The following is a 144,179-nucleotide window of genomic DNA, read 5'->3' on the forward strand; positions in this document are numbered from 1 at the left end:
TGCTAACACAGTTTGGTTATAAGAAACTGGTGCATGGCAAGGTTCCTCAGCTAAGCTTCATTGGGGAAGAATAAGCCACATAGGAAACAAAGAAAAAAACAGTGGACATGGGAGGACAGGAAAAAGCATATTAAAAAAATAATAGTGAGGATTAGTGACTAGTCCCTCAGTCACTGAAACTGCAATTGGCTTGTATTTTTAATAATTCGATCATTGAATAATATAGGAAATGAAGGACAAGATTAAAATATAGGACAAATATACACAAATTTACAACACACAGGAAAAAATAGGAGTTATGTTCTTATTCGATGCCTTACGTGTCAGAAGGCTTTAGAGTTAGGGATCATGGCTTTTTTATCGACTATTATTTACTTAGAAGCTTACACTATAAATTATGCTTTTTATTATTACTATTATTAGGAAGATCAGAGGTGCGACTTTCACATATTTTGATTATGTATGTATTCCCCTTTTGAATTAATGTTAGATACTTCTTCAGTAAATTTTACAAATTACTATTTCCGTAAAATTTACAGAAATAATCCACCTAAGTTTATTTCTAAACTATCTCTTTTTATTTTTACTTCCATTCTCTATGAATAAAATTTATTTGGAATCTGTCTCTTAGAATATATCTGCTTAAAAAAAAAAAAAAAAAAAAAAAAAAAAAAAAAAAAAAAAACAGATCTCGTCATGCACTCCCAACTGCAGGAATTAAATGCTGAAGGGTACGTCCAGAAATGTGAAAATACGTAAAATTTACAAGAAATGGTGAATCTTTAGATTTTGCCGTAATTTCTAGGAAACTAACCTAAGCTAACTCAATAACAAAGGAACACAACGTAAACTGAGTAACTAATAAACCAAACACAACTCAGGAACAGAATATTTAACTTTAAATCCTAGTCTCTTTCAGCAGCGAGCCCATACGAGACGTAGACCTAGAGCTTAACGTGGGGTCCGAACCAAATTAGCTCCCGCCAGGAATCGAACCCAGGTCCCCCACGACAAAGGTGAGTACGCTAACCGCTTAGCTACAAGGACGCTCAAATTCCAAGTAACAGAAGAAATAACAAGATTTTTACGTTTCAAAGACGTAATATTTTTTACCTACACTTAGGTACAGTTCCCCCGCACAAAAAAAAAAAAAAGAAAAAGAAAAAAAGAAAAACTTAAGGGTGCTACCAATGAAAGCTGAAGAGCTTAAGTTATAGTTTATACCGATTAACTGCAGAATCTCCGGACCAATTTTACAAATTTTTCCAGATGAATTGGAAAATTTATTTTGGTTTGTGAGGAAGAGTGAGTGAAAGTCAGGTAAGGGGAATAGTTGAAGTTATGAAGTTAAGTGTTGTTGTTAGTTGTTTTTGATGTTGTGAGCGACACCATATGTGGAGGCGGAAGTTACCATTTGGCGAGAGGTACTTGTTAAGATTTATGGGAAAGGCAGTGTGGAAATGGTGCGTAAATGTCAAGATTGTCACATATCATGTGTAAGTTTTACGGAATTGTACAAACATAAGAAGTATCAGTTGCTGAAATTGTGTGAAAGACATGGTTTACTAAACGGGCGCACAGTTTGTCGTAAGTGTAGGAACCAACTGAAACTACATAAACGTGGAACATCAAACGAAATCTAATCTAATTCAGTACATTTTGGTACTCTTTTGTATGGCATTTAATATCTATCTTAAAGCTGTGGAACACTTTAAGTCAAGCATCTTATGACATAAAAATGTGCTTTTCCATTATCCGTATACCCAACGCCACCGATGCGCCTGCTCCCTGCGGACTCCCCTGTTGCTTTTTAGTGGCCACTTAGCACAAGTTGGTTCGTATTTTATGCACTAGTTGTTATGCCATACGTCCACATTGTATTTCGAACAATAATCGCTACCAAGTGACCTAGGCTCACGTCCTAGTATTTTGAGGGAGAATCTAAATATAATCTTTTTTTCTTTTCAATTTCCGTGTGGTCCGGCGATACAGCAGTAATGCTGTTTAATCAACGGGGGTTAATTTCCAAAGTTGGGCGTCCGTTTCCAGCGAAATTTTTAAAATTTACAGGAAATACATGGATAATTTGATCGTTTGTGTGCTTGATAATATATAGGAATCTCGAAAAATCTGTTTATTTGTTATATATAAACGGTTATAAACATGGGACTATATGGCGAGCGGAGGGAACTACTTGACGCAAGGTAACCGAACAGTTGCATTGTGGGAAAGAAACGAGCAGTTATGTTACAAAAATGGCGAATGTACAAGGGCAATGAACTAGCAGTTTTAACATTTGTGAAGGAATACATTGATAACGAGCAAAATCTTTTAAAAGTTTGTGAAGAGCACGGATTAATGAACCTAATAACAAATTGCAGAAAGTGTGGAAAGGAGATAACAGTGAAAAAACTTGACGAAAGCGGACGCCCAACTTCGGAATATATGCCATCAACGGGGTTCACACGAAGAGATGATTCCGCCAAACAGAAAATTTATAGGTAAAATACGATGTGAAATACTTTTCGTGAAGGAATGAGAGTACGAATACAAGTGATTACTGTCGGTGCACAGCACATTGACATGAATTTTAAGTAATAGTGAAAGTATTGCATATATAAGCGTCCTCTTCCATATCCTTGTTTATATGTATACTCTTTCACTGACGCGCCTGCTCCCTAAGGACGCCATCCTTCGCTAAAGAACGGACCCCCTGACGCGCTCCTGCTCTGACTCAGGTAGCAGTTGTGCTTTTTAGTGACCACCTAGCAGAAATTGGTTCGTTTTATTCACTGTAGTTTTCATGCCATACGTCCACACTGTCTTCATACTGAACCATTCTTAATGGAGCTTCTCATTTAGTGTACGCACTGCTAAAAAAGTTTTTAAAAAAATCTAACCTGACTTGAAAATGTAAGAAATGTGTGAAAATTTGGTAGAACCGTCTGTTCGAGTAATGCCAAACAATATTTGGTTGCCGCTGCAAGAATATTTTTCATCTTTGATTATTTAGCAATTTCTGTTTTAAAAAAATATATACCGCCAAAGCTTTGCCGTACGTTCACTTCAGACATTGTTATACAACCTTTTACAAATGTATCAAACGTCTTTAACAGTATAACAAAACGATATTTTGGTTTTAATTCTAACTCCTCTTTAAATATCCAGCCCCGAATAATGAGTTTTTACCCACTGCTACCACTAATATTCAAATCTGACATCCCACTCACTGAAAGTGAGCGTTGTAGCCAAGAAGCCTAGATAGCTGCAATGAATATGTATCAACAAGGTATAAGAAGCAAAGTACAACAAACAAGTAATGAAAGAGAATACTGGAAACGACTAAGAATGAAGGTTATGCAAATATTGTAGAATATCGCCCGGGAAATTTCAGCGGTATACACCAGGACATACGCTACATGCGTTCATCTTAAATGTACATTTCCAAATGCATATTGTATGTGCTTTCAGAGACATATACTGATATCTTGAATACATGCACAATGAATTGTGTGTTTGAACTTGATTTTTAATTCTTACCGAACGTCCCCTTTAGCAGACAAGCCGTAGCAGAAGACTGACGTTTAGTAGCACCACAGACTATTTAATTAATTATCTTCTGTGCATTTCATAGACTACAGGGGCCATCATTCCGTAAGTGAAACCTATAATTTGCTTATCCTACCGCAGCGCAATTTTTCTCAATAATCAATTATAATGCCTATTGTTGCAAAATGTGCGTTTTTGGTGACAATAGGGAAAGCGGTTATAATTGATTTTTGCGATATTTTGCTTGGCTCGTACGGGAAGATTCTTATTCTGTATGGATTTGAGTCAATGCAAAATATTCATTAGTCTGCGATAGTTAGTATAACACATATGATTGTTTAAACACGAACCGCCTTATACAGAGTCGTTTTGAGGTACGACTAGTGACATACTAATGATTTGACTACTGCAGCAAACATATGTTAGTCGAACTCTTTAGTATGGTACTAATCACAGGCCAGACCGATTCTGAAGAGTCGTTTTGACACTTGATTAGTGCCATACAAAAGAGTTCGAGTAACAGAAGATTCCTGCAGTAGTAAGATGTTTAGTATGACTAATTATAATTCAAAACGACTCTGCATAAGGCGGGAACAAACTATTTGCTGACAAGGGACATCACCCAATTGTCCGGCTCCGATTTCAATGAAATTTTTCTAGCTGATAGAGGACATATATGTATTATTTGTGATGACAGAAATTTTTGCCATGGTGCAAGTTTTCTATTTTTCTATAATTTTTAAGAGTTGTGAAGTGGTTATTCGAGATTACTGCAGAAGTCCCTTACTGACCTTTGTAAACGGAGCGTTAATGAAAGAACAACCATGTAGATACATATAAGGCCTAGGGGGAAGTTGTATGGTAGGTATGACCTTGATGGCAGCCATCTTGAAGTCCGCCATTTTGAATTAAGTTCAAGTTTTTAAATAGGAATAGGGTAATATGATACACAATTTCGGGCTAGAATTTAATCAGGAAGACAATGGTGAAGCTAGTTTTGAGATACACCCATTTGGGGAAAAGCTACAGGCATTTAATTGATGGTTTACTACGTGCGAAAGTCCCTTACCTCCGCTTCTAACCCACGTATTATTGATAATAAGTGGATAGAAGTTTCTTTAATACATATTATGCCTAGAGGGTAGTGATACGGTAAGGGTACCCTTGGCAGCAGCCATCTTGAAATCCGCCATTTTCAATTAAAGTGAAGTTTGAAAAATGAAAACCATAGTACGTGACACCTCATTTTAATAGCAAATTTTCCCAAAAAGCCAATGGTATGCTTATTTTTGTTCTATAGTTAACCAGTATGAATTTAAGACTGCTTCTAATGTGCACCAAATGTCCATTATTCGATCTTTCAAATTGGTAACACTCCTAATTTTCACCGCATGTTTTAAGATTCCAACTGGCGCTTTGCAATTGTAGCCATGGCTCGTGTTTTCTAAATTTATTACATTTTTTTAAGAGTTGAAATTTGTCAGTTCATGAATAGTGTTAGGATAAACATCCAGCAATCTTTCTGAATTTTGAAGACTTGCCATGTAATTATTTATTTCCTATACCTGCCCTTCAAAAACTCGTTTACTGACATGAATCATCGCACAACGAAACAACTCCAACTTTGCATTCAGGTAATATCGAAGACGTAGCTTGTATAGTAGATGAGACGAAAAACCAAATGAAAACTCACTTCAAAAAGGAAAACGAAATATGATTGTTGTGTAAATCAAGGGTCTTTTGTTTTGTTTTATATTTATTTCTTTATTGTATTTATTTATTTTCTATGGCACTTTTTTTAGATAGTCAGACAAAAAAGTCATTCGTTTTCTAGGGATTGTCTTCAATGCAGGGATCGGGGATTCAATTAAGTTACACCTCTTTATAAACAAGTTACCTGTTTTCATATTATGTTCGTGGTACAATGTTTTGGGAGCAGTCATATTATGCCTCTTTGATATTTTCTATCATTGCTGCTGTTCCTTTAAAGTTGTATTTATTAACAATATTTTATTGTTTGTCATTTGCGCAACATGTAGGCTACATTTCCTGATAATTTTGTGTTCGTATAACAGCAATTTGTTATAACTTCATTTGTATTTTTTACGTCACATAGGTTCTTCATGTATTCTCGTTTAAAATTAATAATTGCATGGCAAGTGTTCAAAATTCAGAAAGATTGCTGGATGCTTATCCGAACACTATTCATGAACTGACAAATTTCAACTTTTAAAAATATGTAATAAATTTAGAAAACATGAGCCATGGCAACAATTGCAAAGCGCCAGTTGGAATCTTAGAACATGCGGTGAAAATTAGGAATGTTGCCAATTTGAAAGATCGAATAATGGACGTTTGGTGCACATTAGAAGCAGTCTTAAATTCATACTGGTTAACTATAGAACAAAAATAAGCATACCATTGGCTTTTAGGAAAAATTTGCTATTAAAATGAGGTGTCACATACTATGGTTTTCATTTTTCAAACTTCACTTTAATTGAAAATGGCGGGTTTCAAGATGGCTGCTGCCAAGGATACCCTTACCGTGTTACTACCCTCTAGGCATAATATGTATTAAAGAAACTTCTATCCACTTATTATCAATAATACGTGGGTTAGAAGCGGAGGTAAGGGATTTTCGCACGTAGTAAACCATCAATTAAATGCCTGTAACTTTTCCCCAAATGGGTGTATCTCAAAACTAGCTTCACCATTGTCTTCCTGATTAAATTTTAGCCCGAAATTATGTATCATATTACCCTATTCCTATTTAAAAACTTGAACTTAATTCAAAATGGCGGATTTCAAGATGGCTGCCATCAAGGTCATACCTACCATACAACTTCCCCCTAGGCCTTATATGTATCTACATGGTTGTTCTTTCATTAATGCTCCGTTTACAAAGGTTAGTAAGGGACTTCTGCAGTAATCTCGAATAACCACTTCACAACTCTTAAAAATTTAAGAAAAAAAGAAAACTTGCACCATGGCAACAATTTCTGTCATCACAAATAATACATATATGTCCTCTATCAGCTAGAAAAATTTCATTGAAATCGGAGCCGGACAATTGGGTGATGTCCCTTGTGAGCAAAACAATATATTCACATAAAAAAAAAAACTACATACGTGTTACAGTATGATTGTGTTTAAGTACATACAAAGCAAAGCTTCTATATGTAAAACATGATTGCTTGTTTCAGCTTTTGGGTTGCGTTACGATACGCAAAATTATCTAAGACTGGTTCGTGGCAATGTTCAGTATTAATCTTAGCAAAGTTTGCGAAGCAGATCGCATAATACGCAAAGAGTAATTATAACCGCTATGTTGATTGACGTAAACTCGTACAGGATTAGCTATTGGTCACTAATTTAATAATTCATAATATGCTGTGTAGTTTGTGGTGTGTAAACACAAACTTAATATATTACGTGTTTATTAAGAATATCGGGCCAGTTTTTTCGAAAATTTACAGGTAATACGTATAAATTCATAAAAGAAGAATATTTATGGAACTTAAGTAAGTGGGTAAACAACCTCCAACTCACATTAATCGTGTATTTTGTTCTTAAAAGTTAACGGTTACTAGTCTCAAGCTATTAGATGTGCTACATAACGCTTAAAATGAGTGAATATAAGAGGACTATAAAAGATATTGGGAGCACGGTTTCTCACTAGTAAAGCGATTACCTCTGGTGCATGGGATCCCTGCTTCGATCTCCGGCCAAGTAAGTTTGTGGTGGAGAACATCATGTCCGTGTGTTTCCCCGGGGTACTTCCGTTTCCTTTCACTTTATCATTGCACCAATTCTTCCATCATCATTTATTTGTTTGGAGTGAGAAGAAAGGAAGGTTGGAAGGGGCGAAAGTATCTGTGCATGTAAAATCCCAAATCAATGATTTGCCTCTCTTCCAAGGTATTAAGGTCACCCCATCTGGTCTTTTACCATCAGCTCTACTACATCCATTTGGCTCCCTTATTGCCGGTATACCTGCTGAAATGAGTGCTCTCATTATAATGTCATTGACATTCGAGTGTCGGGGATATCTACCTGTACTTTTTATGCAAGACAGTCCATGCAGTCCTTTTTTATCTACTGGATTCTTACATGACTGACATTTATGAGGTTCACATATATTTGCTCCCAACCGTAACGCAACAGCTATTCGAAAACTCTCATTACTGAGATGAAGGCCTAGAGGGGACGAAGGTAAAGCTTTAAGCCAAGCTCCTCCTTCTATGGATGATGCAGCAATTATTCTAGCCTTGTCTTCTAGGCTGTCTGAAGACCGTAGCAAAAAGGAGAAGTGTGATTTAAAGATAGGTTCTTCCCATGTGGATTGCTTTGCTCTGGTACTAAATTCAGGTAATTCAGATCCAACTAGTAGTGACCAAGTGCAAGAGCAATCTTTTATTTCAGAATCCATGTGGAAGCTTATATCCTGTTGGAGAAGTGACTCTATTAGACATCGGGAACCATAGAATGATGCCAAGAAGGCGGGAATAGCCAAATCTATGGCTCGTCGGATGCCTAATCCACCAAAACCAACTGGCAGAGAAGCCTGAATCCATGTGTTGTCCTCAAGGAAGCAATTTAGGATAGATTCTAAACCAGATTTATATATAAGAATGTCTATCTTTTCTCAGCATAGATACTTCATAGGACGCTCTGGACAGCGGATATTTATATAGTTATAAAAAGTTTTTGGAAACTGATCTAACACAGCACCGATTCCAGTGGAGCTTAAATAAAAGAAGGAAATATTGGGTATTGGGTTAGCAACACCAAAAATTTGTCATAGTGAAAGGGAATGAACTTCAATGAAAATCGAGGAAGTAAATTCTTTCTCTAGTGACATAGTGGCTACCAAGTGTGCTTTACGTGTACATGGTCTCGCATTCAATTTAATATCATTATTTTTACCTTTCAGTAATCATTCGTCTCCTTGCTATAAAGAAATTAAAGAAATACTAATCTCCGGATGTAGGTGAAATTCCACCTCAGTTAATTTCAGCTGGAGGACAAAAATTATGGAAAAGATATACAAACTCATTCTCCTTATCTGGAATAAGGAAGAATTGCCACAAAAGTGGAAACAATCAATCATTTTTGCAATACACAAGAAAGGCGAAAGAACTGATTGTGATAATTATCGAGGCATTTCTCTTCTCTCAATACCCTATAAAATCCTCTCAAACATCGTGTTAACAAGATTGACCCCATATGCGTATGAAATGATTCGAGATTATCAATGCGGCTTTAAGCAAAATCGATCAACTATCGACCAGATATTTACTATTCGACAAATACTCGTAAAGAAATTAGAATACAATACTCCAGTTGACGCCCCTATATAATCTTACTAGAGTTGTAAATACTAGTATTCTTTACAAGATACAACTCGTAACCAAGATTGTAGTTAGCAACACTGTAAGAACATCATGCTCGCGGTAGCGCGAAGGGAATTCTGGGAACCCAATGGAAACATGGCTGTACGTAAGAGCTTAGTGGTGATGGCTCGTCAATTTATTTCCGTAAATCTCAGGTTATAGCTCTCATCTGAATCTGTCCAATGAGTTTAAGACTCTCTACGCTATATAGAGCATTTCTTGACATTTAGTTATGGTGTCCATTGTGAATCGAAGTGGTATCAAGTGGTAAAGGGGGCATATCTTGTTCTTTTTACTCCACCATGTGACTTCGCATTGTGTGATATTGGTTGCATCACTGTATTGTGATTCTATAGAAACTCATCTACGTATTAAGTGTACTATTCGTGCTGTGAACTTTTCGTCATGTCATTTGTAGTGCATAAATTTCAGTTTCAGCAGAATTTAAGTTTCATCATGTGTGAGTAAGCTCTACTCAGCGGCCCCCAATCCATCGACGCTAACCACCAAGGAACACAATGGCTAAGCTATTCATCTTGCCTTCACCTTCAGCCAATACTAATTTTAGTCTCAGTGATAAAACTACAGTGGTCATTTTGTTATCTCAACAGGGACGAGTTGTTCATAGCTAGCGCACTTTTAGTGAACATTCAATGTGGCATATTATACAATCGGTCAGCTTGCATGTAATTTCTTCGTATAACAATTCGAGTATGAACTTGTATCTTAACCGCCTGGTCTCATGCAACTGCAAGAACAACATGAACTCTCCACCGCATTTACGTGAAGTAAAGACTAAGATGAAGTAAGGTAGTACATATTTGAGAAACGGTATTGCGCCCTGAATGTATATACTTCTATAACTTTGGACTTGTTTGGTATCCATATGCATACACTCTTAGTTATCTTTCCAACAATTTTGTTAAAGCAAACAGGATCGATTTTTGTGCTGACAATCTAATTATTAGATTTTCCTGCATGTGTCGAGTGTGGATATTACACCACAAAACCCAGTATGCAGTAACCATTTCATCTGCATCATATAGCACTGTCCAGGATGTGGAGGCGTCACCGGGTTTTCTCTGCCCAGAGGGATTTCTTCACCGTGAGGGTATTTTCATCCGAGCATATGCCAGATATTTACAGTCAAGAGGATCAATAGCTTAGTAGTGATTCTTTCACCAGTTCAAGTTTATTACAGCAGGATACGTGAGTGAAGCCTCAGTCTGTGTGTTTTGTGCATTATTATATTTTCCAAAAGTTTCATTCGATCGAGCAGTAAGTGTATTTGTGAAATAAGAAGTGAAGCATGTTTATTTTAGTGTCTGCAAGTAAGGGTAAGTACCCTAAAGATCGCACAAGCCGCCCTCGTAGCTGGCTAACTGCTCTGCTTCGTACAGAGTTTACAGTATAATCACCGATATTTCCAGTGATTTATTTTCTTGTTTGTGTATGATTTGCACCCGTTTCTGGATATGCGCGTACGCTATCGAAATATTGTCATTGCAGATAATTGTAGTTACCTGACATGCGATCTCATCACTTTGCCAGTATTTTACGAGTGAAATAATGCACAGAGTTATCAATTTGTCTTTCGATTTATCATTCTTTAGCTACGAGTGCTTCTCATTCATTTAAAATTTTGCTTGTTCACCTAGCATAGGTTGGTCCATTTGTTTTGTCCTCTTGTGTCCTGTTAGCTACTTTATAGCTAACCTTGTCCGCCGCTGAAGTCTTTTGCTCTCATTCAAGTTCTTTCTACTTAATCTCTGCCATAGGTGTCCCAGCCACGTTCTTGGTTAGTAACGTCTTAAAGGACAAAATGTTGATTACATGGGTTTATCGTGCATTAAGTCGCAATGTTAACTACAGTCACTTCAGGCATTTGTCCATTTTCTGTCTGTGTTATTAAATTTTATCTCGAATGCGAGTTCTAGTGATAAGCATGATGTTTCTTTCGATGGTAAAGGTTAATTTGTCCTTTTTGTATCAAAACAGAGTCAAGCATAATATCTAATAATAATATCATTCTATTTAATCACATGTCCACCCGACTAGTCGTGGTTTCCAACTACACAGTACTCAAGCTAGCTTATTTAAATGTGTATTAAAACCATGGTAAGTTGATCACTATAATTGAGTGTTTTGTTATTTTATTGGTGGGTCATTGGCACAATTGATTATCCAATCAATACATTTAACATTCTCAACATATAGTATAAAGGTGTTTTTGGTGCATAGATACACAAGATTGATAGTCATGTGAACTTTATTTGATCTTATTTTGAGTGCAAGTAAACAACATTATCTCATTTCCATGCACGCCATAGTTATTGAATATTTTATATGTGAAAATATATAGTTAAATAAATGTTACAACTCATATAATCCCACCATTCTTTATCTCTAAAGAAGCCAAACCTCCTGAGTGTATTTTTAATAATTAGGGTCTTAGTTTGTTATCAGGTAAGAAGATCACGACACAGGAAGAGGGCTGCTTTCTGTACACTCGTAGAGTGTATAGGCAGCAGCCTCGCTTAAGTTGGATTCGTTCATCGTTGCATTTTATTTAGTTTATTCTCAAGTTGTCTTTGTTGCAAGTTTATCCTGTTCTCACTTTCATGTTGCATTTTACTTTATTCCTGTGTTCTTAGCAGTTCACAGGTGGCGACCCCTTTCAGATAATTATTAACTCGGTGCTCCGGCACTGGGCGTTAAACTTAGCTGTGGCTTTCCAGGGATTAGGGCCCTCTGGGGCGCTACACAGTTCACCAAATATAAGGAACAGTCAAATGAAAAGGCCCATTCCTATGTACAGACTTTAGGAATGCGCACGAGTCGAGACACACTTTGTAAAATTCGAGTCGAGTCGAGACAGCTCATAAAAATCTCTACTCGACTAGAATGTCCCGAAAATTTTTCTATAACTTTTAATATTATTTTGAAGAAAGTATTCACTCAGGAATTGATTTGAAACCAATTCCAGCATTTATTACTTTAAAAAGGTACAGAACGCATAAATTTAATTTGTTGTATGAACATATATTTACTGTTATTTTGTTTCTTTTCTTTTTCTTATTTAGTTTATCACCTTCGATGCACCTCTCCTCTAAGCAGTACTTACCTGGAATGTCACTGTATATATTGTATATAAAGGTTCGGGGTTCGATTATAAGTTAGTGTATTTTATAGTTGTTATATTATTTTCGAAGGCAATGTTAATATTGTTTAAAAGACAAATCTTTATTCTTTAAGTTATTAATAATGTGCCAGCCAAGAACAACAGGATGTAGGGTCACTGAAGGGTTACACATATGGGATGATATTATGTGTACTTTCAAAATACTCCCTTTTGTAATGGTTTCTTTTTTAAAGGAAGTATGATAATGTACGCGCGTGTACATCACGCAGTGAGAGCATGGATTACTAAGTCCAATTTCAAAGTCTGTATGATAGGTCTCCACGTGCGTCCACGTGTCGACCTAAGCTCACGTGATGATTTGATCTTTGTGCTTACGATAGTTTTATATACTAGTTGCTATACAAGGTTTGGCACATTCCGGGGAAGAACTGACGTATTATTATTCGCTCTGCGGTCTGTATCTTGGTTTATAATAGGTATCTTAGTAACACGTATCTTGGTACTTAATATATAGCTTTACATCTTCGTATTCGTATGTTCTTGTATTTCATCGTATCTGGTGATTCTATTTTCTACCTAAAGTGGAACTTTAATAGTTTTACTGAAAGAACAGTCAGTAACATTTTGTAATCGTTTGTTGTGGAACTTGTAAACTTTTATTTTTCTTATTAACTTCAATAAACTATTCACGCCTACTAAAGAGAGATCCAATTTTATTTGAAGAAAAAGAAGAACCTGCGCGAGACGAAAACGTCAACCATACAACAGGAAAAGAAAGTGGTGGCAGCGGTGGGATCTCAACCGACGTACTCGAAGTTCGATTCCAGTGCACGTTCCACAGCTACTAAGTTGAACATTCATCATTGTAGTCAGAGTTCGTTTCTTCGACACGAGGCTGATACTTTTTTTAAAAAAATATCGTTTCGTCCAGATACAGACCACATTTCGTCGACAATACTTTTATTACTGAGTGTGCAAGAAACTTGCCTGTTCAAGGTGTAGCGGATACCTCGGCGTACACAACGTTCCAGTGTTCCAGTTTATTGCATCCAGTTCCAGAGGTCCAGTGAGCAGTACCATTCTCAAGTGTGGCTGGTCCCAGTTGAGTAACATTCCAAGCCGAGATCTTGTGGAAATCGAGAGGCCTCACCTTTAAACTAACATAAGGAAAGAACCAGGATCGAAGCCAGCAGCACCCTCATCACAGGAAATTATAGGTTGGTTACAATTTTCATTGCTTGTTTGAACTTCCAAAATTTTCAAGTGTTACTCTTGGAGATAGAAAAGACTTGTCCTTTGGTCACCGCGGTTCTTGTTTACTTGTGAAGTGAATAACGTAAAATCAAGACAAGAACAGTCTAGAATAGAAGGCTCTATTATTCACCGTTCCTCTATGGAAGGATTAAAATATTTCATTCGTTTAATCTTGGGAGTACTTAGCAAAACAGAAGATATAAGAAAGGTATTGTCGTTACCATTTTTTTTGTAAATTTAAATTGTATATTTTAACGTATGTACTAATTGCCATGGCTACCAGCGGTAGTGCTGATTCTTCTGATACGGAAGTAGAGTATTGTAGTGTTTCAGGAGCACTGAAGTTAATTTCGGTACCATTTTCGGGAAAAAGAGAAGCATTAGAAGAATTTCTGTCTAATGTAGATGCTGCTTTTGAATTGGTTGACCCAGCTAAGCATACTACCCTTTTGAAATTTGTTAAAGCCAAAATAACTGGGGATGCTAGATCTAAATTATTAGTTAGAAAAACTACTACTTCGTGGAAAGCTGTTAAACAAATACTAATAGAAAATTATTCCATTAGACGAATTATTGATTTTTATGCTCTCCAGCTTTTTAGTGCTAGACAAACCAAATCTGATTCAATTTCATCATGGGCAAGTAGACACTCTTCAAAGTCAATTACACGAAGCCGTTGCTCGTGTTATAGATGCATCTAAATTGCCAGGAGCTATAGCACTTGTTGAAATTTTAGCTAAAGCTAGTTTTATTCTGGGGCTGACAAATGTTCTAAAAGCGATGATGATACATCCTTAGGATATATTATCGAACTCGCTCTAGAAGAAGAAACACAGATCCCTTCCCATACTTCTCTCCCCTTTCCAAATGTAAATACTAAGAAAGCTCAAAAGAAAGAGTTAGTATGTTACCTATGCCATAAGCCTGGTCACACCAAAGCTCAATGCAAATTACAGAAAAGAAAGGAAAAATGAAATTCTTCTAATCAGTATATGAAAACGGTACATGTTTGTGAAGTTTGTCCTGAGAACGCCGCGAAAGGCACAGGAGGTTTTAATTCTAGTTTTCTGAGAACGCCGCGAGAGGCACAGGAGGGGTTAATTGTAGTTTTTCCGAGAGCGCCGCGCGAGGCACGGAAGGTTGTAGCAATTGTTTGCGTGTTACTAGTAGGGTAAATACTAGTGGAAATGACATATTTTGTAATAAAGAACAAAGTTCTCTGAATTTTAATGATGTAAAAGCCTGCAGTAGTCAGATGTGCTCAAATTGTAGTGGTCAGGGAAACCGCAAATGGATGTAAATGAGCGACCTGTTTGCATCTCAGATAACACAAAGGGTTGCATAGTAACAAATCAAGAAGAAGGTACTATTACGACATTCATTAAAGAATTGCACGCTGATGCAACTTTTCTCTTAGATACAAGTAGTGACTTAAGTCTTTGGCAAATCCATGCACTTCCATGCAGATTTAGAAATAATATCGATACAACACAAACTGTGACATTGAAAGGACTAAACAATGTTAAAACTAGGTCACTAGATACTATTTATCTTACGTTAGTGATAAAAGGAGTAGAATTCTCACATAAATTTCATATTATTTCGGAAAGATGCTTATCAGAAGGCAGACACATTCTTGGTCGTGATTTTTTGAAACAAAAAAATTGTTTGTTAGAATTCCATCCTCCCCCTCCTTCTCCCTTGTCAACACTTGCCAGTAACTTGACCTTAAGGGCAGCGATAAGCTTATACTACAGTTGACATATAGTATTCCAGCTCGATGGCAGAAGTTAGTTTTTGTTCCCACAAACAGCAGAGGAATTGCAATTGTAGAAAAACGAGAGATTAAACCGGGTGTTTTCTTTCTTCTTGTTTGATAGTAGCGAAAGAAAATAAATGTATAGCTAGTGTGTTAAATGTGAATTCTTCAGTAGAGAATATTACTTTAGATCCGATATACTTAGAGAAATTAGAAGAAAACCATGTTTTGAATATTCAGTGTGAGAATGACAGAGTTCCACAGAAGCCAAATTCAGAAAGTTTAACTGAACGTTTAAAATTATTATTAAGGCAAGCTATTAAGGCTAGGTCATTTACCACCCAAAGAAAAAGAAAGTATACTTGAACTTTGTGACGAATTCAATGATGTTTTCTTTCTACCAGGAGACAAACTAACTGCTACAAATGTTCATGAACATGAAATTATTATTGATCCTAAACATGTAGGCAAAATTGTTAACAAAAATAATTACCGAGTGCCAGAATGTCATAAGGAAGAATTAAATAGACAAATAGAAGAGTTGTTAAAACAAGACATTATAAAAGTTTCAACTGCTCCTTGGAACAGTTCTATTTTCCTTATTCCAAAGAAACTCGATGCATCAGGAAAACAGAAATATAGACTAATCGTTGATTATCGTTCTGTCAATGATTTGTGTGTGTATTCGTCCTTTCTGTTGCCTAACATAGACGACATTTTGAGAAATTTAGCGAATGCGCATTTCTTTTCCAGTTGAGATCTCCATAGCAGGTACCATCAATGCTATATTAGGGAAAAGGATAGACCTATAACTGCGTTCAGTACACCTGAAAATCATTCAATTCAAGCGACTTGCTTTCGGTCTGGCGACAGCACCGGCCACCTTTCAAAGATTGATGAAGACAGTGTTAGCAGGGCTGACAGGTACGAGTTGCTTCATTTATCTTGATGATTTAGTGGTCTTTTCTAGTTCTTTAGAAGAGCATAATAGTAGACTACGTGAGATTTTGGGAAGATTTCGCAAAAGCAACTTGCAGTTAAGTGTAGATAAGACTGAATTCTTGAAACCAGAACTAACATACTTAGGGCACGTCATTATACCTAACGGAGTAAAACCAGATCCAAGATTAGTGGAGAAAGTTCAGAACTTTCCTGTTCCTCAGAATAAGAAACAAATCAAGGGATTTCTAGGACTTACTGGGTATTATAGGAAATTTCTAAAAGGCTACAGTAAAATTGCTTTACCCTTAACATCCTTATTAAAAGAAAACGTCCAGTTCTCTCGGGGAGTCAAACAACCAGTTGCATTTGATTCTCTTAAAGATAAATTGACAACTCCTCCAATTTTGCAGTATCCTGGTTTTTAAAAGCCTTTTATAATCACATCGAATGCTTTGGCATTTGCCTGCGGAGCTACTCTCTTTCTGGATGAAATAAACAAAGGTCTTCCAAATGCGTATGCTAGTAGAGTTTTCAATAAAGCAGAGAGATCGTATTCAGCAACAGAACGGGAATTAGCGACTCTAGTGTGGGCTAGCAAAGTTTTTAGACTATACATTTATGGAACAAAAGTAACTTTTGTCACAGATTGCAAGCCACTAAAGTGGGTTTTGAGAGTGCAAAATCCAACATCTAGACTTTTGAAATGGAGAATACTTTTAGAGGAATATCAATACGAAATTGTGTATAAGAAAGGAAGCTTAAATACAAATTCTGACGCTTTGTCACGAATGTTTTCTCTAGACGTTATTGAAGAAGATAGGGTATCAAATTGTGATTCACTACAGAAAGAAAAAGCTGAAGCTTTAGACTTAGAAACGAAAAACAAAATTTTAGAAGAGTTTCATACTCAAATTCTAGGTGGACATATAGGAATGAATAGGTGTTATGAAAAGATTAGGAAGTACCTTTCCTTAAATAATATTTACATTAAAGAATGGCCAAAACTGAAGGAAGATGAAGATTACATAAAAGGGTGTGAAATCTGTCACAAGAATAGGAACACACAGCAAAAGGTAAAAATGAAGATGGTAATAACTGACACTCCCAGTACAGTTTTTGAAAAGGTCTCTTTAGATTTAGTTGGGCCCCTTCCAGAAACCTTAAAACACAGAAAAAATATTTATTGACTGTACAAGATAACCTTTCAAAATTTGTTATTGCAATTCCCATCCCTTCTCAAGATGCTGATACAATCAGCAAAGCGTTTGTCGAGAATGTAGTGCTAAAATTTGGCATTCCACACAGTATATTGTCCGATTGCGGAAGTAATTTCTTAAGTGATGTCCTCACGCGTATTTGTAAATTGCTACATATAGAAAAACTGCATACTACCGCATACCATCCTGCATCTAATGGCGGTATAGAAAAATTCCATCAGTCTTTGAAATTTTTCTTGCAATGTTATGTGGCAGAAAATCAGAATAATTGGGATGAATTAGCATCATATGCTACTTTCTGCTATAATACTACTCCTCATAGTTCCACTCAATACACTCCCTCCGAACTGTTATTCGGGAAACCTGTAAATGTACCAGGTGTATTACAAAGAAAACCTTCTGAAGTTGTATACAATTACGATGACTACGTAAAACATTTGAAACACAAATTGCAAGAGATTCACGGATTAGCTAGAGGAAATCTCATCGACAAAACGGAGAAAAGTAAAGAATATTATGATAGAAACGAAAATTAATGCATTTTTCAGAAAGGAGATAAAGTGTTATTATATGATGAGTCAGTCCGCCGCGGCAGATCAAAGAAACTTGACAGTCTGTGGCGCGGACCATACGATATAATTCGAACAAAAGGTGTAAACTGTACCCTAAAGGTTGGCAAACAAGAAATGACTGTGCATGCCAATAGATTAAAGATGTTATTTTAAGTAAATCGAATTCTTCCTGTTATCTTGGAAAAAAAATGAAGGAAAGTAAAAGAACGTTTTTATATTTACAGGTTGTTCAAAATGATAGGAGTTAAAGCTATTCTACTGGTTTCTCTTATATGTAGTAGTCTGGAGTTTGGAGCACGCATAAAGAAATTTAAAAATACGGCAGGTATTTATTATGACTCCTTAGGAGAGGTTCATTTATATAATACTCACTGGTAATTGGTCTCTTACGTTAACTTAACTAAGCTAGATATAAGTTTTCATGACTTGGAAACTTACGTAGATAGGACACAAAACCTGTGTAGACACTCAGTGGTGAAATCAAATAAAACAAGTTGTGCTACAGTGTTCGTAAATCAAGTTTTGACTAAGGTATTTGATATCAAGGAGGTTAAGGAAATAATTAAAGAAATAACAAAAATTTCTTTTCAAGAAAGTCGAAGAAAACGAGGGTTAATAGATGGTATTGGTCACCTTGCTAAATTTCTATTTGACACCTTGGACGATGAAGATATCAATTATTACACTCAAAAAATCAATACATTAGAAAAAGAACAATTAGATTTCTTGAAATTGAGTAAAGAGCAGATGACTATTGTTAAATCTACCCTACAAGGTATTAATAACACTCTTCACACAGTAGGACTAACGAAAATATTTTGAGTCAAGGTTTAGAGCATATAACTAAAGAGATATCAAAAAGAGAGACATTTAAATGAAGCATTTTTGGGTTTAAATTTAAATTATACAATAAATGAGCATATCGCAAAAGTTGAAAGATATTTAAGAGATCTAAAGGATCAGTATGAAATTGTTTTGCAAGCAATTTTAAATACACAGAAAGCTATATTACAGCCTCACATAATCACTCCTTATCAAATAATCCAACATTGGAAGGCTAGTCAAAGTGACCTCCATAGTGGGTTATCTTTACCAATTGGGACAAGTACTAGGAATAGTTACTTGTTGTTGAAAATAATAAACTTAGACGTGTTTATCAATAATGGAATATTAGCCTATGTAATTCGTCTCCCTTTGACAGATTCCCTTCGTTATCTAGTATATAAGTTAACTCCTTTCCCTATTAAAATAAAGAATACAAAAAAATAAATTTGTTTTTATTCAACCTGAGAAACCTTACCTTTTGGTCGATTCAATTAAACAATATTACGCAAAAATGATTGAAATTGAGTTCAATAAATGTAAGATTCTTAAACAAGATTGGTTTTTGTGTAAACAAACGTTTCCTATCTTGTCTAGCCATATAAATCAAGAGTGTGAAATGAAATTATTGCAATATGTTCATTATGTTCCCATGGATTGTAATAAACATGTAATACAAATCGAACATTGTATATTCGTAACCTTAAATAACAATGAGTGGATTTTTGCTGCTCCACAGGAAGAGAAAATGACAATATTATGTAATCGATTTGAACCTTATGATTTAATTCTGACAAATTCAGGTATTATTCATGTAGATAATAATTGTAAAGCTTATGGTTTGAAGGCGATCCTCCAAACACAAATGTAGTATGAAACCAATGTTACAGGTAAAGACTTTACTCCGAAATTAAATCTTACTGATAATTGTTGTGAAATATTAAATTCTCATATATACCTGGAAGATATGCAAATTAACCTACTAGTCCAGGAAATCTAGAGAAATTTTACCCTCAACCTGGGGAAAATTGCAACACAAGCTTTTTAAACAGTTTTCGATTCAGGAATTACTACTGAATAACATATTCAAAATCGGACCACGGGAACACCCCCAAAAACGGCTTCAAAATGGCTGACCATCGTTTTTCGAAAAAATCGTAGACCTTTACGTTGGCGGCTCTAGTAACCTTCTTAATTGACACAGAGACATAAATAATACCTCGTTAAAACGCTCATAGACCACAAAATCCAACGAAGTGACTTTTGTACCCATCATGCCCAACCCGTAGAAGAAGAAGAAGAAAATCGATTTTGTTATTTTAATTGATATTTCTTGGGCCCTGGCAACACTGTGCGTCCTCATACGCCGGCAGAAAAATTCCTGCGCGTAGACCAGACATTGGTAACAATAATATAAAAAATTAAGGACGTAGGTTCAACAGTAAGGGAGATAAAAATTCGAAACCGCGGACCAAGGAGGGTCACTGTGTATTTTTTACTATGGTCTAACTTCTGTTTCTTAGATCTACCATCCTCCCTAATTGTCACAGAGACATGAAGCATACCGCGTTGGAAACCTTATGGAACCGCCTTGCGAACGACGTATCGTTTGTGCCCCCTGTGCCCAACCTGTAGAAAAAGAAGAAGAAGAATCCTTTAAAAAATTGGGAAAATCTACACTTTTACCTTTCTTGGGCTCTGGCAACCCTGATAATCATTGGGTATAGGGAGCACAAACGATACGTCGTTGGAAATGGGGTTAGATAAGCTTTTCTACATATCATAATCTTGCATGAACCTAGGCACTGAAGAACCATGGCTGATTCCCATACACGTCTGTATATCATCTGCAGAAGCCTAGATCCTGACGATAACCTCATCACACTTCAAGAAAAGGGAGGTGAAGGAGTGAACAATGCCAGTAAGGCTCGCGGTAGTAACATTCTCGTCGCTACAAGTATGGTGGTTCATGTCTCTTGTCGCAAACGTTATATTCATAAAAAAGATATCGCGATTGCCCTAAAAAGAAAAACGTCATCGCCGATTCAAAAACGAGTTACTCGCTTGTCGGATTGGTCCTTCAACAGCAACAGTGACTGTCTGTTTTGCGGAACGCCTGTCTTATTTGATGACCGTCACGTGTTGAAATCAGAAAATGTGCGAGTGAAAACACAAGTATTGCCACACAGCTTTTTAAAGTGTTGCAATAAACGAAACGATACCGGGTCACAAACTGTGCAATGTCGAATTGAATACTTCTCATCTGATCTTCATGCAGGAGATTGTGTCTATCACAGATCCTGTAGTATCAACTTTCGAACAGGTAAAGCAATTCCTCATCAATACTGCACCGATAATCAGTCAGCGTCAAAAAAAATTCCGGGCTGGCCGACCTACAAATGATGAGAGAATCCGAGCATTTCAGCGCATCTGTAGTTATTTGGAAGAGCACGATGATGAGCAACTAACTACGGGAGAACTTGTTACAAAAATGGGCACATTTCTTGTAGGGACTGATCACATTGCATATGACAGACGGCACATGATGCGTCAACTAATGGAGTACTTCGATGAAAAAATTATAATTTCTAGTGACAGTGGAGAAAACGACTTCATTACACTTCGAGAAACTGCCAATCACATTCTACGGGCATATCGTGATTTACCACGAGAGTATGATGAAGAAAAGGAAAAAAAGAATAATAGAAACCGTAGCTCGACTGATCAAAAGCGACATAAAATCCAAACTACAAACTGGAAGTGATACATATCCTCACCCAGCGACTTGACCATTCAGGAATTCCTTCAGCACCTAGCCTTAAACTATTCTATGCCACACTTTTTGCCGGAAAGGACAATGAAACCAAAATAGCATAGATTGGCCAGTGTTTGATGCAAGCAGCAAAACCAAGAGATATGATAGCAGCTGCACCACCACTATCGATCGAAACACCTGATTGACACGCTGCATCACCTGGGATTTTGCTCTTTATACGCGCAAGTTCAGCTGTTTGAACGCTGTGCTGCAAGTACATTTGGTAATCGTGTGATCGAAATGCCAGCAGACCAGACTCTCCTCTTTGCAGAGTCTCCAAACGTAGACCATAATCTCCAAAAGCTGAGTGGCTTAGGAACATTCCATGGTGTTGGAAAAGTTGGCGGCCATTACTCCATCCATTACTACCAGTCTAACCATTCCTGGGAAGCCTGTCTCTGATGCTAATGTGAAGTCCCTTGCCAGTGTTACCATTCACGCATACACTGAAGCCAGGGCTATTCTTGAAAAGGTCAACTGTGAAATGGTAACAGCACCATCCCCGAACGAAAACTCCTTGGATATTTTGTGGAAACTTTCCTGACACTTTCCGTCACGCACACCAAACTGGTCAGGAATGACGCAGACCATTCATGCAGATGCATTTCTTCATCATTCAGGGAAATCCACTGTTCTTTGCTTAACGATTATTCACCTCCATCCATCTGAAATGTCATGCATCTATTCCACTTTAGTGTACCTGAATAATCTTTCGAGAAAATATAAATTCACACCAGTCATCACCTTAGACAACCACTGTTTCGGAAAGCTTCACGTATCCTGAATGGCAGAGCACATAACACAAGTATTAAGGACACGGTTCTCCTGTTGGGCTCATTTCATACTCTGATGACCCTTCTAGGAGCAATTGGTTCCCTGATGGATGGTTCAGGCTTACGTGAAATCTTGCATGAGGTTTATGGAAAAAATTCGGTTGTACATATGTTAAGTGGCAAGTCCGTAGCAAGAGCCTTCCGTGCGCACATGATGGCTGACCTCGCATTAAGTGCATTGCTTGTGGAGAATGTTTTTCTGGAGACCGACAACGGAACACACAAAATGGGTTCTGAGTTATTAGAAGAAGCAACCGTTATTGGACTGGGTTGTCCTCTGATCTAGTCCTAGAGCAGGTTGTGATGAGATCGCGAAAGTCCACTGGAGGTCTAACCCTTGGGAGTGGAATGTCGGAGATGCAAAGATTTTTGTGGGTGCTCTCAATGCCAGAATGCTCCGAGTACAATCTGGCGATGCAAACTCTTACTCATACAGCATATGTCACTAGCGAACAACATAAAGAAGCCGAAACGTCAAGAATGTCAGTGATATCAGTGATACACGTCGCATACTTGCAGGACTGCAGCCCATTTCACCACTTGACGGAGACAAATCGTTGAGAAACATTGCCACTGGCGTCACAGCGGATTCCTCGGTCAACATCCAGAATTTATTTTCAGTTGGAGAAGAGCATGCGAAGAAACTATCTAGCAAAGACCTGTTCACTGTGAAGTGGAAACGTGCAGATAAAGTCAAAACTCTAGCATCCCCGAGTAGTGTTAAAATCAGCAGCGATATCTCCGTCGATTCGAATCTTTTGTTTCAGAGACTGTTAGTTGTCGCTAATGCAGGCAGCACATCTTTAGACGAGACCTTAACGCATGAATTATGCGCCTACCCACCAGCTTTATTTGAGTCACCCAGCATGATGCGTAAGGCAGACAAAGCCCCACTGGCCCATGTGATACTAGAGTTCAGCAAGCAGCAGACCGCACAGTTTGAGGAAACGGAGCCAGACAATATTCTGTATGTCTTAGACGGAGGATCTCAGTTCAGAGTTGCCAGATCTACTGATTTTGCAGGAGATCTCCTGCTTTTTCTACGTTCTACTGATCTACTGCGAAAGAAAATGAAAAGTTAACAATCTCCTGCTTTTTCGTTACTTCGAGAAGTTGAAAAATTATATTATTAATAATATTAAATTTTCAATGTTTCCTCTCATAAAAAGACGGAATTTCTGTTATAACACACAAAGCTCTATAGAGCATATAGTTATAGAGCTTTGCTGTATATAATATGAATCCAAAGAATACAACTGTACGTCATCTTCTATATGTATTATGGTTAGCGTTTTTATGACTTTCTGTAAGATTTGCAAATAAGTGTTGTTTAGATTGGGACTTGGGTTGGAAGAGTGGCTTAGATCGTTTCTCCACGATCGTCAGCAAGAAATCGTCTTACGCCATGGTCACGTGTGACTGCACCATGTAGCTACGTTATCGCTACGTGCATGAAAAGACATTTTCCCACTCCACTTTGCTCTTTCACTACGTTTTACTTCACACATGTGTGTATCAAATAATATTGATATAAATCGGGACTTTTCCCTTTCATTTGCTCAACGTACTTCATCGGAAATGAATTCTGGACTGCTTGTTTTGACTACTGCCCCCTTAATAATAGCAAATGTTATTACTCCCCCTCCCGGATTCACATTCAAACGCCACCACTGTATGTGTCTACTGCTTTCTCCTGTTTTTTATCTTCGAATCTCCTGCTTTTCCAACTGACTCGTCTGGCAACACTGTCTCAGTTACATAGACTACCATGGTGTAAAGGCAGTTCGTACGACAATATCGCTGCATCATTTGTTGAGTATGCGGTTCGTAAATATGGCACATCAACCATCGTGTTTGATGGGTATGGAATTTGCTCACTATTGTTCATTGCAACTGCGCTACCGGGTGTGCAAGAACGTATTGTACTTGCAGAAAGCATGCCCTTCCATATACTATTGCTTGTGATGTGTGCCAAGAAACTTAATGTTTTAACTGTTTAAATGAATAGGGTGAGGACAGTGTTAGCGTAGGTGATGACGATGTAGATGTGTAATTTGCCTCCCAAAGTCTTTGGTCTTCCCATTCTTTTGCTTTAGAATGTTTTTGCTTTATATATAGGTGTTATGTTTCTATAAAACGCATTGTCTTGTACACTGTATTATGGTATGACCTTCTATTCACTATTGCTTGTGGTGTATGCCAAGAAACTGAATGTTTAAACGAATATGGTGAGGACAGTGTTAGCGTAGGCAATGACGATGTAGATGTGTAATTTGCCTCCCAAAATATTTCGTTATTAGCATTCTTTTGCTTAAGAATATTTATGTTTTATGTATAGTACTTATATTAAAGCGACCTTTGATTTAAAGAAAGAAACAAGATTTTTTCATGCGTAGAACGATTATCAGGGTTGCCAGAGTCCAAGAAAGGTAAAAGTGTAGATTTTCCCAATTTTTTAAAAGGATTCTTCTTCTTCTTTTCCTACAGTTGGGCACAGGGGGCACAAACGATACGTCGTTGGCAAGGTGGTTCCATAAGGTTTCCAACGCCGTATGCTTCATGTCTCTGTGACAATTAGGGAGGATGCTAGATCTAAGAAACAGAAGTTAGACCACAGGAAAAAATATACAGTGACCCTCCTTTGTCCGCGGTTTCGAATTTTTATCTCCCTTACTGTTGAACCTACGTCCTTCATTTTTTTAATATTATTGTTACCAATGTCTGGTCTACGCGTAGGAATTTTTCTGCCTGCGTATGAAGATGTACAGTATTCCCAGGGTCCAAGAAATATCAATTAAAAAAACAAAAAATCGACTTTCTTATACTTCTTCTTCTACGGATTGGGCATGATGGGTACAAAAGTCACTTCGTTGGAATTTGTGGTCTATGACCGTTTCAACGAGGTATCATTTATGTCTCTGTGTCAATTAAGAGGGCTACTAGAGCCGCCAACGTAAAGGTCTACGATTTTTTCGAAAAACCATTGTCCGCCATTTTGAAAACCGTTTTAGGGGGTGTTCCCGTGGTCGGATTTTGGATATTTCCATCAGGGGAGGTACCTAAACAAAATACAGGTGTAAAACTAAAGGTTGCAATTTTGCCCAGGTCAAACCGTATTTTGACTCGACTATACCTATTCAGCATGTAATTAATTCAGTTAGTCACTTAAAGGTAGCAAACCATAAAATTCAGGAAATAGAAAAGAAAATAGATGATGAACAATGGAAACTACTTCATTCTGAAAAGATAACTCATCTCTTGTGGTTTTCATATTTTGGTACAGTTCTGATCTAATATTAATATTTTGTTGTTGTAACCGATGTAAATGTTTTCGCTTTTTCAAAAGGTATTTTGATGATGATAGCTGTTGTAAACAAATAAGTATTAAACATTTTATTATTACCAAAATAAATCAAAAACAAGATACCACTGAGCCTGTAGTCATGTCAAGGATTGCTGAGCAGCTTACTGAGATTACAAATGAGTTACAGGTAGCTGTCCCATCTAAGAAAAGTCCTAATCTACGTAAGGAAAGGTAAAAATCTTTTTTATGTTTCATATCAGACTGTGAATTTTCAGTATCCAAATTCGCAATTTGATATGAAAATTCAAAAAAGGAGGGAGCACATATGTATGAACACATATTTACTGTTATTTTTTCTTTTCTTTTTCTTATTTAGTTTATCACCTTCGATGCACCTCCCCTCTTAGCAGTACTTACCTGGAATGTCACTGTATATATTGTATATAAAGGTTCGGGGTTCGATTATAAGTTAGTGTATTTTATAGTTGTTATATTATTTTTGAAGGCAATGTTAATATTGTTTAAAAGACGAATCTTTATTCTTTAAGCTATTAATAATGTGCCAGCCAAGAACAACAGGATGTAGGGTCACTGAAGGGTCACACATATGGGATGATATTATATGTACTTTCAAAATACTCCCTTTTGTAATGGTTTCTTTTTTAAAGGAGGTATGATAATGTACGCGCGTGTACATCACGCAGTGAGAGCATGGATTACTAAGTCCAATTTCAAAGTCTGTATGATAGGTCTCCACGTGCGTCCACGTGTCGACCTAAGCTCATGTGATGATTTGATCTTTGTGCTTACGATAGTTTTATATACTAGTTGCTATACAAGGTTTGGCACATTCCGGGGAAGAACTGACGTATTATTATTCGCTCTGCGGTCTGTATCTTGGTTTATAATAGGTATCTTAGTAACACGTATCTTGGTACTTAATATATAGCTTTACATCTTCGTATTCGTATGTTCTTGTATTTCATCGTATCTGGTGATTCTATTTTCTACCTAAAGTGGAACTTTAATAGTTTTACTGAAAGAACAGTCAGTAACATTTTGTAATCGTTTGTTGTGGAACTTGTAAACTTTTATTTTTCTTATTAACTTCAATAAACTATTCACACCTACCAAAGAGAGATCCAATTTTATTTGAAGAAAAAGAACCTGCGCGAGACGAAAACGTCAATCATACAACAAATTGTTAATTTTTCGAGATTAAGATTTATTTTTCAGCTCAATTCAGTTAATTAAAACTAATAATTAATGTCGTGATATTTGATTGTACTTCAAATATAATAATAATAATAATTTTTTATCTAGTTTCTATAAAACCATTGCAATAAAGTGAACATCATAAATTCTCTGAATGAGCAATTGGCAGTCTATAGTAATTTAGCATAGTTATATCTATTGTGTTTTTATTTTCATGAAAGCAATAGACTACAATAACTTCTGGATTATTCGCTTCCCCAATAACGTGTTACGGATAATATATAGTGAAACATTTATTGAACATCACATATTATGATACGAGACTATTTTACATAGTATATTGGAATAAATAGACTGCTTGGATGTCAAGAACTAGTACAGGTACCTTTCACTTCTATTGATAGGTATTTTTAAAAGGAGCTTTTTAAACGCTAAATAAAACAATTTTGGTTCCCAACATAAAAGAAATATGGATTGTTCATGATATATTTAACTTAAACTTTCACTCTTGGAAAATTTAAATTTTGAGTAAGACCACTTGGCTTTAAAGCAGTTCACTGTGAGATAAATACACTTCTCACTTTACTCTTCTGGTTGCAACGCTATTTTCTTTTCTTTTTTTTTTCATGACAATTCCATATAGTTTTGTTTTGTGCTGGGAGTATATTTTATATTCACCTAATAAAATTACGTATTCATTTTGTAATCACTTTTAAATTTACAGAAACTATTGATATAAGTTCACAATCAAATCGAGCTAATTGTTTAATGCATTTCGAAGGCTTCATAATCGTAACATTTATATGCTACGAAACAATGAGCGTAAAGTGGACTCGACCTAGCCCCGGATTGGCTGTGACTCAGGGGCACAGCTTTCACCCTTGGTGTGTGAGAACTCTGATTTGGTGCCCAGTGGACTTTGTGGCACAGAAATACCCTGTATGTGGACTTTTTCGTGGTTCTCTAGTTTCCTCCCACTTACTTCTTTCCAACATTTCATTCATTCTCAACGTCACTGTTTCCTTTAGCTTACAGGGCAAAATCGTGTGACGTGAAGTAATACTGAAAGATTTCATTTCGAGTTAGCCGCCCAAAATTATCTTGCCCTCCCCTGTTTTAAGTTATGGTTGGAGGTCTGAGTTGGAGGTGTGAAATACAGGATGCAAACACTTCGCTCATGAAATAAGAAACAGTAATTCATATACTGCTCTAACTTCAGATCTTATAAGCACATAATGTTGAATGTGAGGATTCACTTAAGTCGGAGACGTGAATTATTGGTTATAAACTCCTCAATAAGAATGAGCAAACACGTATTCCAGCTTTCCCATTTTTAAAGGAGGAAAGAAGTTATTTCGTATAACACTGAAATTTTATTCATTAAACTTTATTCTTCGTCACGTAACTCGGACACTTCTGCTAGTATATGTACACCCAGCCACAAAAGTATCTGCCCCCTAAGTACTCAAATTCCATTACTTAAGGTCCAGGTCTTTTGCAGTTGTGAAAACGTCTAGAGAGATGCAACCCAAGTTACACGTAACTTTTCTCAGCACTGACAGCAGTTGGTAGCCCTGAGTCAAGTCTGTATGGAAGTAAAATTGCGACTAGATGACGCACGAAACATCTCTCCATACTGAGATCAATCTCTCTAGTTCAGAGCGTGTTATCCAATGAACATCATATGTTAATCTCAATATTGCTGTGTATGTAATGCATATTTCATTATATACTGTATATTCAAAGAAATAAAAACATTGATCACATATGAATCAGAAAATGCTTGAAAGTAGCTGAAAATATCAAATTTAGAACAACTGCTAGAAATAACTTTGTAAATGAATGCCTCCATTGAGAGACCTTCTCCAATTCCCCTCATTCCAACATCTTATTCTTTCTGGAGGAGAGAAGATCTTGCTTGTCACACTGAGTATGCATTGAAATTGAAATTGAAACAGAAAACTTGAAAAAGTTTCAGTGTGGTCGGAATTCGAACCCGGGTCCACCAAAAAGAAGTTCAATGCGCTAACCGTTCACCTACCGCGCCATTTAAACTTCCACCACAAACTAATACTTGGTTAAGGTCGTTTCATGGGAAACTATAAACAAGATACTCAAATATAACAAAAGCAAACAAATATAAACAAAATATAAATAAAAATATAAACAAATTGTGTGTCTTATGGACTTAGTCGAGATTTCCTTGTTTAACTCAAAAACAAGTTATATAGACGTTCCTCAATGAGGAAAATATCACGAAACTTTCTTCAAGTTGAGACTAGGCCATCGGGAGAGCCATAACTTGTGGAGGGCAGGGGCAACTGCCCCACTAGAGAAGCTCCCCGCCGTTGGAGGGGGCACGTTTTCAGACAAAATTTTCTTACTCCATATACGATAGTAACATTTAATTAGAAATGAACATTAAATAGGGTCGCTACATTACATAAACAAAACAGCACACAAAAAGTAAGTAGAACAAAAATAAGTCGTGGACCCATTTCAGCAAAAAATGTCACTATCAGGAGGCTCTAGAAATAATATTTATTCGTATGGGAGGGCCCACAAAGATTAAGTTGAAGAGAGGGGCCCAATAATTAGAAAAACAACTTTTTCTAGGGGGCCCAAATAAACTTATTAATGCTTGCCCCCCAGAAAAGAATCTAAGTTACGGCGCTGGTCATGGTTTGCAGGGATGGTCCCGATTTACATTACATTTCATTTTTGCCATAACTTCTAATTTCCAAGGAAGAGAAGACGACAGAAATTATTTTCACATTCTTTGAATTGTATCAACACGTGTAGAAATAGACAGTTCTATGTTTATGTTCCATAACTACTAGTTTATTTTCTTATATTCATATCAGCAGTTTTTGGCAAATTGAACCGTTGGCACTAGCCGAGTGATCCCGGGCGTTTGGCTTCTGATCATGAAGGGCAATCCACTAGGGGTTCGAATTTCTCTCAAGAGCAAGATCGGAATTTTAATTGTTCTCAGTATTTCTGTTTTCGTGTTCCTGTAGTGTTTGGACTACGTCGAAAGGACGTAAGGTGCCAGCGGCGAACAATACTCCGGTTGGGGCGATTTATTTTTAAAAAAAATTGTTAAAGCAGGAAACTCCCATTGCAGCTACTTCGGTTCATATCTCGTCGTGGTAAATAGTATTTTTTCTGAATGAAAATATAATTTTTATGTAATTGGTATTGTAGTTATGTTATTCCTTTATTATTATTATTATTATTATTATTATTATTATTATTATTATTATTACCACAATGTAAAGGAAAACTAACGTAGTCGAAGGTATTCATAGGAACAGAAAAGATATATAGTATGTCAGATGTTTCTTAGGTTTACACATGAACGCAATCATATTATTACGTTTATGGATTTACAGATAGAATTATCATTTTATGACAACAAAAAATGGAATATAAAGATTTGTCAGATGATAACAGTAATGCATTTTGTTTCGCCCTTCCTCTAAGTAAAAAACTGAGGTGCCATCTTAAATAGGATCATTCTCGTGACTAGCGATCCCTATTGTAAGTTCGATCACTATTTGCAATTTGTGCACAGCTAGGAATAATTCCTTGGAACTCATTTTTGGCCCATACTACAGCAGTAAGGACGTGTTTAGCCCTTATGTGTTCATCAATTCTTGTCCAAACACGTTACTTGCCAGACAGTTACGAAGGTTGATACGGATGATATACGGAAGGTTGATACGTTTTGTGTTGTTGGCATTTCACCTGTAAAGGAGGTTGTCTCAATCATTAGACCCAAAGAAATAAAATATTTTTCATGTTAGTTTACATCAGAAGTATCAGTTTTGTAGATTATAAAAATTTCCTGAATTGCCACAATCGGAATCGAACTCGCGTCCCCAACATCATGAAACTAACGCTTAAGCCACTACTCTAAAACGGGTGACATCCAGAAGTCCTAAAGTGCAGAAGTCCTAAAATGCAGAAGTCCTAAAAATATGGGCACTAGACCTAAATTTTAGGACTTCTGCACTTTAGGACTTCTGCACTTTAGGACTTCTGCATTTTAGGACTTCTGCACTTTAGGACTTCTGCATTTTAGGACTTCTGCACTTTAGGACTTCTGCATTTTAGGACTTCTGCACTTTAGGACTTCTGCCTTTTAGGACTTCTGCCGTTTAGGACTTCTGCCATTTAGGACTTCTGCCTTTATCATTCACTTGCTTTAGTTCTGAAATTCGCCACCACCACACGAAATTGGGACGATGCAGCAACTAGTTGGCAATAATGTTACGAACGTATCTAATTCCAACAGTAACAGCTATATTTGTACTACTAAGATCGTTATTATCACTATCTGTTCTGCACTTATACACGAATTACATAATACAACCTATTTCATTCTAAGAATTAATTACATAATTTGTTAAGAAATTCGTTTCTTTCGAATGGAGATACGAGAATCCCAAGACAAATTCCTAAAACAAGAATAAATAAATAAATAAATAATAAAAAAAATGTTTAAAAAGAATATTTTACCAGACTTCTGAAACCAAGCAAACATTCAGAATTGCCATATATACTGTGCGGAGCGTATTTTATTAAGAGTAGGACAAAAATCCACCAAAGTTTACTTAATTAGGACAAAAGCACACTAGACATTTCACGAGTGAACATTAAATACCAACTGTATACATAAAGAACGCAGTAAATTTAAAATTGAGCAAAGAACATTTATTATGCAATACAGTGGGTGACATTAATAAGTCTTAAATGGCACAAGTCCTAAAAATATAGGCATTAGACCTAAATTTTAGGTCCTGTGCCATTTTTGCAGAAATTACTACATAGTCATTTAGGGGTGTAGCCTGCAAATTTTTCTAGGGGAGCATGGTTTTTATATATTAAAAGCAAATCAAAAGTTTATTTCCAGATTACGAAAGACAATAAATTTATACATATTACACAGTACACAAATACATAATATTATTATATTTCCAGTTAGTTCCTTTTTGAAACCTGGACCTTGACAGAGCGTAAATTTAAAATCACAGCTTGTGGGAAATGTACGAATCAGGTAGTTATAAGAAATCGGAAACTGTTCATGGAAATCCATTTGTTTGACTTTATTTATCTTCTGTACTCTTATATAAAAGAGTAAAGATGAGTGATTTTTTGGGCATACTACTACAAGTAGAGTCGTTAAATTTTAATTATAAAATATAATTTTCTTATGAAAGCAAGACATATGAAAGAATTTTTGGAAATAAGTATCGTAAAACGGGTGGGGCAAGATTTTTTTAAAGGGTAGTGTATCTCGCAAGTTTCTGAAGCTAGTAAAATGAAACTTGGCATATAATCTTTCCTGTTAAAAAAAACTGAAAATTGAACACATAAAAAGGAAAGAGCAAAGGGAGCACTTTTTTAATGTTCGAATTCCCCATTACTTACTCAGAAAATATGTAAATAAATTAAGGAAGGATTTGTTTAAGCTAGATGCGTGAAACTCGGTATTTGAACTTTTAACTAAAAGTAATAAAATACTATATGTTTCAGTATCTTGAAAATTACACTTCTAAGGGGAAGGAGGGTCAATTTCTATAATATTAAAATATCCCACTGCTTATAAGATTTGGGCAGAAAACTCATTTCGTTTAGGCCTCGGTTATTCCAGTTAAGCAAATGAGAGTACAAAGTGGCTAATTAATTAGGTTCTTTTAATTATTTTAACATGTTGACGTAGTTTAATTCTTTTAAAACTGTATTCTTTCACATTATATTATAAACATCCTTCATTTGCTGTAATTATTAAACACGTTTAAGAACAAAAGAGTAACTCATAATAGAAACAATTTCTGCAGGAACAACTGGTAGGATTCAGCCTCTTGTTGTGTTCTTTAGGCCGTTAAAAATTTTCTTGAGACATTTTTCTGACACTGTCCTTCTCTACAACTATAACATGAATTTACATCTCCGTAATAATATAATTAAGATCTCATCACTGATTCATAATTAGTTTTCTTTTCCTAGATTTGCTAATCTTATTGGGTATGCATGATATAAAAGCGGTTATTGGAAGAAAAACCATCTGTGTTTGAAAATTTTCTTTCAAAGATTGTGCAGCATTTTGCGATTTGTGCTCAGTTATTGCCGTAATAAGGTGTGTGTGGTGTACACAATGTTTATGCATCACACACTTTTTTACTATATATCATTACCGTAAAACGTTTTCCCAATCAATTAATAATTATAACATTTGAGGATATAAGAAGTTCTGACATAGAGTGAAGCGAGGGGACTCACTATAAATAAGTAACCCTTGCCAATTACAGAAACATTTAATTTTTATTTTATTTATTAATTTATATATTCTACTTCGTGAATTTATTTCTCCCTAACGAATAATTTTCATTTTGAAGAGTGGACGTTTCAGTGTAAACATTAGAACTTTTACACCGAACCAGTCTCACACCTAAACGTCCTTACACCGAGCAATCCGTACACCGAAACGCCCTGCACCAAAACGTCCTACACCGAAACAGCCGTATCCCAGGAGTAGTTAATTACGAATATGACAATTATTTGCTACAGAAAGACTTCTGTACAAGAAATATATGTGTAAAAATAATTTACTTCAAAACAACACAAGGAAAGCAAAATTTATGACGTACATAACTAAAACACAATATTATGTTACTAATAAGAAGTCAATGGTGTGGAAATAGAGAAAAACAGACATTATAAAAGATCTGGGAATCACATTTGATAGAAAGTTAAAATTTTGTCAACATAGAAATATATCATGGAAAGAGTAAGAAAGGACAATAGGCTTCATTTATTTATTTATTTATTATTTCAGAACGATAGAATATGTATTTATACAAATAACTTGTAAGAACTAAGGCTCTGTAATATGAAACAGTATATCTAAAACTTTGACTAACAGATTGACAGTATTCTTCTTACGGACGCGATGGTAGCGCCACAAGAGATTTTTAGGACTTCTGCACTTTAGGACTTCTGCACTTTAGGACTTCTGCCTCGGTATGATTTTTAGGACTTCTGCCTTTTAGGACTTCTGCATTTTAGGACTTCTGCACTTTAGGACTTCTGCATTTTAGGACTTCTGCACTTTAGGACTTCTGCACTTTAGGACTTCTGCCATTTAGGACTTGTGCCGCGAAATAATTTTTAGGACTTGTGCATTTTAGGTCTAATGCAATTTAGGACTTCTGCATTTTAGGACTTCTGCCATTTAGGACTTCTGCCGCGTCCCCCTCTAAAACATCACTGTTCTGGGAGAAGGAAAAAATGAAGCTGCAGTGAATTCAGTAATTACGCACTTTTACGATTCCAGTGTAATAACGCTGAAAGTTTCTGATTTCAGTCATGATAAAATAGTAAAGCATTATGCAGAAAGAATAGTCCAGAGAAGTCAACTTTAAATTGACAACTCATATGTACGGAGGCGCTGCTGTATGCTCTCGCCTCGGGCCCTGATTTTTCACGGCGCGGCATTGGACAGATACTTATATTGATTGGAATCTGGTGTTTCAGGGCACTTGATTATATTTTAAGTTGATTAATTTAACGAACCTTCCTCAGTACCTTGTTTTCTATTTTGGCGCGTTTTACTCACTTTTACAGTTCTCCACTAACCCTTTAAGAACAGGGACAAAACACAGAAACATGGAGGACTAAAAGTCACAAACACTATTCGCGCGTTCTTCCCTTGCCTGAAGTAAAACAATAAAATATGGTGAACATGCACACTTTGGCCTTCCATTTTCTATGTGATGTCAAATCCAGAGTTGGAGAGGGTCAAATTGATCGAGTGTTGCGAGTGTTGTGGCCTAATACAATGTTTTATTCCTAAAGCTGCATTATCAGACACAGTCACAGATTCCTGTTCTTCCCTTTTCCTTAATCTTGGCTTTCCAAATCTCTGCAATGTCAATTTATTCTGACCGTAATTTATTTGGCAATTCTGACTCTGTAGAAAATCATTCCCGATCAAAACTTGATACGGAAAATCCTTCACTTCGCGAAATTCCAAATAAAATGTCTGTCCGGCCATTTTAAATCTAATCACAGCGATCTTATTTACTACTAACACATTCTGTGTTATTCCACGAATACGTGTTTGTCTAGGGATTACCTTCGCACTAGGTGGGACTAGCTTTTCATTTACAATAGATATCTGCGATCCTGTATCAATCAACGCCTTATGACTTCTCCCGTCTACTTCTATCGGAACATAGAGCATATTATTATCTGTTAACGTAGAGGCTACTATTTCTCTAACTTTTGATTTACCGCCTGTAAATGCGCCTCTGTCATTTACAGTTTGACTTGGTTTAAATTATTTGAACTTGTAGCCTGATAGTAAGTTGTACCATTTATCTGGTTCGGTACCACTGGAACATACTGTACTGGACCATTTACTTGACTATGATTTTGGCACCATGATGGACCATTAACACCGTTAGCACAACAACTATTCCCTCGTTGTTGCCAAAAATTCGTCTTCCTTCCACCTCGGTTACTACGCCAATTATTTCTAAATCCTCTTCTGTTATTGTATCCGCTAGAACCTCTATTCCTATTATAACTATTATTATTATCCCGATTCCAATTCCTATTTCCATTGTTTTTGTAAAAATTTCGTCCTCCATTACGAAAATTTCTATTTCCTCTAAAATTACTATTATTATTCTTCTGTTGCTTCGAATCACTATCGCTTTTATCTTCTCTACTATTCCGGTCTTGAAACTTAGTCGTTAATGTTAACTGTAATTTCTCTATTTTCTTCTCTAGCTCACCCAACTGAGTGATACTTGGTGGTTCCTGCTTAATTTTTACGTCTTCCCTATTTTTAATCTCTTTCTTTAACAGCAACTTATCAATTTCCACATCGCTATCCTCCTCTTCTACTTGTTCTCTCATTTTCTTGAGAAGGTCTTTGACAGTAACCTTTCCGTTTTCCCGTTTGACGCGTTTCTCTACTTTGCACTTATTCTTCTCTACTTTCTGAAGATCCTCTACAAATTTGTCAATTGTCGAATACGAGTTAGTTCCTACTCGTTCCATGAAATATGGCTGAAGGCCACCTAAAATTATCCCTATTTTCTTTTTGTCATCCATGCTAGCGTCTAATCTTTCGCACAAAACTAGCATATCGTACACATAATTTATTATAGGTTCATCCTCGAGATGCAACCTTTCTCTTATACGTTCCTCTATATCTAATGTTACATTTGTACGTGTAAATTCCTCTATTATACTTTTCTGTAATTGCTTATAACTAATTTCGCTAACGTTCCTTCTCTTTAAAAATACCTTCATCCATTGTCTACCATTCCCTTTAAATACACTAGGTAACAGCTCTTTTCTTTTGTCCTCACTCACGCCTGCCATTTGACACGCATCGTCAAACTCATCAAAGAAGCCAATTATATCATTATCTGTCTTTAAGTCAAACTTCGGAAGTTTGTTTACATCGGAATAAAATGTTACGCCTGTCGCCATTTTATCTTCTTTTGAACTACTCGACTGCTTATTACCTATTACGCTACTTTCAAATGGAAAGATTGATGTAAAATCTTCCGTATAAGATTTTGCTATAGGACTGGACGGAAAGTTCTCGACGGGTCCTAATTTCAAATTAGGTTTTACACTTTCTTGTTTTTTCTTACTCGAGGTCGCAATATTAAACAAGCTTCCGACCTGTACTCCTTTTGCCGCTTTTTGTGCTCTCGTACGAATACTTTCGTTACTCATTTACTTATTAATTATTTAAAATTATTTATTCTTATAACACGTATATTCGAGCTATTTTAATTAACTGGTCGGGAGAGTCGGATAAATTATTTTCTTATTGCAAAACCTTAAATTCACACTATATCAATTAACACATTATAGCTTAATACCTTAACCTAATTCGAGAAAATACGATCACAATACTTAAAATTACACTTCATCGAAGAGAGGGTGGGAAGGGTGGGTTTTAGTTACGTAATATAATATCATCTAAAATATGGGTGGGAAGGGAGGTCTTAATTATTTAAATGTACTGAGACTGGGAGGTATGGGAGGGATTTAACTATTTAAATCTACTGAAATCGTTACAAAGGCGTAATCCACCAGCATGTCTCCACCATGACAACCCAGCCACTCAGTGCCTAATTGGGGATGCAAAGTTGAGTGCAACTGGATGCCTTCCACTCACCATCTAGAATGAGTGGGATAAACTTTGATATTCATTTGCGAGAGGTTTCTCATTGGGGATAAATTAAATAAAGATACGTCCACTTCATTAATTTAATATCACTGTATTTCTTTGACTTATGAGTTTACTGTAAGATTTCAGAACGCTAGTAATGACGGATATTAAGAATAATTTGCCAGACGGGTATAGAAACGGTCAAATATTGAGCCTTTGAGCCCTGAGTCGGTGCAACACATACCTGGAAAACTGGTGTAATTCCCACGTTGCTCTGGCGTTGAACTCGGCTCCTTTATGCTGAAACTCCTTACTGTTGAAAGACGAGAACGAGCATTGAGGTATGGCTCCTCTCAATTGCTATTCTCGGCGTGATGTTCTACGTTATTAGAATGATTTGGTATTTCCTTCTCCTGTCATCTGGCTGTCTCGTGGCTAAAGCTTGGTTCACCAAGAACTCGAACCAAAGACTGATCACTAAGACTTGATCATAGACTCGAACAACTGCACCCTGAGGACTCCTCGATGGACTTCCAGGACTTCATCCAAAACCTCCCTCGTCCTGTGGTTTTGTTGAGCTTTGTCCAACCTCCGTCGTCTGCTTGTCGTCTGCTTGCAGCACGTGCGACACCGTTTTCACATGAAGAGACAAATTCCTTCCATGTGTCAAGACTCAAAATTGCAATCCTCGACACGCTCTGATTTCCCGATTCTAAGCAATTCTCCGCATATCCGTAATTTCGTGAAATTCGTGAAATCTTACAGCTTCACTTTATACAATGTATAGAATCTGGCTAATGTGAGGATAGACACATTGTCAACATTTCCTTCCTACATTGCCAGACTCTCAACGAAGACATTCTTATTCACATTTATTTACAACAAACTGCTGACACAAACATTAGCAACATTGTGCAGCTTGCATTATACTCTCATACACAACATTTAATTCCCTTAACCTTAATAAATGATTTTTATGACATAAACATTAAAACAGAATCAAAATATACAAATCAATTTACTCGAAAATCGAGTGCTGCTACATTATATATGATATAACTGTTTGGGATAAGATAAAATGCGTACGCCATGTAATTTTATAACAAAATGACGCGTGTCTATTTACTTTATTTCATATTTCTCCTATGCTCACTTTCTAATGATCGAAGAAAGTTGCCATGTAAATTCATACAATCAAGACTTTTCACTTCATGATGTTGAGGCAAAGGTTATTCTTCACCCCCGGAGCTCACTTTAGAAACAATTCGTCAGGAAAAAATAATTTATAATGAAGACCACATGCACATGACTGGCGATAGTTGGTGTTGGTCCCTTCGCGATTCTCCCCGACGAATCGGAGGAGCGCGGACCAAAACGAAGTCCTCGCTGCGACTCGGTGGTAACTTCAACACCCCGACGCGAGATATCTGTTTCGACTTGATGAAACCCTGCCGGCAGTGGGACACTAGCGGCAATTCTTCGATTCTTTTCCATATTAACGATCGACGTTTACCCGCAAGTGGGCCACTAGGTGTTGGTGACGTTTATGGCATGCGATAGGTCCATGTTTCATATAGCCTCGCTGCTGAAAGGGACTTTAAACTCAAAATAAACTCAACTCAACAAAAAATACAGTGCTTCGCATCATATATCCATATATGCTTACCATGAGCTTTATAAGGATTGCTGAAGCTTGTTTATTATATGGGGCGCTTAGAGCACAGGACAATCAACCCATAAAGTTGTGAGAAAAATAAACATAAAATTTGTAATGTAAGCTTCTGTATGTTGGTCTACGTACCTTGATTTGGGAGTTTCAAATTTCATCCGTTTTCCACTGAAAAGTATCGATAATTCAAGAAGGAAATAATTAGACCATGATAATTTAATTGGAATTCTCCGTAATTTTGCCCATGACAAGATCCATCATTATTGTAACAGAACGGTGCTTGAGGGATTGACCGTAGAAATTCAAACTTCGATTAGTTAGAATTTGACAGCTGACGATGTGTTTTGGTTTGTCAATGGTTCATGGTGGGCGGTGGGTAGGAGTGGGTCTTGATGGGTCAGAGTGGGCCAATGTGTGTGGTGGATCATGGGACAGAGTGGATCGCGGTGGGTGGTGGGTCAAGTTTTCATTGATCACCCCATCTCTGATTAAATCCGTGAAACCAAACCAAACAAAGAGCAATATTACTACACAAAACGCTCAACATCTTAGCTATTCATGACAAACTATTGCATGATCCGAATAACTCTAGTATATCCACATACCATCATTTGTCATATTCTACCGAAATACGTCATGACTTTTCTGACAACCTGATACTTTAAATGTTATTAATACGCAAAGTTCATTGATATCATCACTTATTCACTTATTCTCTTATGATCACCACAACCTTTAGGGTACTTCCCGTAGATATAGAAAGGTGAAATGAAATGAAATTATAAGTGAAGCACCAAACAGGTTCACTACATTACATAAACAGAACAGCACACTAAAGGTAAATAAAACAATAATGAGTCGTTGGCCCATTTCAGTAAAAAAAAGTCTACTATTAGAGGCATTAGAAATAATATATATTCGTATATTATTGTCAGATTTGTCAATATTGTCCCCTTAACTAATTTGTCGTGTATGGAACAGGCCCAGAGGTGTTCTTGGACCCCGCAGACCTTGGTGTGCGGGAGATTCCAATAATTTCAGACATCCTCTGGTCTTATTGGCCGATAGAGATAGGGCATCAAGAGTCATGACCTACATATAGCGGAAATTAAGGCCAACTGCTGTCGGCTCTCGTGGCCGAGTGTTCTAGGGCAATGTTCTAGTAATGCAAATAGTTTTTGGCGTGGGTCCAAACCTTGCCCAAGGATTTTTTAAATTTTCATAATACTTTTTTCATTAAAATAAACTTGCAGTTTTACTATACGAATCCATAGTAATACTACTACTATTACTACTACTACTACTACTACTACTACTACTACTAATAATAATAATAATAATAATAATAATAATAATACTAATAATAATAATAATAATAATAATAATAATAATAATAATAATAATAATAATAATAATAATAATAGCAGTAGTAGTAGTAGGAGGAGGAGGAGGAGGAAGAGGAACGGGTTAGAATCCCTGCAGGGGTTGGTTAGGTTCTGTTCTCTTGTTCAAATTTTTCTGTACATTTTACATGATCAACTTCAAACAGCTGGCACGCGAATACTGAAACTCTTGGGATCGGCGCAAATGAGGTAGCCTCAACTTGAAGAACGTTTCGTGATATTTTCCTCATTGACGAAGGTCTATATTACTTGTTTTTGAGTTAAAGAAGGAAATCTCGAGTAAGTCATTGTGACACTCATAAGGAACGTCTTCTCATACGAGCATTAGCAGTGTGTATAGTCTTACATGCAACGACATTAACTAGCAAAATGTTTAGATAAAAGATTAGGTAACGCGGTAGTTAAGTGGTTAGCGTATTGAACTTCAGTTCGAATCCCGTCCAGGTTGAAACTTTTTCAAATGTTTCAATTTCAATACATATTCAGTGTGGCAACAAAGATCTTCTCTCCTCCAGAAAGAAAAAGATGTTGGAATGAGAATTGGAGAAGGTCTCTCAATGAAGGCAATCATTTATTCCCAGCAGTTGTTCTAGATTTGATATTTTCAGCTACTTTCAAGCATTTTCTGATTCATGCGTGGTCAGTCACCTACTTTACAATTTTACCTAGATAAACACTTTGATCACGGCTACCAACTGCTGTCAGTGCCGAGAAAAGTTACGTGTAAGCTGGGTTGCATCTGCCTAGGCGTTCTCACAACTGCATATTGCATGGACCCCAAGTAAAGAAATTAGAGCGCTTAGGGGGGGGAGATACTTTTGTGGTTAAGTGTACCTAGGTATACACTATTGTGCAACTCTTGGAACAAAAGTAAATTCTGCGTGCTATGTCACTTGCGAAAATAAGATTCATATGTCCGAAGTGGCATAGATTTATGGAACTTGAACCATACATAGAAAATATGATACAGGAAGCAATACAAAGAAACATATGATTAGAATAAATTACACTTTTATTCAAAGTCAACGCTGAAACCACTGCGATTCACGATGTCTCCTCAGACATTACAGAATGTACTAAGTGGTCCTTACAAGGTTCTGTGATTACCACTGACAGTGATGCATGCTCTGCACTGTGGTTTCATGCTACTTACAAGGTTGGTAATGAGTAGACATCGGATTTTTATGCAAATGCATATTTTATTTGCTTATATGCATCTCTGTTAGACTTGGTAGGGGTTTCTAACAACAATAATGCAACTCGAATTAGAAGTTTTATAGTGCATATAAATGCATATTTCAAAGGTTACTGCATATATTAGTGCTTAAGAGCATATTCAGCATATTCTATGTTTTTATTTAAGATATATGCTTATAGCATGCAAAAATGTTTATGTAACAGAATGCCTTTTTGCATGGGAGCATGAGAAATGCCCAGTTTATGGAGAAACAAATATTGTTAACAACAGGGGCGGATCCAGGACCGACTTCTGGGGGGAGGCGGTGGGTTGTCATACTGCTACTTTTAAGGGCTTCAAACTTTGGGACGAGTTTTATTTATATATATGAAATAAGAAAGTTTCCTCTTCTGGGGGGGGCACGATCGCCCCCCTGGATCCGCCCCTGGTTAACAACCAAGACAAATAAGAGATATAAACATGTTCTGAAATCCTACAGGTTTTTTTTCTCACATCCCCAGTCCTTCCTCGCTTTCTAGAAGGACTAGGCAGAATATTTAAATTTAAAAAAAATGCACAGTAATTCTCTTGTAGAAGGCGAAGGAAAGTTTAGAGGAAGGAATAATTGGTACACTCCCTTCTCCCTGTTCTCTCTCTGCCTAGTGTATTTTCTTTATTTTATTGCCTTCGAAACACCATGCCAGACAAACCATCCCACTCTTGGACAAAGTGGGCAAGATGCGGTACTCAGGTCAATGAAACTGCTTTGGAAATTTTCGTACAATTTAGGATACTGAGAGGCAGAGTTTCTTCAACTATGCCGCCTTGTATCCTCGTCGCCAAAAGTGCCTTTACATCGCCGTGACGGGTATGTGACCACGCAGTACTCTAAGGAAGGGATGGTTGCATAAGAAATTGTGATTAATTTTGAAGAGTTTTTATTTTGACTAGGGAAATAACGTAGGTATAGGGACTAAAGACATAAATTAGAAGCATCACCGCTTTGCCGTCTCTGGAAATATTCGTATTCTCAGTTTTTCAATTTACTGTCTTATATGTTAAGTTAATAACTGCTAACAACTGCTACTAGAGCTTTTCACTCTTCAGGACTTTACTACGACATGTTCGCAGTGCACTTTTCTAACTCGTAAATGTGTGCGTGAATTATTTCATTCCTCTCACTGTAATTATTTGAGAATGGAAACTGATTACGCTGAACGTTAATATGTTTCGCTGTCGTAAAGCAAGGACCGTAATAAAAATAGATAAGGTTCTTATTATTATAAAAAACACAGAAGTATTTATTCCGTATATAGAACAATATAATACAGTAACTAAGAAACATCATAATCACTTACGCCCGCAGGACTTTTTTTCCAACGGGGGGGAGGGCAAAATGCCAATATCGTGTTTTTCATTTTATTGCCTTATATATGTTAATTTAAAATCCATAACATTAATATTGATAGCGTATATCGTATTTCGCCGCTGTAGCCCATTAGTCAGAACATTCATCTCTAGACATGATGTTGAGAGAATAGAAAGAAAGATATATGAACAGTGGTGTAATTAATTTTACTGCGTTTTGGATCGATCGATCATTGATTTACTCATACTCCACCAGGCCACTTCTCCCAGGTATTTCAGCTGTTGCCTTATATATAGGGTTCCATGTCAGAAGGGCAAACAAAAGGGCAAACACAGAAAGGCCCGAGTCAAAACGGCCCGCGACAAAAGTAACCCGCTACAAAAGAGCCAGACCAAAAAGGTCCCGCGTCAAAAGTGCCCGGGTGAAGAGCTCTCCGCAACAAAATGGCCTGAGACAAAAGGACCAGAATCAAAACGTCCCTCATAAAAAGGTCCCTGGCCAAAAGGATCACACAAAAAACAACCCGATTCAAAAAGCTCTGCGTCAAAAGGGCCCATGTCAAAAATGGGCCCCGCTACAAAAGGGTCCGAGTGAGCCATGCATCAAAAGAGACCAAGTTAAAAGGTCTCCGCAACAAAAGGGCCCGAGTCAAAAGGGGTCGAATCAAAACGACCTATATCTAAAGGACTGAGTCAAAAGGGTCCCTAGACAAAAGAGTCCTAGTAAAAAGGGAATTGCTTTAAACAAGCCCGGGTAAAGAGGGCCACGCTACAAAAGGGCCCGGGTGCAAAGGTCTCCGCAACAAAAAACCTGAGTCAAATGGGCCCAAATCGAAACGCCCCTTATAAAAAGGGCTCTGGCCAAAAGGGTCCTACAACAAAAGGACCCGAGTCAAAATGTCCTGTGTCAAACGGGCCCGGGTCAAAAATGGGCGTCGCTACAAAAGGGCTCAGTCAAACGGGCCCGAATCAAAACGCCCCTTGTAAAAAGGTCTCTGGCCAAATGGTTCCCACAACAAAAGGACCCGAGTCAAAAGGTTCTGTGTCAAACATGCCCGGGTCAAAAATGGGCATCGCTACAAAAGGGCTCAGTCAACGGCCCGGCATCAAAAGGCCAGGTTCAAAAGGTCTCCGCAAAAAAGGGTCCGAATCATATCACCTTTCATCAAAAGGACCTGGGTCAAAAAGGTCCGATACAAATGGGCCTTGTGTCAAACGGGCTCTGGTCAAAATTGCCCCGCTACAAAAGACCCGAGTCAAAACTGCCCCACGTCAAAAGGGTTCGAGTCAAAAGGTCTCCCCAACAAAAGGGCACAAGTCAAAACTGGCCCCGCCAAAAAAAGGCCACGAGTCAAAAGGCTCGGGTCCAAGGTCTCAGCAACAGAAGGACAGGAGTCAAAAGGGCTCGAATCAAAACGACCCTCATCAAAACAGCGGGGTCAAAAGGGTCTTACACCAAAAGAGCCCGAGTCAAAAGGGACCTGCCCCAAACGAGTTCGGGTCAAAAGGGGTTCCGCTACAAAAGAACCCGAGTCAAAACGGTCCCGCGTCAAAAGGTCCTGGGTCAAAAGATCTCGGCAACAAAAGGGCCTCAGTCAAATGGGCCCGAATCAGAACGCCCTTCATAAAAAGGGGTCGAGTTAAAATGGTTCTACGACAAAAGGACCTGAGTCAAAAGGGCCTGCGTCAAACAGGCCCGTGTAAAAAAGGGGCCCCGCTACAAAAAGCAAAAGTCAAACGGACCTGCGTCAAATGGGCCGATTAACTGTCCTTGCAACAAAAGGGCCTTAGTCAAAAGGCCCGAATCAAAACGCCCCTCATCAAAAGAGCCCGGGTTAGAAGAGTCCCACGACAAAAGATCTCAAATCCCAAGGGCTCAGCGTAAAACGGGCCCAGATGAAATGGGGCTCCACTACAAAAAGCCCAAGTCAAACGGCCCGGTGTCAGAAGGGCCTGGGCCAAAGTCTACGCAACAAAAGGGCCCGAGTCAAAAGGGGGAGAATCAAACCGCCCCTCATCAAAAGGGCCTGGTTCAAAATAGTCCCACGACAAAAGGTTCCGAGTCAAAAGGGCCCTGCGTCAAACGGACCCGGGTCAAAAGTGGTCTCGCTACAAAATGTCTGAGTCAAAACAACCCCCCGTCGAAAGGACCCAGGTAAAAGGTCTCCGCGAAAAAAGGGCTCCAGTCATAAGGGTTCTGCGTCAAAAGAGCCTGGGTCAAATGGGTTCTGCGACAAAATGGCCCGAGTCAAAAGGGAACTACGTCAAACGGGCCCTGGTCAAAGGGGCACCGCTACAAAAGGGCACGGGTTAAAACGGCCAGGCGTCAGCCGGGCCTGAGTCAAAAGTTCCTCGCGTCAAAGTGACACAAGTCAGGAAGGTCCCGCGTCAAAAGGGCCCGGTAAATACTGTTTCACGGGTAAAAAGCTTTAGATCAAAGCAAGATTGGAGATCAAGCATGCACAAGGGGTTTGTGTCCTCTTAGTAAATTGAAGTGTTTGTGCAAAAGAAGGAAATATATATCTGTGGTTATTAGTAACAAAAAGGAAATTTGAATGGTGATATTAGTTTTGTTTGGTTATTGATTGGTTTGCAACAATCGCTTTCGCTTAAGTCGTTCTCCATGAAAGTTTGCTTGCACTCCCGTCATAGGCGGACTGGGTGTATTAGGGCCTAGGCCGCGGTTACCATGGAGGGCTCTCAGACTATAATATCAATTTCTAAGATATCGTACAATCAGTGGCGCAACCAGCTATGAGCTCGGGGACTCATGCCTCCCCGAAACAAACCTGGTCTATCTTATACAGCCGCGCTGCAGACAAATTTCGGTGAAATTTCAAAATAGATCAATGCATAATTGAATATTGAATTAAATCAAAGCACTGTCGAAAGAGAAATATACAGAGAAAACGGGTTATCTAAAAAGTCCTCTTGACTTAGGATAACTTTGTTATTATCAGAGTTACAACAAAATGTAAGAGTAGATATCGTCTTCAAATAAAGTTCTTAATAGACAATAATTTCATTCATTTATGTTCTGGGTCCAGGTAAATGGTAACGTTGCATTTTCATGTAACATTATGCGCATATAGAGCGTACAGCCCAAACGGCTCGTTCGATTTGAAAAACTCTTGCACTTTAGATTGAAAATACTATATTTGGAGACGGTTTCCCCTCTTACATTTTGTTGTAACTCTGATAATAAGAGAGTTACCGTATGTCATGGGACTTTTGAGACACTCTGTATAGTAGCTGAAACACTAAACAAATAGTAGCCAATAGCTTTTTACTATGGAAAGAACAGAACAGCTTACTGAAAATTGTAACAAACAACTAATAATAACTTTTGACTCTGGAATGAACACGACGTTTTACTGAAAATGCAAAACACTGCTGAACAACTAAAAAACTAATAATTTTAAAACGTTAAGACTCTTTTCAGTTCAGATAATGAATGGCAGAGTTCCTGAATAACTTCGTTCACAGACACTAAATTTAACATATCTCTTTCCATTTTCATTAGTAAAAATGTGTCCAAAATGTCTTCACACAAATTAGCTCTGAGATTTGTTTACTCTCTAACTTTAACTTTGAGAAGCACCTTTCACATGTCACTTGTATGCATGGTAGAGACAACGCATGTTTGTATGCAATGTATAAATTATTAAAACAACTAGACTGACAGAAATTGGTACAAAATTTTCTCTGCACATGACAAAAGTTTTTTACGCAATTTGTTTGCAGCATCATTATCACTCTTGCCGTGAATCCCGTCCAAAATGTTCAATCTCCTATAGCATGCTCAGATGCATAATCATCATCATCTTCTATGGATTCAGGGGCATCATTCTCTTCAGGATCATCAAAAACCAGAACGATTTGTGACAGAATATACAACAAAGAACTGCTGGAGATCTTTGTATATTTCCTCCTATTTTATATTTTGTTTTTTCGCAAGAACTCTGAAAGCTCCTGCAGACACACCATTCTTCCCGATTTCCGAAAAGTGCTTGGGATCCAGCGTTTGGAGTTCATTTGGCTGCTGAAATCTATCACTGACACATGTAACAGCTGTATTCAGAATTTTCGTTGAAGTTTTTTTATTCGGAATAAATCATTTTCACTTATATTTAAGTTCTTTCCCAGTTCAACTGCTGCAAGCTATCCTGACATTTTCTTCTTCTTTAAGATTCTTCTGGGCGGAAAGTCTTTTTCCATTGCTATCTCTACACCAGATTGCACAAGCTGTTGTTTTTTCACATAAAATATTTTTGTATTTTCGTAAAGCTTAAATAGACATCTTTTGCCTCTATTTTCTTCTGAAGCTACTGCAGCAAGTTGTCTACAAGTCTCCAGGTTGTACGATAGTCCAATCCGTGAGACTGCAGGTATTTTGAGACATGCTTCGTTTCTGTAAACAAGTCCTGAAACACAGAGCACATCATTACAGTGTTCGTCTTGGCTTCATGTTTCGTAGCGAAACTCGTTAGTGTCGACTAACGCATTCAGTGCCTTGTTTTTGCTCCACAATCGTGTTGCACCAACTTGTTGAACTTTTCGTAGTTGGTCATGTTCCTCGTGGCTTGCATCAATCATTTTCTTCCAAACATTCTTTCTTTTGTAGTATTCAGACACAACACGGTACTGGTTTCAACCACACCAAATAAGTTTGCAGCTTCAGGGATCTACTCAGTCAAATTTGTCATAGCCAAATTAAGAGCATGAGCCATGCATTGGGTGTAAATGATTTCAGGATTATCCTTCTCCAGTAATGCTTTAACTCCTTTATAGCATCCACTCAAGTTAACAGCTCCATCAAAAGAGCAACTTGCAATATCAGAGATCAAAACATTGTTGGCACAAAGTACTCTTTTGTTTTCATTTTAAGTTACTTGTCTTATAGTGTCACTCTTTACAACAACTGCTAACAGCCGCCCAAATACTTGACCGCTTATAACGCAGAGAATTACTATAGTAAGCTGATTCAGCACTGAAACATCTTAAATAGAATCAACCATTATGCTGAAAATGCCCGCTTTCTTGCCGTCTTCCCCTGTTTTCTCCTGCAATTTTGTAAACGTTTTTGATAGAAAATAATTTTTTAAAAATACGCCGTTTTTCCATTTTTGAGTTATCAAATATAGACCTACAAGATGTATTAACATCCATAAAGGACCAATCAGCCTATGGTTAAATATGGACCCAGCTACAAACCAGATCCAGTCTTCAACGATGAAAGGGCCACATCTGCCCAACATAATGAAAAAAGTTCCAGGTCCCAACAGCTCAACATGAAGAAAGTGCCTAGGAGCCCAACTGCTCAATGAAATGAAAGGTCCCCAACTGCCCAATAAAATGAATAAAGGACTCAGGGCCACAACTGCTTAATGTAATGTAAGAAGGTCCCAACTGTCAAATATATTGAAAGAAGGGTCCAAGGCCCCAGGTACAAACTAAATCACAGTTTCTGATAAGAAAAGACCATAGTGAAAGATGGACGTAGCCACAAATCCAGTAACAAAAGGACCTTATTGAAAAAGATAACTTACTGATTGATGAAACGATAGAAGAGGAGTGTGTGTTGGCAGCATAGCAACAGTGATCTACCGAATTATTTAGTTTTTTTCTGTTTTAGCTTTTCTCTCTTTCTCTTTCTTTCTTTATTGTTTTATTTTTTTTGAGAGGGCCTAGGCCGCGATTGCGGCCTAACGGCTCTGGCCAGTCTGCCCCTGACTCCTGTCTTTCTGAGTTTGTATTCTCGTGACATAGCCCAATCAAACTTTATATATTGCTGATTTTCCCCTTACTTGTAAAATTTCATTTCTAGCCCTGGATCAAAGTATAGTATGAAAAATATTCTGTGGGAAAGATTAGTTTAATTTTACTGTGAGAATACATATGTGGATCTGCATACAGGGTTAGTGAAAAGTATTGGGACAGAACAATAATAACGACATGCGCGGACGGAGGAAAAATAAATGTTACAAATGGTATTATTGCAAAACCTGCATTGATTTGGAGTGTGGTCACCATGGAAGGCATCTTGAATTCCGCCATATTGCATATCACACAATATTGTTTTAAATGTAAAAGGTTATGATTTTACACTTCAACTTAGGCTTGAATATTCCCACAAATGATAATGTGAACTCATTTATTACACATCATTTGTTTGAGACAGAGTGTGCTATGTTTGACATATGCATCTAATAGAAAAAATGTATCATGATAGAGCAGTAAAAAGAGATGCATAGACAGAGGAAAAGCAAATGTTACAATTTGGCATTGGTGTAGAAACTGCGTTAAATGATTTAGTATACATCATAGTAGCCATCTTGAATTCCGCATATTGTATACCACACAATATTTTTTTTAAAAAAGGAGGTATGTGTTGAGTTTTGATTTTGAGTTTAACGCAGTGGCAAGGCCTGAGGAGAGACAGAGTAGACAGCCTCTACCCTTTAGAATGTTATATGTATTAAGCCATTAAGCCTAAATTACTAACTTAAAATTTTGCAATTTAGATTCTGAACTTAAAATTTCCTATAATTTATTCTGAGTTTTTTTAGTGCTTGCGTATGAAAGACAGAAAGCAATGGATCTCGCGAAACCTTGAACATTATTCCTATAGAAGCGTAGGAGAAACAAACAACCACGTGCGAAGTCCAAAGACTCGTGCTATGTAGTACAGTGAAACCTCTCTAAAGCGGACAGCCATGGGGAATCAAAAATTATCCGCTATAGAGAGGTGTCCGCCTTAGAGAGGTTTCAATATTTTATGACGTAAATTAGTAAACAAGGTAATACACAATTAGAAAACAAATATTTTTGAATGAATCATGTATTTACGAATATTACAAAAATGCCTGAATTATCCTCCGCCACCCAATACTCTATGTTCGAGGCACAACATGGAAATAAGATGATATAGTTCTTTGCTCTTTACACTTGCTACTACTTACTACATTTTCGGTATGTTGTTTTAATTTGTGAGTTAATTGCAGTCCAGTAGTGTCTCTTTTCAGACAATATGTGTACCCGCGAGCCAAAAATACCAAACTTGTCTTCTGCTTGCTTACAGATTCTAGCGGAACAGTACCATAACGTGTCATCCCAAATTGTGGGTAACTGTCAAACACTTTTCTGTCTAAAACAGTTTGGGTGGGAGTGGATGTAAGCAAAGGACATGAGAGTATTGTTAAACAGAGACTTCGTCTGGGTTGCTGAGCAGCCAGTTGAGAGGCAAAATGTCACAATGCTTCCTTGATGACACATGTATGAATTACTAAAAATGTATTTTTACTGCACTTTCCAACTTGTTTCTAGAGAAAGTGTCCGTAATACGGAGGTAAATAATACCTATAAAAGACAGGAAAGACTGTCCGTGTCCGTACTAGAGAGTGTCCGCTTTAGAGAGGTTTATCAATATGTTTTTTCCCATTACAGTGTTTGCGGATTAAAAAATATGTCCGTTACGGGAAGTATTCGTTGGTAGAGGTTTCACTGTAGTACTTGCGAAAAGACAATTGCTGTTCTGACTACGTTTACAGGGGTACCTATCTTCATTTTAAGCTGGATTTGTAAGTGACAGAAAGAGACCGCTATTTCTTCTTATTTGTTTTTATTTTAAACCATCTTTCGAGCTCCCTCTATAAAATGTTAAATTGTTGTATCCTTGAAGAACATTAGTATATATATGTATATTGTCCCTACATGTCTAGAACATCAGAATAAAAAAAAAGAAGACTCCCTAACGAAAAATTGAGATGTATTGGCAATTCTATCACTTTTATATTTTTCGCGAGATTGACCAGTATTTTTACATGTCCCGGTAAATGTCCCCCCCCCCCCGGTTCAAATTTTGAAAACGAGATACCTTTTTGTCTTGGTCTGGGGCCTGGATCAAGGTACCCGTGACCAAATTTTGGTAACTCGGTCCATTCATCTGGTCCGCTGGCGCACACAAACACAAAGATATTTAGATAGACACACAAAGAAACTCTACTTTATTTATATTAGATTCTTCGCTCAATAATTGTGCAGATGAAAGATTTGAAAAATACAAAAATCTATACGGCAAACTGAATGACTTGATATCCACCTTTCCTAATACTTTTTGCTCAGATCAGCTTAAGAATGAACTTATCAACATATGTCCCGATAGAACAAACACATTTCTCTTCCTGAATACTTGAAATATATTCTCAGTAATGAATTTCAAAGCGTATATCAGGAAACAACAAAGCTGCTAAATATGGTATTGAGCATTCCATCAACTCCAGTATTTTGTAAACATTCAATGAATGCCCTGAAAAGAGTGTAACTTACTTAACAAACAGCATGACAAACTTTCTGAATTACGGACACTTACAATAAAGAACTTGGTATAGAAGCTTTGTAGGAACCTGAATTCAAAAAAAAAAAAAAAAAAGAGTTATTAATGTTTTCGCCAGAATGAAGAATAGGGTATAAAGCTCATTCACAAAACTGTAAGATATTAGTTAAGGTATTTGGTATTAGGTATTAAATTAGGTGTTGTAAGGTGTTTGGTTTTTTACTTCTATCGGTTTTTTTTGTTCACTTTACAGTTCATTTCTAAGGTATTTAGAAATTACTATCCCTAAGGAGGGTATGCGGAAGTAATGACCCCATTTCTTGCAAATGAGGTACCATTCAGAAATCTATGCTTCGAAAAAAAAAAACTATTCACCAAATTTCACTAATTATAAAATTTTATACTTAAAGAAAGAGAGTAAACATATGCCTTACAAATACTATATATATATATATATATATATATGTACAGCGAAACCTTTCTATGCTGGCCAACATTGGTTCCATTGAAAAGTGGCCAACTTACAAAAAATAAATGTGATTCATGTATTTTTAGAATAGGATTTCTAGTATTACTTGGTTGTTAATAAGCAATGGCACGGCAGCTACTTTAAAATAATGTATATAGATTAATCATTTAACTACTTTTTGTTAATGAGCTACAAGTGTTTTCCTCGGAGCAAAAGATGTTTTGAGAAATGTTAGGGGAATTTATATTTCAAAACCTCCACCACCTTTTGACAAGAAGTCATGTGCCAATAGTTGAGAATTGAGATGATTAGCTTTAGCCTTGAGAAATTCCCAAAATTACTAAAGCACCCCACTGATGAACGGAGCTGATAGGCTATAGCTAATAATTTTACCAAAACAGATAGGGTAAACAAATACGTGCAATCATTTCCGGAATTCCTGTACGTGCTTTTTCTTATTCATATCTTCCTTCCCCAACCCTTTATCAGGGTAGTGTTCTAGCCCTTGACTTCCAAGAACAAATCGTGGGAATCTATGCTTCTTTGTCTCCACTTACAAATACAGAACATCTGCTTCGCGTATGGGAATACGAAAGAGTTAAGAAAAACGACAAAATGGTACTTTGCGTGGCCAAGATATGCAGGTAAATTTATCATTATCATCATAGGGTAAACATTGTTTCAATGTGGCCAACTTCCAAGATAGACAGGTGGCCAAGTTGACAAATTTCACTATATATATTTCACAAATTTCATATATATATTTCACTATATATATTTCACTATATATATTTCACAAATTTCACTAATTTTTTAGTTGGCCTCGGGCCCACTTGAAGAGTGGCCCTGGGGGCACCGTGATATCATCATTCGATTTGCCCCATGGTATTTCTTATTTGAGTTTTTGTTCAGTTTATTTATGTTCAACCGTTCTTGAGATATTTCCGTGGAAAGTTTAAAATGGGCCACAATGTATATATATATATATATATATATATATATTACAACTTTAAAATTTTAAATGGAGACATGGGGCAAGTGACACTTCCTTCGATAGATTTTTAAAAACTAAAAAACGATGTGGCAAACGGTTTTTCATATAGGTCACCGTATTCAAAATGACCGCCAAAATATGTTATCTATATCAGATAAACGTCCAGTATCACTAATATGAAAACGGTTGAAAATAATAGTGGATGAACAGAATAGAACTCCTATAGGAAATCACAGAGGGTATTATTCATTGCACGCCTCGAGAATGATCCTATGGAGAAAAAGATTATTAAAGTATAAGTGATAATGCTAAAGAGGAACTCTAATTCTTAGAAAATTATCTTTCCGATCTCCTTCCGTAAGGGGTGAAGCAGAAATGAATGGTAAAATTTCAAATGAGAACCCCCACATTTACTTGCAATAGGTATGGTTTGTCTGAAACAGTTGGTTGAGTTGATTTTGGGTTTAATGTCTCGTTCAGCAGCGAGGCTATATGAGACGTGGACCTACTGATTAACGTGCAATCCGAACTACACGTGCTCCCGCCGGAATCGAACCCGGGCTCCCACGCCAAAGGCGCGTACGCTAACCGTTTAGCCACGGAGGAGCTCCTGAAACACTTGGGGTGTACAAGTGACTGGTACTGTAATGAACCAATATTCTGCAGACGACTTTTGAGAAAACCAACGTTTCTACACATGGTTCTAAAATTACATTGTTCGACAAATTGGTTTCGCTTTTCAGTTGATTCATTTTGCACAAATTGTTTCCTGCAATCAAAATGGAAGGTACCGTTTAACAAGAATTTTACCTACTATTTTCCATTACAGACATATATCTCATAAAAAACATGTAACAGATAATTTTCTTGTGTAGATACAATTTGCAAAAACTAAGGTGCTCGTTTGGAATTTTACCGTTCCTTCCCGTCCCCTTCACCCACTTATCGTTGGACCGTTTTCTAGGAATTAGATTTCCTCCTTTGCATTATGGCACCTTTACTCTAATCATCTCCTCCGTTGCAACATTTTCGAGCCGTGGAATGATAAATACCCTCTGTGATTTCCTATAGGAGTTTTATTCTGTTCATCCGTCATTATCTTCATCCGTCATTATACAGGCAAAATGTCTTGGCGGCCATTTTGAAAACGGTGGCCCATATGAACAATCTTTTGTCACAACGCTGTTTAGTGTATGAAGACCTATCGAACGAGTTATCACGTGACCCATATTTTCATATAAAATTTTTAAGTTGGGCCTGGGCTAAGATGAAAGGCGGCCCTGGAGGCACCGCGAAAACATTATTCGATTTGCCCCACGACTTTCCTATTTGAGTTTTTGTTTGGTTGATTTATGTTCAACCGTTTCCATATTAGTGCTACTGGACGTTTATGTGATACAGGTAACATATTTTGGCGGCCATTTTGAACACGGTGACCGATATGAAAAATCTTTTGCCACATTGCTTCTTACTTTTCAAATCTATCGAATGAAATCTCACTCGCCCCATGTTTCCATTTAATATTTCTAATTTAGCCCCAGGACCGCTTGAAAGGCGGCTCTGGGGGCATCGCGACATCGCCGTTCGATTTGCCCCATGGTATTTCCTATTTGAGATTTTGTTCAGTTTATTTATGCTCAAACGATTTAGAAATATTTCCGTGGAAAGATTAAAATGGGCCACCCTGTATATATAATGTGTGTGTCTACTCCGCCACTGACTTAACGTCCCGTTCAGCAGCGAGGCTATATGAAAAAAGGCATGTGTGTCACAACATATTTTGTAATATAAAAGCTACAAAGCTGGCAGAATAGTTTGAACCGAGACATTTGTTCGGAAACAGTTTGGTAAATGGAAAACTCGGACAATACGTGTCCCATCATTTTCAACGACAAACATTTTTGGGGTAAAAACTTTGTCCCAGGGTCCCCCGCAGGGTCCCAGACGGGGTCCAACTCAAAATTTTCAAATAGCAAGGGGGGTTAAGTGGCACATCATTTGAAAGCTGTTGTAAAATGAAAGAAAATGCAGCAAGTCTCGACTCTCTACAACAACCCTGTGCAAAATGGCGATGTGTCAAAGTGTAAACGAAAACTTAATTGAAAAGTCCATGGTCACCCCTATAAATCCGAAACAGTAAGACAAATGTGAAAACAGGAAAGGATGTGTGGCATTATTTTCAAAGTACAACGATTAAAGTGAAAACGTCTTGTCCCAGGGTCCCCACATGGTCCCAGATGGGGTCCAACTAAGAAGTTTCAAATGGCAAGAGAGGTAGGACATCGTTTGAAAGCTGTTGTTAAATGAAAGAAGACGGAGCGCATCTCGACTTTCTCCGACAACCCTGTTCAAAATTGCGGTGGGTCAAAATGTAAACAAAAGCTTAATTGAAAATCTATTGCCACCTTGAATCCTAGAGGACCGCTTCAAACCTATATCGGAAGGATAAGCGTATCAAACTGCTGAAGGTACGAAAACAAATTTGGCATTAACGTTGATTAGTAAGTGACTAAAATATGCAAAATGTTCAAAAACGCAACATCCTGAGTTCAAAATGCCGCACTGTGTATCGAACGCATATCCAGCTCACACCACTTGCCAGCTCACACCAGCTCCAGCGAGTCGAGACTTGCTGCATTTTCTTTCATTTTACAACAGCTTTCAAATGATGTGCCACTTAACCCCCTTGCTATTTGAAAATTTTGAGTTGGACCCCGTCTGGGACCCTGCGGGGGACCCTGGGACAAAGTTTTTACCCTAAAAATGTTTGTCGTTGAAAATGATGGGACACGTATTGTCCGAGTTTTCCATTTACCAAACTGTTTCCGAACAAATGTCTCGGTTCAAACTATTCTGCCAGCTTTGTAGCTTTTATATTACAAAATATGTTGTAACTCACGATATTCCGCCCGGTGGCACGTATAACTTTGGGATTCGCCTAATTATAACATACCAAATGCCAACACAATTGTCTCGTTCGGATCTCAGCTGAGCCACTGCGTGACGCTTCCTTGTGAGTATAGTAACGTAATGCAAAAATGCAGACATTCATTATAATTGTTATGTTTATTATCACTACCTAAATCACAAATTTTTGCGTTAACAAACTATTCTCGGGCCCTTTTGTTGCGGAGATCTTTTGACAGGGGCCCTTTTTATGAGGGGCGTTTTAATTCGGGCCTTTTGACTGGGGCCCTTTTGTTGTGGAGACCTTTTGACCCGTGCCCTCTTGAGTGAGACCGTTTGACTTAGGCCCTTTTTTAGCGGGCCCATTTTTGACAAAGGCCCGTTTGACGCAGGTCCTTTTGACTGGAGTCATTTTGTCGAGGGACCCGTTTGACCGGGCTCTATTTATGAGGTGCGTTTTGATTGGGCCCTTTTCGATTTGGGCCCTTTTAACCCGGGGCCATTTGACTCGGACCCTTTTAAAGCGAGCCCGTTTTTCACCTGGGCCCGTTTGACGCACGGCCTTTTGACTTGGGTAATTTTGTCGAGGGACCCTTTAACCCGGGCTATTTTTATGAGGGGTATTGTGATTCGGCCACTTTTGACCAGGGCTTGTTTGATGAGGGGCGTGTGATTCGGGACTTCGCCCTTTTGGACTCGCGCTCTTTTGTTGCGGAGACCATTTGACCCAGGAAAGGGGCCGCGATGGCTCAGTGGTAGAGCGTTTACCTCTGCTGCTTGGGATCCCGGGTTCGATCCCAGCCCACGCCAATTGAATTTTGTGGTGGACAAACACCGTTTCGTGGGTTTTCACCCGGGCTCATTTGACGCAGGGCCTTTTGACTTGGGTCATTTTGTCGTGGAACCCTTTTGACCAGGGCTCTTTTTATGAGGGGCCATTTGACTCGGGCCCGTTTGACTCGGGAATTTTTGTAGCGGGACCCTTTTCATCCTGGACCCTTTTGACTTGGGTCATTTTGTCGTGGGACCCGTTTGACCGGACTCTATTTATGAAGGGCATTTTGATTCGGCTCCTTTTGACCACGGCCCGTTTAGTGAGGGGCGTTTTGATTCGGGACTTCACTCGCGCCCTTTTGTTGCGGAGACGATTTGACCGTGACCCACTTGACGCGAGGCCGTTTGACTTAGGCCCTTTTATAGCGGGCACATTTTTGACAAAGGCCCGTTTGACGAAGGTCATTTTGACTGGGGTTATTTTGTCGGGGACCCGTTTGACCTGGCTCTATTTGTAAGGTGCGTTTTGATTCGGCTCCTTTCGATTCGCGCCCTTTAAATCCGGGGCGGATTGACTCAGGCCGTTTTGCAGCGGGCCCCTTTTCTCCTGGGCCCATTTGACGCATGGAATTTTGACTTGGGTCATTTTATCGAGGGCCCTTCAACCCAGGCTGTTTTTATGAGGGGCATTTAAATTCGGCCCCTTTTGACTAGGGCCCGTTTGATGAGGGGCGTTTTGAATCGGAACTTCACTCGCGTCCTTTTGTTGCGGAGACCATTTGACCCGGGCACTTTAACGCGGTGCCGTTTGACTCAGGGGCCGCGGTGGCTCAGTGGTAGAGCGTTCACCTCTGCTTCTTGGGATTCCGGGTTCGATCTCAGCCCACGCCAATTGAACTTTCTGGTGGACAAACACCATTTCGTGGGTTTTCATCCGGGCTCGTTTAACGCAAGGCCTTTTGACTTGGGTCATTTTGTCGTGGGACCCGCTTGACCGGGCTCTATTTATGATGGGCGTTTTGATTCGGCTCCTTTCGATTCGGAACCTTTTTATCCGGGGCCGTTTGACTCGGGCCCTTTTGCAGGGGGCCCCTTTTTCTCCTGGACCCGTTTGACGCAGGGCCTTTTGACTTGGGTCATTTTATCGAGGGACCCTTTAACCCGGGCTCTTTTTATGAGGGGCATTTTGATTCGGTTCCTTTTGACCAGGGACCGTTTGATGAGGGGCATTTTGATTCGGGACTTCACTCGCGCCCTTTTGTTGCGGAGACCATTTGACCCGGGCTCTTTGATGCGGTGCCGTTTGACTCAGCTGCTGCGGTGGTTCAGTGGTAGAGCGTTCACCTCTGCTGCTGGGAATCCCGGGTTCGATGCCAGCCCACGCCAATTGAACTTTGTTGTGGACAAACACCGTTGCGTGGGTTTTCATCCGGGCTCGTTTAACGCAGGGCCTTTTGACTTTGGTCATTTTGTCGTGGAACCCTTTTGACCCGGGCTCTTTTTATGAGGGGCCATTTGACTCGGGCCCGTTTGACTTAGGAACTTTTGTAGCGGGCCCCTTTTCATCCTGGGCCCGTTTGACTTGGGTCATTTTGTCGTGGGACCCGTTTGACCGGGCTCTATTTATGAGGGGCGTTTTGATTCGGGTCCTTTCGATTCGGGCCCTTTTAATCCGGGACCGTTTGACTTGGGCCCTTTTGCAGCGAGCCCTTTTTTCTCCTGGGCCCGTTTGACGCATGGCCTTTTGACTTGGGTCATTTTATCGAGGGGCCCCTTAACCCAAGCTCTTTTTATAAGGGGCATTTTGATTCGGTTCCTTTTGACCAGGACCCGTTTGATGAGGGGCATTTAGATTCGGGACTTCACTCGCGCCCTTTTGTTGCGGAGACCATTTGACCCGGGCTCTTTGACGCGGGGCCGCGGTGGCTTAGTGGTAGAGCGTTCACCTCTGCTGCTTGGGATTCCGGGTTCGATCCCAGCCCACGCCAATTGAACTTTGTGGTGGACAAACACTGTTGCGTGCGTTTTCACCCGGGCTCGTTTGACGCAGGGCCTTTTGACTTGGGTCATTTTGTCGTGGAACCCTTTTGACCCGGGCTCTCTTTATGAGGGGCCTTTTGACTAGAATCCGTTTGACTAGTTACCTTTTGTAGCGGGACCCATTTTCTCCTGGGCCCGTTTGACGCAGAGCTTTTTGACTTGGATCATTTTGTTGTGGGACCCTTTTGACCCGGGCTATATTTATGAGGGGCGTTTTGATTCGGCTCCTTTTGACCCGGGCCCTTTTGATGTGTTGCGTTTCGATTCGGGGCTTTTGACTCGCATCCTTTTGTTGCGAAAACCTTTTGACTCGGACACTTTTGACGCGTGGCCGTTTGACTCAGGGGAGGCTGTGGCTCAGTGGTACAGCGTTCACCTCTGCTGCTTGGGGTCCCGGGTTCGACCCCAGCCCACGCCAATTGAACTTTGTTTTAGACAAACACCGTGTGCGTGGGTTTTCTCGGCGTTCTTCCGTTTCCTCCCAGTTTCTTCATTTCACCATTTCACTCATTACTCATCATCACCGTTTCCCTTAGCCTAACCGGCAAAAACGTGGGACGTAAAACTCAAAGATTTTTCTATATGGGTCTCCCCCCCCCCGTTGGAAAAAATTCTGCGGGCGTTAGTGATTATGATGTTGCTTAGTTACTGTATTATATTGTTTTATACACGGAATAAATACTTCTGTGTTTTATATAATAATGAGAACCTTATTTACATTTATTACGGTCCTCGCTTTACGACAGCGAAACATATTCACGTTCAGCGTAATCAGTTTCCATTCCCAAATAATTACAGTGAGGCGAATGATATAATTCATGCACAGATTTAGGACTTAGGAAACATACCGTAGTAAATTCCTGAAGAGTGAAAAGCGCTAGTAGCAGTAATTAGCTCAGTCAGTCCCTATACTTCCTTAGTGAATTACATAAATCTTACAGATGTTGTATCTTTTTCTTTCTCTTCTCTCTACATCATGTCTGGAGATTAGTGTTTGGACAAATAAGCTAAAGTGGCAATTTTAAAAAGTAAGATCATTTACGCCATAAGTGGTGATTTTTAACTTAACATATAAGGCAATAAATTGAAAAACAGAGATGACAGTGCACTGATACTTGAAATCTGTGCCTTTACTCTCTATACCTACGTTATCTCCCTAGTCAAAATAAAAACTCTTCAAAATTAATCACAAATTCTTATGCAACCATCCCTTCCTTAGAGTACTGCGCAGTCACATACCCGTCACGGCGATGTAAAGGCACTTTTGGCGACGAGGATACTATGGCTCGTGCCATAAATAAATCATCGTCTGATCATTTGGGAAACACCGCTAGTTGCCCTTGCCTGACATCTGTTTCATGTTCATATTAGCCAGTGGCGGCGATAAAGGGCCCGCAGAATTTGCATGCATTTCGAAAGCGTTTCTACACAGTCTATAATTAATTCTAACAGTTTCACAAAATTAAATAATGAAGTAACCATTAAATTAAATAATGAGGTATGACTGTGAACATGAATGTGAGGTTGCTCTTTGCGCTTTTCCAAAGATTTTATTTTCCAGTGTAACATTTGCATAGTTTTTTTTTTTTTTTGGCTATAATGCCATATTTTCGTTATCGTGTATCTTAAGACTACAATTACCGTGTATTACAATAAATTATCGTGTTTACTAGAAATATCTACCAAGAAAACATTTCGAGATATTACAACTTGTTAATTGAAGAAGACAGTTGCTTACTGACAAGGGATTTGCTCCATGGAGATCCGAACAAGACAATTGTGTTCGCATTTGATATGTTATAACTAGACGAATCCCGAAGCTATACGATCCACCGGGTGGGATATCGTGAGTTATAACATATTCAACGAACTTAAAAAGTTCGTTACTGAATTCTCTATGTCTGTGGGTCTGTTTTTCTGTCTTTCTGTTATTTGCGATTTTTTCAATTTTGAACACTGTATTCGATAGAGCATCAAAAACTATCAGAGAAAGTGATTAAATTTTTCGCATCACACTTACCATTCGCGAGATATTGGCTAAAAAATTGCCAATTTCCAGAAATTTAAGGACCCATATCTCGGGAACCGTAAGTCATAGAGAGATCATATTGGTGTTGATCAATTTCTAAAAGGATGGTAAATATTTTGGTACCAAATAATAACTAGTGGCCACTGTCCAACTGGCCATTGGCCACCAATTATTATCGGTACGAAAATGTTTAACATTCTATTAGGGATTGATTACCACCAATATCATCTCTCTATGACTTACCATTCCTGTGATATTGGCCAAAAATGGCCCATTTCTACATATTTAACGAGCCATAGCTCGGGAACCATACGTTGTAGAGAGATGATATTGATGTTGATCAATACCTAAAAGGATGGTAAATATTTTTGTACCAAATAGTAACCGATGGCCACTGTCGAACTGAGCACTGGTTTGGTCAATGGTCAGTTTACTAGTGGTCACCCATTATTATCGGTACCAAATACCCTTAAGTATAAATTAACACGGATGTCATCTCTCTATGACTTACCGTTCATGTGAAATTGGCCAAAAATGGCCAATTTCTAGATATTTAAAAAGCCACAGCTCGGGAATCATAAGTTTTGAGAGATTATATTGATGTTGATCAATACCTAGGAGGATGGTAAATATTTTGGTATCAAATAGTAACCGGTGGCCAATGATTAACTGTCTAGTGGACAACTGGCCACTGTTCGTAGTTATTGGCCAAAAAAGTTCGAATTATTAGATATTTAACCAGCCATATCTCGAGAACAGTGAGTCATAGAGAGATGATATTTTGCTAATTTTTGAGAGAAAGAGAAGGTGTGGATAAAAATATTTACTTTTACATCTAGGAACAATGACAGTTATCCTTCCCGCTCCATATCTCCATTATTTTAAAGTTTGTTTTGGGAATGCCCTTGGGGCATTCTCAACTGATTTGTAATGTAAATGCTACAAAAAATTACCTGGTGGAAGTTTGAACCGAGTCATGTGTTCGGAAACGGTTGGGTAAATGGAAAACTCGGTGTACACGTATCCCATCATTTTCAAGGACACACTTTTTTGGGGTAAAAAAGTTTGCCCCAGGGTTCCCCGCAGGGTCCCAGATGGGGTCCAACTCAATAGATTCAAATGGCAAGGGAGGTTAAGTACCACATCGTTTGAAAGCTGTTGTAAAATGAAGGAAAATGGAGCAAGTCTCGACTCTCTATGACAACCCTGTGCAAAATGGCGGCGGGTCAAAATGTAAACAAAAACTTAATTGAAAAGTTCACGGTCACCCCTATAAAACGAAAATGGTGAGACAAATGTGAAAGCAGGAAAGGACGTGTGGCATTACGAGATCGAACTAAAGAGAATTTCACAGTGAATATCAAACTCAAACTCGAATTAGTGAGAATCTTGACTACTGTGATCCTTATTGAGATTATCGAACGCGAGCTCCATTGAGGATAGAGAGCATGAGCCCGAGTGAGTCACGGTTACAAAATGACCATTTTTAATTCTTTCTTTCTATCTTTTTCCCCTACTCGAATGCGTAAGGTTTATGAACAGCAGAAGTGCTTGATAGAAAGACCTTAATTAGCATGTTCTTGAATGCCCGTGAACCTGGCCCCACCCACATCACCACTAATAATAAAACATATGCCAAAAATTAGAGCGCAATTAGTGCTGACGACCTGTAATGCTAAAAAAATTTGTGCCGTTAGTCAAACTTCAAAAACAAAAAAGATTCTGAGTGAGGCTAGATTCACGCTAGCCCCACCCACTCAACCAATCGAGACGAAACCTATACACAAAGTTACTGTTGAATTAGTGCTGTCGATACCGCAAAAAAAGAAAATTAGTGCTATTATCAGAAGGCCAAAATGTATTCAAAAATATTCAATGACGGCATCGTCAAAGAAAACAAAAAATCCGTCATTTTTATGATAAGATATATAGCACTAATCTTTTTTCTATGCAGTATCGTCAGCACTAATTTAGCACTAATTTAGCACTAATTTTTGGCATAGTTTACAAAATTAGTGTTCCATTAATAAAAGTGGGTAGGGTGTCTTCACGTGAACCTGGCCCCACCCACACCGGCATTAATTTTAAAACATATGACAAAAGTTAGAGCCTAATTAGTGCTGACGACCTATAATGTTAAAAAAATTAGTGCTGTTACACAAACGTCAAAAAACAAAAACGATTCTGAGTGGGGCTAGGTGCACGCTAGCGTCACCCACTCAACCGATTAAGATGAAACCTATACACAATATTAGTGTTAAATTAGTGCTGTCGATACTGCATAAAAAGAAAATTAGTGCCATTATCAGAAGGCCAAATATATTCGAAAATCTAATATGCGGCATCATCAAAGAAAGCAATTGATTCTCCTTTTTATGATACTATACATAGCACTAATTTTCTTTCTGTGCGGTATTGTCAGTACTGATTTTGGCATAGTTTTCAAAATTAGTGCTGTTACACAAATGTCAAAAAACCAAAAAGAAATGGCTGGGGCTAGCGTGAACCTAGCCCCACACATTTAACCGATTGAGATGAAACCTTTACAAAGTATTAGTGTTAAACTAGTGCTGTCGATACCGCATAAAAATAAAATTAGTGCCATTATCAGAAGGCCAAATATATTCGGAAATCTAATATGGTGGCATCATCAAAGAAAACAATCGATCCTCATTTTTGTGATACTATACATAGCACTAATTTTCTTTTTATTTGATATCGATATATCTGTGGACAGCGTGTGAATTGCAAGGGGGATAATTCGGATATCCCGTTTGGCTATAGCATACATCTAGTATTCCCAAAGGGAATTTCCCCCTCATCCCCCTTGCAATTCACACACTGTCCACACATATAGACACGAAGCGTCAAGAACATTTTTTATATAACGACTGTGGTAAGCGTAATATATCTAGTGATATCAACATATTTACGAAATAGGTTACATTTTGCTAACATGGTTAGTTAACAGAAACATTGAAACTTTACAACTGATTTTAAAATTTCTATTGTTTTATACATTATAAACATATGGTGAATTAATATTTTACTTGTAGTTACAAATGGCTACTTTGTTGGTAAAAGCAAGAAAAAAAGCTTACTCGAGCGGGAACCGAACCTGAGACACTTCGCATGTGAGTCATAGATGCTCCCCAATCGGCCACACCGCCACTTGATAGTCTTAGGTGTCGTATCATATATACGGCGAGTCGAAACTTTAAGACGCTTTTTCTAGGCTATTTCTGGCTATTGTCCTCCTCCAGTTTGTAATATTAACGATTTAAATGTTAATACCTCGCGAAAGACGGCCTTGAAGTTCATTTACAAAAGTCTGCTTTTTCCTTGTTAGATATACTAATCTCAGGTAAGTAAATGGAATCTAATGAAAAAAAGAAACGAAAGAAAGAAAAGAAAAGAGAAGAAAGAAAAAAAGAAAAATGGAGATCCTAAAAGTAAATTGTAGACAAATTCACCTCTGTTCAGAGGACGCTATACACAATGCACTGCGCAGAGTGTGTCGCTGGGTCGTAGTCGGTCAATAGGTTATGGTGGGACGCTGGTTTATGGTGGGTCATGGTGGTGGTGAGTTACAGTGGGTCACGTCCTATTGACCCACTACCCACTGACTAGCTACAAATCTTGGTACATGTCCTCTTGGTCCACGACCCAGTTCATCTCTGCTGAGAGGCTTCCAATTCAGAATGGCTGAAACAAGAATGGTTTTGTTACATATATACAAGGAGTATGTCTCGTCTCGTTTTCCTTGTCTCGACTCGACGTGATTTAAATGTCTCGAAACCATTTCATAATCCTCTTTTCTCCAATTATCAATTCTAACTTGTAAACTTCGTTATATTTCGAAGCCGTACGGCTTCCAATTTTACTTCCATCATTATGAGGTTCACGAAAGAAAATTAGACGAAAGGAGACGAGATAACAATCTGCCTCGTTTCGGAAATACGAGATAGCCACGAGACTAGACATGGGCTATGTCTCGCCTCGCTAAAATGTTCAGCTTTTGTTTAATCGCAATACCAGAGTGTATCAACACTGGGAAAGGCAAAAGCGAGGGTGGGAGGTTTTGTAGTTAGCTATTTTGTGGCTGATTTTAAAATCGTTAGGAAAATTAGTATTTGGGTGTGACTGAGTTATTTAGTATGTGCAAATCAAATGATTGGAAATAGATTTACTGCACCAGTTGATATTAAATGGCATGTCTAAGCTCTCATATAAAAATTAGTACTAACTTTAAAAATAGCCAATCAACTTTTTGAATCTACTGTATGTATCTACTTTTTGAATCAGCAATCATGCAAGGCTAATGGGAAGATTATACATAAAAGTAAATTATTTATTCAATTTAATATATTTAGTGTATATAATGAGATTTGTGAGAATAAATTTACATCAATATACTGGTTTCATTTAATCGTTAAGGAATGTGTTTATCGAAATTAGTTTTCCGTATATTATATATATATAGTAGTGCAATCTCGCAAAAATAAGTTTCTAACGAAATTTTGTTAGGAGTTTCACCTTAATATATATATATATATATATATATATATATATATATATATATATATATATATATATATATATATAGGTGTGTGTGTGTGTGTATGTGTGTAAAAATTATTACATTGAAAATCTTCCTTTCAGAAATGATGATTAATACAGAGCTTCTATAATTTTATTCACTCACAGGTCTTCATCATGAAGTAAAAACCTCAAGCTCAAAGTTTTATTAGGTTCTGGATGTCGAAGCGATATTTTGCACAATATGTCTGCTCTTTCTAATAATATATTAATAATAAAATGAAATTTTTTAGTTATGTTGGCTGGGCTAAAGGAGACGGTGATGATGAGAAATGAATGGAATGGTGGAATGAAGAAAGTAGTATAAAACGGCAGAACCCCCCACACGGTGTTTGTCCACCACAAAGTTCACTTGGCGCGAACTGGGATCAAACCAGGGACTCCATGCACTAGAAGTGAACACACTAACACTGAGCCACCCATTGCAAAACGTAACGCTCTTGCTTCCTCGTTTACATTGTTTCACTTCTCTAATAAATTTCACCGAAATTTTAAACTCGTTTTCACTTAACATATTAAACGGGTAATACACTCTCTTTTACCACCTCTCATGTGCTGTATGCATTATTTTTTAAAAATAAAAAATATATACTCGTTGGAATAGATCCGAACTGACGTCCTTTGGATTTGTAATCTAGCGCCTTAACCATTACACCAAGATCACTGCTTGATAAGCGCTTAGTTGTTGACATATTTGTTTGCATTTGTATTTTATGTTTCCACTTTGACAATTTCTACTCTCTTTTTTTTCGTTTACTACTGTTACTGGCTTTCTCTTTCGGTGTCGTCATTTACTTACACAATGCACTATTCGTATTCACAGCTTGTGTCCCTCTTCATTGTCTTATACAGATTAGGCTTTTCTCCTTTTGCTTCATTACATTTTTGATTGATTTAATTCTCATATTCTCCACGATTAGAGCACAGAAATGTCAGACTCAAAAAACAGGTGTACATTTACTTTTTTGAGACAGTATTTTTTCTACATGGTAACGTTAAGGCATTTTTATAGGAGGAATAGGGTCATTTAATGAACTCGTCTGTTGTATAAAGTCAAAAAGAATAACTGCTGCACAGAACAAGCTTGTGCCTCAAGCTCTATCACTTTTCACACTTTCTTGCCCTTCCTTTTCTTCAGCGTCTTCATAATTGAAATCTCCTCCGATGTATTTCTATTTGGTAGCTTGTCTACTTTCTTGAAGGTTACGACACCAACAGATAAAGCTTCGTACATGTTTGCAAATTGTACAAGCAATGGCGCTCATCAGGGGGGGCAAGGTGGGGCGCTCGCCCCCCCTTAAGAGGAAATTGTACTTGGGAATATTGAAAACCCAATAGAATTTTTTACATTAGTTACAGCAAAATTTGAAACTATATTTGAAACGTCGCTTATACTTGCCCCTCCTTGGAAACAACAACATGGGCGCCCTTGTGTACAAGTTCTTTCGATAGTTGAACCTTAACGAGATTTAACTTTTTTGCAAGAAAGTACTGCAAATGCATTCTCTGGAAGGCGTGCTTTTATTTTGTTGAAATATTTAGGAACTAGCAACCACAAATCCTTAAATAATTCAGAAGAAGGTTCAAACCTTTCTTCCACACTGTTTACTGCTAAACTCAAAATCTCATAATAATGTTCCACTTTAAAAGAGGTTTGATGAGCTTAAGTCTTTGCCTCTCTCATCAGATGACTTTTCACCAGCCATTCTTTTCTTCTTCGATAGCTGACGAACAGAAAAATCTATCTCAATGTCAGTATAATATTCCTTTAATTGCAGATTCGTGGCTTTGCAAAAGTCTTTCGCTTTGTGATATAATTTTGCAAATTCTTCATCCTGGAGTTGAAGTTTCTCGCTTAGCTGTTCACGTAATTTTGCTACTAAATTCCAAGCAGTAGTGTAATTCTTAGCATGCGACTGTAAATATTTTGGTTAACACGAATAGGTGATCGTACATAGTACACATCACAATCGTTTGGAATTCACACTACTTATGCAACAGGGTCTAGACTTGAAACTTCGGTTTTGCATCGAACTGTCTCGTGGTTGTAACGTCGTTCAGGAACAGTAGAAAAGTCAGAAGTAGGTTGCTTTGGCTTGTTCCAGCTTGGTCTTTCCCTTGGTAAATGTGGATATCAATGACAGCATTTAAAGCTCTGTGTTTATTCCGCCAACAATAGCTCCAATTTTTCAAAGCCTTCGAAGCGTGTCACTTCCAGTATAATTCTAATTTGCTTGTTCCGTCAACACATCCATACACTTATGTGATTCAGACACGAAACACTGCACTCGTCTGAATGAGACCAACTAGATTTACTGCTGCTTCGTCTCGTTCTTTGCAATCTACCATTACCAAATTAAGGATACATTTTCTTCAGAAAACTGTCAGCTTCATTGACTTATGGTAATGGGGCGCCAGGATGGGGACCTGTATGGTTCCTTTATGTTGTTGCAATAACTTGTCAAACGAATAACAGAGGACCCCAGCAGGATTTTACAAAAGTCTCATTTCGGCATTCATGGGGCCCAAATACACATTTAGACAATATGATACTGGTTCCCCATTCTTCATATTGTTAAAATATATTCTTACTAGGCCACAAACAAAGGGCCCTAAACAAGATTTTATAATACTGTTAATTTTATTCCAATAATGACACTCTTACACGACATTCAATGCTGAGGGTTACCAAACTCTAGGAACGGAACAAACTACAACGAGTAACTATGCTGCTCCGTGCTCCAACGCAGCATACCTGTTTTATCTTGCTTTCTATGTTATATATATATATATATATATATATATATATATATATATATATATATATATATATATATATATATATATATATATATATATATATATATATAGAGAGAGAGAGAGAGAGAGAGAGAGAGAGGGCCACGGCAGGGACCCCTGCCCTCCTGCCCTGGCCAGTCCAAGCCTGGTTGAACCTGTCAAAAATATCGGTCGAGAAAATACAAGCCAGTGGGTAGCTGTTGTTAAGAGCAATGATTTCCAACCTGGGTGTCGCGAAATATTTGTGTTTCGTACTGTCTCATACGATTCATCCAAATTCCAGAGATTGAAAACCATGAAGGATTTAATAATTTGTTGAAATCAATTTTGAAATAGACTGTACCAGTCAACTCCTTCAGTGACAGCAACAATACTCGTTACTATATATAGTTACTACTTTATGCAAACTATTACACTATTACAATTTATCTACTATTAATAAAATATTATCAAGTGTACCTTTGGCGTGGGAGACCCGGGTTCAATTCCCGTCGGGAGCTCATGTGGTTCGGATTCCATGTTAATCAGTAGGTCCACTTCTCATATAGCCTCGCTGCTGAACGGGCCGTCAAACTCAAAATCAACTCAATTGTCAAGTGTATCGCAACGTCAGGGCCGGATTAAACAGGGGACTTAGGGGGTTGTAGCCCCCGGGCCCACAAGTGGATGGGGAACTCCATTCTGATCAACAACCTTAATTGGCTGTCTAAAAAGAATCCTAAAGATACAATCTTAAGATAAAATATGAGTAAAAATATGAAACATATTCCTTTAACTTTCCTCTGTACTCTCACAGAAATGTATTAGGGGAAGTCAGCAGAGGCAACATATTTTTTCTAGCCCCGGACCTCTAGATGGATTAATCCGGCCTTGTGCAACGTAGTTGACGTTCAGTAAAGTGTGTCGTCAATCCAAAAAGATAAGGAACCACAGGTATGGAGTGATTCAAAATATATCAACCTTCAGCTAAATGTGTTTTTAAGTGTGACAAAAATAAAAGAACGATTAAAATCGGTCTAGGAGACTTTCATGAACAGTTTGCGTCAACGCAACGAAATATTTGTGATGATCAGTAGTTGTTATAATATATATATATATATATATATATATATATATATATATATATATATATATATATATATATATATATATATATATATATATATATATATATATATATATATATATATATATATATATGCATTTTCTGTCTTGCCTTACTATACACAAAATTCTGTGAAGACTGATATGAAATGATCCCCTTAAAAAGTTGAAAATGTCAGATTTTTCTTTTTTTTTTGTTGTTGTTGTTGTTTTTTGCCTCTAAAAAAAATCCCGCATACCAATCATTGTCCAGTATTTCCCGTTTTAGGGGAAATTTCCCGCCAATTGACAGCACATCTCCTAAAATTCACTTATCATGCATATGATGAAATTCATATTTAAAAGAGGAAGAATAATTATTGTACTGTCCACTGTGGTTATAGCAAAGTGAGTTTGCGGGTGGGGAGTGGAATTTGGATTTGGAAATTAAAATGGAGAGGAGCTACGAGAACGTGTTAGGTGATTGAAATGTTTTCAAATTTAACTAAGGATCTGAAGAAAACATACCGGACTATAAGCTATACAGTTTAACTTACAGTGAGTATTAATTCAATTTGTTTTGTTGAGCAACAGCATTAAGATGCAGTCTTCCTGATTTACAAGGCCAAATGAATGAATGAACAATGCTAACTCAAGGGAGCGTCTCTAAATACGTCACTTCAGTTATAATACTGTTATGTGTTGAAACAATAAATTTTCCCGAATAGGTGTAAGTTGATTTTAGTGTTGTATGTATGGGTATCTTTGTTTCAAAATTTCTAATTGGGGAGAACAGCCCGCATTACAGACGTTAATGGTGTTCAGTGTCTTTAGTTACATTCACTTGTAATTAAAAACTGGAAGGCCAGTACGTCCAACAGTTTGAAGCTCTAGGTTTCGAAGTGTTATTAATTTAAGCAGGGATATAGTATACGTAAAGCCGCGTCAGTTCCCGAAGGAACTGGACGCTCATACTTTTAGGGATTATTCATTGAGTATCTACGAACTTGCCAAGGGGATAACAAAGCGACTTTGATTTACTTATCGACTGATACGAAAATAAAAAAGAACGTACCTGTACTTTATATCTGCATGTGTAGTGCCCTTGTACTTTATCTATGACTATGTGTGTGTGTGGGGGGGAGGAATTTAACGCATATCGCATGTCTTGTACACATGGATACTTCTTACTATTGCACTACGTAGAAAATGTATGGTATTTCATGTAGAAGTGGTAATAGAACACAGAAGAAACGCAGATCACGATGTTCTCATGTATACTATTACTTTAAGCAGAAACAATCCTGAAAATGAATTCTAACGTTGTGCGGGGTTACATCACCAGTGAAAATTTGTGACCCGAGATTTACAGCTTCGTAGGGCCGCGGTGGCTCAGTGGTAGTGTGTTCACCTCTGGTGTATGGTGTCCTTGGTTCGATCCCAGATTGCGCCAAGTGAGTTTTCTGGTAGACAAACCGTGTGCGTGGGTTTTCTCGGGTTTGTCCCGTTTCCTCGCACTTTATTCCATCATTTGCATTCATTTCTCATCATCACCGTCTTCTTTAGCCTAGCCAGCATAATCGTGGGACGTAAAACGTGGAGATTTCATTTTTACAGCTTCGTATTAACGTCCTCCTTAAACTTACATTAAGGAATCAAGCTAATGAAAATTGATGTTTTTTACATCTGTGTTTCATGTTTACCCATTCACTTTGAACTTAATGTTACCTTTTGATCGAATGTTTCTGAAGCTGTACTATATAGTAATTTAATTCGTGTACTGTCAGTGTGTTACAAAACTTGTCAAATAATAAAGTGTACAGAGATTAAAAACTCTGGCTAAACTTCCGCAGATGGCGTCTCCGGATAAAACCCACAGAAATTGTTTTCACCGTTGTATTCAGGGTTTGCCCGAAAAAACCCATCGTTTTTTTCGGATTGGACTCGCCTTAATACCCACATGGGTTTTTGAGGTTTTTGTTAGTATATTATTGGTACAACTAAGGTGATCAGGTTGAAAGTGATTTTTATCAAATTTTGGACTTTCCTTGTGGGAATTAAATGCTTTCACGTTAAGGTACACAACAGCATTCGACATAAGATCTTCATAAAGTTCTAAATGCACTGAATGAAAAAAAAAATCTTACCTTAGCTTGAGATAATTATTGAACAAATTAATGTATGGATTACGCGTATAGCCTGTTTGAAGTAAAATTTGCAATTTTCTATTTTAGAAAATACTTCCCGTGAATAATGTGCTCGTCGACACCAAGGGACATCATCCCTCATACGTTTGACGGGTTTAAGGCCATAGATGCCGGTACTAAAAGTAAATAAGTAAATACTTTGGTAAAATTATTAGTATTATTTCTTTCCTTTGATTGTAACACAAGTATTCTTTAGTCAAATTTGGTTTTCCAACAACAACAGTTTAGTTCAATCATTTGTTGCTACTCCTCAATTAAGCATCGTGTAGAATCAAGACCAATAATAGCGTAAAAATTCTTGTCAAATTTAAGAAGCTTAATGCTCGGAGCTCTGAAGACTACGTAACGCTTACTATTTCAAGTGCTGAATTCAAACTTCCATACTAGTGGAAGTTTCGATGTACAATAAAGAATCTGCATTTTAGGAAAAAACCCGTCGTGAAAGAGGTGCTCGTGAAATTCCCGTAATTGAACACACAAAGAATCGGAAGTGAATCAAAGTGTCGGAATGAAACAATAAAATCATTTACAGTGTTTTACGCTGGAAGATATATATTTCATATAAGACATTTTGAAACATTTACTGTATAAAACATGAATTATATCTTTGTTTTAAATTAATTTATTTGGTATTCATATTTGGCGAACGTCACTGAAGCTCTAGGGATGACTCGATCTATATGTGTTCGTTTGTCCGCCTGTACCACAAACACAGGCTACAGGGTGCAACTTTCGGTCTTTTAAGTTAAAATTTTCAAGGTACAAGCATGACACACTAAATTTCCTGTAGATTTTGTCGGCATATCAACGTAAAATATCAAAATGACTTCCTTTAAAAAAAAAAAATAGCGGATATCCACGCTACAAAACGCAGTTTTCGTCTTTTTAAGTTAAAATTAACTCTAAATTAACTAAATTAACGCCATCGTAAAATTTTAAAATAGCGGGTATGCACAATGCAGGGTGAAATTTTCGGACTTTTAAGTTGAAATTTTGAGGGTAGAAGCACGACATATTCTAAATTCACTGTATGAATTTTCTCGACGATCCAATGTAAAATTTCAAAATGGCGGCCATTATTTTCAAAACCAGTGAATAGAAATTGTTGTAAATTGTGACAATGACAGTCATGAAATATAAATCACATTTTAACACTTATATCCCAAGGAAAACGATTAAATCCGAAAAATACCCATATGGGCCCAGGTGCGGTGGTTTTTTCCAGAAAACCCCGGGTTTTTTCAAACCCTGCTTGTATTAAAACTTATCTGTTTTTTCATGTATATCTTACAGTTACACGTGTTTCATTTCTGGCCTTCACTATTCACTATTAATCACAAATATTTCTTATTTTTACGCATCTTTTGCTGTTTCCTACACCCGTATACATCAATATAGTGTTACTGCGCAAAATTAATACCTTGGAACTGTTAAGTGTTGCAAAGTAAACGCTATTCATTAATGATTAATACAATGCGGCCGATTAAATATCATGTCTTTCCAAAGGGTGAGGTTAAATTTACATTGAAGTTGCACCACCCGAGCGTGACGTAATGTCACGTGATATTTAGTTCACTTTGCACACAGAACTTTATTGATAAAAGCAGTTTTATTATACGGATCAATAGCATAAGTAGTAGTAGTGGTAGGAATGGGTTAGAAGCCCCGTAGGGCTCGTTTTGTTCCATCTTGACTCCCATGGTAATACAGCAGCATACATATTCTAACAGTAAGTTAGTTAATTAGTAGTAGTAGGAGTAGAAACGAGTTAGAAGTCCCGCAGGGCTCGTTTTGTTCCACCTTGGCCCCCATGATAATACAGTAGCATACATATCCTAAGTTAGTTAATAACACCGTGGGTTTGAAACGTTGTCAGATTATGCCCTACTGCCATATCACCTCATATTGCATCAATCCGCGAACACATGAAGTCCACAATTTAACTTAAGTTTTCTTCCTTATTAATCACCATACAGTGATGATCTGTCTAACATTTGTTAAGTTCATTATCACATTTAGTCTGATTCTGTTCATTTCTCCGTAAATTTTGTATTTCGGCGCCGCTATCTGGGCATAGAACCGTGGTCTCCGTCTTGGTTAGAATTTTGTTAATATGACCATAACATTTACGTTTGTTTTCTTCCTCGCTACAGTTACGCCTCTTTCTCTATCGCTCTTTCTCGCGTATATATCCCAGCTCTGCCACGCTGAAGAACGATTTCTTCCAATACCTACATTCTTGTCGTATCCGAAGCTGGGAGGGCTAAGATTTTCTTGTAATATAATTAATCCGGACGAAGACTTCAGTAAGTTGGAAATCGAAATTACAAGTAAAGAAAAAGAAAAACGCACGAGAGGTAAATAAACTTTCGATTATTTTATACGTGTGCGTACAATCAATAATACCTTTATCATTTAATCATTTGAACTAGTTTTCTTCTAATTTTTTCTCAGAAGTAAGAAAATTCATGGGGATAATGTGTTAGTTTTCGTTTTCATATTGTCAGCACAAAACCAGAATGTGGCATTAACAACCATAAAAAAACATATAAGTAACATATTACATTTAATAGAAATAGCTAGCATTTTCAGCTCCTGCTCTTTAAATCTGTCCTAATAAATTCAGTTTGAAAGCATATGTTACAACAACAAAAAATGTTTATTTTCAGTTGTGTGTGTGTGTGTGATAATTGAAAAAAAAAAAAGGAAAAGAAAATTGAAATTGTGCTTACTCTAGATCAGTGATCGCCAAACCACGCTCGCGTGCTACTGAGTTACTAGTAGCTCCCAGGGACATTTTCGGGACATTGCGTTAACGCTCCGGTTGGCTACCCTTGATTCCTCCACGCTAACGGCAGGGGGCGCTGACAACTATTACTTGTTTCTCCCACGCTACTGTCATTGTTGGCCTCATCTCACAGTTGATTGTATATACGTGGGTTGTGGAGGTTATGTTTTTCGTGTGTATATTATACATTTGCGAACTTGGATAGTTTGATTTCATATTTACTAGAAATGTAAGTTTATAGGCAATAAACAAATGTAGGATTTAAAAAAAGTGGTTAGTATTTTTTTGGTTGGCAGCTCGCAGTAGGATTTAAAAACGGTACTGTAGCACAGCGGCTTAATGAGTTTGGTGACCACTGATCTAAATGATTTGAAGCAGTAACAGATATATTGAGAAGTATAATCAAATCTTGTAGTAGGAGTGTGTGTCCTTTATTTTCATAGAATGTTGAAGTAATAAAATATCTTAATCCTCATATTTTGCGCTGTGAAGAAGGTTACATCATTAGCAATGAAATTACTATCAAAGTTTAAAATACTGGGAATCTAGTGATTTGTTATTCTTAAAGATACTAACACACAATGTGGACAGCTGTAGGTAGCATCAGCAACCATGACGGATAAATGTAAATATCGTTTGCAAATATTACGTATTGCTTTGCGTCGGTTGGTTCTTTGTCTGATGACATTAGGCTACATTTATTTCTTTTTTCTCAATAATTTTGTAGGAGCATTGTATAATTCTAGCGAGCTCATTATATGTTTGTCTAAACTACGTAAGTTGTTGTTAACCCTGTGTATATAAAAGAAGGCGTGAGTGAGTGACCAACTGGCTGGATCAACGCCTAGGCCAAACAGTTTAATCTAGAAACTTGTTTAACTATATAAATTAAGTTTTAATTTCTGTTGTGTTTCAGATCTATTGGACATCATGGAAATTTCAAGATCACCTTAAAATTGATACTTTGAGCATAATCTTACCATGAATTACTATGTAGATTACTTAAAAGACCCTGTACTAGTTGCTAAGGTACAGGACTATTTTGGTGTAAAAGTACTACAATCGTGGAGTAATGGCGTATCTTCATCAAACAAGATTTCACACGTTACTCAAGGCAGGGCCAGTTGCAGATATTCTTCAGCAACGAAGCAGTGTAATGATCATAAGTGCAATTCGGGAACTGCTACAAGTAATTTTTCGCAATCTAGCGCTAATAATACTTGTCTACAGTACTCCAAGAATAATTGTGTGCATGGAGATCGATCTGATCAAGATGCTTTTCAGTTCATAAGGCAACGAATCGGAGATGAAGATGGCAATTTGGAAGTGAAATCAAACATTCCGAGTGTTACTGGAGAAGAACCTGCTAGTGACTATGATGCCGAAGACACACAGTCTTCAGAATCTGAGTGTGAAGGTAAAACGTATGTAATAACCAATTGGTTTTGGTACTATCTCTTTTGTGTTGGTGCAGCTTTAGGGGATGAAGTGTTTTATGCTACATTCATACCATTTTGGTTTTGGAACATCGATGGAGCTGTTGGAAGACGATTAGTTCTTGTATGGGCCATCACTATGTATATCGGTAAGTTAAAATTGCTGTTGGTACACATGTTTTACTTCTACTTTATTACGTAAGATGTTTCGTTAAGACTACTGCTTGCTGTCCGATAACGAAAATGTTGGTATCCTTATCATGGAGTGTTCTGAAATTTAATAATTTTAGTCCAACTCATCATCAAAAATATTTCAGCGTAATCTCGGGGCCATTGATAAGCGACTATTTTTCCTGGAGGAGGAAAGACTTTCCTCTACCCCCTGTGGCTTTGCAACCGCAAACTACCCTGGAGGTCGAGAAGGACTCAATGATGCCAGATTTCTAAACTGAATGAACTGGTTTCTCTGTTTTGAAGGTTTCCATTCCAGATTGTCATATGGGAATAGCAGAAGTAAAAACTTATTTTTTAGTTCAACCTAGACCCAACTTGTATTATGTTAGTATTCGAAAGTTTTCGATAAAGTGATATGTTTATTTATTGACCATAAAAGATCTGTAAGGAAAATGAGCTAACGAAGGTTCTCTCTTTTTTTTTTATTATTCTATTTTCTTCAGGATGACATTTTTTTTAAAGGAAAAAGTATGGAAAGGGAAAAATTTATGCACTTAAAAGGTAAATATTTATTTTCCATTGCTGCAAGAGCCTAACTTTTGGCGCTGTAGTTTACAATTTAAGGCAGGTAGTAGGGTGATTTTCCTTTTTTTCCTTTATAGTTTTCCGATTTTTGCAAACCATAATAAAATGAATCATATTTGTAAATTTAAGCATGCTTTTTTGAAGTTTAACTTTTATATATATATATATATATATATATATATATATATATATATATATATATATATATATATATATATATATATATACAGGGTGAGTCAAAGTAAGTGTTACAAGCCAATATCTCGCGAACTATACATCATATAAGAAAAATATTAAGAGGCAATGTACAATACAGAGGGGCCTAAGAAATGAGTCAAACTTTAGGTTTCCCCCGCCCCCCATTTTGGGGGGAGGGGGTGAACGTGAAATTTTTAAATGGGAACATAGGTCGCGTGATACCTCGTTCGAAAGAGCTTGAAAAATTGAACAATTTTTGATATGGGGCACCGTTTTCAAGATGGGCCCCAAAAATGGTCCTGTATCCGATAAAATTTCCAGTACTTATAAATAAGTGTTACAAGCCAATATCTCGCCTGTTACATCATATACGAAAAATATTAAGAGACAATGTACAATATAGAGGGGCCTAAGAAATGAGTCAAACATTAGGTTTCCCCCGCCCCCCATTTTGGGAGGAGGGGGGTGAACGTGAAATTTTCAAATGGGAACATAGGTCGAGTGATACCTCGTTCGAAAGAGCTTGAAAAATTGAACAATTTTTGTAGGAAACAATTTTTGATATGGGGCACCGTTTTCAAGATTGGCCCCAAAAATGGTCCTGTATCCGATAAAATTTCCAGTACTTATAAATAAGTGTTACAAGCCAATATCTCGCGAACTATACATCATATAAGAAAAATATTAAGAGACAATGTACAATACAGAGGGACCTAAGAAATGAGTCAAACATTAGATTTCCCCCGCCCCCATTTTGGGGGGGAGGGGGGTGAACGTGAAATTTTCAAATGGGAACATAGGTCGAGTGATACCTCGTTTAAAAGGGCTTGAAAAATTGAACAATTTTTGTAGGTAACAATTTTTGAAAATGGGCACCGTTTTCAAGATAGACCCCAAAATTGGTCCTGTAAGAGATAAAATTTCCAGTACTTATAAATCGGAAACGGCTAAGTAGAAAAACATGAAACAAAAAATGAAAAAGGTAAACGCCATAGGCAACGTGGAATGGTGTTGTCGTGGTGCCCCAGGACCCCATCATGGGGCCCCGGGAACAATTTTAAAATTTCAAATCTGAATATAGGTCGAGTGATACCTTGTTTGATAGATTATGGAAAACCAAACAGCTTAGAAAAAAAAAATTGTTTTGATTTCGGGCAAGCCTGTTACAAAATGGCCGCCGGAAATGGTTCCACATTCAGATAGAAAGTGCAGTGTTCAAACTGAGTGTTACAAGCCAATATCACGCGAATTATTGCATCAAATAAAAAGTGTTAAGAGTCCATGTACAATACAAACAGGCCTAAAAATATGTCGAACACGAGGTTCCATCATCATACTGTAAGTGAATAACAAGTAAAATTTTCGGAGGCGAAATCGACCTATAACGTAATAATAATAATAATAATAATAATAATAATAATAATAATAATAATAATAATAATAATAAGAAGAAGAAGAAGAAGAAGAAGAAGAATCCGAAAAATAATAATAAAACTAGTAATAATAATAATAATATGAATGAAAATAATAAGACAATGAATAATACTAATACGTATGCGCAAAAAGACGTCGTTCCTCAATCACTACAATCCTATGAGAAAGGGATAGGAAGGTACCTATTAGGCCCTACTTGTAGGCAACATCTCAGCATGTGCCCAGTTATAGTAAGGAAAGCCCGTCAATGTCATTGCCTGGGGAATGGAACCGATGGCCTTCGGAACATAGTACAACGATAACGTTGTATATTGCATTAACAATCTGTACCATCTTATAAAAAAAAGGATCAGAGGCGAATTATTTGAGCCGTTTTATACAAAGAAAAGAAAGTTGCAAAGAAATATCTTTAGATTATTTTTGATCGTCAACTATTAATGTAATCGCTATGGAAACGTAATAAATGTAAGTGTAAGTGTGCAGACGTAGAAAGAACGGGATATAAACTTTTTTGATAAGTTTTCCGTATAAGTAAACGAACACTATCGTATTGATATTATTAGTTTGGGTAGCGTTTGAATAGAGCAATGGCGGTGTTTCATCATTGTGTAGATATGTTGCTGGTGTTGGGGGAATGTAGAAGAAACTATCGTAGCGCGGCACGAATGTATGCAATGCGCTATCCCCAACGCCAACAAACATCTCACATGGCATTTCTGCGATTGGAGAGACGTTTGCGGCAACATGGTAGTCTTGTCCGGGGACGAGGTAGGGGTCGTTACCGCTCTGCAACCAATGAAGAACGTGCAACAGGAATATTGGCAGCAGTGCATGTTGACCCACATGTTACCACGAGATATCTCGCTCAGGCCAGTGGAGTTAGCCAAAGATCTGTAGTGCGTATTTTGCACGAGTACATGTTTCATCCGTATCATATCATCTTACATCAGGAACTATCTGGCAATGATTTTCATGCCAGATTGCAATTTTGTCTATGGTTGGAAGGTATGGAAAACAGACAGCGCAACTTCATATCCACCATCTTGTTTAGCGATGAAGCTACATTTACAAACACACGACACGTAAATCGACATAATATGCATTATTGGGCTAGGGAAAATCCACTATGGCAGAGAGAAGTTGCTCATCAGCATCGGTGGTCTCTTAATGTATGGTGTGGCATCCTTGGTAACCATATCATTGGGCCATATTTTTTTGATGGACGTCTTACTGGTGATACCTATGCCGCATTTATCAGTGATGTACTATACCCGGAGTTGTTAGAGAATATTCCTTTCGCTGAACGTATAAGAATGTGGTATCAACATGATGGTGCTCCAGCACACAACGCACGTCAGGTCAGAGCCTTATTGGACCACCGTATGGCGAATAAATGGATTGGGCGTCGAGGTCCTATTCACTGGCCTCCACGATCTCCTGACCTAACCCCACTTGATTTTTTTCCTCTGGGGTTATGTTAAGGATCGGGTAATGTCCAACGTACCAACAACTACTGATGATATGAAGGCGCGTATCCAAGGTGTGTGTGCATCTGTCACTCCAGAGATGCTACATGATGTACGAAGATCCCTATGCCGCCGCTTACGGAGGTGTGTGGAGCAAGATGGAGGACATATCGAGCATAATTTGTAACATGGTAAGTGTTGAAATTATTTGCTTTACAGTGATTGAAATTACAATTTTTAACATCGCACATACCCGTAGAATTACTAAACGTTATCCTACTACTTTACAGGATATTAGGTTGTGGTAATGCTGTTGTGACAGGCTTGTCTGAAATCAAAACAACTTTTGTAGTAAGCTGTTTGGTATTTCACGATCTATCAAAGAGGTATCACTTGCCCTATGTTGCGATTTGAAAATTCCATGTACACCCCTCCATACAAAAGCGGGACGAGGGAACTTCTTTAACACAAATTTCAGGCTTTCTGTATTGTACATTGACTCTTAACACTTTTCTTATTTGATGCGTAGTTCGTTGCGTTGATATTGGCGTGTAATACTCAAATTGAACACTACACTTTCTATCTGAATGTGAAACCATTTTTGGCGGCCATTTTGAAACAGGCTTGCCCAAAATGAAAACAAATTTCGTACGAAGCTGTTTCGCTTTCCACGATCTATCAAACAAGGTATCACTCAACCTACAGGTATATTCCCATTAATAATTTTGAAATTGGTCCCGGAGCCCCATTATTAGGGCCCTGCGGACACCACGACAACATCATTCCACATTGCCTATGATGTTTCCGTTTTTCATTTTTTGTTTAATCGTTTCCTACTCATACGTTTCCGATTTATAAGTACTGGAAATTTTATCGGATAACGGACCATTTTTGGAGCCCATCTTGAAAACGGTGCCCCATATCAAAAATTGTTTCCTACAAAAAATGTTCAATTTTTCAAGCTCTTTCGAACGAGGTATCACTCGACCTATGTTCCCATTTGAAAATTTCACGTTCACCCCCCTCCTCCCAAAATGGGGGGCGGGGGAAACCTAATGTTTGACTCATTTCTTAGGCCCCTCTATATTGTACATTGTCTCTTAATATTTTTCGTATATGATGTACAGTTCGCGAGATATTGGCTTGTAACACTTATTTATAAGTACTGGAAATTTTATCGGATACAGGACCATTTTTGGGGCCAATCTTGAAAACGGTGCCCCATATCAAAAATTGTTCAATTTTTCAAGCTCTTTCGAACGAGGTATCACGCGACCTATGTTCCCATTTAAAAATTTCACGTTCACCCCCCTCCCCCCAAAATGGGGGGCGGGGGAAACCTAATGTTTGACTCATTTCTTAGGCCCCTCTATATTGCACTTTCTCTCTTAATATTTTTCTTATATGATGTATAGTTCGCGAGATATTGGCTTGTAACACTTATTTTGACTCACCCTGTATATATATATATATATATATATATATATATATATATATATATATATATATAAAGAAAGACTATGTCTTACGTTTTCATCCACGATTGAGTAACAACACAAACAGAAGTTAAAAGTTAAAACTTTTTTTTTTTTGTATTGTTTTGAAGATTAAAGAAACGATAAGAAGGAAGTGAAAATCTTAGCTTGGAATGCTTTCTCAAAAAATTTCATTCCTTATAGAACGCTTGAATTTATTATGACCATCAGTGTTTTTCACAGTTGTCCTTTGGTAAGTTTTAGTTTTCTACTTTCCCTTTAGATTTTGTTCGAAGAGATTGTACTATGCTGGTGGTGTCTAGATATTTTCTCTCTGTTTGAAAATATCTAATTTCTTTCGGCGGTACCAGATGATAAGCAACCTGGTCTTTCTGGCCAGAGAAGTCCAAGTAACAAATAGAAGAATCGTGTACTTGGAAGTGAAGCAAAGCAGAGGAAACAAAACATAAAAGTTTCAGGGGGCTGAAGGTGGTCGAAAGGGGCTCAACCCCTAGCTACCCCAAGCTAGGTCTGGTTTCGATATGAACATTGGTTAAGAAATCCGGGCGATATGTATCTTTTTTTAATTAATGCTAATTATTCAACACTTATCCCCATAAAACATTTAATTTTCTTATTACTAAGTGCAAAGTTGACGTACATTACTTTCAGAAGTCAAGGATATAAAATTACTTAAAACGAGAAAATTTTCGAAAGAGAGTATAAAGAATTATTTGAGAATCGAGACAAGACGAAACTTCTTCAAACCTAACAAGACGTCTCGTCTCGTGGACAACACTAGTCAAGGCTGAGTTAAATCGTTTTTGCGCGTCCCAAAACCAGTGACCTTACTTTAATCAAAGGAGATCAACATATCGGAATAATATAAAATAATTCTAAACAACATTTATTTAATATCACCAGTTTATTGGCTTCAATGATGAAGCCATATACCCAGCCCACGTCACTAACCTTAGAATACTTTTTCATGTAAGATATTTGCACTCAATTGAATTACATTGATTTCAATACAAAAGTACAGTATTTACAGATATCATTCTCAACAACTAGTTTTCAATTTTATATTAAGTTTCGGTACTGACAGATTTATCAACCGAGTGCTAATCAAATTTGCAATTTTGCTGACATTTTGCACTAATGTTTGTTTCTAATTACCTTAGGATATTTCTTATAAAAAACAAAAATTATATTATAGAAATTGACCCCATTTCCCCTTCTCAGGAACGGAATTAAAAAAAAAAAAAAAAATCCGAAGATCGCGGTCTGTAATTTTTAATAAGTGTAAGTGCTGAATTTTACACCTTCTTAAGCAAATCGTCACATTCTGCATTTTCTAAACAAATAATCGGAAATTTGTATATTAATACAAACCCCCTTTTTTTTCCCCTATAGGAGCGAGTTTTCCCAATCGTTGAAACGTGTTTTCGGTTAATTTTGATGAAGAATTTATCCCTTAGTTCCATCTTCTTAACTTCAAGAATTTATGATATATTCTGTTCTTAGTTTAAAATAATAATAATAATAATAATAATAATAAATAAATAAATAAATAAAACTCTCTTTCACTCTCCTATAGGACGTATATTTTTAAAATTCTTTCATTAGCCCTTGCTTTTTGACAAAGAAATATTCTGTACAAATCCATGTTTCTATCTATAATAGTTTGAGTAAGGTATTAATGAGTAAGTCACTTTAGATATAATCTTTTATATATGTTTTTTTAACATAGTATATATAAGTATTTCTTTTTAAAAAGTCATAAATAATTCGTGTTCAGTTTTGGTATTTTCGCCCTATTTGAATTATATTGTTGGCATTCGATCATTTAACATTTTTCTTAGATCATTTTTTATTACACAATTCACGAGTCAATACGTTTCTACTATGGTTTTCTCAATGGCTTTCTCTAAAAGAATGAACATATGGTGTCCAGACATTTTCAAGAAAAAAATGTGACAACCTTGTCCCTCAGCACGTGCAGAAAACACTTGTGATCATGCTTGCGGAAGGGGCTGTTTCTTACGAAGGGTATGGGTAAGAGACTCTTATCGGTGGCCGCGACTGTATGTAACTGTAACTGTATCTCAATAGTTGAATTTTCCTTCAATATTTTTCTTTTAATTCAAATGATCACAGCGCAATAAACTATAACTAGTTTTGAAGGGTATTGTAGCAGTCATTAGTTTGATACTTGGGCATTTTTCCAGCCTAATTTACATTTTTAAATACGTCCACTGTCCCGCCATTTTTGTTAACGAATCCCTAACTTCTCTTTTGATTCGCATTATCAGTATAATCAACAATTCTTGTGCAACGCTCAGATTACCCTTGTGTCTGTCCCAGGACGCACAGAACGTTATCACCACAATTCAACCGTATCATTGTAGACTTGGGAGCACCTGGCTTGGCAGGTGGAATTTGAAAGCACAGTAGCAAATCCCGTTCTCTCGTTTCTCACTGGAGCTTATCACAGTCATTCTTCAACAGCTAATCATAGTGTGTGTGAAGTTCACACTTAGTTATTATTTCAATTTATTCCTGCAACTAAATGTAGAATATGTTACAGTTCACTTTTCCCGTAAACTATAACAATATATTTTTTATATTTTCGTATAGACATAAATACGTAGATATTATATTGAGATTTTACATTGAGAATCTTACGGGTTATTTTCAGGAGGAAGTATTGTGGTCTGCTTATTCCTAATCTGCGCCATCTTGTGAACGCTACTTCCGTTGACAATGTTTACGATTTGGTATTACACATAGTCTTGTTTTACCGGTATTTAGGCTTGCTTGTCAGGCTATAAATCCCATTTATTGCAAGTTAATCGAGGTTCAGAGGACAGTTATGACACTGATTGAACATGTTGAGCAGAAACACGTTATTAATATACATGATAAAGAATAGAGTAAATTATCATATTGTCGAATTAGGCCTATGTACCATAGATAAGTAGTTCATTTCTATAGCATTTTTCCTCTCTCTCTCTCTCTCTCTCTCTCTCCCTCTCTCCATATATATATATATATATATATATATAGATAGATAGATAGATAGATAGATAGAAGTAATTCTTAAATAGAACTTACGGACTTTCTGATATGATTATCAAAGTTAAATTATTGTCTTAATAGTGATAGCAATAACCGAGAATTAATGAAGATTGTTTATTTACATCAACCCTAAGAGCCATATTTGAAATCTTGGAAAAAGGAAGTTCGATAATTCAAATTAAATATAAAATTTATAATGTGCATACATAATACTAATAAAATTGGGTTGCTAAAATTAAAATAGAAATTTAGGAAATGAAATAATACTAAATTTAATAGTAAAACGAATATATTGAAGTATATAATAATAGTAATAGTTGATCCAGGGGGCGCTATTATATCCGGTGCAGTGAAAAAGAATAAAGGTAATGTAAGTAAATTGTATAGGGCAGTACCCATAATTTGAAAAATATCGTCATCAAAAGGACAATTTGGCCATTGACCTTGTTAAAATTTAAATCAGGACAACCTTAGCATCGTTTGGACATGGGTACTTGCAAGTGTGAAAACCTAAAACTTTGAATATCAAATTTCCACGGGAATTTGTAATCATTAGGAGTAGCCATTATATATATATGAACTAGTGAATTTGAGTAAAAGTGAACTTTGCTATTTAGAAAACTTTTCATACTGATGGTGGATTTACAGAAGAACGCTAAATTTCTTACCATGAGCAATTAAACTCGTCCCGTCTGTACATAATCCTGGGTAAGCCTATGGGGGTGGATTAACTTTATCATTGACATATCTATGATAATGCATAAGTGTCCTCGGAACATAGTCATCCATTTTATTATTCTCAAATATGGAATACTATCAGATGTAGCTAACACGGAAAATTTGTGAATCAACTCATTGCGTTAGTTAAATGCGAATAATTGAATAGTTCTCTGAATGCTGCTAATTATAATTATAATAATAATAATAATTAAATGTTGACAGGGATAGGGCTTGTCTCATATGCTACTTTAAGTTCAGTCTAGGTCAGCGTTTCCCAACCTTTTTCAACTTGCGGCACACTACGGGTCTAACTTGAATTCTCACGGCACACTCATAGGTATTATTATTATTATTATTTGTAAATAGAAAATACCGTCGTATTTGTTTTCTTTGATTACTGACCTCCTTCTCACAAAGAATAAAGCTCGATCACTGGTTTTCCTCCATCGTAAATCATTATACTTACTTTTCATTCAAATTAAAAAGTAGAAAACAATTCCAATGAAATATAGAACTCAGTCTTTTAAAAAATACACTTTCTTTTTCGAAGAGTGTATCCAACCTTTCACAAGGAAGACCACTAAATTACGAACGAACAAACAAATCTCTTGTACTTTTAAAACAGAATTGCGGTAATTTGTATGAGTGTTTGCTTTGTCGAAAGGATATAATGAGATTTTAAAATTTCAAGTTACGAAATAATCTGTAACAATAAAGAAACAATAATGGTCATAACAGTGATAATTAATACTTTTTTCAACATTAAAAATGAACAGATAAGTAACACAGTGTGAAACTTATAATTTATTAACATGGTTAATATACGTCACAATTTTAAATATTAATAAAATTCTGTTTTCGAAATACAATCTATGTAGTAATAATGTATGTAAAATAATATATTACAATTACAGTATTTTTTCATTGTAGAGGTTCATAGTAATGTGAAATTTAAATACACATATTTCCTGTCTTGCAATTAGGTTCCTATATAATTAATAATTTTGTTTTCATTTCCTCGCGGCACACCAGCGGTCCATTCGCGGCACACCAGTGTGCCGCGGCACACCGGTTGGGAAACGCTGGTCTAGGTAATGATTTCCATACTTCGTTCACGAGAAATGCCTAACAAAAGTGCGATGATTTTTAATTTCTTGAGTGCTTTAAATACGTCGGTAATATGTTTAGGTTAAGTTAGAGTAGGTTAGTTAGGCTAGGGCTTCTATTAGTAATATATCTATAATTGATTGGAATGTGTTGTAATGTAATAAATGCATGTAGTAAAGTGTAACGACAATTTGAATTTGAATATTGAAATATAATAATATGTTTAAATATATGAACCACATGTCAAATGAGCGCGATCTAATGAAGAAATCTGTGAATTGGTATTACCGTGAACAGTTGAAAAAAAAAAAAAAATCCAGATATGGTCTAAACGTTTATAATATATTAAATATTTGAATGGAACGATACCTAGACTGACCAAAACGATAAATGTTGTAGTTCGGCAACTAACTACTTAAATGATTAGAAATATGTTTAACAGCGACAGTTTATTGTAATATTTTATATATAGTGAGATACAGCAATAAACTATCCATAGAGAGTCAGCTTCAGAAAAAAAAATTGAATGTAATGATAATTGTTTTTTGTTCAAATTATGATCTTCCTCTTGAAATTAATGACAATAGTTTGAATATTTTTCTTCTTCTTGTTTTCTTCCTTTGTTGATGTCTGAGTTTTATTTTGCTGTTAACAAAAGAAATAAATGTTTTACTAAAATTCAAAAATCACCTTTCATTAGTATAAAGAAATAGTAGAAATCTGAACAAGATAGTAGTTCGTGGGATGACTAGATACCGAACTATGGATAAATATTTATGAGATTGCTTATCAGAATGCCATTACCACAAATTCTTGGATGTACAGGTATTTTTTTTTTAATTTTCTCTAAAACTGATAACCGTTGCGCATAACAATAATAGTAATAATAAATTATAGCATATTTGTTTGAGATGTAAAAAATCTGTAACTATAGAGATAACTAAATCATTTAGGATTCATAATTTTCTTTTCTTCGAGAAGCAGAAGTGCTATAAAGTGGCTACAACAGCCTTTTTTTTTTTTTTTTTTTTTTTTTTTTTTTTTTTTTTTTTTTACTGGCGTATAGAGCTTACTATAAATATTAGGTTTCTTTATTTTAATAATGGAGGGTAATAGTTGTAAGCGTCAAGTGATACACAAACAGGGTCTTAAAATTATCTATAGAATGTATAATTACTTTGAAGACGAGGCTGGACAGAAAATGCCGATCTCCACCATTGTGGTTGCTGTGTTGCCACGTTTCAGAAGAGAATGTAAGCTTGTGATATAAGTTTACGAGCGATATAGAGAATTGTGAGCGAGGGGAAAATTTTGAAGCAGGTTTCCGTCAACCCCTTGGCTTCTGCCCTGTCACGTGTGTCTTAAAGATACGGTAGGAATAAAACAAGTTACAAACACACATGGTATAAATCTGCCAATAATAAAAGTCTCTCTCCATTTCAACCCCTTCCCCAAATTTAAGAAATATGACCACGAAACTTTTTGTTTAAAAAAGTGTTTAATTTTGATGCAATATGCCGAATCTTCTTTAAGGATTCCGAATATCTTCTCTGGATGGACCTAACATTAGAAAGAATAAATGAAGAATTAGACCCCACCCCCGCCGATTCAGTTTGTAAAGTTCCACGATAACTTTAGTAAAAAATATTCGATTTTGTTAGAATATATGAACATTTTTGTGAGACTTTCCCGCAGTACTCAGTTCTTTGAATTAAAAACTATTCAGGGATGAGTGGCGAATTTACTCCACTGATGGAATGTAAATACCACATCTTTTGATTTAAAAAATATGTTCCACAATAACTCGTAAAATGAACAAATAAATGAATAAATAAAATAAATTTTGATACGGTCATATTTCGTGAGGCTTCAAAATCGTCTGCATTATTGGATGTAAAATCGATCGACAATGAGAGTGTGAGTTTTTCTTTCCCACCATCCCCGAATATAAAAACAATGTTCAGTGATCACGTATGTAATAGTTATTCCATTTCGATGCAATGTAATGACTCTGTTTGTCTCTTGAGGTTCTGAACAATCCTCCATGTGTGAAGTCAGCAAAAAATAAGAAGTTACCCCATAAAATATATACATACACAGTCTGGTCAAATGTCTGTCTCAAGTTTAGCAGACCATAAAAATGAAGTATGGAAATTAATGTGTAATGTAATCTATACAAGGGTAAGTGACAAATCAATGGGTACAGCAGTTATTCAAAATCTCGTCCCTGTGCCTGGACATAGACTTTAGACAATGTCGTCGATCATCAATGGCAGCCATTGCTTTCACTGTAGCCGACTTCAAGCGGTCCACAGTCATGTAAGATTGAGCATACACCTTCTTCTCCAAATAGGACCGGATTTGTACGAGGATTAAAATCTGGACTGGACGAGGCAGTTCTTCGGTGGTGGTGAATGCAATTTTGTTGCGACGAAACCACTCCGTCGTCTTCGCCTTGTGAGCTGGTGCTTAGTCCTGATAGAACACCCAAGGCTTATTTTTGAACATAGTGGTCCAAGGAGGTTTCACCACTTTCTCAATAATGTCCCCTTTGTACATTTTGGTCTCCATTTTCATACTTTTTGTCAAAACTAGATGTCAGTGGAATCCAGTTACGACACATCCAGACAAACCATCGCTAATGCAAGGTGAAGGTTTCGCTAGACTCGGGGAACGTCTTCATATTCTGCAGCACTGGTTGTAGCATACATTCTATCATTCTGTCTGTTGAGGTGTTTTTCAACTATGAAAATTTTCTCATTTGTGAACAGAATTTGCCGAGGCCTGTTATTCGTGTATTGCTGCAGAAATAACTTTGATCTATCACGCCCCATTCTCATCAAGCGCTGATCTAAACCGCTGGCATATCTTTCTGCGATAGGCATGCTGTCCCAGGTCTTCATTGATTACTCTTTTTATTGATGATCATGACATACATTGCAGGGCCAGGAGTTTCTGCCTACGGACCGGATTTCAATCGATTCTTGCCTTCACTGCCTTAAATGATACTTGTGTCCTAATGGAGGGAGGTCTACGAGTGTGAGGTTTATCCTCGACAAACGATATTTCATGATATCGCTGTATGGTATGATACATCAATCAGTTAGCGACTTTCCAAAGCATGACTTCTCGTATAGAAAGAAACAAGGAAATGAATCAAAATCAGAAAGTAAACTAAGAACAGCGGAAAAGATTTTTTCTTTCTTTTAAATGAACTAAGTGGGATTCGAACCAGATTCAGAAGTTTTGAAACTCAACAGAGAAAACTAATTAAAGATGCACGACTATTGAAACTGTGGAACAACCTTTCAGTTGTATTGATAGCTAGGGAAATCCTCTTTATTTTTTACGATTTTCTTTGGGTTAAAAAGCGTATGTGTTTTCTTTAGGCCAAGTTTTGTGCATTGCCAAGGTACTTTTTTGCTCTGAAACAAAATTGCTTTAAGTAATGGAATAAAACCTGATTACAACAGCAACAAGTTGCGTTGGGAATGTTCTAGATGATAAATCGTACCTAGATGATAAGCAAACAAGAAGTAAGTGCGTCTAAACAATTTGTGTGGGCTGAAGACTATGTCACGCAGAATGTGTGTCTAAAAGCAATAAATGCAGGTGTAGGCTTACCATGTGTTCTGCCATGAATCTTTTAGTGCAGAAAGCTTAACGATAAAATATGAGTGTGATGAAATTGGTCACTTTCCTCTGGGCAAGGGTATTTCTTATAAAAGGTGCACATGGAGCAGTGAAATATCCATGTATATATTTCGATCACTTCTTGCACACGAGAAGATGCGTGTATATTACAAGACAATGAAGGATAACTTGGAGATCCGTGAAATGTTGCATTACACTGCAACTGGAAAATAAATATTGTATCTGTTAACATTTTTTGCTACTTCATTCCATTCAAAGTCTTCTGTATAGCTCAGAAAAAGTATTAAAGAATAAAAGCCACTTATTTTGTAATTATTTAAATGTGACAATTATAAGCGTATACATGTGCCGGGTTCGATTCCCAGTGACAACACTCCGCCGAAAACGCGTAACAGCTCTTTCAGACCAGCCATCCAGAAGTTGATTTTTCCTGCGTTTTCCTAATTCAAACCAAGCAAATGCCGGGATAGTACCTAGTGTACATGTCCCAGGCCGCTTTCTTCATTCCTCTGATAGTGTGCTTCCGAGGGACATCATCCCTCGTACATGATGGGCTTAAGATCACAGACGCCGTAATCCGCAGAAATATGTATAAGCTTTAATGTGTAAGTATAAATAAGCGTATACATTTATAGTCGTAAGTTTTCCTGGAGTTTATGTATGGTAGTTCAAAGAACTGAAAGTTTTAACTGCAATTTTACTGAATGTTATGCATTGTTTGACAACGTTCAAAATTAATTGTGTGTACTACAGTTACGGCTCTGATAATCTTCTATTAATTAAGTCATGTCTTTTTTTTATGATGTAATGTATAATTACATTATACATTTTTATTTTTATTTTAGGCCAAGGAATAAAGGATATAGTGTGTTGGCCCCGACCATCATCTCCCCCGGTGATTCGTTTAGAAAAGAAATGGGCCCAAGAATATGGCATGCCATCTACACATGCCATGGTTGGAGTCTCTATACCTTTGTCTGTGATTTTATATACAATGAATAGATACCAAGTAAGTGTGTAAACATTAAATTTTAATGTTCTTTTCTTGACTTAAGCAGATAAAAAAATATTCATGGATTTCTAGAAATAAAGACTTTATGTGCGTTATTTGTTTTCCTTTTATGACTATCAACTCTTATATATAGGTAGACAAGAAGATATATAGATTCTAGGATAAATAATGCATCAGGGATGACAAAGATAAGAAATTAGCAGTCCCAGGATTATCCAAAATTTCAGCAACAAATATTTTATACAATACGTCGTCCCTAAAGAAAAATTAACTTAAGAATTTTGTTATCAGAACAAAGGAACAAAATTATGTTTTGATAGAGGGGCCGCCGTGGCTCAGTGGCAGAGCGCTCACCTCTGGTGCATGGAGTTCTTGGTTCTATCCCAGCACGCACCAAATGAGCTTTGTGGTGGACACACCATGTGCCTATGTTTTCTAAGAGTTCTCTCGTTTCTTCCCACTTTCTTCATTCCACCTTTTCATTCATTTCTCACCGTCTTCTTTAGCCTAGCCGGCAAAACCGTTGGACGTAAAACTTAAAAAGATATACGCTTTTATAGGATCTGGACAACAATGGGATTTATACAGTGTGTACTTAGTTATAAATTTGGTGCATCAGAACTTTTGAACCACAAGTGTGAATAAAATGAAACTTCAGCCAAGGGAAGTCCTGTGTTTGTAGATATTTTTTTTTTTTAGATATAAGTCGTTGAGTAGGAATTCGATGTTTGTTGTCACGAATGCCAGAGACAGATAATGAAGATTTTTTTGTTTTTAACGAAATGTGAAAAAGCATGAATTGAAAGTAGGTTTTTTTTTTTTTTTTTTTTTTTTTTTTTTTTTTTTTTTTTGGTGAATAAATGAGAATGTTAATCGGTAGGCTGGGTATGAATATATCGTTCTAAAGAAGAACGAGACGACACTAAGTATAGACATCCCACGGCCGTGGTAATGGCGTATCGTAAAAGATACCTGTTTTCCGGCATTATGGCGTAATATGGTAACACTGTGTCAACACACATGGGTGACCACCAACTACCCTAGAGATAGATTTTTACAAACAAACAAACAAGAAACTTCAAATCTGTGAGGAAACGTAATAATTGATCTACGCATGGGCATGATTTCGAAGTTTGTTTGTTTGTAACTACCCATTAGCATTCCTGTTAGTAATAATAATAATAATAATAATAAAAAAAGCCACAACTATCTTTTTACAGGGTGTCTACTGGTCATGAAAGTCATGAAAGTCATGAAAAAGTCATATATTTTGCTTAGTGGTCATGAAAGCCATGAAAAAGTCCTTTATTTACCCAACTGGTCATGAAAATCTGAAATCTCAGAGTATATTTTTATACTTCATACTTTTATACCTCATACTGCATGTACTGAAACAGTTGTATCAGGTCAGTAATTGTGAGAATTTCCCCCACCAGTTAGTGCTGGCTAACTGGTACTTTACTGTCTTCCTAGCTGTCTTCCCAGCTGCTCCCCAGTTCATCTTCTAGTCTCTGCAATATAGTAACAACTTTTTACTGTCCAACTTTCTGATCTGCTATTTCTTTACTTCTAAGAAATGTAAATTGTGTATTTTTGGGCCTTTAGACTTATGCAAATTATTCGTTTGAGTTTGCAGATTTTAAATTTGATGATCTATTTTTTAAAACGAATTTCTTTTATAATTTGTTTTGTCTTTGGGCATTTCTCTGAGTGCTTAATTTCAGACAAATTTCTGCTAGATGGATAATTAAAACTTCAAATACAGTATAGAGTGATTCACTGGTAAGAGCAGGCCCATATTTAGGTAAGTGCTATTCTGTGCTCGAGCACAAGGCGGCAGAATTTTAGATTCTTTCTTTAAGATTCACAATAAGTGATATTTAAGACTAACAACCCGCATAGTTCCGATGCACCACTGATGGTAGAGGTTTATTATTACTAATGGCAATTTTTTATCGCCATGGTCATGAAAATTTGAACAAAAAGGTCATGAAAAGTCATGAAAAAGTCATGAATTTACTTTCTGGTATTCCAGTAGACACCCTGTTTTAATAATTCCCGATTTTTCATGTTGAGGACAACGTCGAACCTTCAGTTCGCGATTTACATCTCTAAAATATCTACAAAGATGGGCGTTCCCAGGGTGGAGTTTCATTTCATTTACAATAATGGTTCACAAGTTCTTATGCTTCAAAGTTCGAGTTGCGTGACTTTACGGACACCTTGTAGTATTACCTTTGATCATGTTTACTACATATAATAAAATATTATGAAAGATTTAAAATTTGTATGTGCATGATGATGTGTAAAATTTAAAATTAGTAAGTGTCTGACTAGATTTATAAAATAAGAATTTTGGGCGATGTTGAAATTACAAAATTCAAAATTAGGGACATTCTCTGTGGCTGATGTTATTAGTTCTTAAGTGTTATATTTACACAGTGTGATGTCACCAATATATTCTTATTTACCAATTCAGGACTATAACTGAATCCTTATTTATCAGAATGAAGAAGGACAAAACAAGAGGAAATTCAAGATTTTTCATCTTTGTTAGGAATTTTGTCCCTGGATAAAGCTTTCAACTGTAAACGAAAGCGAAGTATTGGGCAAAAGAAGGAAAATAACGCAGAAAATGGTTCTTTAGTTGTAAGTGCGTAAAATATGAAATTTCTTCATGGATATCATTTATTGTATATTGAGCGTGTTTTTCCTAAGGTATAGGCTCTTCATTGAGCACGGTATACAGGGATTTGTTTGCTGTAGTTCCGCGTCTCTTTTGGGTCCATGACGTTTGGGCGTGAGACGTTTGGACGCAAAACCTTTTATACAAATAGGTTTACCTTCCTAGAGCCTTTCTACTTCAACTGTGCCCTTGCTGGCGCTGCTGTCGATATGTGATTTCCCGTACCTCCCTCGAAAGAGGAGGGACAAGTTGCTGCGGCCGAGATTTTTCAATTGTTGGATGCGGAAGTGTTGCCATAATGAATTATTTCACCGACTTCGCTGTGCTCTGTCTTGTTAGCAGGTCATTAGCTTCTTTTCCCTAAGCAAAGGGAGGGTTTCATCCACCAGAGGATAGCGCGGGTGGGGCCGAAGTATAGTTCGGCCGAAGTATTTTCCGAGGGCACAGGTGGAATAGACCAACTCTACATATATTGTATTTCATAATTAGACCCCGGATGTTTGGGCACTAAAACATGAAAATAGGTACTGGAAATATCAAGAAACTTCCACAATAATTTTGCAAAAACTAAAATTAACATCTTGAACACAGGAAAGTTCCTGCACGTTATGCACAACTTATCTCTACCAGTTGGAAAAAAAAAAAAAAAATTGCAGCAGACTCTCGACTCTTCAGATCGCTAGTATCCGATCTCCGTACTATGCGGCTTAGTTTTGAGACATAAATTAAGACATATCTAATATGGACATATAATTTGTGTAAAGAAAAAAAGTTTTTTTTTGTGTTATTGTTTAGTTACTTTAAAGATGTGACTTAAATGTGTACAATACTGCACATATTTTCATTTTTGCATTTTCTTTTTCTATAATAAATTATTAAAACGCATGGTACAAAACATAAGAAATGTTTATTAAGTACTGGCCTGCACCAAGAAGTCAGAAACAATAAGGGCTGGTTTTACAATAAAAATGATGTTTTTAATGCTATATATGGGTGGTTCAGGAAATGAGTATTTATTGAATGCTTTTTTGTAATTCAATCTGCCTATTAAGATGGATAGTTGAGACACTATTGTGTTAACAGAAAGTTATTTCAGATTTCACAGAATAGGCACTAACAATACATTGAAATAGGAGGAGTGGTCCAAATAAAATTTACTGAAGGCAGCCTGTGACACCCCAAAATTAACTTCTGTCCTTTATAATATGTCTAACATAAAGGGACGATATTGGTCGACTTGGCGGTGTATTGATGCACTTCGGAGAAAAAAAGCAGGATTTAGTGTACGAGGCAATTTTTCGAGGAAAAGATCCTCCCAAGGAAAGAAGAAAATATATTCGGGCAGATGAAAAAATTCGCACTATATATTCGTACAGATTTTTGAAACTGGTGATATTGTTGAATACTTGCTGAATTTGGTCCATAATTCCATCATGCAATGATAATGTCATGGTAAATGTAACATAAGATTTTTTTCTTTCTGTATTATACAGAAATTTACTAGAACTAAACTAGGCCTAAGCATTTAATGCAACTGAGACTTTCAGTGCCTGTTTACCATAAGGCATACTATAACGCAACGAAAATTGAATTTTTGAAGATTTTTTAAAAAGAAAATTGGGCTCAAATTTCATCTTTCTGAATTTCTTAAGTTGTGCAGTTATTTTTTTATGGCAGAATATTTGTGATATTAATGTCTTGTTTTCAAGGCTTTTAGTGCGAAAACAATCCGGGTTCTCGTTATAAAATGCATTATATCTCATTTAAGTACGTATATTAACCTATTTAGATATACGAACGCACCCGGCCCAAACGGCCGCACCCAAACGTCCTGCTCCGTCCCTTTTCATCACTGAGGCTATAGAGATGTAGATATGCAGTTTAAGGTGTAACCCAAACCACCGCAATGTGCTCAATGCATTCCCACCGGAAATCGAGCTTGGGACCCTGTAAACCAAAAGCACGCGTGCTAGCTACTAGACCAGCGGGAAGGGTTACGGATATAGGGAACAACATAGGAAGGAAGGGAGGATATTAATTACTGATATGGTACCAGCGACAGCAAAATCTGCCGGGATGGGCTGTCTGAAACGAATACAAATCATGTTTTGTTTCCCAGGTTTCTAAGTGGCAAAGTACCAGTGATCTCGTACAGGTAAATCAATTACGTAATTACAATCGTTACTGGGAATTGAATCCTGCTGCCGTTAAAAAGAATCACAAATGATCTAAAGTAAAACATGTGATCTAGTTTTACAATAGTTAATGTGCGAATTTAGATTTTTGTCCTTTCCTCTTCTTAAACTTGTAATATACAAATATGTACATCTTTTAGTGGTTACGTTTTTTTTTTTTTTAATTAAAAGAGAAAGTGAACATTGTTTTCCAGCTTTAACTGTATGTTCTGTAGTATAAGTTAATTAAAATTCATGTTATAACGGAATTTTGCCTACATTTACCTCAAATCAACAATGTACAGAAATTCTTGTTAAACCTAACTATAGAATATTGAGTGTAATATGGAAAACGTTTGGCATATTAACTTTATGGTATAAGCTAATCTTATTGTGCCTAAGTATTTAACTCTTTGCTTTAAGAGGTACTCCTGCTATCTTCAGTTACTGCATGAACAATGAATACCTATTTTTCCATATGTTACAAGTAAGATTTACTGCAAATCATAATAAGGAATGTAGTTAGCCGGCTAAATGAAATCCTACTATATACGCTAAAATGTTATGTAAACTTTAAAAATATATATATATATATATATATATATATATATATATATATATATATATATATATACGTAGTTAAATATTAATGCACAGTAAGGTTAGTTATATTATACAGTATATAAATAGATTTCAGCCCATTTGACTCTGATTCTTTTAGTGTGTTCCTATACATGGGCCAAAATTAGAAATTGTCAGTTCAAAAATACGTGAGAATTGTGTTGAGAAGGGAATTTATTATTCACAGGGTTATTAAGATCACCGAGAGAAAGGTCATTCATAAACGTCGTGGTAGTAGTTAAAGGGGGGAGGGGGGTTAGCAAGAAGCAACAACAATGCAACACATGTAGAAGTGTTTTTCAACCGAGATAAAAGAGAGACAGCAGAGCCTTAGCGGGCACAGGGGCAACACGTGTTTCTCCAAATGTCAGTTTGTTACTTATTTCGTTCCCAGTATAGTAGTACCATAAATACTATCATAACTTTTGGATCAGACTGTACACTATGTGGATAAGGACAGTGCCTCCTTGCAGAGTACAGGAAGACATGAGTCATTCCTGCTTCAGGTGTAGAAGTGACAGATGGTTGGCGAAAACAGTCGTGGATTGGGGAGAGTACGAAAACCGTGTTGTTGCAATAGCACTATATAAGATAGAGAAGGCAACAAGGAAGACTTTGAAACTTCTCTAAAAGCTGAAAATCTCGAAGAGGTTCGTCTATCGCACTATACAGCAATACGCTGAAACTGGAACTGAAAACAGCAAGGAAGGCTACGAATATTGCGGACTCCGGAGTTTATGAAAGCAGTGATGGCTCGTGAATTGCAAATTTCCAAGATGTCCACTTCGCATAACTCAACATGTGACCTGGCTGGAACTGCAAGCTTGCAAACGGTATATCTGAAAAATCTTCACTAATGATTTAAAGCATTAAAGCATAACGCTTTCAGAAGCAAACGGACGCAGACGAATCCGCGAATACTTCTCACTGTTAGGATATTCAATGCCTATAATGACAGGGTTTATGCCACGAATTCACAAAAAGCTGTAGAAAAGGCTCCTCGGATCAAGAGATCATCCTGCTTCAGTCATGGTGGTAAAGGGGTGAGTTGTGAGGGCACTACCGAGCCTCATTTTGTGAAAAAGAGGTTAAAAAATAAGCCAGAGTATACCAGCAGACTGTCTTGGAGAGACTAGTGAAGGATCCCAAAAGATCGCTCTCATAGCCAGGTCTGGAGCAGAACAACATTGACAATTTGAAGCGTTCTCTTATGCAGGCAGTAGTGGATTTCCCTTTTAAAACAGTGCATAATGTGCATAATGCAATTAATTCGTGACTACAAAGACTTCAGGCTTGTGTGCGTGCAAAAGCTCGTAATTTTAAGTAATGATTGATGTTCACAATTGTTGTTGTTTGACATAGTATTCAGATATTACAATATTTCGCACTATATTATATTCGTTTATTGATTACTTGTTACCGTATTTATAATAAATACCAGGCATATTTTGTCACGGAATTTTTAACTCCAAATGTAATCATTAAAAATTGTAATTTTCTTTCAGTATTCCGTTATGACGGGAGTGGTTATTGCCATTGTTTGGTGTACTGTGATATGTGTCAGTCGCTTATATCGTGGAATGCACACAGCATTGGTAAGTGGTAACATTATTTCATGGCTCAAAATATATTATTATTCCTAGATGGCTAACCTATTAGACACACATTTAGTGATTAGGTCATTTTCTTCATTGTAACCTGTTGAAGTAATATAATGACATGTTGAAAATTACAAGCTTAAATTGTTCAGGTAAGGTAAAGCTTTATGAATGTTTTTCATATTTAGAAGAAAGCAAGGCTTGTGTTGTTTACATTGTAGTGATCAGTTAACAACGTGATAATGTTGGTCGAAGGTTTGTAATTCCAGGAGGTAGGAAGTTTCTTGTATATATTGAAACAGAAATATTTAAAATCTAATATGTAAATAATAACGGGAGTTTTAGCGGCTATTTGTTTTTTAGTGTGTTCGTCGGAGTACAGCATCATTGAAAAGTCGCTGCTAATTTTGCCTGCTTTTCGTTGAAACCTTAACATGGTTATTGGTTTCTCTTACTCAGTGGATCTTTCAGACTTTAATATGATGATCAAAGGCTCATTGGCTAATATTTTTAGCGTTCTTAACCTGCAACAAATGTCAAAGTTCCCGTACAATCAACGTGGTTTTCGCCAACTTTTCTACTGGAAGAACTGTTCCCTTCTCCCAAGATACTCTGGTCTAGTTACTGCATTTAAACCAATTCGGGGATACCTTTCTGGTAGTATATCACCGCCAACATAGCATTAAATTTCAGTGTAATGTGCAATCCTTCCCACTGGATATGAGTGTCTTCGTAAATGTAGTGTTTATCGATGAGGGAAGAGTTCAGAAAATGAACCGTAAATGTACATGTGTAGTTCTTTCCATGTGGCTAGCATTTGACTGGGAAACAGAGCAATAGAAAGAAATCAGCGTTGACGCTTTCATGGTATTCGGAATATAAACACAGAATACAGACGAATAGATAACGCTTAGTTAAAGTGCAAACTGAAATTTACTCCATGTGAAATTTATGTTTGACGTGTATTATTGGAATCGTATTGACTGGGAAGATAGAAACCTTTAGTGTGCAGTGATAGTTTATGAATCACAGGGGGGCGCAGTGGCTCAGTGGTAGAGCGTTCACCTCTGGTGCTTGGGGTCCCGGGTTCGATCCCAACCCCCGCCAAGTGAACTTTGTGGTGGACAAACACCGTGCTCGTGGGTTTTCTCGGGGTTCTCCCGTTTCCTCCCACTTTCTTCATTCCACCATTTCACTCATCTCTCATCATCACCGTCTCCTTTAGCCTAACCGGCATAACGGTGGGACGTAAAACTTAAAGATTTCATTTCATTTTTTTCAGTTTATGAATCATGTACAGTTTTTGTACTATTCTTCCTTAATAGCAACTTGGAAGTTTTGGCTTGTATATTTTACTCAGGAAATGTATTTATTTTGGTGAATAAAGAGTAACCTTTTCAGGACGGGCAGGGATTTCAAGAAAATCGTAGACCTTTACTTTGGCGGCCCTAGCACCTCTCCTAATTCTTCCATGGGTATGAATTATACCTTGTTGGAAAGCTTATGAAACAAAGATTCTAGTAAGATAACCTTTGAGGCTACCGTACCCAACCCGTAGAAGAAGAAGAAGAAAGAAAGAGAAAAAGTGAAAAAAATATTTTTTTCGAAATTCGTGAGAGTCTGGCAACACTGTTTCTAGTCGTACGCTAGAAAAAAATATTCTGACCTGTAGGCCAGACATTGATAATAATTATACCAAAAAATGAAGGGCAAAGGTACAATAGCTAGGTAAAAAAAAATCGGAAGATAGAATCTAGGTGAATCGTCCTGTTCCTATTTTCCCGAGAAATTTTCGTCTACCCTTACGTTGGCAGGCTTGGCGACGCCCCTAAATGTCACACATAAACAAACCATACCTCGTTGGAAACCTTATAGAACAGACATTTCAGCAAAGTAACTTTCGTGTCTCTTGGACCAAATCAGTAAAAGAAGAAGAAGAAGAATTTTTTTTTTTTCAAAAATACAATTCTTCAGATTTTGTCAGACTGTGGCAACGCTGATATATACCGTACGCAAGCAAAAAAAAAATCTCAGATTTACGCCAGACACTGGAAACAATGATATCAAAAAATGAAGGGTTTAGATTCAATAGGAATGGAGGGAAAAATTCTGAACACCGAGCCTACGTGAATCATCCTGTATTTTTTCGATAGATTGTGGTATACGCTAACATTGGCAGGCTTGGCCACGCTCCTAATTGTCACAAACATATCAGCTATACCTCGTTGGAATTCGTATAACACACACATTCCAACAAGGCAAGTTTCGCGTCTCTTGGGCTAAATTAGTAAAAGAAGAAGACGACGAAAATCAAAATTTTGGTTGGAAAATCCATTTTTTAAAAATTTGTCGTACTATGGCAACGCTGTTATTTCTCGTACGCAAGAAAAAAAAAATCTCACATTTACGCCAGACATTGGGGACAATGATATAAAAAAATGAATGGTGTAGGTGCAATAGAAATGGAGGAAAAAATTCGGAGCACCGAATCTGCGTGGATCATCCTGTATTTTTTTCGATAGATTGTGGTATACGCTAATATCGGCAGGCTTGGCCACGCTCCTAATTGTCACAAACATATCAGCTGTACCTCGTTGGAAAGCTTATGGAACAAACATTCCAACAAGATAACTTTCGTGTGTGTCGGGCCAAACTAGTAAAAGAAAAAGAAGACAAAAATGAAAATTTTGGGTGGAAAATCAAGTTTTTCGAAATTTGTCGGACTATGGCAACACTGTTGTTTGTCGTATGCAAGAAAAATAATTCTCACATTTACCCCCGTTATTGTGAATAATTGTGCAAAAAATAAACCGTGTAAGTGCAGTAGGAATGCACTCTTACTAACGGCAGAAAATAAACTCGCATTGGTTCACCTAACATTGTTCGTCGCAAGATCATTACTTTTCTTTCCTTTTGCTTCGTCAGGAAGATTTTTTTCTAAACTAAATAACTTGTCAAAGGAGGGAGTTGAAAGAAATGCTTATTTACGACCCTTAGGTTCAACTGATAGCTACAGCTGACTTTGACCAGGCTAAAAATAGAACGGTGCGTTCTGAGGTGATAACTATTTTCCTTTCGCTCTCTCTCTCTCTCTCTCTCTGTGTGTGTGTGTGTGTGTGTGTGTGTCTGTCTGTTCAATAAGTTATCTTGTTGGAATGTCTGTTCTATAAGCTTTCCAACGAGGTATAGCTGATATGTTTTTGACAATTAGGAGCGTGGCCAAGTCTGCCAATGTTAGCTTATACCACAATCTCTCGAAAACATACAGGATGATTCACGTAGGGTCGGCGTTCCGAATTTTTTTCTTCACTCCTATTCCACCTAAACCCTTCATTTTTCTACATCGTTGTTTCCAAGGTCTGGCGCAAATGTGAGAATTATTTTCCTTGCGTACGACAAATAACATTGTTGCCATAGTCCGACAAATTTCGAAAAATTTTAATTTCCCCCCAAAATTTTGACTTTCGTCGTCTTCTTCTTTTACTGGTTTGGCCTGAGACACACAAAAGTTACCTTGTTGGAATGTTTGTTCCATAAGTTTTCCAACGAGGTATAGCTGATATGCTTGTGACAATTAGGAGCGTGGCCAAGTCTGCTGATATTAGCGTATACCACAATCTATCGAAAAAAAAATAGACGATGATTCACGTAGGTTCGAGGTTCCGAATTTTTTTCTTCACTCCTATTGCACCTACACCATTCATTTTTTTATATCGTTGTTCCCAATGTCTGGCGTAAATGTGAGATTTTTTTTCCTTGCGTACGAAAAATAACAGCGTTGCCAAATTCCGACAAATTCCGAAAAATTTGATTTTCCACCCAAAATTTTGATTTTCGTCTTCTTCTTCTTTTACTGCTTTGGCCCGAGACACACAAAAGTTACATTGTTGGAATGGCTGATCTATAAGGTTTTCAACGAGGTATGGTTTGTGTGTCTGTGATAATTAGAAATGTCACTAGGGCTGTCAACGTTAGAGTACATTACAGTGGATATTGAATAATATACAGGATGTGTCACGTAGGTGTGGGGTTCTGAATTTCTTTTTCCATTTGTATTGAACCGATGGGTTTGACTTTTGTGTATCATTGTCCCAAATATCTGTCGTAAATGTGAGATTTTTTTTCTTGCGTACGATGAATAACAATGTTGCCAGAGTTCCTCAAATTCGAAATATATTTTTTTTGTCTTTATAAGAAAATATACAATCAGAAAAAGGGTAAATTCAATACCCCTCCTATTCACCCCTCTCAAGCCCAAAAGTCATGGACTGGGTATGGCTAGTTAGTATGTTCATTTGTCTCTATGGATGCCATTTTTTATCCTTGTAGCTCCATCAGGGGTATACCTCCCCCCAAATTCTGAAGGGAGAGAGGGAAAACTATAAACACCCAACTGCCCCCTCCCCCTTCACGGCGGGACCCATTACATGAATGATATACACAGGATTAGAAAGTTCCGTCCTTTCTGAAGAGATACATACCAAAATCATATCTCTAGGTTAATTAGGAGCTGAGCTAGAGAGGTTTGAATTACTGGCTCAAGGGTTGAGCCGTTCGTCCTGAAAAGGATATAAAACACTAGGAGTAATTGTAAACATTGCATTTCTTGATAGTGTAAGTATCAAATAAAATTCTAAAATACTAAAAGTTAAAAATAAATAAAATAAGACCCAGATCTTAAATCGTCAAAAATATAGATTCTTATGTTTGGTATTTTTCATGGACCAAACTTCGGATTCTAACACTAAAACTTCCAGAGTTTTAAAGCAAACAATTCCTGGACTTCGACTTTCATATGGTGTGCTATCTTGGTTGAAGTCAGTACCGCGCAAGAAGCGAGCAATAGACTGGAATAGATAGGTGTTAAATGTGAGATCCGTACTATAATCTTGATTAGTTCGATCCTTCAGCGTCTAGTACTTTGTTAGATTAGAGATGTGGGGGAACACTCATATAATAGAAAGAAGGTTAATGATATTTCAAGAAATTGCAATCCATTTGCTCGAGCTGAACAGAGTACATATAAGCGGCGATTCCTCGGACATTAAAAACAAATTTAAGGTGTAGCGTGTAATGTATTTATCTGAACAAAAACACCAGAGGTGCAAAAGGTGCAGTCAAATTCGTCAGTTTCAAAAAGTGATGAGGATGGATGAGCCAAGTGTCTTGGCCACTGCATCTAAAACGAACAGTCTGTTCCTAGTTTCACGGCCGGGACATTTCAGCCCTAAGGCTAGTAGTGGCCCCCAAATCCACCACGCTCACAAGCACCATCGTAAGGCTCGTCAACATCATTTTCCTTGACACTTCGTGGAGGAATATAAGTTTTCCTTGTCTGGGTTTCGGACCACCAATCTTACTGCAGTATACTGTATATGTGCCTTAGCGAAGTTGATATTCCTAAAATTGGTGGTGGCCCCAAACCCACCACGCCCACCACCAATATCCATAAGACTCCTTAACATCATTTTCTTTGACACCTCGCGCCAGTTCCAGTGTTCGTTTTAGATGGAGTGGCCAAGGAACTTGGCTCATCCATCCTCACCTCAACACTTTTTGAGGCTGACGAACTTTGCTACACTTTCTACACTTCTGGTGTTTTTGTTCAGATTCCACTTCTTTTTGTAGTTCGCCATGTCAGGATCGTATATTGGGATTCTCAATTGTGGCATATTGTTGGATTTAAATTTAGAATTGTATGTTTTTAAAGGAGTCATAATGTACTACATGCAGCATTAATTCCCAAGGATCTCCCACCGGGAATCGAACCCAGGACCCTGTACAAGAAAGGAGCACATGCTAGTCACTAGGCCAGCGGGGAGGATTTCTTCTATTAAATATCTGTCAGAGAGTTATGTTCAAACGAGATTCTAATTCATTTACTCGAACTACAAAATCACGATCGCTAACATCTCATTTTTCGTTACCTAAATACGAAGGGTATCAACAGGGCTCCAAAACCCTTGATGATGATTCCTTGATGCTACACCACTAGACATGGCTGGTATTTCAATATACTTAGTTATTCTCTGCCCTTCCACATTGCGAAATTAAGGAGTTCATTACATGACGCGCATGTTGCGCAGTTTCATACTGCCTCGGGTTTTCCCTCCAATGATATACACCTTTCAAATAGCTTGTAAACTTAATTATATTTGCTACCAATATATCCTAACTATATGTAAAACTACATGAACTGACATAAATTAAAGGGTTGCTTCCGGTTGACGAGGAAAGCTGAAATGATGAGGGGGGGGGGGATGAAGAATTTCCCCATGCTATTTATATGATTATTTTTTGTTACCAATAATCTTATGTTTTAGAAACTTGAAATTGGAATAAAAACTTGAAATTCGGTACGTTTTCGTTAGCATTACCTAAGTAAATCAGTAAAAATAAAAATTTCCAACTTTAGGGTGGTTTAATGGGGAACTGAGAAAATCTTTCCCATGTTATTTATATGAGACCTTTTACACCCCAAAATTATAGGGCATTTCCTGTTGGCTAGAATGATTAACTCTGACATGATTGTAACTTGTCGGGACTAACAGACAGAAAAATTACCGAAAGTGAATATTTTTAATTTTTAGAGTGTCTAAAAGGGAGATGAAGAAATTCCGCATGGTATTTTTAAAAATGGGCCTTTCTTGGACTTATATTCTCATATTTAGGTACTTGAAATTGGAATACAAACGTGAAATTCGGTATGCTTGAACGTTTTCGTTAGCATTACCTAAGTAAATCAGTAAAAATTAAAATTACCAACTTTAGAGTGGTTTTATAGGGAACTGAAAAACCTTTCCCATGTTATTTACATGGGACGCCTTCTACACCCCATAATGTTTAGGTACTTCCGGCAGGATTAGAATGATGAAATTTGGCATGATTGTAGCCTTCCGAGACTAACCTACAGGAAAATTGCCAAAAGTGAATATTTTTAATTTCTAAAGAGTCTAAAGGGGGATGAAGACATCCCCATTTTATTTAAATAGGCGTTTTCCTGGGATACAAAATCTTATCTTTTAGATAGTTGAAATAGGAAAAGAAACTTGAAATTTGGTAGAATTGTGGGCATAAGAGGTGTGAGGCCGTAAGCCGAGCAAAGGCGGGGGTGTGGGGGCGAAGCCCCCAGCTGAACAAATTCAGGAAATATAATGAGCAAATGCACGAAATTCACTGTTGATGAAAAGGCTGATACGTAAGAGATTCACAGATACACACACGAAGCATTAAGAATATTTTTACATAACTACTGTGGTAACCATAATATAACTCGTGGAAGCAATATATTTACGAAATCGGTTACATTTTGTTGCTTGTCTCACATAAAAGTCGAACAATTGAATTTCTCATTTCTTTAATACCAATGACTGCAATAAAGGAAAAATATTCACCAAAAAAATAAAATATATTGGTTTCCTTGTCTGGATTTCCAACCACGAAATTTACGGCAGTATGTACGTGCCTTAGCCCACGATTTTAAAAATTAACTGATTCACAGAACGTGCTTCATTAACTTACTTCACTACTTATTACTAGCTTTCACTCACACACTGAGAAAATATGTATGTGGCGTAGGTTACATGTGTAAATCCTGTAGTTTTTGGAGTTAACTACACTAAACGTATAACTGAAAAAGTATATTTTATACATACTTTTCGTATAACTGTTCCGAATAAACGTACTTTCTGCACGAACGAAAGAACTGTATGTAAGCGATCAGGATCTCACATACAGATGGACGTATGTAACTTCTAGCTGACGTACGCAACATATATATGCGTAGGCTTACGTAATGTACGGAAGACTTGTTAGATGTCAGATATCCTGCAATGACATTGTGTAACATCTAAGCGGAAAAGAGGGCAGTACGTATGTAGCGTATGGATAACGTATGCTAAGTATTGATGTCTGTAGTAAACATAAGGATCCCGTATATTTGTACAATATACCGCTGTCCGGATAACGGATTTTTCTCAGTGAGCTTAGCTCGTTTTTCTAGTAACCTAAAACGACAGGGACACAAACAGAAACATCGAGGAAATTAAGATTCCAATGGTTCTTCCACCGGAAATCGAACCCGGGACCCCACACCAAAGGCGCACGTGATAGCCAATAGACCAGCGAGGAGAACACTCACTCGGACGATTGACAACATTATCACTATGCACATGGTGTGTTGAATAACGGAATCGTTTTTGATTTCTGATTGTACGGACAGGTTTTTTTTTTTTTTTTTTTCCAATGAAAAACTTTCCATAGTAAATTCCTCAAATTTCGTATTCAAGCCGTTATAGAGTACCTTCATGGAAAGTTTCACATCTTTATCTCATTAAGAAGTACCTAATGGCTATGGACAGTTTTTCGCCCATAAAAATTTCCCATACCACATTCCTCACATTTCGGACTTCTTCCATACTCAAGTCATTACAGGGTTCCTTTATGCAGTTTCACGTCTCTATCTCATTGGGTAGTACCTAATCAATTTGATGAGTGAGTGAGTGAAACGATTTCTTGCTTGGCTAAGGACAGTTTTTTGCCCTTAAAAAATTTCCCATAGCACATTCCTCACATTTCGGACTTTTTCCATGCTCAAGTCATTGTAAGGTACCTTTGTGCAGAGGTTCGTCTCTCTCTTTCTCATTGGAAAGTACGTAATCAATTTGGTGAGTGAGTGAAACGATTTCTTGCTTGTCTAATGAGAGTTTTCTGTCTATAAAAAAATTCTCGTAGCACATTCCTCACATTTCGGACTTTTTCCATACTCAAGTTGTTATAGAGCACTTTTATGCAAAGTTTCACGTCTCTATCGCATTGCGAAGTACCTAATAAATTTGATGAGTGAGTGAGTGGAATGACTTCTTCCTTGCCTAATGACAGTTTTTTGCCCATAAAAATTTCCCATTGCACATTCCTCAGATTTCGGACTTTTTCCATACTCAAGTCATTATAGGGTACCTTTATGCAAAGTTTCACGTTTCTATCTCATTGGGAAGTACCTAATCAATTTGATGAGTGAGTCAGTGAGCCTGAAAACTGCATATTTTAGGGGTCCAGTACTCCAATATGGTTGAAAGTAAGAATATGAAATTTGGTATATAAGAACATCTCTCGGATATCTCCTTACTCTAAATCTCATGTTTCTACCCTTATTAGAATCTTTTTTACAGAACCTGGAAATCGCCGATTTTACCCAAAACTCTTGTTCGTGTATAACATGCTTACGGAAGTGCAGACCAGTTTTCATTTTCTTCGCGGAACTTGGTTGCCAGACCTTGGAACGCGTGCATATTGACATGTCTTACGTTCGAATCTTAAATGTCTAGTACCCTTCGTGGTAACTAGTCGGAAGCTATTTAATGCTACTTCATGTCGGGATTCTTCATCAAACGGTAATGAACGAGTGTGAAATATCAGATGAGTCACAGTTTGTTGGATTCGCCTTTAGTACTTGAGCTTCAGAATTCGTTGTGGAAGTGGGACTGAAAATGGCGTTTTCCTGCTTGAAATTGGAGATTTGAATTTGTGATTTATAGTGTGCTTTCTTTTAGCAGGCCAGGTAGTAGCCGTCATGGTTGTCAAGAAGTTTATGAAGATGTGTATTTTTAAAATATACTTACATTTTATAAACACCCTGAAGCGTCGTTAGTTTACTGGCGAACATGTTGTACAAGATCCTACTGTATACGATCCATGTTCGTCTAGTCCTACGATATGTCAAACTAATCTTCTGGGACACCATATATACTTACTATAATAATGAAGTTTTTAATTACTTGAAGAAAGCTTTCAAAATATAAAAGATTGTAAAGTTAAGGGAACAAGAATTTAGGAGGACTATTTACTTTTCTCCATTACTTTTCTTTAAAGACAAATATATATATATATATATAAACATGTAACATTCAAATACGTTTAACTTATTTAGTTGTGCACTACGAAAATGTAATGTCATGAGGAATAAAAGTGAAATATATAAAGTTACTAGAAATTAATACTATCCCACCTTGTCATTTCGAAAATAATCGTACAAAGTGCGGCAATAGTTCCCAAAATTATTTCATGAAATGGAAACATATGGCCTGCAGGAAGATGATGTGTCTCTAACTTTCGACGTAGTCACTTCTCTCGATGCACAAACTTGCTATTGGTATAACGACTGGAATTTTTTGGACAGGTCCCTTTGTTGGATGCCCATCATTACCGTCGTCACAACTATGATAGCCACCATGACCTCAAATATTGCCTTTGAGGTGGCGTTTCAACTCCGGGAACAGGAAGTAGTCCGCTGTAGCGAAATCTGTACCTCCCAATGTTACAGTTCTGTGAGAGGTCATTGTCATATAGGAGACTTCAATTGCTGAATTGATTAATTGTGGCTTGACACATTGGACGATTTGCTTTTATAACCTCTAAATAGAAGCTGTGATTGATACTCTGGCCTTCTGGAACATATTCGTGGTGAATGAGACCACGCATCAAAACTCGTGACTTCTGCATTCGAACTTTGGTTGGTCTTGGCTTCCCTAAACTGACCCATGCCAACGATTGACATTTGTGTCACTCAAATGTGCTTTGTTCTAGACCATGCTTCATACCCGTAAGCATTCTGTAGCAAGCCATGGGATTTTGCGACTGTTTTTTCCCAAAACTAGATTGCATCTTTGACTAAGTAGCTACACTGCGTATTGCATTGTTCAACTCCACTGCTTACCTGCTAGTCGGAATATGTTAGAACCTTTCCGGTCCCTCGACAGATATATGTACTCGTGACACTGTTGTTCCTGAAATTGCTACTTCTTTTGGTATCCGAAGAAAAATAAAACCTCGATATTTCATTGAAAGAATAAACATTTAAGAGTTAGTCTACGATCATTTTCTCATTTACTTAGATGTTAAGAATCTGTTGTTATAGGTAAACATATTGGGCAATTATTAAATATAATAATAGTTGTTCTCATCTTATTACACTAAGGAATAGCCGTGAATTTATTTTATAACTTTGATAAATTGACTTGATGTGTTGAATTTAATAATAATTGTGTTTTGATTCTGTATTTTACTCTTAATATACATATTTTTCTTGTTTCCTTTCAGGATATAATTGTAGGTCTGATGTTAGCTCTAATCCTTATGGTTCCTGTAGTACCGTTGGTAGATTGGCTTGACAGTTACTTTCTCACGAGTCGATCCTCACCGTTTGTTCTGTTTACACTGGCTATATGTCTAATTAGTTTCTATCCAACTCGAGGCATGTGGACACCGACAAGGTAAATAGACGAATTTTTATTATTGTAAATAAAAATTGCAATCAGATTTTAAGTGTTTCGTACATAGGATAATTTTCCCTCTAAATGACAGTGCATATGTAGTTTCTTTTGTAGTTGTTTACAAATCTGGTCACAAAAAGTGGGACTGCCTTCCGAACTGCGGAAGTCGAAAAATGACCCTATGACGAGGATTTTTACGAATTCCTTTAAGCCTGGTATTTTCTTCATTTTTGCCGCAGTCAGGAGTGGGTGGAAATTGAACAATAACATTTGCCGTATGTATATGATAATTTCGTTATAGGCAAACATAATAGCTACAATACAAACAATTACGATAATTTTAAGATGGAAAGTTAATAAATTTTTATATAGAACGATTAAATAAGCGAGTAGAGAAAATACCGTAACTACAAATAGTCTACGATAATCAATATTCTGCTTAACGCGACTTGTTAATGTTTCACTGCAAATTCGTGTTCTCAAAACATACCTTTGTCCACTTATCTTCTTTGGAACCAAAACTAAGGAATAATTTATGAAAAGCACGTTAAGATCACCAGGGTATGGGAATTGCTCACTATAGACCTTTCCTTTTCTTACGAAGAACGTGCATTTCAACTAATAAAATATATATAAGCAAAAAATATCCAAAATTTGTACATACGGAAGACAAAAAGGATCCTTTGATTTTTTTCAAGATATATTTTAAAATATTTTTTTCTAAGTTAGTTGACTGCGTTCGTAGAGCATGCAATCTGAATACAATAGAAACTTTATAGGCAGAAGTTACTAGAACTTTACAGGAAAGTTTGCCTGACAACCCACCATTGAGAGCTGTCGAGCTATGGGAGATAGTTCTCAATGCTTGGGAAGAAGTGACACAGGGACACCGATATGTCGGCAGCTAAGTTAACTCTGTACCAAGGCGACTAAGAGCCTTAAGGTTGGTTTAAAGGGACAAGTTTTGTCGATAGATGGCAATACAATCTTTGTATCTCTTCCATGTATTTTTTACCTTTCACGAAAATTCACGATTTCTGTTACAAATTTCAACCTACAGACTTCAGATTTTTAGAAAAGTAACTTCATAATCTATCGAAGGCAATAATCCGTGCCGATTTTTTATTTAGAATTTTCTTCTTTGTTGAAAAGGCTTGATTGTTGAAATGGATATCCAAACCTTTAACAATGGAACTGTTTCAACAATGAAGAAAATTCTAAATAAAAATCGGCACGGATTATTGCCTTCGATAGATTATGAAGTTCCTTCTCTAAAAATTTGAAGTCTCTAGGTTGAATTGTGTAAAAGAAATTGTAAATTTTCGTGAAAGGTAAGAAATACATGGAAGAGATACGAAGACTGTAGTGACATCTATCGGCAAAACCTGTCCCTTTACACTAACCTTAATAGAGGCTAATGGGGACTACACAAAATATTGATCTTGAATAAAGTCACAGCAACACGAAAAGCTCTTTATAGAGCTGCCTAATTGCGTTCATTTATCCTGTAATTTGGTATCAATTGAGACTTACAATTTCTCAATGTACTCCTACAACATATAACGATTATTTACTAGCAGTAGAGTAACCATCTGTCAATGTAGCTTAGAAAAGACATTGAAATCCATACCATGAACATAAATAAATATAAGAAAGAAAAGCAAACTGATAAATAAAAAAATGTAAAAGAAATTAACACAAATACACAAAATAATGATGCGATTAAGCGCAGAGTTGTGAGAGAAATTGTGTACTCTATAATGAGAACAAAGCAGCTATATTGGTATAAATAATTTTTTCACAGACATTCTTTTCAATCACCTGAAAGAATGTTTCGTCTAGGAAATTCTTCCTAATGCAATCGAAAAGTGTTAAAAATTTAAAATATATCACTACTTTGAAATGTCGCCAGCATATATATGGATTTCCAGAACAAAATCACAACTCTATATTGTATACTCTTGACCAGAAAGCAATATAGAAATACTAGCTGAAATCTCCGTTCTTTGCACGAGACAAATAGATGTAATCAAAATATTTTAAAGATATAATTAAACCCCTTTTTTCCTCCGTAGGATACGTATTTGAATTGAAATAAAATTATAAAAACCCAGCACAGCCTAAGTCGAACATGCAAAATTTATCTGAGATAGTTCAAATGCTTTCCCGTGATACTGAGAGAGACATCGTTGATATCGTTTTTATATATTGAGAAAAATAGAGAAATTCCCCCTTCTCCCCTCCCCCTTAGAAGCAGTATTTTGTGAAACTCTAGGCACGTCCATTTATTTAAGGATTTCAAGTTTCAGATTTCGAACATTAGAATTGTACCTAGGTTTCTTTGCCATGAACCAGTCTTTCAAACGGTACCACTCGCATGTCTCTAGCATATAACATAGTGGAGAAAATTCGCGAAAAGGGGAAATTTTTGTCAAAAAATCCCTTTTCCCCCGATTTTGGGCCCCTCTGGCCGGCCCCTGTGTCAACCCACAGAACCCCCAAAAAAAAACCTCAAACATACTACATACTATGTGTAATAACTGTACGAAGTTTCAATGTTATATCTTGAAAAATAAGAGAGGAAAAAAGATTGCCCCATGTGCAAACAGTATCACCTTTCCCCTATGTGAGCAACGGATAACCCATTTTTATATAAAAATTTCCTGACTCATCCCTAATTATTGTAGGGACATGATTGATACACCGTTTTGTTTGGCCAAAACCAGTCTTTCAAACGGTACCACTCGCATGTCTCTAGCATGTACCATAGTGGAGAAAATTCGCGAAAAAGGGAATTTTTTGTCAAAAAACCCCCTTTTCCCCGATTTTGGGTACCTCCACTATGGTACATGCTAGAGACATGCGAGTGGTTCCGTTTGAAAGACTGGTTCATGCCAAAGAAAACGAGGTACGTATCATGACTTTAGAATAAATAGTGATAATACTGTAGATACTTTACTAAAGTAATTGACTAAAAATGTGTAAAAAATGAAAAAATAAAGAAATCGAGATTTTTTGACACACGTCTGTTGACTCTAGCAACATGAGTCATACCTCATTTTCTTCAGCGTAAGGCAGCCTTTCAAATGGTACCACTCAAATTTCGCTATCTTGTAACTGTGAAGAGGAAAAGGGATTTTTTTCTTTAAAAATCCCCTTTTTTCCATTTTGGATGTGATTTTTTCCGCTTCTGGTACACGATAGGGAAATTTGAGTGGTACATTTCGAAAGCCTGTCTCATAACGAAACCAACGAGGTACAAACCATAATTCTAGGGTAAATAGTAATGTGTCAGGGATTTTTTGAAAAAAAAAAAAAAAACTTCTCAAATATACCCTTTTTTTAAAACTCATCGTCCATGTTTGTGACGTTGTGACGTCACAGCCCCCAGACAGAGCGTGCGAGGCTGCAAAATGCTCATAAAATATGTTCTATGTTGCTTCCATATTTGAGTGAATGCAAAAATCCCGGTCTAAAAAGCTTTATTCGAGACTTACAAAGCAAATTCCGAAGGTTGACGCCATGGCATAGGTGTTGTGCTATCATAATTTAAAAGGGTTAACGTGGAATTCGAACCATATGAATTCCGGCCGGAAATTGAATATGGGTCTCCGACGCCGGAGTAAACGTTAGAGGCAAGAGGAGGAGGAGTTGTGATTTTGTTTAATATATATATATATATATATATATATATATATATTCTAATGCACTCTATTACATAGCTGTGATATATATATTTATAAATTTCTTGCATTCAAACGTGACTATTCTTTGTCAGTAAAATGCATTTCCTTAATTCACAAGAAAATGAATAAATAAATTAACTTGCCTACCCAGGATTCGAACCATAAACATTAGCACGCGAATCCATTATGTTAAGAGAGCCTTTTCCCGTTGTCACTGTTACTGTTTTATTGCTTTAATCACGTATCATGTAGTGTACCAGTTTTACTTTTATGTTTTTGGGAGGGTTGTTTTCTAAATGCCACCCGAATATTTACTTAGAAGCAACATCCAAATGTTCTATATCTATGAGAGAATACATCCAGTGCTCTGCAACAGAATTGCGGGAAAGTAGATTTCCTTTCTAAAGAGATGTGAGGGATATAAAGATCTAGGTTTAACTTTTTAGACAGTTTCTGGAAGCCAGTCCCACTTTTTTTTTTTTTTTTTTTTTTTTTTTGTGTGTGTGTGTGTGGGGGGGGGTGAGACCTGAAGTGTATATATTTTTTACTTTTGTTTTTTCCTGGCGGTCCATAATAAATTTTAAATTCCTATGATTCTTTCGTGGACGATGAATTAACCATTTTTATCCTCTGTCAAACTTACCAAACACTACAGTAGAAGTATAAAGTAAAATACACTTTTCTTGTTAGAAGTAAAATTGTTTAACTGGCGTTAGGGCCACGTGCGGACTGATAATATAATTAGTCAAATGTTGCTATGGTTACAAAGCGTTAGCAGATTACAGTCATCACCAGGAAAACAGATCTTCTCTTCCCTTAAGTAATGCTACCCGTAGCTCTTGACTTTCAACGAAGAAAGTTGGTTTTGTTTGTCCATAAACTATAAACTATTACGCGGTTTTATATATACTTTTACAAAACAGATTTTTAAAAAACTAAGAAAATAACGTAATGAAGTACATAGAATAGACTTAAAAGTTCAATGTATCTTACTAGCTAGCTTATAAACATAAACTATTTTTAGGTACCCCGCAATAAATAATCTCGCCAACATTATTTCATATGTATTTTGAAGAACTAGTGAAAAAGAGCCTTCACAATGAAGACGATATTCGGTAAGAGGTAGAGTGATTAGGTGTATAGGGTTTGCAGATGATGTGGTGCTTGTTGCGGAATCTGAAAATAAGATAAGTAAGATGTTAGAAAACTTGAGAAATGGCTGTGAAGAATGTGGAATGGACGTTAATGTTAGAAGGATAAAAATCATATTGCAACGAAGCGGTCGGTGTCAAATATAAAAGTAAGAAAGGAGAAAATAGAACAGGCGACTAGTTCTCAATATCTAGGTAGTATTATTAGTGGTATGAAGTGCGAACGTAAAATAAAAGAAAGAACAGAACTGGCGAAAGAAGCATTTAGGAGGAAGAAAAGTCTGCTTTGTGAGTCTTTGGATAAAGAATTGAGAAAAGACTCATAAAAGGCTTCGTGTGGAGTATTGTACTATATAAGGAAGAAACATGGACATTACACAAAAAATGGGGTGCGGGGGGGAGACTGGAAGCTTTTGAAATGTGTATATGGAGAGAACTAGCTGGGTCGAGCAGGAAACGAATGAAAGGATCTTGAAATTTGCGGGGGAAGAAGAAAAAAAAATATATAATTGAAACGAGGAAAAGAAGCTGGTTGGAACATTGTCTGAGAAGAAACTGTATCATTAGGGACGTACTAGGGGATATAGTGACAGAAAAAAAGAGGGAAAGGGCGAAGGAGGCTACAGTTGAAAGACGTATTAAAATAGAAAAATCGTACGTGAAGCAGGCCCGTATCCACGGGGGGCTAGGGGGCCGCCCCCCTAAAATTTTCGCGATAGGCTTGCAAAGGAACTATAATATGATGATGAACTATACTATGGTTGGATGACCCCCCACCCTGCATTATTGGGCTGGCTACTGGCCTGACGTGAAGACGAAGAAGACGTTGGCTGAAGACTAGAACATGGAAGCTTCTCAGTTGCAGCAAGTGACCTGCCAGTAATGGTAGAATTCCCATAACGATGAAAAAATAACAGCTTTTCACACAGCAAACACTGCTAGCTAACTATATACAATATTAGTTGATTAAACTAATTTGTAGTTTTGCCGACGTATGTCCACACTTTATAACAGGCGGGAACAACATACACCTCAAAACAATTCTTTATAATTTTAAAAGTGAGTACATATATGAGCAAAAGTACAAATAAGTTTCATGAACTAGTATATGTTTGCTAGTTGCTACTGTATGGAAAGCTGTTAATTATTGAGTTACACCTTTATTATTATTATTATTATTATTATTATTATTATTATTATTATTATTATTATCAGGGTTGGCTGGTTTAAACCAGCTGTTTTTTTTTTTTAAATACAACTGGTTTAAACCAAAAAAGAAAGAATGAAAAATGCTTTAAATCGTGTGAACTTCATGGTGACGTTTCCACATATCAAACCATCCGCATTACGTTTATCTACTTTTTATCTTTTAATCAAGGGGTCCCGTGTTCAATTGTCGATCGAACCACAACCCATCTTTCAAGTGTAAACCAATTAGCGATTCGAGGTGTCCCTTTAAGCGAAAGTCTTCTCCGTGATAACCTTGGTATTTCATAAGGATGTTAAGCCTAAACATACAAAAGGAAACCAAATTATATATTTCTACTTGAATGAATGCCTGTTGTTTTATAATGAAGCTAAGGTTGCTTAAATATATTGATAGAAATTGGCAAAATTTATCAACTACTTACGTAGCTTCCAACATCAACTTGGATTTGACTTTTTAATTCTATTGAATGATATCTACATACCAAATTTGTAATTTAATACTTCAGTTTTAGCGTAGTGATTATGATACGTTGACCTTAAAATTTTACATACAAATACTTTAAAGTAATAACAGGATTTTCCCAATGGCTAAGGCGGGAGTTTCCCGATTTATATATAATTCTGGTATAATGTTTTTAATTGTGTAACTGTTTATCTTTTTGTCCTTCTGAAATGATTCTTGACAACAATATTAACAAGTAGGCCTATGTAAAGATCAGTACAACGTATTTTTATCAGAAGTCCTTCTTGAGTGAGTCGGCAATCGTATTTGTGACCAATTAGTCCCGGTTTCGTGTCCAAATGGACAATTTCTCTTGGATGTAAGTCGAGAAGCGGTTTGGATTCCGCTTTCAGCTTATGTGACCCCTTCCAGGATAACCTTGTTGTAGCATAATAACACCAAGGCGAAACAAACTAATTTCTGTCCATATCTAATATAAATACATAGAGTAAATTATTTAAACCAAAAAAACCCTGGTTTTTTTGGTTTTTTCAATAAAAGCCATGGTTTTTGCCAACCCTGATTATTATTATTATTATTATTATTATTATTATTTTATTTGATGTTTGTCAGAAGATACACACACTAAGGATTTTCAATGAATTAAGAATTAAGGAAGATACAAACATGTAAAATTCACAACTTCTTACTGCCAGAGGAAGAAAATGGATTCGTCTTTTAAATATAGCAGATTAATATTTACAGATATCTGTCCTCAGGGTACATGGAGGTGAGCGTTAAAGATGTAAATTTATATCACAGTAATAACACAATAAAATAATGTTCGCTGAAAAAATGGTGGATCAGAATAATGCAATATTTTTTGTTTATTTATCTGCTATGCTTTTATGATCTGATAATTTTTTTTCTTTCTTTTTTGCAGAGGCGATACAACGGTTATATTGGGAACGTGTGTTGGTGTTCAGGTTGGAGCCTGGGTAAACTATCAATTAGGTGCAATGCAAGAATCAAACCTACCTCCTCCATATAACATTATTTGGCCGTCATATGAAATGTTCGGTCTAGCAGTGTTGCGAACAACAATTGGCTTAAGTTGCATTGTTGCTACTAGAGCAGTGTTTAAGTCAGCATCTTATGCAACTGTCTGTGCATTACTTCGATTAAATTCCAAAGAACTGAAGAAGACAAAAGATAGTAAAGAAAATAAACAAAAAATTATCGTTGAACTAAGTTATAAATTTATTACGTACGTAGCTATGGGTTTCAACACATTGTACTTGCTACCTAGTGTCTTTAGATTAATCGGTATAGAACGTCCTACATTCTACACTGAAATTTAAAAGTAATTTAGAATTAAGTGGTTAAATTTTTTCACAAATCTCTAATCATGTTAATAAATCATTTCAAGATAACATACTTGGTATGTATGTTCGCTCTTGCTGTTTTCAATTATATATATATATATGTAAGTTTATCAGTGTTGTCAGATGTATAGTGAATTATGCAAAAGATTTAAGAAAGTTATATCTGTCTAAGATTATTATTATAAAGTTATTTATATGTCAGCTTTATTTTATAAATTTCTTTTATTTTTAAAAATTAAAGAAAATGGCATTTCAACAGTGTGTTTATTGTGCATCTTTTGTCATAAACATATCGGTGGAAGAAAGTCTTTTTCGTCCAATATCAAGGAACCTCGAGTAATATGTGTGTGTACACGAGAGCTGTTGGAAATGTTTCTGCAAACTACTACGTACAATGATGCGAGTGTTCCACTATTATAAAATTCGGAAGAATAGCTCCCTGTGTTATATTACGAGGGGCGTTCCATATTGGATTTACACTTTTTTTCTTCTTTCAGAGTCCACCATTGAGCTCGTCATTACAGGTGAAAGAACAATACAGAGAAGTGTGATCCCTGGAAACTACAGCACATTTCACCAACAGCTGTAAGTACGTGAGCGGACATGGAAGGCGATCAGCATGGACAGCGCTGGATAACATGGTTTTTGTGGAAAGAGAAATCTGTGCTGGAGCAATCGGAAATCCACAGACGATTAGTGGCAGTGTGTGGAGAGTGTGCACCGTCACGCAAAATCGTACACAACTGGGTGGACAGCTGGAAAAGTGACCGCACACCAACGGAGAAGGAAACCAGTTCGGGAAGGAAAGTGACTGTGGCAACACCAGTAAACATTTTAAGAGTGGAGCGGCTTATGCAGGGCAGCAGGTGCATCACATTCACGGAACTGGAGGTGACCATAGGACTTGCCAGAATTACTCTGCACCTCATAGTGCACGAATACCTTAAGATGGGTAAGGTGTCTGCCAGGTGGGTTCCCAAATCCCTGAATGCAGCGCAAGAACGTGAGCGGTGATCTGCAATCCTACAGCCAGGATCCAGAAGGCTTCATGTCCAAACTCGTAATTGGCTACGAGAGTTGGCTGCACTGCCATGAGTCAGAGACTACCACCAATCGCCTGTGAATTTCCGCAGTCTGTACCTCCTCTTTCCACAGTAACCACGTTGTCCAGCGCTGTCCTTGCTGATCGCCTTCCATGTTGTCCGCTCACGTACTTAACAACTGTTGGTGAAATGTGCTGTAGTTTCCAGGGATCACACTTCTCTGTATTGTTCTTTCACCTGTAATGACGAGCTCAATGGTGGACCCTGAAAGAAAGAAAAAAATGTATAAATCAATATGGAACGCCCCTCGTATCTTTGATTCTTTAAGCCTATTTAGTTTTCACAGCAGTTTGAAGAAGCACCTCAGAAACCTCTGTTCGAAATGCGTCAACAGCTGCTTCAGGTGACACAACTCCAGGGCTAATAGCGAGTCACTTCTTAAACTAAAAATTATTTTTTTCAAGTTTGTCACTAAAAGTTACTTTGGGGGGGGGGGGTAAAGTCAATTTTTCGTGTGATTTATGTTTTGCATTGACAGTTTTCTAAGAAAATATTAAAAATAAATAGAAAAAGGCAGACATATCCACATTATTTGCTTTGATCATATTGTGTTAAAGGAGAATAACATATATTACCTATTTACAGTTTACTTTTCATTGTATGCGGAATCTTGGTAGAAGCCAAACCTATGTTTACGAATCATGTGGTACCAAGACAAAATTTGTAACAAACCAATTGTACAAGACAAAATTTTGTTACCAGTTAATGGTAATCTAGATGTTATGTATTAATTACATTACTTTAATTTTGTATTTTTGGACATAATGAAAATATAGAAATTTGGCCTTACCCCATTCAGATCAAAGTTGAAATACAAAACCGTGGAAAGTATGTAATTAATAAAGAACCTCTAAACTCAAGTAATCCATTTTTTTTATTAGCTGACAAACTTAAGTAAAATATTTTTTAATCGTAACATGTTAAAACTACGTATTTCAGCTATGATCCAGCCGGCCGTATTTTGGTTGAAAAAACATTAAAATTCAATTTATGTCCAAGTTTGGCATCAAGGTTTAAAGTTACTTTTTGATGAGATTTTGGTCACTTTTTCATGTGCTTTTGGTCACTTTTCAACTATTTAGAAGAGACCGGACCACTATGAGCCCTGCAAGTCGCTCACCACACATCATATTTTTCATGTGTGGGAACAAATAGAACTCAGGTGTTAAATAGGCAAGTACGGACAATGAATCGACATTTTTACTGAAAATAATAATAATAATAATAATAATAATAATAATAATAATAATAATAATAATAATAATAATAATAATTTGGCGTGCTAATTGGAAACTGGCGTTGTGGTGGTGAAGAACGATGCGACGATTTGGGTTTGTTTTACACAATTCATTGATAACTTTTTGCAAACAAATTATTGTGTTTCTCAGCATTTGCAATCCTTCGATCCTATAAAACTACGGTTGCCACATATTTTGTATAACTGAAGAAACAAGCAACCATTTTCTTGTCAACCCCCCCCCCCCTTCCCCCCGAACGAATAACTTTTGTTGGTTTCGGCTCACTTTGAAACACCCAAACAGTTGCTTGCTGTTTAGCTTTCGAGTTCATATAAATATATCCAATTTTCGTCCAGTGTAACGATGTAGTACACCAGTTGACACAAGCCTGTTTTTGAGCGTCGTTCAAATTGTGTCGGATCCAACAATTGAATGATGTGTCCGTACAAAATAGAGATAATGAGATTTGCTTTCTGAGAGTGTGAAAGGATGCCTTGAATCTCACGGTATGTTGCATCCCGATCTCTCAATTATTTTACGCACAGCATCAACGTTACTGGCAACAACAGACGTGGATGAACGACTACCACTCGGAAATGTGCAGCACGCTAGAATTTGGAAAGGATAATATGCACTTTCCTGTTGAATGGTGCTTCATGTCCGAAAGCCAAATGAAATTGCTTGGTGCATAGTTCCGGTGTTAAAGTACATTTGAAATAATAAAAAATCATTGCCCAAAGTGTTCATGAGAAATTTCCATTTCTCACACAAAATAACTACAAACTGGTGTAAAAAATAAATAAATGAAATAAACAAATAGGCTAAAGCAAACAAACAAAGAAAATTTAAACATATTAAAGTCTTCCAAATTTATATGAACGGAACAGTAGCACACTACAGAACACTATAAGTAGTAGTTTGCAGAATTTTTTCTAGCAGTGCTCGCATTACGTAATTTTCTCCACAGTTTTTCAGAAGGTAAGTATTGAACTGATTTCCTTCGTTGATTGGAAAAAAAAAATCTTTAATAGAAATAAGGCTTTTGGTTTTTCCATTCATATTAAGTTTGATTTTATTGAAATTGTTGTTGTTTATTGAAGTTTAGCGGCCCTTTTCAGCATCGAGGCTACATGAGACATGGATTTACAGTATAAAGTGGAATCTGAATCACCGTAATAGATCAAATTTCAATACTCTCCCATTGAGACTTGAACCCGGAATCACTAGAACAACGAAGATGGCATTTTATTGAAATATTAACCCTTCAAAGCGACTTATCGCCTTCATTATAAGAATTCACCTATTATAAAATACTGTAGGACAGTGGTTATAACAACATGATTTTAAATCTTATACTTAATCATTAGAATACAGTTTCAAATTTAGGTCTAATTCAAAAAGTAAAACTGTCGAAACAGTTAACCCTTAACGGTTCACTATCTTTTCTGTTTGTTTCCTGCACTGCTTGCAAAACAATATATCCACAGACTACCTTCCGCGTAAAATTTACCAGAGTTGTCACCAGGAGGTAATAGCTTCTCTGGATCGCGGAAAGTATGTACACAAATAACCACAAGGAACAATACCTAAAAATAATAGTCTTCAAACGGAATAGGCAAGATCAAAAAATATGTAGCCAAACTTTGTCAAAATTATTGAGATACAACCTTCCAAGTATTAAGTTGTCATAAGCAACTTTTTTTTTTTTTTTTATTATTTTATTTTTTTTTTAAATATCAGACATTTATTTTGCTTTAATTAAATAATAAAATTGTATTAGTTTATTACCTATTCATCGTTATTGCTTATTGTCTATTCAACATTATTTTGTATTATCTTCTCCCATTTTCTTGACAGCTTATCAATTCCTTCCTTGTGAAATGTGGTCAGTTTGGACTGGAAGAAATTTTCGACAGCCTAACTCACTTGCTTTTCGGAATTAAAAGGTTTTCCATTCAAATAGTTCTGTAAGAAACAGAAAAGGTAGTAGTTGTTGTCGAGGCAAGGTCCTGGGAGTAAAGTGGGTGTGGTAAATCAAACCATCCAAGTTTAAGAATGTTTTCTTGTCACCCTTGCTGTATGTAGTCGCGTATTTTCATCAATCTCAATGGCATTTTTGCGATTGACGCATGCAGGATGCTTTTCATGGAGTTTCTCTTTCACTCTTTGGAGCTGCTGAACGTATCGCAGTAATCGTTAAACTTGACTTCAACTACTCGTGATGAACTATACCTCGACAGTCCCAACATACACACAATAAAATCTCTTTTTCCATGGATATTTGCTTTTGAATCTGGCATGGGTGGTTGATCCTTATGAAGATGCTGTCTTTTGCGGGTGATATGGTGATAGATAACCCATTTCTCATCGCCTGTTAAAATCCTGTCCCAAAAGGTTCGATTTTTAACAGGGTTATGAAAAACTCATTTTTTTTTAAAATCTCAGCCTAGTAGGTTTTATTCGGCAATATTTTTATTATGTACGCACACATTTTAAAGCCATATTAATATTCCTACTTAAAATAATATTTAAGGATTCATGTTCTATTGTACACATGAAAATATGGAAATCCCTTGTGAGGCGGCGATGCTCACCTCTGGCGCGGGGTTCTGGTTCGATCTAAGCTTCCGCCAAGTGGGCTTTGTGGTAGACAAACACAGTGTCCATGTGTTTTCTCGAGGTTCTCTCGTTTCCTCCCTCTTTCATTATGCCAACATTATCATCCATCCCTTCACCACAGTCTCCTTTAGCCTTGGTACATAATCGTGACACATTGAACTAAACTTAAAAATGATAAAAAGAAAGAAAAAAATGTTGCACAAGGGAATCTGTGAAGCCTCATCTGCATTTCATGGAACACACTTTGCACCATTGACACTCTTGTATTTCGATTTCTAGAAAGAAGTACACAGTTACGTAAAGTAACAAAGAGGTGGGTGTAATGTAGAATAGGAATAAAATCCCTTATTATACCCGGGAGTGAGATCCTCGAACCACCCGTCCTGACAAAAGTTTCCCTCGAAATCCGCCAGGCAAATACTGGGATAGTACCTGAAGTTCAGGAACTAGAGATAAAAAACGACTTTAATAAAATGGACGTTTTTTATTTATTTATTTATTTTTTTTTTTTTTAAAGAAATAAGACTGTTTTGTCTTTTTAAGAACTTAAATGTTGGAAGTGGATTTGTTTACTCATTTCCAATTGCCAATTTACCTTTTTACAATAGATTTTACGATTAAAAGGCCCTTGTAACATACGATAATTGTACTGTTCGCCACCAGTACGGAAACAGCATTCGGAATTTCACGATCTGAATGTCATTAGTGTTGAGAAGATAGATATATATATATTTAGTAATTTCCTTTTTTAGCTGGAACGATCTCGATTTGTAATTAACTTTACAAATTACACTATGAAGGAAAGATACATTTGTTTATACTAATACGCACGTATATATTACGAATCAAAGGAGATGTAGTCGTATTACTTTTTATTCTAGACTAGCTGAAATACCAGTTCTTTGCGTGGGGAGAGTTAGGCTCTTGGAAAATATTTGAGCCGCCCCTTTCCCTTAGAATACGTGTATCAATGAAAGTACAGTAATCAAATCTCTGTAAGATATTCTATTTTAGACATTAATTTTGAACCACCTTCTCCCTGAAGATACGCCTTTTAAGTAAAGTTACATAATAAAATCCCAGCTTGAAGTAGATATTAAGTATGCTCAAAAACTCATTTCAAACTGTTCAACGATTTCTCTGTGACGCAGTCACAAAGAACAGGCAACATCGATTTAAATATGAAGAAAGAAACTACAGAAAACGCCCTTTTCCTTCCCTTAAATCAGAAATTTTCAAAAACAGAGTGACGTGTCCCCTTATTTTTAGTGAGAAGTTTCTATAACTAACTAACTCTATGGCCTATGGAACCCGGAGGTAAATGCCGCGTTCACAAAAGCTCTCCACTGACTTCTATCCTTAGCCAATTGGATCCAGTTTCTACTTTGTATTCCTATCTCTGCGAGATCCATCTTAATATTGTCCTCCCATCTGCGCCTAGGTCTTCCTAATGGTCGTTTTCCGATTGGTCTTCCAGTCAAGACTTTGAAAGCGTTTCTACTTTCTTCCATTCTAGCTACCTGACCTGTCCACCTAAGCATCCTAGACTTGACGACCCTAACAATGTTGGGTAAACCGTATAAAATTATGTAGTTCCTCGTTATGAAGTTTCCGCCATTCCCCATTCCCGTTCCTCTTAGGTCCGAATATTCGTCTAAGGATCTTGTTCTCAAATACTTTCAGTCTATATTCTTCCCTCAGAGTAAACGACCATGTTTCGCAACCATACAGAACAACAGGCATGATTATTGGTTTGTATATTTTAAGTTTCAAATTTCTCGACAGAATTCGCGACGACAAGAGATTTTGAACTGAATAGTAACACGAATTCCCTGCTTTTAGTCGACATTTAATTTCTTCGTGAATATGATTTTCGTCTGTTAATATTGATCCTAGATATTTGAAAGTATCCACTTTATCAAAAGTATTATTTAATATTTTAACGCACCCACAATTTGCCGTATTACGGTCCCGACGCACTTCCATGTATTTAGTTTTCTCTGCATTTACTTCTAAACCCATGTCCCTGCAAGCATTTAATAAGATCTCTGCATATTTCTCTATTATTGTTCTCCTATCATCCCCTATTAAATTTACATCAGCATATGCCATAACCTGGTGAATACCGTTCAACTCTAGGCCCTGGTTGCTATCTTTGATTTTCCTTATAGCGTATTCCAGAACAAAGTTAAATAATAATGGCGACAACGCATCTCCTTGTTTCAGGTCATTTTCGACGTAAAAGCTCGTGGACAAAAAATTTCCTACCCGGACTTTACTTTGGGATTCATTTAAACATATCTTAATTAATCTAATTAGCTTTCTCGGTATTCCAAGTTCTGTAAGAACAACGTATAATGTTTCTCTCCTAACCGAGTTGTACGCCTTTCTAAAATCAATAAATAGTTGATGTACCGGGGTATTTCATTCCCACTTGTTTTTCGAGTATTTGGCGAATGGTAAATATTTTGTCGATAGTTGATCAATTTCGTCTAAATCCGCACTGATAATCTCCAATAATTTCATCTGCGTAGGGGGTCAATCTTGCTAATAGAATATTTGAAAGGATTTTATAGGATGTTGACAGAAGAGAAATGCCTCGATAATTATTACAGTCAGATTTTTCGCCTTTCTTATGAATTGGAACAATGGTGGATTCTTTCCACTCGTGTGGTAATTCTTCCTTGTTCCAGATAAGGAGAATGAGTTTGTGTATCTTGTTCCACAATTTTTCGCCACCAGCTAAAATTAACTCAGCAGGAATTTCATCTACACCCGGAGATTTGTGTTTCTTTAATTTCTTTATAGCGGTTTCTACTTCTATTCGGTTGGGTTCTGGAATATACGGTTCTGCGGTGTGTATCTCTTTTTCTCCACGCACATTAGTTTTTGGCTGCGTGTTCAGCAAATCGTCAAAGAAATCTTTCCATCTATTTAAGATGCTATCCGTGTCAGTGAGAACTGTACCGCCAGCTTTCTTTAATATATAAGCACGAGGTTGATAGCCTTTCTTAAATTCGTTGATACCCTCATACATGCCCCGAATGTTTTTATTTTTACTATTATCTTCAAGTTCCAAAATTTTAGCTTTCAAAAAATCGCGTTTCTTTGTTCTAAAAGTTTTGGAAGTTTCCCGGCTGATATCTGCGAAATTTTGTGTAGTTATTTCGTTCGGATTTTGTAGCCAGCGTAATTTTGCCTGTTTTGTCTTCTCTGCTACTTTAATGCATTCCTGGTCAAACCATGGTTTGTTCCTACGTATTTCCGCGTGTCCCAATTTTTCTTTTGCTGAAATTTTAATGCTATCTCTAATTTCAATCCAAGTATCCTGAACACTAGTGCACTCCGAATCTTCTAAAACCGAGAATCTATTTGAAACTTCAATCTGGTATTCCTCTCTTACCTGGCTCTCTTCTAATTTTTTAAAATTAAATCTCTCCGTTTTCGGACATAGAATATTACCTTTATTCAACGATAATCTCTCTCGTATTATCGCTGCTACCAGGTAGTGATCAGTGTCACAATCAACCCCTCTAAACGACCGGACATCAATTATGCTAGATTGCCTTCTTCTGTCTACTAAAACGTGATCAATTTGATTATGTGTTTTTCCGTCTGATGATGTCCAAGTGTATTTATGAACGTCGCGATGTGGGAATTTTGTACTCTTCACGATTAGGTGTTTGGATGTGAGGAGTTTCTATACCAAATTTAATCTCTCTAATTTGACTTGTTCATGAAATACTGTGATTTTGGCTCAAATTTTGGATTTACCCTATTTCCTTAGGACATGTTCTTTTATATATATATAAAGGTAGGCGCTGTGTTCCAAAATTCATTTCAAACTTTTCAACCGTTTCTCTGTGATAGCATCAGAAACAACGGCAACAGCGCATTCAAATTATGTAAAATGCGCCCCTTCGCTTGTAAGATAGGAATTCTCAAAAACGCAGGGACACGGGTCTACTTATTTTTAATGAGGAGTTGATATACCAAGTTTCTTCTCCCTCACTTCACAGGATCGTGAGATACTCAATTTTTAACATAGATTCTGACCCTATCCCCCTCCCTCCTAGAATACACATTTTAATCAAAGTAATCTGATTAAAAACCCAGTTCTAGGTACGTGATAACTACATCCTGGGTAAGTAGTAATCTACAACTAAAATTTACTCCCAACAGTTTAGCCGTTTCCCCACGATGCTATCACAAACAGGATCCTTTTCATTTTTGTGTAATAGATTACAGTTGAACACTGTTACAGCGAATTTTGATCGAGCGCAAACAAAATTCCTTATCATGATTCCCAGATATTTTTCGTTTTCAATTCTGTTCTGGTGATAAATACAATTTTAAGCCAATTCTGGAACTAGGCATGTACCGAAAAACACTATTAAAGAAAGTAATAATAATTGCATTAAGGTTATTATATCAATACAAGTTTTTGGAGCATATTTTTGAAGTTATTTGTGGGCAGGTTATTGTGGACTTCCCTTCCCTAAAACTAGGGGATATTGGACTGGAGAAAATCTAACAACACTAATTTTTTCCCATGAGAGCAGCCTTGTGGCGATTGACATGCGATCTTCTTTATTCTGTTCACTGAGATTGTGAGGTGTCAATACTCCTAACTTGCTGCTTCCTAATTTCTCCAGGTGACGGCAACAGTTGATTGTGATTTACTTAACCTTTCTGCGATGTGTCTTGTTGATTGACGTGTATTTTGCTCCAATATTACCTTTAAAATGTTGTCAAGGTAGGAAGGACGTCCCGCTTTCGGTTTGTGTTTTAAGATCGCATCTCCAGAACGGAATTTGGCAAACCAATTTCTGTCAGATCGGTTATTAGTCCTCCACCGTATACGCTATATATATATAAAATATTTATTCAGTTAGCGCCTTAGCACTTTTGCCTTGTTTAAATTCCCAAAGCATCACGTGACGAATATGCACTTTCACTCCATTGTAGGTTTAGGAATAGCAGTTTAATGTAACGTGTACTACACACAACAATTGTCAGAAGACTAACTGAACCCTTATCTATTTAGTGAGAGCAAAAACTCGTTTGTTCTGGTGACTCATTATGAAGAGATACAAACAATAGGTTCTACCTAGTTGCATAGGAGGTTATTTACAACTCGATCTATATAATTCGAAGTAAAATCCTTCCCTCTATTCAGTTTGTTAGTAGGGCTGTGCTATATCCAGATGTGAATATCAAAACTTGATCAATGTATCGAAGAATATGGATCAGGAAAATTTTTTGATACATTTTTCTGGCATTTAGACTAATATATCGTGTACGAGTATGTTAACATTTGGTTCAATTGTACATCCCGTTTGCCAAATGATTCTACATTCACATAAAATTTCCTGAAGTGTCCAGTTATCTTTAACTTTTCATAACGCTTCACATTATCCGATCTTCGTTAGCCTGACCAAGTTTAGTTTTAGGATTTGGCGTAGTGAAATGAAAAGTCCAGTTATGTGTATCATCATTACATCTACACATTGTTTGTTCATATTACTTGAACTTACATATTTCATATTAATTGAGCTTTGAAGTGAAATCCTTAAGTAGCTTTGAAATTTAGAATTTAAAGAATCCAGGACAAATATGGATAGAAAACTAAAATTCTTTTTTCTTATCCCCGCTAATATCACGCGAAATACAAATATATAAAATTATTCTTTGTTTTGGTTAATGGTTGGTTTCGAGTTTATCTATTTTAAATTCCGATTTTACAGGAGATTTACATCTGAACATGGGATCCGAATCGCATGAGTTTTCATCAGGAATCGAATCTGGATCTCCTGCGCCAAACGCTCGTAGGTTAGTCGTATACCCGTGAGGGGAGCTCTTTCTTTTCTCTTTCAAACTATCGGCGTTCATTAGATATCTTAACCATCGATGGCATAATTTGCTCAGAATTCATTTGCAGAATTGACATTTGTAGCTATTTGTTAGAACTGTATGCTTTCATATGTCAACAAATTTCGTTACTTTACTCATAATTTGCCATTTAATTAACTTCTGATTGTTGTCCATATGCATGAGAGTTAATCAACAATAGTCAATCAATGCATTACTGGCAAATTAACAATTCATCTATCATATTATCGGTTCCCTTTCGTAGTTTCTATAGTAGTAGCAAACAATTTAATGAAGAAAAGTGGAACGCTGTGTAAGTAATTTTGTATTGATTATGCAATGTAAAATTCTTTATTGTATTCATGTGTAGTTTTGTGATAGGATATGTTTTGTAATATTTTTAAATGTTTACTTGTTAGTGAAAATATGTCAGATAGTGCACTATTTCTGAAAGTAAAGGTCTCAGACCTTTGGAACGAATTTGAACGGTCTAACAATGAATGTGATGATATATACAGTAACTACTTAAGATCTTATTCCTGTAATTTAATGATAGACAGCTCCATAGTGATGATTAGATCAGGAACACTCCACTAAAATATCGAGCGTGCAGACCATTTGATAACTTGAAATTCTAGAAATACACCAGAATGGGAGATACATTGATTAAGTTATTAGTATAGAATGTACACACATGCCAAGTAACCAAAGTATTCTAGGTCAGTCATTGGTAGTTTTGATGAAATGTAGGGCTTGTCTCCTATAAATTTTATATGGTGCAGGCATCAGAGCAAGGATGATCACTTTCTGAGAACAGGGATGACTTTCATGAAATTTGTCATATAGTAATACAACATTTGTTAGACAGTAATTCCTCGGATAGTTACCCAGTGCGTCTAGATACAGACGTTGACATGGCTACACACTCTTTTTAGTCATACGTTCTGGTATTGTTTCAAACATTACTCACTGAGATTTTTGACCGAACATTCTTTTTAATCATGTGTACCTTCTTTATTCTATGGCCTGAGGACAAGAAAACGTCTTGAAAGTTTGATGTTATTTAGTCCTTTCATAGTGCTCTTGTCGTAACAGTCATTTAACATGATATAGAACGCATACACAATATAAAATTAAACGGACTTTGTAGTGTTAACTCAATGGCGGATTCACAGGGGACGCGCGCGCACCCCCTTTTCAAAGAAAATATAACTTTTTGTAATATTTTCTTAGTATATAGAAAAACTTTAAATAAATGATAGTTCTTAATTAAGATAGAAAGTAATAAAAATGCTATTGAAATTATATATTAACCTGCTCTCTATTATCGCCTTGTAATTTGTAAGCTATAAAATAGTTCGTGCTAGTGTACTGGTACATCAATGTGAACAATGAAAGTAATTTTGCACTGAAAGCTAATTAATTTTTATTTTTTTTTAAAAAAATAGATGTAATTGCCCACATTTAGTGGTCCAAAGTGCAATGAAAACAGCAACCTGTTAGCTTAGAAAATGGCGGATCGAGAAAAGGGCGCGGGGCATAGACCTCTTTAATGGAAAATATAAATCATTTGTGTTATTCAATGAGACAAGCCGGAAAGAGTATCATTTCTATCAATATATTAGACCAATAATCTGCTCTTAATTTGTTACTACAAACCACCTAATATCTCCAAGTGCTGCAGTTGGTATTACCTCGCACTCTCCGACCCTTCCATACTTTTGCGCAGGAATAAAGAGATACTATAAACCTTTCGAGGCCAAAGGTCTAGCTTGCGCAAAAATTATAAGAATTATTCGAGGCATTTCTTGTGAGATGTGGCTGGCCATCAGAGCATCAAAGTGAATGAATATAAAAATTTCCATGTAATATGTTGGATATACCCACACCAACAACTGACCTTCGTCTTATCTCCATTCGCATTCAACTAACGGTGTGAGGACCAATTGAACAGACCTCCACAAAAAGCGACAGAACTTTCTTGGTTGTCTTTATACAATAGGCTTCCAAAGAAAAACTAACATCTTAAAAATGATTTTGGTTTGATTTAATATTCAATTTAGCGTCGTCCTTTTCAGCAGCAAGACTATATGAGACAGACCTACAATTTAACGTGGGATCCGAACCACATGAACTCCCGCCTCCACTTAGGCAGAACACTTATGTTCAGTCTTGATGTTAAGGCTATGTACCCGAGCCTTAGTAGAGAATCGATAATAAGTATCATAGAGGATGAGATGGGGAAGTACTAGTATAAAAGGATGGACAAAGAAGAAGGTAGTTAAGGCTTTGAAGGTACTATGGGAAAACAGTTATTGTATAATAGGGGAGAAAGTGGTAAAAATAAAGACAAGGACTGAGTATAGGTTCGAGGCTGAGCCCAGTACTGGCAGAAATAGTTATGAACAAATGGGAGAAAAAGGTGAGAGAAGAGGGGGGTAAGAACTTAATCATGTTTTGTAGGTATGTGGATGACTGCCTAGGCTTGTGGAAAGGGACTAGGAGACAATTAGAGAAGTTCAAGCATACTGTGGAGGATAAAGAAAAAGGCATAAGCTTTGAGATGGAGTTGGAAGGATAAACTATTTAGACATGACCATAATAAAACAAAGAGAGGGGTACCAGAAAGAATGCTCAGCAAGGGTATTCTGCCACGAGAGGAGTAACGTGGATAGGAGTACGAAGGGGAGTTTCATAACCAATATGATAAGAAGAATAGAAATGCTGGAGGACGAAGAGGAAGGAAGGAAGGAGAACATAGAGAAATCCTACAGACAGAGAAGAACGGTTACAGCAGGAAGGAGTTAGAAAGAGAAGAAGAACGCAGGAAGAGGAAGAGAGGGAGAAAGAAGAACGAAGAGGATGAGAGTGGAAAATGGCATGGTATAGAAAGTATGGGAGAAGAAACGGAGAAACTGAAGAAGTTATTAAAGAAAGGAGGAGTCAGAACTTACAGAAGGAATGGAAAAATTTATTGAGATCAATAAAGAAGAAGAATAGAAAAGACACCAAAAAGATTAATGAAGAGGAAGAAGGAGTCATTTACAGGGTATGGTGTGGGGACTGCGATATGTCATATGTAGGAGAGACGAGAAAGAGAACGAAAGAAAGGATAAAACAACATAAATATGATGTGAGGAGGAAGAAAGATACCAATGCGATATACAAACATGTTAAGGAGACTAATCACGGAATTAATTGGGATAAGACGGAAGTATTGGAGATGGAGAAGAGAATGATAATAAGGAAGTGGAAAAACAAATAGTCATGCACAAAGATAGGACAGAAAAAAGAAGTAAATATAATTGTACATTTCTTTATTTTCTTCGACGTTCTTTGTTACAGTACATGATATTTCTTCATACAAAAGTGCCTAACCATAATCAATATGGGAACAATGGTTTCCACATACGCATATTGTAAAGTTGAATATTTATTTCATCATTTTACATTTTTCTTTAAAGTTACTTAATGTACAAGATAGTATCATTGATATATTTACATTTAGATTTTCACTTTTGAGACGCTTCAAGGTTAGAAATACTTAAATGTTATACATCGAGTGGAAGAACAGTAACAAATGAGATAGAAATTTAATTTAGAAATGTATTTTTCCTATTAAAATTAGAAATTTAATTTTATATTAAAATTATCGATTATGTTCCATTTACAGTTAATTAACGGTTAACGTTTTCAAATTTTAGACTCCAATAAATTTTTTATAATATAGGGTGGCTCAAAAGTAGGTATACACCTCTTTATTGATCAAGTAGAACATTCTAGCTTATAGGTTTATTTGCTTCGGCTGTTCCGAGTTTAAGATATAAGTAAAAAGATATTAAGAACAAATAATAAAGAAACTAAGTCTACCTGATGGATAACAATAAGAAATGATATAAAAAGCAATGAGTTGATTAGTACGAGATTGTATACCTACTTTTGGGCCACCCTGTATTTCCAAATATACTACAAGTATTTACATCTACATCCTTCTATTATCTAAACTTATCAATGTTTATTTGATAAGTTCCTGTATAAATATATCATTTAACAAACTCAGTACAAAAGTAGAAATGGTAACATTCTATTTTTTTTTTTAAAGTGAACTTAAAAAAAAATACAATTTTAACGGCGTAATTGATAATGTCTTTAATATAATAGGTTTGGTTACTTTCGTTCCAAATTTTAGCTTTTTTCTAAAGAAAACACTATTTGTGCGTATATTGGATGAGTGTACTTTTATGGTAGTCCACTTGACTGTATTATTGCTTATTGATCAAGAAACATAACGTAAGCAACTAATAGCACACATTCAGTTGAGTATGGTCCATTTACGGATGTACTAGATAGTAGTTGCTACTTTTTATCCGTAACATCACTTACATATTTTTGTATTTGTTGCAAGCCTGGAATTACAAACGAAGAAAAACAGTAATTTTTATCATAAAACAAACAGTTGCGCATCTTATCTATAAGATCCCTAGAAGTATGATATTTGGTAGAGACGTTTGTATCAGGAAAACTATGTGTTAATAATGTTGTTAGATCTTTATCATTTATAATAAAACTTACAAATAAATACATTCTGAGTTCTTAAAGAAAGAAAGAAAAAAAAACTTCAGCCACAAAGAAGTCTGGCCTGTCAGATGGTCCACGTTGAAGTGAGTAGAGGTGGTAATGTCCCCAACATTTTTTCCTGGCTTTCTAAGCAGGAATTTACAATCACTTAATTCAGGTAGCTTATAATTACGAGGTCAAGACACTAACAATTGTGCATCCAACGAATCAAAACAGGGAACACAACACATACACTAATCTTTCGCCACAGGATACGACAGGCTAGAAGAATACTTATGATATATATATATATATATACATTAGTAACTATAAGAGCTAATTAATATGTGTAAGATACAGTGTTTAAGATTTTCATATACACTATTTTGTAAATATTGTAATATTGAGAAAAAGAATTTGAGTGGAATGAAATTCATACCACAAATTCGTTACATGACTTAAAGAAATAGTCCAGAATATTATAGTCTAGATATGTATAACACCTATAACCCTAATAAGTCAGTATGTGATCAGAACCTCTCTATATATATATATCGCGTTATCGAATCAAATAGACGTTAGATGTATTTCTGAGAACCGCTTACCGCACCATTTGTACGCGTGTGGACAAGATGTAGACTAGTAACCGAAATCGTTGTACCGAATGACGTTCCACAGCATTACATTTGCTGTTCGGTCGCTGTAACTCTCGACAATGCATGTTGGTAGATTCATCACAAGAACGTAAAACGTGTATGCAGCCATCATTGTAGAACAAGTTGAAGCAGGAATCGTCCGAAAACAAGGACACCTGCCACTTTGCATGCCGGCTATGATGTTCACGCATCTACTGTAACCTGCGATGTTTGTAGCTTTGTGTCAATGGAAGCTGATGTAAAGACATAAGTGCCACCAGTCCAGCATTCAACAGACGCCGTCGAATCGTCGACGGATCCAAGTCGTTACCCGTTACCGTACTCCAGCGTCGACCTAACGCTGTGGATTATGCTGTACGGTTAGACACTACCATGCAGGTAAGATGTCTGTCACTTTGTGATTTGATTACATTTCGCGATCCACGACCGAATCGTTGTTGAGTAGGTTCCTTGTCGTTTGTTTCCACAGGCGCATCACTGTCATGACTTTATAGTTTGTACTCGCACCAATATCACCGTACGAGAAGCCGATTTCCCGTGGACATCATGCAGCATCGTACGAACCCGGAGGAAGCAATCTAAGCTTCGTGTGTTCCCGCCACCTTTCATGATTATATGTGCAAGCGTATCAGTAGCGTTTCTGTCTTTCTTTTCTCATTATTGTAATCCTTAGTGTTTAAGTTTTAAAAAATCTATTTTTATAATCAAATGATTCATAACTCTCCGATGTATCAAAAATACACTTTCAAAATGAACACGAAAAAGATAACACATTGCTGACTAAGGAAAATAACTTACCATGCATTTGAGTTGACGAATAGTGAAGATATCACTAATTCTCTCGTTAAAACTATGTGTGCAAGTAAGTTGTACACAAAAAAATAAACACTGTTTTTGGATAATTAAAAGATATACAAACGACAGTCAGACTTCTACAAAAATAACGAGAATGAGACTAGAAAACCACCTCGTTTCGTCCCTAATTATAAATAAACAAATCTGTAAGATTATATCGTAATATATATCTGACCGGACCTGCATTGGGATTGTCTAGTTCAGTTTTTTAAGATTGACACACTGGGAAGAGGTACGTGTATTTTCATTTTATTTTCGACATATGTGTACGCTTTTCGCGAAACAGATCGTTGAGCCAATGCATTATAAAGCCTATACAGAAAATTATGAAAAACGTAACTATTATTACACCTAATCTTTCTTACTTCTGTAAATTATTACCTTCGCTTAATGTTTTGATTAATAAATGTCATTACAAATGGACACTTCTCCTGATGATTCTCCATCCAATTCACCACAGATACAGCTTCTTCCTCCTTTGCCATTGGGTAGACATAAATGGCCAGCTGGACACAAACCATTTTCAAACTGACAAGCACTACTCACTGGAAACAAATTTATTAAGTTTAATTGAAAGAAAACTTAAATTTTTTCATAGCATAAAATATTTCCAGAACTTTTTAGAAAACCTTTTCAGTGTTTTCCTTCTTTCTCTCCCTCTTTTTAATCAGTTATATTTTTATTTTTATTAGATGAAAGTCATGACTCAAATATAATTGATTTGCCCTGAAATAATTACTAAACGAAATTCTGTTTTTTTTGAATACTATAGTAAATATTTCAAAGTTTTATTCTAATGTTGTAATCTTTCTAGATCAACTACTTAGAAACTAAACTGACGGTTGATTTCAAATAACTTAAATGTTGGTATAAGTTAATATATTGATTTAATTGCCAGAATTTTCAATTAAAACAGCAGTGGATGTTTTATGGAGAAAAAAAGTGCTGTTCATGATTAAATTTCCCACTGAAAACTTCGTAAAGTTAATAAATATATTGAGGTTTCACTCTTTAGGTTAGGATGACTAGGCGTTCCATTTTTAGTAGGATTGTCCTTTTTTCAGAAAATCGTTCAGACCCCCCCCCCCCCAAAAAAAAAAAAGATACGAAAAATGTTCCGTGTTTGGCTTGTAATTACATGCAACAATTTCTTGAATGAACTTAAGCAGTATCTTCAAGGAAATACAAATCCTTCTGCAAAAGATTCAGTTATCAAAAAAGTATGAATTCAGGAGACAATAATCGAGCCTGGTTTCTGTTAAATGTTAAAATATTTAAAAAAAAAAAAATCGAAATAATCTTAAGGTTATTCATAACGTCCAAACAGTTTGTGTCTAAAACGATAGATGGCGCCACCGTCACCAATGTTAACATATACAACTAATAAAATTTAAAAAATCAAAAATAAAATAAACAATTCAAAAATTAAGCAAAACCGTATATAATCTGGTTAATGGACGTTACAAAATCTAGGGAATGGTACGTGTCGATTTCACATATTGTTATTAATTTCATTGTTAGAGGCCACCATTGTTAAGTAAACAATCAACTTTATCTACCGTACTTTCTACCAGAAACTGACCAAACTTTGCACACCCATTTAAGATTGAAATATCTAGGGAATGGTACGTGTGGATTCCACATATTGTTGTTAGTTTCATTGTTAGAGGCCACCATTGTTAAATAAACAATCAACTTTATCTGCCACACTTTCTACCACAAACTGACCAAACTTGGCACACCCATCGGATTAGCACAGAGATATCTACTGAATGGTACCAGTCGATTTCACATATTGTTGTTAGTTTCATTGTTCGAGGCCATCATTGTTAAATAAACAATCGTTGGATTTCTCCATTGTTAAATAAACAATCAACTTTATCTTCCATACTATCTATCACAAACTAACCAAGCTTGGCACACTCATTTACGATTGAGATATCAATGGAATAGTACGTGTCGATTTCACCTATTGTTGTTACTTTCATTGTTAGAGACCGCCATTGCTAAATGAACAATCAACTTTATCTGCCATACTTCCTACCAGAAACTGGCCAAACCCTGCACACCCATTTAAGATTAAAATATCTAGGGAAAGATATGTGTCGTTTTCTCATATTGTTGTTAGTTTAATTATTGAAGATCACCATTGTTAAATAAACATTCGTTGGATTTCTTCATTGTTAAATAAACGATTAACTTTATCTGCCATACTTTCTACCACAAACTAAGCAAACTTTGCACACTCATGAACGATTGAGATGTCTATGGAATGGTATGTGTCGATTTCACATATTGTTGTTCTTTCATTGTTGAAGGCCACCATTGTTAAATAAACAATCATTGGATTTCTAAATTGTTACATAAACATTCAACTTTATCTTACACTCTTTCTACCACAAACTAATCAAATTTGGCGCACTCATTTACGATTGAGATATCTATGGAACGGTACGTGTCGGTTTCACTTATTTTTGTTAGTTTCATTGTTAGAGGCCACCGTTGTTAAATAAAAAATCAACTTTATGTGCCACACTTTCTAACGGAACCTGACCAAACTTTGCACACGCATTTAAGATTGAAATATCTAGGGAATGGTACGTGTCGATTTCACATATTGTTGTTAGTTTCATTGTTGGAGGCCACCATTGTTAAAGAAACAATCAAGTTTTTCTGCCACACTTTCTACAACAACCTAACCAAAATTTGCAGACTCATTTAAGATTAAGATATCTATGGAACGGTATGAGTCGATTTCACATATTGTTGTTAGTTTCATTGTTAGAGGCCACCATTGTTAAATAAACAATCAACTTTAACGGCCATACGTTCTACCACAAACTGACCAAACTTTGAAAACACCCATTTAAAGTTGAAATATCTAGGGAATGCTATGTGTCGATTTCACATATTGTTGTTAGTTTCATTATTGAAGGCCACCATTGTTAAATAAACAATGATTGGATTTCTCCATTATTAAATATACAGTCAACTTTATCTGCCATATTTTCTACCAGAAACTAACCAAACTTGGCACACTCATTTACGATTGAGATATCAATGGAATGGTACGTGTCAATTTCACCTATTGTTGTTACTTTCATTGTTAGAGGCCACCATTGTTAAATGAGCAATCAACTTTATCTGCCATACTTTCTACCACAAACTAATCAAACTTGGCACACTCATTTACGATTAAGATGTCTATGGAATGGTACGTGTCGATTTCACATATTGTTGTTAGTTTTCTTGTTAGAGGAAACCATTATTAAATAAACAATCATCTTTATCAGCCACACTTTTTACCAGAAACTGGTCAAACTTTGCATACCCATTTAAGATTGAAATATCTATGGAATGGTATGGGTGCACTGAATTTGCGCAAACTTTCACTTCCTTATCTTTTGACACAGATAAATCCTTAATAAGCAAGCAACAAAATTGGTAATTGCGGAAAAAATCTTGTGCAACGTTGCCATCATTACCATAAACATTTCGACTAATAAAAACAGTCACCAAAACGCAAGTCGTTATAGGAAAAAAATACAAAGTAATGGATGACAGTTTCATTTTCAGTTATCGCTATTATATGTGTGCACGGGCATCGTTAGTGAGGGGGACGGGGGAACATGTCCCAGTCAGTAATTTCTGTAGCATATCTAACTGTAAGATTGTCTGTAAGATTAAAACTGTAAGAAAATAGTAAAGCTGCAGGGAACCAAACTGGACCCCACCTGATTTTTTATATATTTTGTAAAATAGACCACGAGGAACACGAATATGAAGGAATTTTGACATTCCGAATTTCGGAACTCGAGATATTTGAACATAAAGTGATCTTAGTTTCTGTTCTTTGGTGCTGTGAGAAAGATTTGTTATATATTATTATCGTATAGCCTAAATTGTTACAAGAATGAGTGGTCAGTGTGCTGGTTGCGGATATAATAAGACACTAATATAAGTAGCCAATAACAAACAAGAATCACAACGTGTCAATCAGGATCGAGAATTAATAGCAAATTTTAGTGAGGAGCGTAATTTAAACAAGAAGCAATAAACTGAAATTCACAGATAAGCCATGAGAAGGCACGTATGGCCATTTTAAAAGTTGTAGGATTTGAATTCAAGGATTCAAGCTGTAAACGTGAAATGTTCTGTGAATATACATATTTTGCTTTGTAAATATTAAAATGCAATACATGTATATCTCACAAAGGAATGGCATTTATACATTTTATTTCGGTGCAAAATTTCACAATTTTTGAATTCTGTTGTTGGCAACGTCGCGGTGGAAATTTGCGCAATATCAACACTTTCTGCTCGTCGTTAATAAGTCATAGATTACAGAGATTATCAACGATCTAATCCTTAGAAAAATTTGCGCAATGTCGCTGCTCCGAATGGTATGTGTCGATTTCACATATTGCTTTTGTTTCATTGTTGAAGATCACCATTGTTAAATAAACAATCATTGGATTTCTTCTTTGTTAAATAAACAATCAACTTTATCTTACATACTTTCTACCAGAAACTAACCAAACTTTGCGCACCCATTTAAGATTGAAATATCTAGGAAATAGTACGTGTTGATTCCACATATTGTTGTTAGTTTCATTGTTGAAGGCCACCATCGTTAAACAAAGAATCAACCTTGCTATATTTTGTACCAGAAACTGACCAAACTTGGCACACCCATCGGATTACCACTGAGATATCTATGAAATGGTACTTGTCGATTTCAGTTGTTGTTGTTAGTTTCATTGTTAGAGGCCACCATTGTTAAATAAACAATCAACTTTATCTGTCATACTTTCTACCAGAAATTAACGAAACTTTGCTGACCTATTTACGATTGAAATATCTATGGAATGGTACATGTCGATTATCAAGGGCTAACAAGCCCTAGCCAAATTGTGTGTAATAAGTCATTATGCGTTGGGATCAAACAATAACTATTCGTGATCAAACGAGCTGGCCAAATTCCGATTGAATTTGTTTTCATGGTGGCTGTGGTGGAGGGGCTAACAAGTCATCGGTAAATGTTATTGTTCGGAAAATGGAATAGTGCAAAAAATAAACATATTTCATTCAGAACTTTGTTGTGCCTGCTTTGTAACCAGTGTGAATTAATTGTGTGCCGCCAGATTTCTTTTTTTTTCTTTTTGTCTCAGGTGGAGCGGGATGGCGCCCTACAGCGTTCCTAGAATTACACTCTAAAAGCCCACAGTGTTCCTAGAACTGCACTCTAAAAGCCCCTCCCATATAACTGACCTGTGTTTCACAGCAGACACCTCACATTTGAACTCTGTTGAGATTCTGTGTAAGTTTGTCGGCTGTACGTACAAATTGAGAGAATAAACATGTATTAGGGAATGAGAAGTTCTCGAAATAAATTTGCAAGCTGAATATTTTTTCGCGACATAAGTGAAGAGTAATTGTATACCTTTGAAGAGCACCCTGGAGAGTAAGAAAGCTCTAAGCAATATAATCATTGAATAAATAGCAATGTAATCACAGTAATGTATATATGGCATGTTGTATTTCTACCAGATTGTCAGAGCACTAATTCTCTCATTTTTTTGATGTGAGCGATCTCGCTATCGAATCTCCAGAACATAAAAAAAAAAAAAAAAAAGTTGTATTTAGGTCTATTCCATTTTAAGGAATCGAAATACGTTGCGTAAAAGAACTTTCCATGTTAAAATATTTGATGGGTAGAGTAGTTTGTGTGGGATTTGATTGTTATTGCATGTATCTATTGCATGCTGAATGGGCAGCCAAGATATTCATTCTGACGGTTACAAGCCCGTGAAAATACAGAGCAACAGCTACTCCAAGGGAGTAGATAAAGATTAAAAAAAAAAAAAAACTACCGTGGGGGAGAGAGCCGAAAGAGTGTAGAGTGTGAAATTTTATCCGCAACTTGGGAAGTTCCGCCAGGAACGCAGGATCACCTGTATACGGCTCTCATTGTCGAGACACTAAAATTTTTCAATTAGTCGTATACGGAAGATAAACATTAAGAAACTATTTTTATTTATTTATTTATTTACTTATTCCTCAGGGGGTAGTCTATCCCAGAAGATTACGATTAGCATAATTCTATGTTTCAGGGGTGCGCTTCCAATCCACCTCCCAGAGGCGGTTTTTGGGTGGGCGAACCGGACCTTGTCCTTAGGTCCATAGATTAATTAAAGTATATGTAACACACATGTACGTGTGTGTGTGTGTACGTATAATATGTGTATATGTATGTATGCTAAATGTAAAATATTTTTGAACCAATGTTTCCAATCCAAATAATAGAGCCCCACGGCTCCAAATCGCCAAGAGCTCCATAAAAACAAATTCCGCCTGTGTCACCTTCTACACATCAGCGGCTATGCCCATAGTATCTTCTATGATAACAATTGACTGAATGTGCTTTTCAAGTTTCTAGCTCATTTTCTTGGAAAGAGAATGCGTAAGACTCCCTTAGTGTTGCAACGAGACGAGACAGGACTCTTTGAAGCGAGACACGATACAATACGAAACGTTTCATGAAACGTCTCGTCTCGTGTCTCGAAAAATACAAACACAGTTTCTGAATTTGCTTAAAAATTTATTAACTCGGAATAAATTATTTGCCTTCGAAATGTATACCATCTTTTATTATTTCAAATGATCCAAATGATTCAATGTTTCAAATCCTACAAAGAACAGGAAATACCTAAAGCACTTTTTAAAAATGATTCTTACAAACAACTTTCACTTCCATTTTTCAATCGATTCAAGTTTAATTATTTTGTGATAGTTCTCCAGATTCAAATACAATGTAAAGCGTTCATTGAGATTCGGGGGCTGGTGGAGATAAAAATCCTTTAATAGAAGTACAAGTACGTGTAGAAGTGGCAATTTTATCAGTAACTAACTATTGTTTCATGGTCTTTCTCGTTCCGAACCAAGACAGAAACGTGTCAGCCTTTCTCGATACTGAGTTTTGAAAAGATTCTGATTTGACAATAAAATTTATCTTTTTTATCCTTTTATGATGTTATTCGAAGATAAACCATTTTTTAAATGGGAAAGTTACATAGGCCTCCTTATTTGTTGAAGTGGCGCCAGGCGTTCTGAAAAAAGGATATCAGAATAAATGGGGAAATCTTGCCTTTCGACTGTACTGACGGTATTGACAAATGTTCCTATTGAAGTAATTAAGGGTTCAGTCGAAACTAAGCAGTCGTTGCTGGAAGATTGCAGTCGTGTTGTGTGTTATGCTCTGTTAACCAAACTTGGTTAAAAGTTATAATTTTAACCACTTGGTATAACAGCTCTTTTGTGGGCCTCGGCCTTTCTGGTGTTGCCACGAGACGAGACAGAACCATTCGATACGAGACGAGACGGGCACATCTTTTCTAGACGAGACGACACAGCCAGAAGTCTGGTCTTGTCTCGTTTCGTCTCGTGGCAACACTAGACTCTCTAGATATATCAGTGCAAGGTATGACAACGTTCCTCACGGAGCACATTTTAGCTCTCAGCCTCTTTCTTTCACTGATGTTTGTTTACGTAGTAGATGAATATATATAGAGTAACAAAAGGATGAGATATGCAGATTCTCCTGAAACCACATTAAAATTGTAGTAGTATTTGGAGCTTGTTATAAATGGATTTACCGGGGAACTAAAATAATTCTGGGAACTGATCATACAGCATTGATATAAAAAACATGGAAACAAGTAAATACAAAGAACTGAAATCGTGAATTGTTTTCAAAATACAGAAATCTCGAAGGAATATCTGTTTAGGTGGCTTTAATTGTAAAGAAAATTTGAATAAATTTGCATTCCCTGAATTCTTATACATAAAAAATAGAAATCTTTCTTTTAGAGTACGAATGAGATGCTTTAGGAAATTAGGTTAAGATAATTAAAATGGTACTGTCCTTTACAAAATTTAAGGGGAATACCATGATCGAAAAAGCATGAGTCAAACTATAAAGGTCAGTGGTAGCTTTTGTCATTTCTTACGACCACTATACGCACCTTATTGCGAAAAATTTATTCGTATTATAAAACTGTTATCATTCAATAAATGTCAAATTTAACAGATCTTGAGAGATGAAATGACAAAAATTGTCATTACCTCTGTCGCATAAGATTTTCTAGCTTTGGGACCCATGTCATTATATGACTTTCACGATAAGGGACAAGGAGAATATAAATCCTAAGTTCAAAACGTAAGGAAAGAAACTGGCTGTTCGCGCTTCAAATTATGAAAAATGTACCAAAATGGTTGAAATTATGATTTTGTATTTCTTTACGAGAAAGAAGAATAAAAATAAAAAATGGAGCAATTCTAATTATGTATGTATAATTCCACTATCTTCTTCAAGTTACTAAACTAACTTAAAGTGTTTCAACCATTTTTGACACATAACTCGAAAACTTTTAGAGATATTAGAGGCAAGAATACGTGGTTGATAATGAGCTTTTTAATTATGTCACAACACTTTTGAACTTTACCTTATGAGAAATGGCATATTCCAAAATTAATTCAGTACCACCCTAACCTGAATTTTACCAAATGATTAACGAAAGTGGTACGGTGTGCATCGTCCAGGGATTAATTCCCGGTGGGGCACTCAAACATTTCTGTGTTGATCAAATGTCGAGAGAAAAGTTGGGAAACTAAAACATAGCGGACTTCAATCTAGACAGCCGGCCACGGCGTTGGGTGTGGTTGTGCTTACTACTAACATAAACCCGCTGCAGGCTCAGATCACAAGGGACTGTTGAGCCAGGATTTATATATATATATATATATATATATATATATATATATATATATATATATATATATATATATATATATATATATATATATTGGTGTTATTATTTTACCTTACATTCTCTCAGTAGCGTAAGTAAGGACGAATGGGCCTCCCCGCTAAAATGTTAAACGGACCCCCTCTTTCCACATTCATGAGTCACGTAAAATTTACAGAGAACAGCTTTGACTTTCTATGTTCTATCTAGTGAGTCACAACTTGCTCATATGCAAAAAATGCACATTATTATTATTATTATTATTATTATTATTATTATTATTATTATTATTATTATTATTATTATTATTATTATTATTATATTGTGCTATAATTTTCGTCTATTCTGCTGTATCAAATTCGAGAGTCTACGACATCCGACATTTTTAATGAGGTGTGGTCGTCCCACTTTTTTGTTGTTTGGTTCGATGCTGGTTTCAATGTCCTTTTCCCATCTTTGAAATACATAAGCACGGCAGATCGCGAAAACTCGACAAGTCGCGTTGTTTCCGAAATGAAGCTCCCAGCCATTTAGTCACCCTGATATATCGTCGTTCTTCCCCATTCAAGGCACAAGCATCACACTGACTAATCGAGTGAGATTCTTGTCGTGTTTGGCGCGCGGTTGTGTTATGCCTTGTAGCTCTTATCTCAGCCCGATGATTTCGTTCAAAAAGTAGCGAGTGGTCATAATGTTTTCGCTGGTCAGTAAAAGTTTTGTTGGCATTTAATTTACTAAATAATCGCTCAGGGGTTACCGTCTTCATAGGTAAAAATGAGATATAGTTGGAACATCACATATTTTTTAACATCTTAACATTATAAAGTTTAACTTCGAAACTGAAATGGGCCTCTTTCTGTTCTGGGCCTCTCAATGTTGCGGGCCCCGCAGGCCCTTTTGTTGCGCCACATCATTGTCTCTATTCAGAAGGATAGGGACAAATAGAAAAGTCAAAATTCATTCTGTCCATTTTTCATGCATCATACACTTCAGAAAAAAAATCATATAATACTGATATGTAAGAAAATATTAGTATTGTTTGTTTATTTTCTGTATACAAAGAACCATTTAGGTTTTTTTAATCTCATATTCTGGTAATAATAAAAAAAAAAGAGAGAAGAGTTTCATGTGATAAACGGACGAAAGATAATTTGTCAACGCGATGCGAATGACATTCTCTGCAACCTAATTCCCGTTTTTCGTACAAAAACTCTATTCCTACCTGCAAAAAGAAAAGATTTATGTTACTCATCAATGGTTGAGGTTTTGCCCTGCGGCTGAACAACACGGCTTGTATAAATAGACTCTGACTGACTGCAGGTGCATGAAAAAAAAAAAAAAAAAAAAAACTGTTGGATTCCACTCCCCGCCCACTTCAAGTGTGGATATCCTGGACACATTCAAACTGAGCGGTACGATCTTTCAGTTCTTCCCAGTAGAGGTGCCAGCAGTGATTGCTAAATGAAAAAGTGAGCATCTGGTGGCGAAAAGGCGAAGTGCTCGGACAAGGGGGAGTTCACAGGAACCTTAAATAAATAAATAAATAAATAATAAACTGATTATTTTGGAAACCGGATACTTGCTCCACACTGTCACGACATACCAACGATTATACGTAAATTGACTGTCAAATTATGCTAGTTTGGCGAGTGTCTTATTGAATCAATTCACGTTAAATGATCAAAAGTTGAAGTCAAAGGTTGCTTGATCTTCTCAGAAATTCAATGTAATTTTCTATGCTTACTGCTTTAGAATTAGAAGCTCGAGACTATAGTCACTTGCTTACTTAATTTCTCGTCTATAAATGACAGTCATATTTTCGGGTCAGCATTTTTGGCACTTCTAAGCGTTCACGCAAAATGAAATATTCCAGATCTGGGTCATATTAGACAGTTTGAACAAAACCGTTATTTTTAGCAAGTTTCAGTCTGTAGTATTTAATACATCTTTTTTACCTTAACTACATCTTACGATGAAATAGACTTCTAGAACGAGAAAGTAGCACATTTCCATTTTCTTTATAATAAAAGAGAACTAGTATCAAAGATGAAATCTTATAACAAGACGCTATAGTGCAGTATTAGTCTTTTAAAAACTGCCTTCCTCTTTTCTTCAGAAGAGAAATAAGATAGAGATTCGTTATTTCTTATTTGCATCTTATTTTAAGGCTTAACACGGTATTTGTGGTGGAGAGACTAAACATTTTAAATTCAGCCAGCTTTAAGCTCTACATGATAGCCGGCATAT

At 36.6% G+C, this 144,179-nt stretch overlaps 3 protein-coding genes across 5 annotated transcripts in view; 1 reads left to right on the plus strand and 2 right to left on the minus strand.

The window, feature by feature from the left end:
- LOC145686069 (apoptosis-resistant E3 ubiquitin protein ligase 1) overlaps window positions 1-3,676 on the minus strand; it is a 411,433-nt gene extending 407,757 nt beyond the window's left edge. For both annotated transcript variants that reach the window (XM_081758980.1, XM_081758979.1), the window contains exon 1: window positions 3,541-3,676. The gene's annotated coding sequence lies outside the window, so the exon portion shown is untranslated. The remainder of the gene's footprint in view (window positions 1-3,540) is intronic.
- A 22,765-nt stretch (window positions 3,677-26,441) lies between these two features.
- LOC145686070 (sphingosine-1-phosphate phosphatase 2-like) lies at window positions 26,442-116,482 on the plus strand. 2 transcript variants are annotated; one of them, XM_081758984.1, is made up of 6 exons: window positions 26,442-26,490; window positions 74,582-75,250; window positions 89,838-90,001; window positions 96,991-97,080; window positions 108,181-108,353; window positions 115,785-116,482. In XM_081758984.1, exons 2-6 carry the CDS (start codon window positions 74,647-74,649, stop codon window positions 116,200-116,202), a joined length of 1,449 nt encoding a protein of 482 aa, XP_081615110.1. In that variant the 5' UTR covers window positions 26,442-26,490; window positions 74,582-74,646; the 3' UTR covers window positions 116,203-116,482. The 2 variants fall into 2 exon arrangements, with proteins under 2 accessions (XP_081615110.1, XP_081615109.1); XM_081758983.1 differs by lacking the exon at window positions 26,442-26,490 and adding an exon at window positions 68,999-69,228.
- A 13,875-nt stretch (window positions 116,483-130,357) lies between these two features.
- Window positions 130,358-144,179, minus strand: part of Ndg (Nidogen) — a 185,222-nt gene continuing 171,400 nt past the window's right edge. The window contains exons 26-27 of the mRNA XM_081758985.1: window positions 133,507-133,670; window positions 130,358-131,463 (exon numbers count right to left, since the gene is read on the minus strand). Of these exons, the coding sequence (XP_081615111.1) occupies window positions 133,525-133,670 (146 nt within the window). The 3' untranslated portion in view covers window positions 130,358-131,463; window positions 133,507-133,524. The remainder of the gene's footprint in view (window positions 131,464-133,506; window positions 133,671-144,179) is intronic.

Source organism: Thermobia domestica, chromosome 5 (assembly GCF_964235325.1).
Source record: "Thermobia domestica chromosome 5, izTheDome1.hap1.1, whole genome shotgun sequence".
NCBI classification, from domain to species: Eukaryota; Metazoa; Arthropoda; class Insecta; order Zygentoma; family Lepismatidae; genus Thermobia; species Thermobia domestica.

Bases quoted from the DNA above. Each gene is read 5' to 3' on its own strand.
- LOC145686070 (XM_081758984.1), top strand. From the start codon at position 74,647: ATGAATTACTATGTAGATTACTTAAAAGACCCTGTACTAGTTGCTAAG. The intron at 90,002-96,990 runs GTAAGTGTGTAA...ATTTTCTTTCAG, and splicing joins ATACAATGAATAGATACCAA to TATTCCGTTATGACGGGAGT. The intron at 108,354-115,784 runs GTAAATAGACGA...TCTTTTTTGCAG, and splicing joins GGCATGTGGACACCGACAAG to AGGCGATACAACGGTTATAT.